Consider the following 144,179-nt stretch of genomic DNA (forward strand, 5'->3'; position numbering starts at 1 on the left):
GATATGCTCGAGGAACTTTCACAACCCAAGAAAGAAAAATAAAAAGCACATGATCTTCCATCCCTACCCACCCCGTGGGGTACACAAGGAAAAACAATTCTGGAGCTTTGAGCCCTCCTCACACACCTCTTGTAACTCTCTTTTCTAATGAAAATGACAATGACAATTTCACTATATGTGCCCATTCATTTCTAAACTTTCGATCTCGTCTTCTTCTTTTGTTCTTACGCATTGCAAGTAGATTTCAATGGGCAGGCCTCGTGATTTTATCACTTGTTTTTAAAAAATCGTTACCGCATATTAATTAGATCTTTCGAGAAGGTTAGGGACATAGCTTATCTGATCGTCTGCTAGCATATAAGTAGCACAGTCAGTTCACTCTGATAAACTTGGAGACACATTGTGAAGGGGCGTTCTACGCCGTAATCTGTGTGAGTTTATCGCGCGTTCGTCAGGCCCCGAACGCCATCGCCAGGTTTGTGCACCTCTTATCCACGGTAGTTGTCATTCTGCAGGCACTTACAGTGCATGGTACCTACAAGAACAGAAACTGTGTTTATCTTTTTGAAGCGGGGCGCCATTGTTAAGGTGCCGGTGCTCTCAGCCATTAAAAAAGTTGCAGAGAATTGAGGTCCTTATACAAGCTCCCCCCACACAGAGTGTGGCTTTCATTCAGTGTGTTGTAGTTCCTGATTGCTCTCTTGGTCACTTTGCTTATATGGGAGCTCCATCTTCAAGATTTTGTCAAAGTCACGGCAACTTTGGGGCGGGAACTTAACAGTTGGGCAGTGTCGTATGGATGCTGTCTAGTGAACTTCCACTGAAGAACTGAGAATCTCTTCACGTGTTTGCAAGAACACAAGGTCCCTGTGAATAAGTAACATTCATAGACAGTGTTCTTCACAGTAACATGCTGAACTTGCTGATAGTAAAGAACCTGTGGTACTTGCTGCTTTTCCTTGGAGGCGTTCATCCGAAGTGCTACTATCAATAACTTATGCGTGTGTGAAGGACCTTGTGTCCATGTTATTATGTATCGACATAACATACTCTAGCCATCTTGTAGGCTGGTGGAAATTGTTTTGTAATGATCTGTGTGTTAACTGTTCAGAGAAATGTGAGAAGTAAAATGCTCAATGGTTGTTCATATTTGGCTACACCTGCTGGTCACCTTTACTAGTGCAGATTAGCACTAATTTGGTTGCCAGGGCCATTCTCACTCACCACGTCTTGCCTATAGTGGAACTTGTGTAGTACTTTTCATTTTACATACTAAAACAAGAAAAGTATTTCCAACATGTACAAACTTAACAAGTACGGTTATGATTGATTTTTGACTAGCTGATGTTTTCTACATCACTGAAAGGATTCGACAGGCTTGCCAATAAAATTTGTTAAAGTTTCTTACTTGTTCATAATAAGGATTTTGACTTCTTATAATATTACTTAGTATACTTCAAACCTAATTGGCTTCCGGGGAGAATATCAAGAGCTGGAAACATGCCTAAGAGTCAAGACTTAAGTAAGCAAGTTTGTTTGTAAATTTAGACATTGCCTTTGGCGTATGGGTTGGTTTGACCTATAGCAAATTTCCTTTGAGCTGGATAGGCTTGTATTTTGTTATCAGTTTGGTCATGCAAGTCTAATTTCTGAGATACGTGTGCACTTGCAACTTTGTACATGAAATTATGGGTTTTTTTTGATAAGTGTCATAATCTCACTTTATTTTCGGAACATGCACTGTGTGATAACACGTGCTTGATCTTGTCCATGTGGTTTTACAAGTTCGAATTATCTTTTGCCTTTTAGGTCCAATGGAAAAGAATAGCTGCTCATCCTCCAAAATCTCAATCTGGTGGGACATTGAGAATTGTCACGTACCAAGGAATGTGGATCCGCATTACATAGCCCAGAATTTGAGATCGGCCCTCCTCCATGCAAATATGAATGGCCCCATAACTATAGATGTGTTTGGTGATACAAGAAACTTGGAGCATAAAATTTTGGATGCGCTCTCTAGTACAGGCATATCTATCAATCATGTTCCAAGTGGTATGTATTCTGACCTCAATTCTTGGTCTCATCATTGAAAGTAAAGATGGAAGTTCATGTTATTGCTGTGACAACTACATGTCTGAGTTTATGAATTCTCTTGGCAGCATGTGTTAGAGATGCTTGTTTCAGGATGGTTGAGCCACTGATTTGATTTTTCATGAGCAATAAACGTATTTGTTTTGCATGTGCAGGGTTAAGTAGTTTGGACTTAGGTATCAGTACTAGAAATATGTCAGGGCTGCCTATGTAGGATTTTTCTTGAATGTTTTAAGATGCTACTCTGATTAAGGCCATGAATTAAGGTGGGGCCATTTAGCTACATAGTACTGATTGTCGTCTTGTGTCCAATTTTATGGTTTTAGTTGGTGGGCTAGGAGTTCGTTACCCTTCAGCAAAGTAGGTGGAGCATCTACTTGTGTGTACTTGAGTCCTTGTAAGTGGACCAATGGTGCTATCCAATGCTGACTTGTTGGTAATCGTTTTTAGGGCCACCTTATACAATGAAGAAGCTTTTTACCTGAACTTTTGATGGGTAGTCCGACTATGTGTTTGCTTCACGCATGGAGGTAGTCTCAATTGGCTGCTCAAAACAAATCTAATATGGCACTCTTCAGATCAAAAGTCTAGTGAGTGCCTAGTAACATACATGAGTACTACCAATTCCTTAAGGCTTAGACTTAATTTGCTTGGTATAATGTTTGACCCATTATTCTAACCATGAAGCTCAAGATTTTGCAATTGTATTCAATGTAGATATGTGCTCATTTATTTAAATTTTCTTTTTGTTGAAAACACTTGTGTGACAATAGGTTGCCCACGTATCGTCTTTGGTCATCTTCAGATAGTTAGCCGTGATGACATCCTCTTCATACAACTTCATCAACAATGCCGCAGTGAAGAGTTTTTGGAACTTTACTATTGTCTTTGGTGCTCTCTTGTGCAAAAGTAGGGTTGACCACCATGTCTATGCAATACTTACAGACAGGACATTGCCTTTCCTCCCTTTGAGGCTTTGAAGAAATGTCTCCCAGAAAAAGCGATGACTGAAAAGTGTCAAACTTTATTGCTTCACCCCCATACTTGAACTCTCTAGTCTTCTTTTTCTTTTTCTCATTGTTTGAACCCTCAAAAGAGGATGAGGTCTCCTCCTTTGAATTGCTAGATTGCTTTCTATGCTTTCTAGACTTTCTTAGATCTGCTTTTCTTGGTCTTTCTTCGCTTCTTTCACTTTTTCTCATCCTCAGTGGAACTAGAGGAAGAGGAACTATCAAAATACTCTAAAGACGAAGAAGAACTTGGGTCATCCGCGAAACGAACATGCTTCTTGGATCTACTAGCTACCTCAAAAGTTGATTTTTGGCCCAGATAACCGGTGTAATCCTTTGTTTAGCTTTTCTTCCGACAATGCTTTGTGCTTTTCATTAAGTGATTTATCTTCTGTTCAAGAGCTTCGTCAAATTCTTGTGAGTACAATTTTTGCTTTTTTGCACCCGACTTTACTTTTGTCGTCATGGCCGTCCTAAGAAGTGAGCTGACGGCTTCTTGCCATTTAGAGTGAACCTCGTCAAGTGGATGATTCTTCAGGTAATTCACATATTTCGGGTCATTGGAGTATTTGATCATTCCTTTTGGCTACTTCGTCTTGCCGAGAACCCATGGTCTCCCGAAACCTTGGACGCAGACTTGCTCCCGATGGAATCTCCGTTAATTTCCTCTGTTTCCCTGTTGGGATTTGAGTGCTCTTCATTTTTCGGCAAACGCATGGTCGAAAGGGTGTCGTCTATGATTCTCTTTGTTGTGCACTAGTTTGATGTTTTTGGCAATTCACAGGTGTTCTAGAGCTGAAGAGGATCATACCTTTCACAGCTGTGTGTCCTCCAAATCATGAAGATGATTTCTACATTGCTATGACGGTTGGTACTATAGCTATTGGAGCTGTGGGGCATATTGTGCATGTCGTCTCCAATCGGCAAAAGAACCACTCCAGCTGTCTTGTTCTCTCGCGTTGCAATGGCCCCAGCCGCACCCAAGACCACTCGGGCGTGTCGATCTCTGTTTTGTGTTTTTGAAGAGTGACAGTTAACTAATAAAAGAAGGACTTGTCGAGCCTTTCCTCGTTCCTCTTTTCCACTGATTGAGAGTGGACCTTGCACATGGGAAAAAGCACCCTTGGCGTGAGAGCAAGGCGGCCAAGGGGTGCTCCCGCACGAAGGAGTTGAGCGTTGGTAAGAGAAAAGCCTTCATAAACGCAGATTGCAAGCAATACCAAGTACCAGGAATTCCGAGAACCCAAGTACCCCGAGTACCCAAGTATCCCAAGAACCCAAGAACCCCGAATGTAATAGGCTTGGACACTCCAAGCCGAAGATCTAGTGCAACACACGCGAGAAAAGTGGTAGAATTGATCAAAATTGAGAGAGAGACGACACGGCACGGTGAAGCTTTGCGCCTAGAGAGACTGGCCCCAGAGACTGGCGACGTTTGGCGCCCCTTCTCGGTATTTCTTTATTATTACGCTTCACAAAATACAATGTTCGAGGGTCCTCTTCTCTCAGCAGTGCTCTTAAGCCAATCTACCTGAGAATGGGGCCTTGGCAATTAATTTGTAGGCCCCTGGCCTTCAAAAGCACTTTACATAAAAAAGTGTCAAGTCTAAAAGCATCCTGTCCCAAAAGCTAGCGTCTAACACCCCTAGCGCAAATTGCGAAATTCCGTACGGTTGCCACGTCAGCAATCAACGCAATACGTGGGCGTCCATGCAAATGCCACATCATCAGTCCTCCATGCAATTTTTGGGTGTGTATGGTCTTGGTTTATTTTAATGCTTGTGTCACTAATGCCCCATGGGATAGGGTCCCATAAGTTGATGGAAATTGGCCTTTAAAAATAGGCCCCTCGATAAGACTTGTAAGTTGGTAAAACTTCTTGTGCCTCTCACTGGGGCTTTGACCCCTCTTTGTTTGGAGTCTGTCCTTTAGGTCCTGCCACGTCATCACTTTGTGACATATCCCCTTCTTGAAAGAATTGTAATTGCCCTCGATTACGCCTACAAAATAGACATAGGATAGAAACTAATTTAGCAGACACTGACTCTTAAGTACCGACGCACTAGACCATATTTACCCGCAGTTGCATGAAGATGATAGTCACTAAACATTGACATCATATTTGCATCACTATCCCCGTCGAGATCTTAGATGAGAATCATGATCATTGTAACTTATTTATCAATCACATCTAGATCGTGTTGATCTTTATGGATGTCTTGATTGACTAAATCTTGTTACTATCATATCCACATCACCCCTTAGGTGAACAAGAAATGGTGCATTCATTTCGTCTTTCAAAACACGAGAGAGCACATGTAACATATTTATTTTAGGAATTCCCATTTCAAAGTACTTCTTTACATAAAGTCATTCAATAGAATATTGTCAGCCCGTCAATATCCCTGAAATCTCAAAAGAAATGAGTGACTTTATTCCATGGAGGTAACCGGTGACAAAGGAACGGAGTAACTCCCCTCTCGTGCAGTCCGCACTGCACTAGATTCAACCTGCTGATTCACCGGTAACTCTTGGAATGGTTCTAGACTAAAAGCTTCAAGGAAAAGCTCTAAAGTCTGAGGAGTATCTGCTAGGTCCTCCTCCTCCATCCATTTTACATCCAAAGCCAGGTAGTTCTTGAACTTGACTAAATATCGATGTGTTAGCTTACCTTTCACTTTCCTTTCCTTGTGAGCAAGGATTTGTTCTGGAATGAGAATCTCCTCTGTCGTTCTGCTTCGGGCTGCTCCCCTGGCTCCTTGTCCACTGGCACTTAACCTTTGAAAGGTCTCAATAGACTCACATGAAATACATTGTGAATCTCCCAAGTTTTTGACAACTTTAGTCTGAAGAATACATCATTGATCTTTTCTTGAATCTAGAAAGGGCCGTGTACATACTCACTTTGGAAAAAGCCGCTTCTTACCCTTCCGTTTCTGTAGGCGTGCCTTCTCAAACCGTAAAAGCACTCGATCATTCTCCTTCAGTTGCCAATCACGTCGATGCTTGTCTGTTGCCTTCTTATGCCGTGCCTGAGACTTCTCGAGAGCCTCACGCACCTTAGCAAAAGCAGTGTCGAGGTCTTATCTTTGGTGCTTAAAATAGGTAGAACCTTCTTAACACCCTCGATAATCTCAAATTGTCACAAACTGCTGATGTGTCAAGCCATTGAAAAACGAAGCCAACCTGCACATCCCGGTCGAGGGGCCTAAACCCTAAGAAGCAGCAGCAAAAGAAGAAGAAGAAGAAGAAGAAGCAAAAGAAGTTCCCACCAACTTGACTCCGTCCGATAGGGCCCAAGTGACCTAAAGAGGTTAAATAAAGTAGGACTAGCGCACACACACACGCTTTTTTCGTATCAGCTGATGACATTTAGCATTACGATTTTCGCAATTTGCACTGATTTGTTGAAGTGGCAGATTTTCGCGAATTGCGTTGACAGTTGCCATGTGGCAGCTTGTACGGATTTTCGCGCTTTGCGGGTTGGTAGCTTTTGGACAGCAGATGCTTTTAGAACTTTAAGCTTTTCATGTTATTGCTTTTGAATGGCCAAGGGCCTTCAAATATGAATTGTGGGCTCACTCTAGCATTTAACTGCGGGCAGATGCAGAGCAAGAGCTAGGTTCAAGCAATATAAAGAAATACTGAAAGGGGAACCACGGTTTGGGGCTAGTACTCTCCGGGTGGAATTCCGCCACCCCGTGTCGTGTGTGCTCTCTCTCTCTCTCTCTCTCTCTCTCTCGCTCTTTCTCTCTTTTTCAATTTAGTTGTTATTGAAGTGCTAAACGTTTGTTCAATCTGTTGTTTTCCGTTGCTCGTCTCGTGACAGTTGTCACAAAGTAATGATGTGGTATGACCACTCGGGCAGTACTGTTGACGTGGCAGGCAGTATAGATGCTGATGTGGCACATTGTGCGGATTTTCGGATTTTGCGTTGACAGACTGTACGGAATTTTCGTAATTTGTGCTGACTGCTTTTGGTAGGTTTTGGGATCAATTGCTTTTGGGATTCATTGCTGTAGGAACCAATGGCTTTTGAGTTTAACTGCTTTTGGGGCTCTGCTTTTGGCATCCCTTGTAAGAATAAACAGACCCTCAGAGGCCTTACTTCTTAGAGCATTTGGACGGAGAGTCTGAGAGCAAAGGACCTCTACGGGAGTTGTATTGGCACCAAGACAGGTTCAAAACAAATAAAAGCAATCTCAACATCAGCCAAGCTCGAAAAGTCGACTTACTTTCCATCCTGAAACCTGCACCAAAAATTAGGGTTCCTTCCATAAGGTCGTAGCCGACCACAACATTGTCCATCAGCTCTTGGACAGGCAGTGCTCCTCTGATGTCACAAAACTACGGAAGCGTAAATTGACTTTTAATTGTACTTCAAATACTCAAGAGAATTAGAGAGAGAGAGAGAGAGAGAGAGAGAGAGAGAGAGAGAGAGAGAGAGAGAGAGAGAGAGAGAGAGAGAGAGAGCACTTCATTGGGGACCAAGAGATGGGCTGGTCCCCCCCCCATAAAGAGATTGTCTTTATTACTAAGGGAGAATCTTTACAAGCACAAGAACGGGGCAATAGCCCGTCCTCTATTCTTTCTCTTCTGCTTTTGACTGAGAGAGTGCGAAAGCTACTCTCTGAATACTGAGAGGATTTTCCCTCTGCTATGAGATTTTGGGAAGGTCTCGAAAACGAGTCTATCTTCCACAAAACTCAACGGAAGCTCTTGAAAATGAGAGTCTACCTTCCGCTAACTGAGTCCCTTTATGCATAATCATTCCTGCAACAAAAACAAGGGAGAAACACGCAAAATGCACGCACACATGCTTGCTGTAATTTTTTGCACATAACCTGAAAATGTTACCGGAGCACCTTCCAAAGCCGAAATAGGGACCTTTTCCGCGATGGAATTGCACGAAACTTTGTGTATGCGTAGTGTAGGTAGAGAAGAACTAGATTCTATATGTATTTTGCTGAAATTCACCCTAAAGGAGGTGATTAAGGGCTGAAAACAGAGAATTTACAGCCACCAGACTCTACGAAGAGAGTGCCTGCTGCAACTTCTCGCGATGAAACTTCACCAAAAGCTGGCTATGGCTATGAGAACCCTTGTTCTAAACAATGGGAGCAGGAGGTCACCACATATGTCGCAAGGGGTTGCTCTCAAGCTTCTATGGAGGGCTCCAATGCGTAGAGCATACTCACAATAGGGGGGGTAGGAGCACTGCCAACACTGAAAATGGGGGAGGGGGGGCTCCTAAATAGCCATCAGGGAGAGGGGGCGCTAGGAAGAGAGAGAGGGTGAGAGTGAGAGTGAGAGAGTTACTTTGCATTGGTAAGTGTGCCAAGTGGCACACTTACTTAATAACTTTAAAACCCTTCAACTTTCACTTTTAAAAGTTCACAAACTATTAATGAAATGTGCAAATTGAACCACAACTACACACATAGATGCCAATGAAACTGTTACCTGCTCCACAGCGCAATGCCGTACCAGCACTGCTCTGGCATTACCTGTTCGCACTCGTCCGATCATTTGGTTCGGCATAAACAATTTAAAAATACTTTAATTAACTTATCCTAAGGCCGTAAAATAATTCAGGCCTTAGGGTTATTATTCTGAGGACCCCATCTCATTCCTGTGCTTGCACTAGCGCGCGTAATTTTCTGAGCTTGAAATCTGAGGCTACTATCTACCCCTTTATTGAAGACCCGATTTCCCAATCATTAGGGCTTCAAGGTATTTTCTGCTAGGGTCTCCCTGAGGTGCACTGGCCCAAACTTGGGCGCACCTGAGGCCCCAGAACTGCTAAATCTATTCTCATGTGTACACAACTAATTAGATAATTCTTTTCTCGTAAATATATTAATTATTTACAAAGTCTGACATAGTTACATCCCTCTTGGTTCTAAACAGTTGACCTCAACTGCAGAGCGTCAACATAACTGTGCAAGATGTTTGGATAGTCCTTAAGATCAGACTCAGTCATCCCCTTTGCATCTAAAGGGGTGTAATTTTTGAACTTGACTAAATACTTTCGATGTAGGCTTCCCGACTTTAGTTGTCTCTCTGAGTGGTGTATTATCTGTTTAGGTTGAAGGATTTCCTTAGTCTCTTCGACTTCTGGAGGAGCTTCTTGTACTGGCGCCACTGGAGGAGGTCCAACATATGGTTGGAGGAGACTGACATGAAAAGCATTATGGATGCGCCTGTGGGAGGGCAAATCCAATCTGAAAGTCACATCATTGATTTTATCGGTAATTTTGAAAGGGCCGTAAAATCGACGGGAAAGTTTGACAACTTTCCCTTTTCCGACCTGCTTTTTCAATCTAGCTTTCTCAAACCGAAGCAAGACATATTGTCCTTTTTCAAGATTGAGATTCCTTCTGTGCTTGTCTGCTTTTCTCTTTTGTTGCTCTTGAGTACGAAGAATCGCTTGCTTTACTTGTTGATGGACAGTATCAATATTGCGCACAAATTCATCTGCGGCGAAGATGTTCTCTTTGGTAACCATAATAAGAAGTAAGAGTGGCTTCCCATAAATAATTTCGAAAGGAGCTTTACCAGTTGAGGAATGTATGGTATTATTATACGCAAACTCAACTATTGGTAAATATTGTTCCCATTCGGATTGTCGTTCCGAAACATAGCACTTGAGGAGATCTAAAACAGTGGCATTAGCGATTTTGCTTTGACCATCTGTTTGAGGATGATAAGCTGATGAAAAATCAAGCTTAGTTTCCAAGTTTTCGAACAATGCCTGCCAAAATAGACTAGTCATGCGGAGATCTCTATCGCTGACAATAGTCTTTGGCAATCCATGGTGTTTAAAAATCTGAGCTAGAAATATTCTAGCCATGTGATCAGCTTTGATCGTCTTCTTTATTGGAAGGAAATGTGCTTGCTTATTGAATCTGTCTACTATAGTCCAGATTGCATCATTTCCATTCTTGGATCTAGGAAGATCCGTAATAAAATCCATGGCAATACTTTCCCATGGCGTGTTAGGCACAGGGAGTGGCTGAAGCTTGCCATAAACTTTATGTCTGTCATATTTTACTTTCTGGCAGATTAAACACTCACGTACATGTTTTTCAATGTCCGCACGGAGTGTTGGCCAAAAGAAATACCTTTCGAGGGCACTAGTAGTATCAGCAATTCCCTGATGCTTGGCATAAGGAGAATTATGTGCTTCGTCCATCACCTTTTGGTGTAAGGCTGAGCTATGCATATTGCTTGTTGACGATAGAGCGTATTATCCCTAATGGAATAAGGTGGCCTTGAGTGACCAGCTTGAAGATTTGCCCAAATTGTAGCGAAGTCTGGATCTTGAGGATACATCTCGCTGAGAGATTCTAGTTCCTCATGATAAATTGTTGTTAGTGCATTGATCTTTGGACGTTTGGAGAGAGCATCTGTAATTGCATTCTTTGTTCGGGAAGTGTGTAAAATCTGAAAATGGAACATTGAAAGAAAGTTGGCCCGTCTCATCTGCTTTTCTGATAACTTTCTCTGTGTGAGAAAATAGCGAAGACTTTGATGATCTGTCTTGATAATAAAATCAGCTCCTAACAGATAGTGTTTCCAAATGAAAAGAGCATGAATTACCGCCATTAGCTCTTTCTCGTATATGGAGACATGCAACTCTGCATCTTTAAGGCGCCGACTTTCGTAGGCTATGGCGTGACCCTCTTGGTTCAAAACTGCTCCTACACCATCTCCAGATGCATCGTAGTATACCCCAAAAGGTTTGCGAAGATCAGGGACGGTGAGAACAGGTCCGTGACTGAGTGGATACTTAAGCTTTTCAAAAGCTTGTTTTTGTCCAGACCCCCAGTGGAATGGAATCCGCTTCTTTGTCAGGTCATGAAGGGGACGTGCGATAGAGGCAAAGGCTCGAATGAAACGTCGATAATAAGAACAGAGGCTAAGGAAACTTCGTACATCATGTACTGTGGTTGGCGTAGGCCATTCTACAACTGCTTGAATCTTATCAGGGTCCATTCTCACCTGGTTTTGAGATACTATATGGCCCAAATAGTGGATTTCTTTTAAAAAGAACTCACTCTTCTTAGCATTCACAAATGATTTGTGTTTGCGTAATTCTTCAAACACTAATGCGAGATGCTTGTAGTGTTCGTCTTCCGTCTCTGAGAAGATTAAGACGTCATCAAAGAAAATGCTTGTAAAGCTTCTGTATGAGTGGAAGATTCTATCCATCATTCTGTTGAATGTAACTGGTGCATTAGTGAGTCCAAAGGCATCACTGGAAATTCATACAACCCGAAGGTTGTTCTAAATGAAGTCTTATGCACATCCTGAGGAGCTATGCGGATTTGATGATAACCGCTCTTCAAGTCCATACGACTAAAGATACTTGCCCCTTGTAACTTGTCAAGAATGTCGTCAATCAGAGGGATTGGAAGTCGATTCTTGATTGTGATCTTGTTTAAAGATCTATAGTCTATGCACATGCGGAATGTGCCATCCTTTTTCTGTGCTAAGACAGGTGAACAATATGGAGAAGTACTAGGCCTTATTAAGCCCTTCTCCAAAAGTTCGTTAACCTGCTTGAGAATTTCCTCTTGCTGCATTAGACTAACTCGATAAGGGGGCTGATTTGGAGGAGAACTTCTTGGGATCAAATCAATTGTATGATCCTCAGGTCGCGAAGGTGGGAGTTCATTTGGAAGTTCATTTGCAAAACAATCTTTATAACTTTCTAATAACTTAAGTCTTTTTTGCTCTGAAGAGGAAGAAAGTTATGAAACAGACACATCTCTCTCTCTTGCAAAAATCAAGTACGCTGAAACACACTTTTTCATTACTTTCTTGATTGCAATGTGATTGGCGATAGGGATACGCCAATCACCTGCATCTGCAAGTACAAGATACTCCTTTCCTTTATGATCAAAGGATAAGGTTTTCTGAACATAGTCAAGAATGGGATGCATCTTGTAGTGCCCAGGCATTCCCAAGATAACGTCGCATCCTTCAAGTGAAGCTAGTAAGAAAGACTCTTGATCTTTGTAGTTGTCGACCTTTAGATTCAGCTTCCCTATGATTGGAGTAGAGTTAGAGTTCTACCCTTTGAAAGCAGATTGTGCTTGAATAGAAACTCCAAAACGATTGGGCTGTAAGTTCAGGTCATCAGCTAGCTTTGTAGAGATGAAGTTGTCTGTACTGCCAGGGTCAAACAGAATAAGAGCCCGTTGGTTGTTGATGCTACCCCATGCTTTGAGAAGAGCTCTTTCTTTTCCATCCTTGGTTGTATTTCCCTGTACATCTGGGACTGCATTGGAAGAGGGTGGTTGCGGAGGTTTGGTAGGACAGTCACCCTATCATGTGACCAACTTGTCCACACTTGAAGCATCTTCCTTCACTAATGTAGGTTCGCAACTCAGCAGGAGAGAGACATCTCCCTTTCTTGGGCTGATTTGGCTTTGCTTCTGCTTCGAAGGCGGTTCTTTTCTTCTTTTGAGAAGAAGAAGTAGATGTAGGCTGCTCATGGAGAGCCTTCTGCTTGGCATGGTAAGTGCTTTGCTCCATCTTCTTGGGAGTACCCTTGTCATGTATTCCATCAACTATGCGAGCTGATTCCATAAGTATCTCCAAGTTACCCCGAGTATCTCCAAGTTACCCCGAGGGTAAAGCTTCATAGCCTTTTGCAAGGCTTCGTGCAATCCTGCTTCAAACTTGCGCATCTTTTCCGAATCGTCAATCTTCTTGAACGGAGTGACTTTCAAGAGAACGTCCCAAAACCTATCCACATAGCGTGGAACAGTTTCGTTCTCCGACTGTGAAAGTCGATCCCATTCTTTCTTTACCTCTTCCTGATAGTCTGGAGGAAGGAACTGTGCGTAGAACTCCTTCTTGAAAGCAGTCTAATCTTGGTGTTTGCGATCTTCCAGGATAAGGGTTAACCACCAACTGTTGGCGGTGCCTTTCAGGTACATACTGACATGGCGAAGCTTGGATCTTTCTTTAAAATTCCCTTCAGCAAATGCAACTTCGAATTGGTGGATGAAAGCCAAAGCTTTGTCATTATCACGCCATCCATTGTAGGTGTCGAATTTCACATCTTTGTCTCCCGACTTGAATGTTTTCTGCCTGTGGTGCTTCTTCTTATGGTGCTCCTTCTTCCTATCTTAGACTCCTCGTGGACAGGAATCCTTTCCCTTGAATGCACTTCTTGCCGCGACGGATCGTCAAGAAACATGTCTTCCGGAGCAACTATGTCATCCAGATCCTTCATGAAAGAGAATTGAGGGGAATCAGGGGGATCCTGCTCTTGAACCTTTGGATTAAACCGCACATGACGTTCTGGAGGTTTCCTCTTCCTCTCGTGCATGCGGGAGGTTCCAATCAAAGGATCTTTCCTTGGTTCTGGCGCCTTTGGGTTCTGCGGGATTTCTCCCGACCCCATCGACATTTTCTCCTTCCCTTTCTCAAGAGTATGGAGAATCTTTTGGACTTCTGGATGGAAGAGAGCTTTTTGCAACTCTTCCACCTGCTGTTGAAGGAGAGAGAACTCTATCTCGCGTCCTCCCATTTCTGCAGTCTGCCAAGAGTCGTCAATCCCTTAAGGAAGAGAGAGATGACCTTGCTCTAATACCACTGTCACAAAAATACGGAAGCGTAAACTGACTTTTAATTGTACTTCAAATACGAGAGAGAGAGAGAGAGAGAGAGAGAGAGAGAGAGAGAGAGAGAGAGAGAGAGAGAGCACTTCATTGGGGACTAGAAGATGGGCTGGTCCCCCCCTCGTAAAGAGATTATCTTTATTACTAAGGGAGAATCTTTACAAGCACAAGAACGGGGCAATAGCCCGTCCTCTATTCTTTCTCTTTTGCTTCTAACTGAGAGAGTGCGAAAGCTACTCTCTGAATACTGAGAGGATTTTCCCTCTGCTATGAGATTTTGGGAAGGTCTCGAAAACGAGAGTGAGTCTTCCACAAAACTCAACGGAAGCTCTCGAAAATGAGAGTCTACCTTCCGCTAACTGAGTCCCTTTATGCATAATCATTCCTGCAACAAAAACAAGGGAGAAACACGCAAAATGCACGCACATATGCTTGCTGTAATTTTTTGCACATAACCTGAAAATGTTATCGGAGCACCTTCCAAAGCCGAAATAGAGACCTTTTCCGCGATGGAATTGCACGAAACTTTGTGTATACGTAGTGTAGGTAGAGAAGAACTAGATTCTATATGTATTTTGCTGAAATTCACCCTAAAGGAGGTGATTAAGGGCTGAAAACAAAGAATTTACAGCCACCAGACTCTACGAAGAGAGTGCCTGCTGTAACTTCTCGCGATGAAACTTCACCAAATGCTGGCTATGGCTATGAGAACCCTTGGTCTAAACAGTGGGAGCACGAGGTCACCACATATGTCGCAAGGGGTTGCTCTCAAGCTTCTATGGAGGGCTCCAATGCGTAGAGCATACTCACAATAGGGGGGGTAGGAGCACTGCCAACACTGAAAATGGGGGAGGGGGGGCTCCTAAATAGCTATCAGGGAGAGGGGGCGCTAGGAAGAGAGAGAGGGTGAGAGAGAGTGAGAGTGAGAGAGAGTTACTTTGCATTGGTAAGTGTGCCAAGTGACACTTACTTAATAACTTAAAAACCCTTCAACTTTCACTTTTAAAAGTTTACAAACTATTAATGAAATGTGCAAATTGAACCACAACTGCACACATAGATGCAATCCAATGAAACTGTTACCTGCTCCCCAGCGCAATGCCGTACCAGCACTGCTCTGGCATTACCTGTTCGCACTCGTCCGGTCATTTGGTCCGGCATAAACAATTTAAAAATACTTTAATTAACTTATTCTAAGGCCGTAAAATAATTCAGGCCTTAGGGTTATTATTCTAAGGACCCCATCTCATTTCTGTGCTTGCACTAGCGCGTGTAATTCTCTGAGCCTGAAATCTGAGGCTACTATCTACCCCTTTATTGAAGACCCGATTTCCCAATCACTAGGGCTTCAGGGTATTTTCTGCTAGGGTCTCCCTGAGGTGCACTGGCCCAAACATGGGCGCACTTGAGGCCCCAGAATTGCTAAATCTATTCTAATGTGTACACAACTAATTAGATAATTCTTTTCTCGTAAATACATTAATTATTTACAAAGTCTGACATAGTTACATCTGGTGGCGATGGTAGTCCCAAGACATAGCAATCACATTGTCTCCAAGGTTATCAACAAGAGACACCTGTGGAGAGACGTTTAAAGTCTGCAAGTTGTAATCTGCTAGGGTTTCCATGGCAAGCAATTCAGGACAACCCACTTTGCTAGAAGTTGCTAGAAACCATATCGCTTCGGGCAAAAATTTTCTTGAAAGCTTGCCATGTCCTTGGAGTGTACTGCTTGGTAGCTATAAACATCCACCACTGCATGGCACTTCCTCTAAGAAAAACAACGGTTTTAAAAAAAAAAATCCTTGATTCTTCTCTTGTAAGTGATCTTTATGGCTTATGCCCTGTAAGACATGAGCGATGAAGATGAGAGCGCGCCCGATGCTCTGATACCATTGTCACAAGACAGGCACCTGGCAACACAAAAGAATTGACCGAACGGACTTTTAGCACTTCAATAACAACTTAACTCAAAGTGAGATCACACACGAACAGTGTTGGAATTCCACCCTAGAGAGTACTGGCTCCAAACCTTGGCGTCCCTTTTGGTATTTCTTTATATTACTTGAACTCAGTTCAATGCTGGTACTCGCGCTCTGCACCTTCTCACCGAAGCATGTCAGAGAATGAGCCCTTTGCACATTTATAGGCCCTTGGCCTTCAAAAGCAGTTACATGAAAAGTAGTCAAACTTAAAAACATCTGGCCCAAAAGCTGGCGTTGAAAATCAGCCAGCATAAATCATGGAAATCCGTACAAGGTGCCACGTCAACAAGTCAGCGCAAAAATCGGAAATCCGTACAAGTTGCCACATTAGTAGTCAATGCGTTTTGCGGGATGTCCGTACAACTGCCACGTCATCATCTTCTACGCATGTGAGTTTTGCTTTATTTTCTCTCTTCATGTCACTTGGGCTCGATCGGACGAGGTCCCATAAGTTGGCGGGAATTCTTCTTTAAAAAAATAGGCCATTTGGCAAGACTTTGTAAGTCGGTAAAACTTCTCCTGTTGCTTCTTTTGCTTCTCTTAGGGTTTAGGCCCCTTGGCCGGGATCTGCAAGTTGGCTCCGTTCTTCAGTCGCTTGACGTCAGCAATTTGTGACAGCACCATCAGCCCTCAGCGTTTCAAGCATTGGCCCAGCGTTTCCACCATCAGGCTTCAGGTTTTCAGTACCAAGTATCAACGTTTTCAGCACCAAGCATCAACGGCCTCAGCCATTCCCGTTTATCAGCACCGTAGCAGATCAGCCTCTTCATCGCTAGAATTTCGAGCACCCTAGCGTTGGCAGATTTCAGTCCAGCAGATCAGGGTTTTCAGCAAAGTAGAATTCAGCCAGCATGCTTTAGTGTTTTCAACATCCAATCCTTAGCCTCACTGTACCCAGCATCTACATCAAGTACCATCAGTACCAAGCATCTCTAGCAAGTACCCATTAGCGTCTCAGCGTTTTAGTCATTGTAGTAGCATTGTGCAAATAAATAAAGCAAGTACTTGCTTTGGCAACATAGCAAGGGGGGACCCTTGAGTGAGGGTGGTTGGGATCCGACATGCGGTGTCGTCTTCTCTTCTCTCTCTCTCTCTCTCTCTCTCTCTCCCCTTCATTGTGTTCAGTTCAGTTTCTCTTTTCAAGTGAAGTAAAGTAACCTTGTGCTTGTGCGGAGTACTAGATTCGAGCTAAATGCTTACACTTCCGCTGTACCTCTGAGAGAGAGAGAGAGAGAGAGAGAGAGAGAGAGAGAGAGAGAGAGAGAGAGAGAGAGAGAGAGAGAGAGAGAGAGAGAGAGTGTTCCGCGTCTTGATGCATTGGTCCCAAAGTTTGTAAGGTGCAGCGGAAGTGAATGTTGCTATTGCTCAAAATGAGTGCTCCGAACTGTGCTCAAGGGTTCCTTTTACTTACGGAAGGGAGTGCCTTCCGTTCCTTTAGTGAGAGAGTGCAATGATCACAAACAAAGTGAATGCTACTGTGAATGAAGGTGCTGTGAGAGAGAGAGAGAGAGAGAGAGAGAGAGAGAGAGAGAGAGAGAGAGAGAGAGAGAGAGGGAGAAGAATACGATACCAGACGGTTCTCAAACCCTCCTCCAAGGGCCCCCCTCTGTATGGCGAGAGAGGTCTATGCTATAGATTGCACAAATCTGGTACAATGGTCTAGATGCAATGGACTTGCCAATGATGACGATGACGAGGATGGGCTGAAAATTGAAAACTCTAGGGCTGAAATTTTGACAGCGGGCTGAACTGTAAACGCTGGCTGACTTGATAGTATGGCGAGGATCTGTTGCGGGTAGGTGAGATCTGCGAGGCTAGGGGCTGAATCTGCTGTGGCTAAGTGCTGAAAACTAAAAACGCTGATGTACTTGGATGATCTGGCGGTACGAAACTGCAAACGCAGGCTTGATCTGCTGCAGGAAAAACACCAGAAAACATTAGAGATGATCTGCTACTACAGAAAACGCCAGGGAATCTTGTTGGTTGAAAAGGCTAAGGCCTTCTGCTGGTCTTGCTGAGGAGAGGACACTGCAGGTTGCCGGAACTTCTTCTGCCTCTTCTGCTAAAATTGAGCGCCCCATGTTTGCCTATAAAGCTTAGGAAAGCTGGGTCGAGCAGTTCCCCTACAACCCACGACCCCAGGAAACTGGTAAATTAATTAATAAAAATGCTAAAATGCCTGGAAAATGTATTGTCCCAAAACTGGCCGGGAATTGGACCTTCTGCTTGAACACTACATATGCTGGGTGGTACTGGGTGTGCAATCAGAGGATATGCAACTACTCTAAGTGCCTGGACATGAACGACCTGCTCACAGGCTCACAAAGGTGCCATAACACTTCCTAAGCTGACCCGAACCCTAGACTTGAGATAGCTTGTCCACATGCACATAGGGTTAGATGACAAAGTTTGCCGTCCCTTTTTGGTATTTCTTTATTATTATGCTTTCAAAGATATAATGTCCGAGGAGGGTCCTCCTCCTCTCGATGCTCCCATGATGATCTGAGAAGAAGTGAGGCCCTCGGCACCCTGTTCTACGGAGTTTTAGCGGGGAGATAGAGGAAGAAGACTAGAGTGAAAAGTAGTCTGAAATGTAAGATAGAGAAAGTGGTTAACTTGAGGTGATCACAATCGTATCATGCTTCGAGTACAAAAGATCGTTCTCGGTGCGGCTTGCCACGTCAGTAGCGCAAATCATGGAACAGCCGTACAGCCTGCCATGTCTTGTAGAAGGAGGTGCCGAGACACTATTGTGGCTCAAGCCATTTAAGTGGCTCAAACACAAACCTAGTGGGTGGGGGGTATGTCACAATGTGATGGCGTGGCACATAACCCGATCGAGATTGTGAAAGAGGAGTGATCATGGAAGGTGATGTGGACAGCCGTATGAGTACGTTGATGTGGCAATTGTAAATGGTGGCGCAACTCACGCCGATGATGTGATAGTTTTCAATGCAAAATTGGGGAGCTTGTGGGGGAATTTTTTTAAGCAGCTCCAGCTTTTTGTATCAATTGCTTTTTAGTGAAGGGCCTTAAATATGAGTGCATTGTTGCACATCTGTAGAGCAACTCCCCGATAGTTGTGAGTTAATATTAAAAGTACGGAAAGGGGTGCTTGAGAGAGAGAGAGAGAGAGAGAGAGAGAGAGAGAGAGAGAGAGAGAGAGAGAGAGAGAGAGAGAGAGAGAGAGATAGAACAAACGCTACATGTGGAAGAGGGGGCGATCAACCCCCCATGACTACCAGAGCATAAGACCCGTACAATGTCAGATCTGTAAATAATGGGTACCCCCCTGGCCCCATGTATATGTGTGCCCAAGGGAGTCCATGCTGGACAGGCGATCACCCCAAATCTGTGAGTGCGCGCGTGCGGAAGCGTGAGAGAGGAGAGGAGAGAGACAGAGAGAGACAAGAGACCACAAACGCTAGATGTAGGAAGAGGGGGCGATCATTCCCCCCCCCCCCCCATGACTACCACGTGTAGAAGACCCAATATACAATGACCAAATGATGGAAGTGGGTATCCCTATGGGCCCATAAAAAGGTGCCAAGGGGAGGTAGGGCAAGGCAAGATAAAATCCCCCACGACCCAACAAGAGTTTGGGGCCGACCGTCCAATCCTTCGGTGTCAACCAAAATAGAATTTGTGCCAACAACGCCACCAAACCGCAACTCGGTGTGGCTTTCAATGTGAATGAGCTGGGAGTGGCCTACTGCCCACGCCTACTGCCCACGTCGGGGTATAAGTTTGCTATGAGGTTACCGAGGGTGAGTGTAAGCAACTCTGAAGGTAGCAATCCAAATGATCAGGAGTGTAGAAGAGCGGCTGCACTACCATCCAAGCCAAGCTCCGGGTGACTCCGGATGTAGTCGCGAGATGCCGTATCTCGCGGGTAAACTCTCGAAGAGAGTCCAAAGCACTGAAGTCCCACTCCAGTCTGAAGATCCAAGCAATGAACCTGTCCAAGAAGAGATCCAAGATCCTCTCCCTAAGTCCATGTAGATGCTCCTGTGTAAGCAAGTGATATGACGTGTCGAGGTCAAGTGGTAAGTGTGTCACAAACTGGTGACGTGGCAGAGCCACCCAGACATACACACATGGTGACGTGGCAGGCAGTACGGACGCCCAGACAATGTGCCGACAGACTGACGTGGCGGTACGGATTTTCGCGATACGCGTTGACTGTGCTGACGTGGCAGCAGTGTACGGATTCTCGCTTTTTGCGCTGACAAAGTGTATGGATCTCCGCAAATTATGCTGGCAGCTTTTGGGGCAATTTTGCTTTTGAGTTAGAAGCTTCTTTGACTTGTGTTCTTACTACCGACGGTTCATTCGAAAGTTTGCAAAGGTAGCTTCCCCTTTGCACATATTGACTCAGGGAAGAGTCCCTTTCTCGTGGGGACCGTCAGAGGTGACTGCCTTTCAGACACTTAAAGAAAAACTGACTATTGGACCAGTGTTGACTTTGCCGGACTTGCAAAAGTCATTTGAAGTATATTGTGATGCTTGTGGTCGTAGTCTCGGAGCGGTCTTAATGCAAGAAGGCCGTGTGATTGCCTATGAAAGCCGATTGTTTTCAAGGCCAGAATTGACATGTCACAAATGGGTGACGTGGCCTGCACAGTATACACACACCCTCCCTCTCTTGGCAAGGACTCCCAGATTGTAGCAAAAATGATGACGTGACCTACTGCACGTACACAAACACCTTGGCTGGACTGAGGCAGCGTACAACAGAATTGGGCATCAGCGTGTGGAAATTGTTAGCCACGTGGCTTGCTGTACGGACGATAGATTTGTGTGGATTTTTGCTGCTTTTTGGCTACGCAATAAGGCTTGGAAACTCTACGCAAGTTATTGCTTTAGTTTACTCAAGTTAGAGAGAGAGAAAGAAACTCTTTGCTTTATTTTTAAGGGCAGTTTTTTAATGGACAGCTTTTGAAACTTTTGTTCTCTGCTTTTAGCATCCCTTTGTACTCTTCAAATATGCGGGTTGAAGTGCTAGAGGGGCTAGCGATGGATGTAGAAGACCACACGAGCAGAGAGAGAGAGTGCGAGCGTTGTTGCAGAGAGGGAGAAAGCGTACGATATCTTATTGTGTTTCTTGGGCACACAACTAAAAGCCCTATGTTTTATTATTATGTAAGGGTACAAACTTATGACCATTTAAATGGCCTTTGGGTGTGAAAACACCCAAGTATAATAGAATGAATAAATGAGTAAGAGAGGCTATAAGAGGGCCTTTAGACCCAACAACCTCCCACTTAAAGCCCCGATGTGGTACCTTTAAGTAACTCTCACTAAGTGTAAGCAATGATGATGTTGTGTCTTAGCAAGACACTTAGTGAGAACATCTGTAGGGTTATCCTGTGTCTTGACCTTTGTCAGTGTGACAAGGCCATCATCTAATACCTGTCGTATAAAATGGTACCGCACATCAATGTGTTTGGTACGAGCATGGAACATGGCATTCTTAGCCAGGCATACAACACTCTGACTATCACAACCAAGCACTGGAGCATATGCAAGAAGACCAAAGTCTCTGACCAACCTGCCAAGCCAAATAGCTTCCTTAGAAGCCTCTGTGGCTGAAATATATTCAAAAACCTTGAACACCATGAAATAGCACCTCCAGCAAGTGTGAATACATACCCACAGGTAGACAACTGATAGCAGACTCTTCTTAATGCCAGACACATACCTAATATCATGCAAAACAAGTTCTTGGCCATTTTTCAAAGCCAAGTGAATGGTGCCAGCGCCCTCAATGTCACATGCATAGTTATTACCCAAGTAAACTTTACCCAGGTTACCTGCAGTGTATGTGGCAAAAGACTCCAAAGGAGTTATATGAAATGAGGCACCACTGTCTACTATCCAAGACTGGGATAGCCCATCATGAGTTGAAAGCAAAGCGTCAATAAGATCTGGCTACGTGATATACATATCACTTGCCATAGCCACAACATCATCAAAGACACTCGAAGCTACGACAAGTGCTTCGTCCACTTCAACAATTTCCTCTATGACCACACTAGAGGCCACATTTGCCTTGTCAACATCCTTGGAAGAAGAGGAGGTGTCATCATCACCTTTAGCATCTTTTGCATCCTTCTTCTTCTTACCCTCCTGTGTTGCTTCTTCCTCTCAAGCTCTTGCTTGTAAAATCTGCAATCAGGCTTTTTATGCCCTTTGCGTACACATTGATAGCAAGTTATATCTTGAGATTGTCCCTTGCTCTTACTTCTACACTTGCCCCCTGTTAGCTACATTGTTCCTTTTCTCTGACCTGCCCCTTACATGATAAGCTGTGCCACTGCCTTCACCACTGGCTTTCCTCCTAATCTTCTCATTGAGAATGGAGCCTCTTACACCATCATAGGTTAAAGTAGCATTGTTTGACAATGTCACAACAAGCGCTTCCCAACTATCGGACAAAGTCATCAAAAGAAAGATAGCTTTCAACTTGTCATCAAATGGTTGTAGCCCTGAATCTTGAAGTTGACTCAAAACACCTGTAAACGCATTGAAATGCTCAGATGTAGGCTTTGCCTCATCCAATTCCATGTTTACAAGTTTCCGCATGAGATGAACTTGATTCACAGGAGTTTTATTCTCATACGTACTAGTCAACTTCTGCCAAATAGCATGTGCAGTGTCAAGACGCTTAATATCAGTAAGCACATCATCTGACACAGCCATTTTGATATAAGCAATAGCCTTTTTGTTCAGCTTTGCCCAATCTGCGTCTGACAAGTTTTCAGGTTTTGCTGCGAGCAATGCATCTTCGCAATCTTTAAGGAATAGAATGCCTTGCATTCTTTCCTTCCACAAATCAAAGCCAGTGCCATCAAATCTTTTGATTTCCATCAAAGACTTTGACTCACTGCTACTTGTAGATGCATTGGAAGCCGTTTCGATGCAAAATAGACACAAAATTCACTGCTGTAATTTTATAACAGCAAGCTGCAAGTTGCAATTTTAGCCTCTTACAGGTTGAGAGAACACTATAGAAGTGCAAGGAAACGTAACACTGGGTTACAAACACTTTATCCAAAGTGTACAGCAGTAAAAGAGAGAAATTTCAGTAGTAAATACTGAAATTTCAGCACACACATGAAGCATACATCCTGTGCATGAATGCTCCCACTTCAGCAGTAAAACCAAAGTGCATTTGCAACAACCTCAAACCTGCAACTGAGGTAAAACCTGCTGCAAAATGTATTTTCAGCAATACATAGACTCAATGGGAAGCATCCACAAGTAAATACATTTGTTTATTGTCACATAAACCTCCTGTATATGTGAGAGAGGTCTCAAACTCTGCTCAATTGTACCACAAATTGCAATACATGACACAAAATGTCCAGAATTGCATCACATTTGCAAAAGCCCCAAAAGTTACTGCACAATTTGCTGAAATTTCTAAAAAATCAGCAAAAGCCCTGAATTTCTCAACTCGAATCCCCGAGAATTTCTCCTGTACTTTCACCTGTAGGCGTAGACTTGAATAGTCTTGCACTAATGTGCAAAACCCCCAAGTTTAAAGTGACAATTTGCTGAAATTTACTGCAATTTCAGCAAATAGGGCAAAATCCCCAATTCTCCGGGTGGATTGGTGTTGCCCAAAGTGTCCCAAATGTACCTGTAACACTTGTGCTTGCTGTAATTAACAGAAAAAAACCTGTTTTTGAAGAAAAACAGCCTGAAATGACCTGTTTTCAACCTGTTTTCAGCATGTAAGCACTTGTGGGCTGAGGTATTGTCTTCCCTGAGTCCGGGGAGGAGAGAGAAAACACCTGCGCTTGCTGTTTTTAGAGATAGAAAACTGCGTAGGAGAGAGAAAATGAAGATTTCTCGCGAGGGAATGCGCGCGGGAGTAGGGAACTTGGCTCTGATACCAGTTGGAAGTGCTAGAGGGGCTAGCGATGGATGTAGAAGACCACACGAGCAGAGAGAGAGAGAGAGTGCGAGCGTGCAGAGAGAGGGAGACCACACGAGCACAGAGAGAGAGAGAGAGAGAGAGAGAGAGAGAGAGAGAGAGAGAGAGAGAGAGAGAGAGAGAGAGAGAGAGAGAGAGAGAGAGAGAGAGAGAGTGCAAGCGCTGTTGCAGAGAGAGGGAGAAAGCGTACGATATCTTATTGTGTTTCTTGGGCACACAACTAAAAGCGCTATGTTTTATTATTATGTAAGGGTACAAACTTATGACCAGTTAAATGGCCTTTGGGTGTGAACACACCCAAGTATAAAAGAATGAATAAATGAGTAAGAGAGGCTATAAGAGGGCCTTTAGACCCAACAACGTCCCACTTAAATGCCCGATGTGGTACCTTTAAGTAACTCTCACTAAGTGTAAGCAATGGTGGTGATGTGTCTTAGCAAGACACTTACTGAGAACATCTGCAGGGTTATCCTGTGTCTTGACCTTTGTCAGTGTGACAAGGCCATCATCTAATACCTGTCGTATAAAATGGTACCGCACATCAATGTGTTTGGTACGAGCATGGAACATGGCATTCTTAGCCAGGCATACAGCACTCTGACTATCACAACCAAGCATTGGAGCATATGCAAGAAGACCAAAGTCTCTGGCCAACCTGCCAAGCCAAATAGCTTCCTTAGAAGCCGCCGTGGCTGAAATATATTCAGCCTTTGTAGTGCTCAGTGCCATAATCTTCTGTAACCTTGAACACCATGAAATAGCACCTCCAGCAAGTGTGAATACATACCCACAGGTAGACAACTGATAGCAGACTCTTCTTAATGCCAGACACAAACCTAATATCATGCAAAACAAGTTCTTGGCCATTTTCCAAAGCCAAGTGAATGGTGCCAGCGCCCTCAATGTCACATGCATAGTTATTACCCAAGTAAACTTTACCCAGGTTACCTGCAGTGTATGTGGCAAAAGACTCCAAAGGAGTTACATGAAATGAGGCACCACTGTCTACTATCCAAGACTGGGATAGCCCATCATGAGTTGAAAGCAAAGCGTCAATAAGATCTGGCTTCGTGATATACATATCACTTGCCATAGCCACAACATCATCAAAGACACTCGAAGCTACGACAAATGCTTCGTCCACATCAACAATTTCCTCTATGACCACACTAGAGGCCACATTTGCCTTGTCAACATCCTTGGAAGAAGAGGAGGTGTCATCATCACCTTTAGCATCTTTTGCATCCTTCTTCTTCTTACCCCGCTGTGCTGCTTCTTCCTCTCAAGCTCTTGCTTGTAAAATTTGCAATCAGGCTTTTTATGCCCTTTGCGTCCACATTGATAGCAACTTATATCTTGAGATTGTCCCTTGCTCTTACTTCTACTCTTGCCCCTTGTTAGCTACATTGTTCCTTTTCTTTGACCTGCCCCTTACATGATAAGCTGTGCCACTGCCTTCACCACTGGCTTTCCTCCTAATCTTCTCATTGAGAATGGAGCCTCTTACACCATCATAGGTTAAAGTAGCATTGTTTGACAATGACACAACAAGCGCTTCCCAACTATCGGACAAAGTCATCAAAAGAAAGATAGCTTTCAACTTGTCATCAAATGGTTGCAGCCTTGAATCTTGAAGTTGACTCAAAACACCTGTAAACGCATTGAAATGCTCAGATGCAGGCTTTGCCTCATCCAATTCCATGTTTACAAGTTTCCGCATGAGATGAACTTGATTCACAGGAGTTTTATTCTCATACGTACTAGTCAACTTCTGCCAAATAGCATGTGCAGTGTCAAGACGCTTAATATCAGTAAGCACATCATCTGACACAACCATTTTGATATAAGCAATAGCCTTTTTGTTTAGCTTTGCCCAATCTGCGTCTGACAAGTTTTCAGGTTTTGCTGCGAGCAATGCATCTTCGCAATCTTTAAGGAATAGAATGCCTTGCATTCTTTCCTTCCACAAATCAAAGCCAGTGCCATCAAATCTTTTGATTTCCATCAAAGACTTTGACTCACTTCTACTTGTAGATGCATTGGAAGCCATTTCGATGCAAAATAGACACAAAATTCACTGCTGTAATTTTATAACAGCAAGCTGCAAGTTGCAATTTTAGCCTCTTACAGGTTGAGAGAACACTATAGAAGTGCAAGGAAACGTAACACTGGGTTACAAACACTTTATCCAAAGTGTACAGCAGTAAAAGGGATAAATTTCAGTAGTAAATACTGAAATTTCAGCACACACATGAAGCATACATCCTGTGCATGAATGCTCCCACTTCAGCAGTAAAACCAAAGTGCATTTGCAACAACCTCAAACCTGCAACTGAGGTAAAAGCTGCTGCAAAATGTATTTTTAGCAATACATAGACTCAATGGGAAGCATCCACAAGTAAATACATGTGTTTATTGTCACATAAACCTCCTTTATATGTGAGGGAGGTCTCAAACTCTGCTCAATTGTACCACAAATTGCAATACATGACACAAAATGTCCAGAATTGCATCACATTTGCAAAAGCCCCAAAAGTTACTGCACAATTTGCTGAAATTTCTAAAAAATCAGCAAAAGCCCTGAATTTCTCAACTCGAATCCCCGAGAATTTCTCCTGTACTTTCACCTGTAGGCGTAGACTTGAATAGTCTTGCTCTAATGTGCAAAACCCCCAAGTTTAAAGTGACAATTTGCTGAAATTTACTGCAATTTCAGCAAATAGGGCAAAATCCCCAATTCTCCGGGTGGATTGGTGTTGCCCAAAGTGTCCCAAATGTACCTGTAACACTTGTGCTTGCTGTAATTAACAGAAAAAAACCTATTTTTGAAGAAAAACAACCCGAAATGACCTGTTTTGAACCTGTTTTCAGCATATAAGCACTTGTGGGCTGAGGTATTGTCTTCCCTGAGTCCGGGGAGGAGAGAGAAAACACCTGCGCTTGCTGTTTTTAGAGAGAGAAAACTGCGTAGGAGAGAGAAAATGAAGATTTCTCGTGAGGGAATGCGCGCAGGAGTAGGGAACTTGGCTCTGATACCAGTTTGAAGTGCTAGAGGGGCTAGGGATGGATGTAGAAGACCACACGAGCAGAGAGAGAGAGAGTGCGAGCGCTGTTGCAGAGATAGGGAGAAAGCGTACGATATCTTATTGTGTTTCTTGGGCACACAACTAAAAGCCCTATGTTTTATTATTATGTAAGGGTACAAACTTATGACCATTTAAATGGCCTTTGGGTGTGAACACACCCAAGTATAAAAGAATGAATAAATGAGTAAGAGAGGTTATAAGAGGGCCTTCAGACCCAACACGGGTTGGCCTCTCACAACTCAGAGCATTTGGACGCATAGTCTGAGTGTGAGTGCTTGCCCGCACTCTTGTACTTTGAACTCAGATTAATACAAAAAGAAATACCAAAAGGGACGCTAGTTTTTGGGGCCAATATCTCTAGGCACGGAACTCTGTCGGGCGAGTGTCGAATCAATTGTGAACTATGAACTGTTTTGGAGTGGTTATTTGTGTTGTCGCGGTAGATTCTGTTACAGCGGTATCAGAGCACGACCAATTTCTCTTCTATGGGAAATTCGATCCCTAATTTTTTTTTCCGCGGCACCTATGGCTTCAGGCAAAGATGAGTCGACTCCCTCTGCATTCGGAGATGCGAGAAGGGATCACAACGAAGATTCACGCGAGGAGTATGGGCCGCCTCAGCCTACTCAGGCGGAGCGTCAGGACATGAAGCGTCGTCAATTGATCGGCTATGCAACAAAGATGATATTTAATTTTGCCAAGGACCCGAAATTGGCAAAATATATGAACCAGACTTTTTTCGAGGAAGTGCTTGCACAGTGGCAGAAGACCACAAAACCACCCCGAAAACTCGCTCTCAAGAAACCTCCTACTCCCAAGAGGTATACAGAGAAAGAACTAGAAGAGGTGGTTGAGGTACGAATTGCTCAGCTTTTTGACGTGCAAAACAAAGCTAAAAAGCACGACAAAAAGCAGAAGAAAGGCATTGACTTCCCGGGTTATTTGGGTCGTTAGTCTACATTTGAAAAGGCAAGAAAGCAAAAGAAGCGTGCTCGATTTGAAGGAGTACCCAGTTCTTCTTCTTCTTCTTCTTTTGATAGTTCTTCTAGCTCATCTGACTTGAGCGAAGGAGACAGAAAAGGCAAAAAGCGAAGCAAAAAGCGAAGCAAAAAGCAACGCTTCGGAAAGGGCAAGAAAAAGGCAAAGAAGTCTAAATCTCGCCCCGTGGTTGACATTTCTACAGAGGACTCGTCTAGTTCGGACTCGGATGAGAGAAACTTTTATGCAAAGGAGAAGAATTTTTCCAAAACCAACGAGTATGACTTTCTGGAGGACCAAAGCAAGAAAGTCCGAGAGTTGAACGTGGAAGAAAAGGCGAGATGAAAACAGAACTGGTTCCAGATTGCGTGGGTACCGATCCCAGCACGTTGGACGAGAGTACAGAACTTTGCTGAGCTTGGGACCAAGTGAAAGACCAAGAAGCCCTGATCTTCTTTGATGGAGGAGCCAAGGCCAACTTCATTTCACCGGAATTGGCTGCGCGGCTCGAGATCCTGAGCGGATGGGACCACTTGCGGAGGCAGTTCTAGCGGCACCTGGCAGGGACGTAGCCATTACATCTGTCATTGGCAAACTTGGGTTGCATTGTTAGGGGTATTTGTGGCACGAGGATTTTTACATGATGTCTTTGGAAGGTAGTGATGTTCTCTTGGGAATTCCCTGGTACCACAAGAACAACGCCGTGGTTGACTATTGGGCGAGGAAAGCGACATTGACCATAGAGAAGGGCAAAACCGTTGTAATAGAGAAGGGCAAAACCGTTGTACTTGATATTAAACTTAAGGCGAGTCTGTCCCTATGTTATCGGCTTCGGCCATTTCAAAGTTAATGAAATCCAGTCTATTTGTTTACTCGATCTTTATGAAAGAGTTGAGTGATGAGGATAGGACAAATATGTTTGAACTTGATAAAGAACACCAAGATTTTCTCCACTCATGCGGATTGCTTCTCGGAGGGCCTGCCAGGTGAGTTATCACCCGCTCGTCCTGAAGATCATACCATTGATGTCATACCTGGAAGCACACCACCGAACCGGCCATCTTATCGTGTGAGCCAAGCACAGAATGAAGAGATTATGAACCAAGTGAAAGACCTCTTGGAAAAGGGTCTTGTCCAGCCTAGTACTTCACCGTATTGGTCTCCAGTGTTGTTGGTCTTGAAGAAAGGCTGATCTTGGAGAATGTGCATCGATTATAGAGCCCTCAACAAAATCACCATCAAGAACAGATTTCCGATTCCTAGGATCGATGATATACTTGACAGATTACAGGGATCCTCGTGTTTTAGCAGGATTGATTTGAAGAGTGGATATAATCAGATCCGAATCGCGTCGGGAGGCGTCTACAAGATGGCCTTTCGGACGATTTTTGCGTTATTTGAGTTTTTGGTGATGCCTTTTGGCCCAACCAATGCTCTTGCGACATTTAACCGAATGATGGACATGATTTTTCGAGAGTATAGACTATTTGTTGGCACTTTCCTTGACAATATCATTGTTTTCTCCAAGAATGAGGCATAACATAGAGATCATCTGCTTCAAGTTTTTCAGGCATTACGAGATCACAAGTTGGTGATTAATGCAAAGAAAAGCGAATTTTTCCTACCAGAGATACACTTTTTGGGACACATTGTGTCAATAGCAGGAGTGCTGATGGATCCGGCCAAGATAGAGACTATCCGTGATTGGCCCGATTTGAAGAATGTCCATGAAGTTAGAAGCTTCTTGGGATTGTGTTCATACTATAGGCAGTTCATTCGAAAGTTTGCAGAGGTTGCTTCCCCTTTGCATACCTTGACATAGAAAGGAGTCCCTTTCTCGTGGGGACCCACAGAGGTGACTGCCTTTCAGATTTTGAAAGAGAAACTGGCTACGAGACCAGTTTTGACTTTGTCTGACTTGCATAAGTCATTTGAAGTATATTGCGATACTTGTGGTCGTAGTTTGGGTGCGGTCTTAATGCAAGAAACCCATGTCATTGCTTACGAGAGCTGATTGTTCTCAAGGCTGGAATTGACAGCACAAATTTATGAGAAAGAGCTTTTGGCGGTTATCCATGCTCTTACTCAGTGGCGGCACTACCTACTCGGAGCGGATTTTATTGTCTTTACAGACCATCAGAGTTTGCGCTACTTCTTGTCACAGAAGCAGCTATCGGAAAAGCAGATGCGGTGGGCGAACATCTTGTCACAGTTTCACTTCCAGATGTTCAGGGATAAAAGAATGTGGTGGTAGATGCTTTGTCTCGGAAGCCATTGGTTTTGGCTATTTCCGCGATACATCATAGGAGCTTCGAGGATATGTTCGTTCAGTATGTAACGGATACAGATTTTGTAGACGTTTTCACACGGATACGGGACGGGGAGACAGTAACGGGATATTCCATTTGGATGGCTACTTGATGAGGAGAACCATGTTGTGCGTTACACAGCCTTTGAGGGAAAAGGTTATGACTGAATGCCACTATTCGCCTTTTACGGGTCACCGCGGCATTGCTACCACCATGAAAGGGGTAGAGAGATACTTCTTTTGGCCGAGACTCAAGAAGGATGTGGACAAGTTTGTGCACAGTTGCTTGGTATGCCAGAAGGTCAAGTTTGACAGGCATAAAGCACAGGGATTGTTACAACCTTTACCCATACCCACCCACCCCGGGGAAGGTATTGCAATGGATTTCATTTTTGATCTCCCGAGAACACAGAGTGGTCATGATGGTATCTGGACTGTTATTGACAGATTTAGCAAGCAGGCTCATTTCATTCCAGTGAAGAAAACAGTCAAGCCGGATCACTTAGCAAGACTGTTTATGGCCCAGATTTTAGATTACATGGCATGCCCGAGACGATTGTCTCCGACGGGGACCCCAGATTTACGAGTTTGTTTTGGAAGGAAATCTGGGAGAACATTGGCACGCAGTTGCAGTTCTCGTCATCTTTCCACCCGCAGACTGACGGGCAATCTGAGATTGCCAATTCAGTGGTTTTAGATTTATTGAAGTCTTATATCTCGGATTAAAAGACTCAATGGGAAAAGTATCTACCTTTGGTGGAATTTGCCTACAATAACACGAAACACTCTTCGACGGGGAAGGCGCCATTTGAGATTATTGAAGGTGCTGCGAAGGTTCCACCCTTCTTAAGCTCAAAAGATAAGATTCTTGAAGCCGATGAGTATACGCGCGACTTGGACACGGCTTTTGCCAAGGTTTGCGAGGCTTTACAGAAATCTCAAGAAAGACAGAAAAAGGCAGCGGATCGCCATTGTTGCGATTTGAAAGTGGAGGAGGATGATTGAGTGCTTCTACATTTTGAGAAGGCACGCCTGAGAAAGAAGAAGAGAAAGGAGAGGCTTTTTCCAAAGCTTAGTATGAGATACTACAGACCTTTCCAAATCTCCGAAAAGATCAATGATGTCTCCTTCCGATTGAAACTGCCTAACACTTCGAGAATTTACAATGCATTTCATGTGAGTCTCTTGAAACCTTTAAAAGGTGATGTGTTCGAAGATGGGGAGCCCGATGAGCAACCTGAAGTGGAAGAAAACGAGGAGATTCTTGTTCGTGAACAGATTTTGGCACATAAGGACAGAATCAATAAGGGTAAAGTACGAAGGCGGTTCTTGGTTAAATTCAAGAACTATCTTGCATTGGATGCGAAGTGGATGGAGGAGGAGGACCTAGGAGATACTCCTCAGATTGTGAACCTTTCCCTTGAAGCTTTTGGTTTAGCGTAGTCTACTCCAAATGGAACCCTAAATTCAGCTTGGCCGGAGATCAGGTGCAGTGGGTTGCACAAGAGGGGAGTTTCTCCGCTCCTTTGTCAACAGATGCCTTGATTTTTAGAATACTAGAGTCAGTGATGTCTCTTTGAGCTTCAGGGATACTAAGAGCTGACAGTATTCTGCTGTATGACTTTATGAAATGGAATTCTTGAACATGAAATTGATTTGTTCTTGACTTGTTTTTAAGTGCAGGAATTGATAGACGAAATGACTGCAGCATTTTGGTCTGAATAATTTCGAATAGACATGGTTGCAATAGGGGTTAGTCAATTGGGCATCTATGAGGTTCCTGAGTGGATCTAGATGCGATTGCTAACTGCATTGCCGATAAATCATGGTCTAAGATCCGAATGAATGTTGAATGTCATGTGATGTCTAGTGATGTTCTTTGATCCCGTGTGATGTGACTATCGATTGGTACATGTGCTAGACGTGTGTTCCTAGTGCATCGGTACTAACAATCAGTGTCTGCTAAGGTAGTTTATGGTTTCTGTCTGTTTTGCAAGCGTAATCGGGAGCGATTACAATGCTTTCAAGAGGGCGGTATGTCACAAATGGGTGACATGGCCTGCATAGTATACACACACACCCTCCCTCTCTTGGCAAGGACTCCCGGACTGTAGCAGAAATGTTGACGTGACCTACTGCACGGACACAGACACCTTGGTTGGACTGGGGCAGCAACGTGCGAAAATTGTCAGCCACGGCCCACGTGGCTTGTTGTACGGACGGAAGATTTGCGTGGATTTTTACTACTTTTTGGCTACGCAATAAGGCCTGAAAACTCTACGCAAGAAATTGCTTTAGTTTATGCAAGTTAGAGAGAGAGAGAGAGAGAGAAAGTCTAAGGGCAGTTTTTTATGGACAGCTTTTGAAGCTTTTGGGCTCTGCTTTTAGTATCCCCTTGTACTTTTTAAATACGCGGGTTGGCCTCTCACAACTGAGAGCATCTGGACGTAGAGTCTGAGTGTGAGCGCCTTCCCGCACTCTTGTACTTTGAACTTGGATTAATACAAAAAGAAATACCGAAAGGGGCGCCAGTATATGGGGCCAATATCTCTAGGCCTGGAACTCCGCTGGGCCAATGTCGAATCAATTGTGAAGTGTGAACTGTTCAATTGTTTTGAAGTGGTTATTTGTGCTGTCGCAGTAGATTCTCGACTTGGAGTATCCAAGTCTGTTACATGATAGCTAAGATTTATGAGAGAGAGCTTTTGGAAGTGATCCATGCTCTTACTCAGTGACGACATTACCTACTCGAAGTGAACTTCACGGTCTTCTTTGATCATCAGAGTTTACGCTACTTCTTGTCATAGAAGCAGCTTTCGGAAAAGCAAATGCGGTGGGCTAACATCTTGTCACAGTTTCACTTCCAGATTGTCCATGTTCAGAGACTGAAAAACTTGGTGGTAGATGCATTGTCTCGGAAGCCCCTAGTCTTGACTATTTCCTTGATTCATCATAGAAGCTTTGAGGACATGGTTGATTAGTACGCCACAAATCAGTATTTTTCTAATGTATTCACTCGGAATGGGAAGGTAGTAGCCGGATATTCCATATGGGATGGCTACTTCATGAAGAAAACAATGTTGTGCGTCACACAACCATTGAGGGAAAAGGTTTTGACTGAGTGCCATTGTCCACCTTTTATGGGTCACCGTGGCATCGACACCACCTTGAAAGGTGTGGAGCGTTACTTCTTTTGATCGAGACTCAAGAAAGATGAGGACGACTTTGTTCGCAGTTGTTTAATATGCCAGAAGGTCAAGTTTGACAGGCATAAGTCACAGGGATTACTACAACCTTTAGCCATTCCGGTCAAGTTTGACAGGCATAAGTCACAGGGATTACTACAACCTTTAGCCATTCCCACGCGCCTTTGGGAAAGTATTGCAATGGATTTCATTTTTGATCTCCCGAAGACAAAGTGGGCATGATGGCATTTGGACTATCATTGACAGATTTAGCAAGCAAGCTCACTTCATTCTAGTGAAGAAAACAGTCAAGCCGGATCATTTAGCGAGATTGTTCATTTCACAGATTTTTCGACTACATGGCATGCCTGAGACAATAGTCTCCGACAGAGATCCCCAATTCATGAGTTTGTTTTGGAGGGCTATTTGGGAGAACATTGGCACACGGTTGTAGTTCTCTTCATCATTCCACCCGCAGACAAATGGGCAATCTGAGATTGCAAATTCAATTGTTCTGGATTATTGAAGTCTTACATCTTTGATCAGAAGACTCAACGGGAATGTTTTTTACCCTTGGTGGAATTTGCCTAAATAACACGATCTAGTCTTCGACGGGGAAGGCGCCATTTGAGATCATTGAAGATGCTCCGAAGGTTCCACCCTTCCTTAGCACTAAAGATAATTTTTTTGAAGCCGACCAGTACACGAGGGACTTCAACACTGCTTTTGCCAAGGTCCGGGAGGCTTTAGTGAAATCTCAAGAACGACATAAGAAGGCAACACATCGACATCGACGAGATTTGAAATTAAAGGAAGACGATTGGGTGCTCTTACGTTTTGAGAAGGTACGCCTAAGAAAACGAAAAGGAAGGAGCGGCTTTTTCCAAAGCTTAGCATGAGGTATTACGACCCTTTCCAGATAAAAGAAAAGATAAATGATGTCTCCTTTAGATTCAAGCTACCTGATACTTGGAAGATTCACAATGCATTCCATGTGAGTCTATTGAAGCCTTTTAAAGGCGATGTGCCAGTTGATGGGGAGCTTGATGAGCAACCCGAAGTGGAGGAAAGCGAGGAGATACTCGTTCCAGAACAGATTTTGGCACACAAGGACAGAAAGATAAAAGGTAAAGTGATTAGGCGGTTCTTGGTTAAGTTTAAGAACTATCCTGCATTGGATGCGAAGTGGATAGAGGAGGAGGACCTAGTAGATACTTCTCAGATTTTGGAACTTTATCTTGAAGCATTCGTTTTAACATAGTCTACTCCGATAGAACCCCGAATCCAGCGAGGGTGAATCTAGTGCAGCGGGTTTGTACAAGAGGGGAGTTACTCCGCTCCTATGTCAATAGATTACCCCGATTTTTGAATAAGGTCATTGATGTCTCCTTTGGGTTTCAGGGACACTAATGGGTTGACTAGTATTCTGCTGCATGACTTCATGACACGGAATTCCCGAAAATGAATATAATTGATTTGTACTCTCTCATTTGACTTGTTTGAGTGCAGGAATTGAAAGACGAAATGATTGCAGCATTTTGGTCTCATAAATCTCTATATACATGATTGCAACAAGGATTAGTTAATTGGGCATGAGTGATGTTCGGAATGGATCTAGATGCGATTACTAAATATGTTGTCGATGGTCATGGTCTGAGATTTGGAATGAATTTTTTTGTGATTTGTCATATGATGTGACTGTCGTTTTGTACAAGTGCTAGATGTGTCGTGTCTAGTGCGTTGGTACTAATAGTCAATGTCTACTAAGACAGTTTATGGCTTCTATTTGTTTTGCAGGCGTAATCGAGGACGATTACAATTCTTTCAGGAGCCCCCGGGGTATGTCACAAATTGGTGACGTGGCAGAGCCACTCGGACACACATACACGCATGGTAACATGGCAGCTAGTACGAACGCTCGAAAAATGCGTCGACAGGTTGGCGTGGCGGTACGGATTTCCTCGATATGCGCTGACTGTCCTGCAGCAACGATTCCCGCTTTTTGCGCTGACAAAGTGTACGAATCTCCACAAATTACACCGACAGCTTTTGGGGCAGTTTTACTTTTGATTTAAATGCTTTTGGGGCTCTGCTTTTAGCATTCGATTTAAACTCTTTATAAGTGGCCTTAGGGGCTCACTTTGTAGAGCATTTGGACGCAAAGTCTGAGAGCGAGCACCCGCGGGCTCAGTTGTACTTTACTTAAAGATTAATATAAAAATGAATACAGAAAGGGGCGCCAGTCTTTGGGGCCAATATCTCTTGGCATGGAACTACGCCGGGCCATGTCGACTTTCTTGTGATCTGTGAATAAGTTTGAAGTGAATCTGTGCTATGTCGTGGTAGAATCTTGACTTGGGGTGTCCAAGTTTGTTACAAAGTATCTGTCCACCCAAGATGGTGGTGTCTTCTCTGGGAATGTTGGAATCCCATATGCCATGAGCATGGTCATATCTCATAGAACTCCTCTAATGAGTGCATAGGTGTGTCAATAGCAAACCACAAGTCGCCACCCCCTCTGGAGTGCGCAACCGCCGAATGATGGCCAGTTTTTTTGAATGGGTCTCCCAAGGATCCTACGCCCATAGATGATCAAGCCGATGTTGAAGATACCGTGTACTGCAGCAGTCACTGAGAGACCACACGGACCACCACTGGATGTTGTCCTAGCAGGAGGTAATTCATCTTTTATGAAAAACATAAGCCAAGTGGCTGCTGTCCACCCAAAAACGCAACTGCGAGGTGATAAAAACGCTGCTGTCCAGCGATTTTCAGTGTGCTCGTACGCTCCCAGGGTGGGGAATCAATGGCACAACCCCAGGCGGGCTGAAAACAGAGAAAACAGCAGGTGTATATGGCTGAAATCTGAGGTAAATGAAGAGGATTATCGCCGGCAAAGCACCTGATGCTGAGCTGGGTAGGAGGGCAAGATCCAAGTGGGCGGGAACTGGCGCTCCCCCTCTCAACCTGAAAACGCAAGGTCAGCCTCAAAAACGCAAGTGGAAGTGGGGGTTTTCTGGCGAGGAAAGTGCCCAAAAGGGCCAGCGTTGGTAGCCAGGAGGTGATCGCCACCAAGGGAGAGCAAAAACGCAAGCAACCTCCAAAAAACGCTAGGGTTTTCTGTTGCCTAAAACGCAGATGGGCTGAAAACGCAGGTTCTTCGTGATGGAATGCTGTTGTAGGTTCAACGATGGCCTCTCTCTCCTTGCAAAAACAGTGGCTGATCTTCTTCTTGGGAGGAGTACTTGATGCGGAATGTGCACCCGACCATGGAGGGCCTGAGCTCTGATTCCATGTGAGTGCGCGTGTGCGGAAGCGTGAGAGAGGAGAGGGGAGAGAGAGAGTCAAGAGACCACAAACGCTAGATGTAGGAAGAGGGGGCGATCAACCCCCCATGACTAACTACCATGAGCAGAAGACCCAATACACAATGACCCAGATGATGGAAGTGGGTACCCCCCCTGGCCCTATAAATAGGTGCTGAAGGCGAGGTAGGGCGATGCCAGATATAATCCCCCACGACCCAACAAGAAAAATAATAGAGGTATATGAGGGCGCCCGGAAAAAGTGTGTCACAAGATGGGCACCGTGTGCCAATAGAAAAGAACAGACTGAACAGACTTTTAGCACTTCAATAACAACTGAATTGAAAGAGAGAGAGAGAGAGCACACGCGACATGGAGTGGCGGAATTCCACCCCAGAGAGTATTGGCCCCAAACCTTGGCACCCCTTTCGTGACGGCACCCCATGGAGCCTTCCGTCCCTTTAGTGAGAGAGTGCAATGGACACAAACAAAGTGAACACTGTGAATGAAGGTGCATGAGACTGAGAGATAGAGAGAGAGAAATACTACACCAGAATGTTGTCAAACCCTCCTCCGAAGCCCCACTTTCTATAGCGAGAGCGGTCTACTATTGATTGCACAAATCTCTACAATGCTTGGACTTGTCGACGATGTCGACGACGAGACGGGCTGAATTCTGAAAATGCTAATGGCTGAAATCTGCAAATCTTTATCTGCTGAATTATGTGTTGGTGACGATGGCGATGACGACGATACAACGACGACGCGCTGAAAACGCAGATGCTGAAATCTGCGTTTTCTGGGCTGAATCTGCAAACTACGCTGGATTTGACCGTGCGGCGAGGACCTGCTGCAGGAAGGCGAGGTCTGCGAGGTTCGGGACTTGCTCTGTTGTGTCGTAGTGCTGAAAATTGAAAACGCTGGTGCTTGTGTTGGTTCCGTCGCGGTAAATCTACAAAACGCTGAAATGCCAGGTTGATGCAAAAACGGGGCTGAATTCTGTCTGCTGATGCAAATCTGCTAACGCTAGGGCTGATCCTTGATCCTGCTGCAAAAACTAGGTCATGCTGTGTCTGCCAATGCCAGGGCTGAACTGCAATGCAAAAACGCAAGGCTTGGGGGATGGCTGAAAACGCAAGGCTTGGGGGATGGCTGAAAACGCTAGGCTTTGCAGATGCAAAAACGCTAGCTCTGTTGATGTGGGAGTCTTGTTGGGAAGGCGCCTATTGAACGCGAAGTTCCTGTTGCCTCTTCTGCCAGAAAGTGCTAGCGCTAGAGTTTTTGATGCACTTCCTTGCAAAATTGCCCTACCTAGTTCCCGACAAAAGTCACTTAAAAATAATAAGTGAAAAATGTCAAAAATAGGAAAGATAGGTCTATACACTGTTAAAATGCTCCTGATGGGTTCTGATGGAAATCTGATGATCATGCTGTGCGCAACCAGAGGACATGCATCTAATCAAGTGTCTTGACATACACGGTCTGCGAACAGACTCACAAAAGTGCCAGAACACTTCCTAATCTAGGCTGACTGAACTGAACTGAACCCTTGGTATGAAGTAGCTTGTCCACGTACACATAGTGTTAGATGTGCACGTGACATCCCCTTCTTTTCAAAGTGAGGTACTGGTACTGGACTGTATGGCGTCGAGGGAGATCGCCAACAGTGTCTGGAAGAATCCTGGGAAGGACTCTTCGCCGGCCCACTCTGATGTGTGGGTCGTGCGATACTTCAACTTCATAAAGGTCTGCAATGCTTGCTTCTTTGGGCCGTGTCAAAAGCAACACAAAGTCATCTGTGGCTCCTTCAATGCTTCAACTTCATCTATAGTCATGCGTCTACCTTCTTTAAGAATCTCCGAGTCTGAAAATTCCTGAAACCACTTCCAACACAAAAACATGAACATACCCATTCCATGTAAAGTGACTGGAGAATTCTGTTCTTTCGAAAAAACTGTGCATGCAATGCAGATGAACAGATTGACGGAGTGCCAAACCGTTCATCAAACATACGCAAACAATGGGGTCGAATCTTGACTTTTTGACCTAAATCAATCAACTGTGGCAAATCATAATGGAAATGCCGATGCTTTATGCTCAATTCTTCTTGTGCTCTTTCGGATACTGTGTCATGCCAAGGAAGAGACATGGAATGTGAATTCCTTGAACGCAAACATTTCATCTTTTCATGAGAGTTCCACATACATCCGTGCTCATTCATGAGTGAATCGTGCTCAACGTACAATATGTCATGCCTATGAAAAGGGATCCTAAACCCTTGGGATTAGAAGTAGATATCTATGATAAGCGCCTTGAACCAGAATATGCCAATCTAAATATCATCCGTATGCCTCACATTTCTTCGAACATTTCTCTTTTAGCTAAGTACGGTGTCATTTGCTCTTGACTATTTAGATTTTCTCGTCTTTGTTTTAGCAAATCTGCTTTTGTTGTTCAATCTTGCCATCTTCTTTCTTTACTAGTTGAAAAAGGATACTCGTTCAAAAGAATTATGAAAAACGTTCGTTCATTTTTGCATCGTAGTAAGCTTATTTTTAATGTTTCTTCCTTTGGAATATTCAAGATAATCAGTAGTAAATTCAATAGAAGTGGGGAGCTAAAAAGCCGACTTTTTGTTTGACTTAATAACACCTTATATTGTTGTTTTGATCTTTGGCGCTTCTAGTATTTTTACTATAATTGCTAGCCTTTATCATGGCTGAGTATGCCCATCACCTCCTGAGGGTGATAGAAACTCAACTCGTTGGTTTTGAAGAGTACGCTCAAAGCATGAATGACCTCTATATAAACCTGCACCTACTCTTGCGCACTGACGACGTGAGTAGGGATGTCATAGCTGTTGTCCAAGCTATGCATGATAAAGGTGATAATCTTATTCTTCCTGTTTGGACAAGCAGCGAAGTTGAGATTATATATTGTCAAGTTTGGTTCTTTGCTCTTTGTAGGTTTGTAGTGGTATTCATTTTTCAATTTCGTATTTAGCGTACCTGAGGACTTAAGAATGTGTTCCATTAGAAGTTGTTGTGTGAAGTTTGATTTCTAGGATTAAGTTTTTAAGATGTCTTATCCTTTTTTGCTTAAAGTTGAGTACTTGTTTTAAGCCAAGTAAGTTGCGTCAACTTATTTTACACATGCCTTTTAAACATTTTTAAGTTAATATTGTTTTGTTTTATCTAGGTTTGTTTCGTAGCAAACAAAGTGATTTAGTTATTTTGTTTGTTTGTTTTTGTTTTTCTTTTCTTTTCTTGTGTCCCTTGCTTTTATAGTTTTATGAGTGCTTTATTCCCTCTTATAATTCTTGAGTTTAGACTATTCTGAACTTATGAAGGTATATCACATAAGGATGGTGACTAAAATACAGGAAAGCATCACGAATGCAACACTCGAACAATGCGTGCTGACTAATCACTCGAACACATAATACTTCTTGTGGGGGTTCTTTGGACCTCGACTTGAGAGCCAAGATCAGTTCTTCGTGATCTATCGAATCTTCAATGAGGTTAGTTTCGCTAGAAAAAGCATCAACTAAACCTACATCCTTGTGAACAATCACATCTTTTCCTGCAAATACCATGCTTGTGAGTAACCACATCTTGATCATGCAAATCATCATGCTTATCATCATGCTTGTCATTATCATCCAAATCATGTGTGTCATGCTTTGGAGAAGACGAGACTAAGAGAGTCTTCTTCTCTTGAATCCTTTCAATCTCGTTTGCACATTAGAAATGAGAGATGAAGAAGAAACAACTTGCTCTGTCACAAGACGGGCACCACGTGCCAATAGAAAAGAACAGATTGAATAGACTTTTAGCACTTCAATAACAACTGAACTGAAAGAGACGACACGCGACACGGAGTGACGGAATTCCACCCCAGAGAGTATTGGCCCCAAACTTTGGTGCCCCTTTCGGTATTTCTTTATATTCATCAACACAGTACAAGCCGGTACTCCAGACTCTGCACCTTCTCCAGGAAGTATGCTAGAGAATGAGCCCTAGCCTCATATTTAAAGGCCCTTGGCTTGAAAAACAGTTACAGTAAAAAGCCTTTAAAACTCAAAAGCTTCTGGTCCAAAAGCAAAGCCAAAAAGCTGCCAGCGTAAATCACGGAAATCCGTACAACTTGCCACGTCATCAGCCAGCATAATTTTGGAAATATGTCCTTAGGGTTAGGGTTAGGTTTTTGCATTTTTAAGGTTTTTGGCAACAAAATTAGGGTTTGTAGGTTTAGGGTTAGGGTTTGCAAGTTTTAGGGTTAGGCTTTCCAGAATTAGGGTTTCAGTAATTAGGGTTTTTGACAAAAATTAGGGTTAGGATTTCTGCTCTCGGGCAACCACGTCATCACTTTGTGACACTTCTTCTATTACTTGTTCTTCTTAGGGTTTAGGCCCCTCGGTCGGTAGCTCAGTTCTTCAATAGGTCGACACGTCAACAGCTTGTTACATCTCCCCTTATTGAAAGAGAGTAATCGTCCTCGATTCCAGCATATCTGCAAAACAACTCAAGTTAGCTCAAAAAAATTTCCGAGGGACATTCCGATGGACAATCAGTTTGCTCTTTTTATTAAGGAGTTAGCTTCTCCTTTCTGCTCTTTTGATCAAGGAGTTAGCTTCTCCTTTCGGCTGTTTTGATCAAGGAGTTAGCTTCTCCTTTTTGCTCTTTTGATCAAGGAGTTTGAAACCGGCCTGTTCAATCCAAAAAGGGCGGTAGACTTTACTTCAAACCTTGATTTAGCTTTCACCCATTTAATTTGTCGTCCACTTTACCTGTACTTTCAAGACACAACAAAGGGGAGAGGGATACAGGCTGCTAGATTGCACCTGTATGAGTAGACCGACACCAGATTGGCCCCTAACTTAGGCGCCCCTTTCGGTATTTCTTTATTGTTCAAAAGAGGGAATAAACGCTGTGGATCCCTACAAGCTGCCTTGCACACACTCGGCTGAATTTCAACTGTTCCGGCCCGATTTCGGCAGCATAACTGTACTAGGACCCTTCACAGTCAGTATTCCCACGCATTGACTGAGTTTCCCGACGCATACGGGCACTTTGCAAAACCTGGCGAGAATCTGCAGCACGCTGAATTCTCTGTTTTCAGCCCTGAAAATGCGCCAGATTGCCTGTACAGCGGTCCCCTTGCGTCCCCGAACCTCCTAGGGGTATTAGGGTCCGTTTAGGGCCAAAACCCTAAACCTGCAAAAATACACAGCAGGCTGTAATTTACTGTTTCGGGCTCCATTTCGCGTGCCGGTCGCATTCGTAGCAAGTCCTCGAGCTCCCGCGCCTGTAGGGCTACTTGCCCTTTGAATCGGACGAGATTTCGGGCGTGAAACCTCTCCGAATCTCCTGTACCTGCGGGGGATTAGCCGCTAGCTAATCCAGTACCTGTGCAAGAGGCTCTTGCCTCGGCAATCGCGCATGAACCCACACAACTGTACATTGGTCAAATGAAGAGCCCACTAGTGGGGCATAACATACTGCCATAGGGGAGAGAGAGAGCAGTGCGTAGCGTGCAGGTCATCACTCCTGGCACTGCACTGTGCATAAGAGGGAAAGCAAGCACTCCATAGCTCTTAACCTGTGACAAAATCTGAAAATGAGCCTCTCCCAGCTTAAAATTCAGCGCCCCCTTCTCTTGCATGAGGAAAGTGCACCAGAAGGTGCCACTTGGCACATTTATAAGCATTTTCCCGTTTCGGGGTTCCGCCTAAAAATCTCCCAACTGGTTGCCCAGTTGACTTCACGGCAGAGTAAGAAAATGTTCCCCTTGTCATTCCGGAGGTAATGACGCAAACACATTTTCAGGTCTCAAAATAGCAGTTCCCTAAATTTTAGGAGATGCTGCCATTGTATCTTTCTAGGTCATCCGACCCTCTTTGTACACTGTGGCCACATCCAGAACTGAAATGTAGCCTCTGTAGGAAAGGATTCCAGTATGGCTAGTCAATGATCCCACTTTGGCTAACCATAGTCTTTGTCCAACCTTAGTGCTCTCTTGCCCTTAGGCCTGGACTCCCTCTGGACAGTTCCACACTAGCTATGAAATGCAGGGCAGTTAGATTTCCCGAGGGGTGTTTCCAAAAAGTGAAAGCAAATAGATAATAAGAAAGAAATCAACAAAAAGGATAGATAGTAGTCACACACTGGTGACAGAGTTAGCTTCTCCTTTTGTCCCGATCGGAACTCTTGATATTCCGGCGTAGTAAAATTAGCCATCACACCCAGACCGTACTGATCTTCCACAGGTGTCTTGATGCACTAAAATTACATACCCAGGCAATCTCATCCAATTAGGAATATTCAGTAATTGACACATCACAATGGAACACAAATGCTTACATATGCATGTTACAAGACACAACAAACAGCGCCGTTGAGCACTCTCCCGAGACAAATGGTCTGCGGTATGAAGCTACTCAACGACTACCTCATCACCCCCCCCACAAATAACCTAAAAAGATCCGGGCCATGAGCTCAGAGGACTGTACAACCAAACGCTCCCCAGACCGCAGTCTGCGTTGCTTGGAGGTTCAAGCATACAACCAAACGATCCCCAGGCATCGGTCTGCGTCGTTCGGAGGTTTTCTAGCATACAACAGAAGGCTCCCTAGGCATCGACCTGCGTCGTTCCGAGGTTTTCAAACATACAACGAAACGCTCCCCAGGCATCGGCCTGCGTCGTTCCGAGGTTCAAACAATACTAAAACAGTATTTCTTACTTCTCCACCCGGGAGTAAAATCACCAATCATTGAAACCAATATGAAACCAGAGTCAAACAATTCAAATCGGCACCAAAACAGGTTCAAAACAGATACCATCCATTTCAAACAAATTCCAAATAGGATCACCAAACAAGATCAAACAGAACTCAAACTTAAAAAGCAATCTCGACATCAGTCGAGCTCGAAAAGTCGACTGACTTTCCATCTTTAAACCTGCACCAAAATTAGGGTTAGGTTCATTCCATAAGGTCGTAGCCGAGCACAAGATGGTCCATTTGCTCTTGGACAAACAGTGTTTCTTTGCCGGCGATGGTAGTCCCAAGAGATAGCAATCACACAGAACCTCCAAGGTTATCAACTCGAGAAGAGACATCTACTAAGAGATGTCGAGAAATTTCAAGATATAATATGCTAGGGTTTCCATGGCAAGCATTTCAGGATACCCCACTCTACCAGAAGTTGCACTCCGAAGGAAGATGTCAGAAACCATATAACTTCGGGCAAAATTTTCAGAAAGCTTGCCAAGTCCTTGGAAGTGCGCGGCTTGGTAGCTATAGACATCAACATCTGCATGGCACTGCTTCTGAGAAAAATAGTGACTTGAAACAAATTTGGGATTCTTCTTTTGCAAGTGATCTTAATGGCTTATGCCCTGTAAGACATGAGCGGTGAAGATGGGAGCGCGCTCGATGCGCGATGAAGTAAGGTGGGAGTCGCTAATAAGTCTGGATTGGAGAGCGAAGATCTCTGAAATAAACTTCCATCTATAGCTCTGTCTGCTCTTTTGTAGGACCGGTATGTTTTCAAAAAAGCACACGTCTGATGCCCTGATACCACTATCACAAGACGGGCACCACGTGCCTATAGAAAAGAACAGATTGAATAGACTTTCAGCACTTCAATAACAACTAAATTGAAAGAGACGACACGTGACACGGAGTGGCGGAATTCCTCCCCAGAGAGTATTGGCCCCAAACTTTGGCGCCCGTTTCGGTATTTCTTTATATTGCATCAACACAGTACAAGCCGGTACTCCAGACTCTGCACCTTCTCCAGGAAGCATGCCAGAGAATGAGCCCTAGCCTCATATTTAAAGTCCCTTGGCCTGAAAAGCAGTTACAGTAAAAAGCCTTTAAAACTCAAAAGCTTCTGGTTCAAAAGCAAAGGCAAAAAGCTGTCAGCGTAAATCACGGAAATCCGTACAGCCTGCCACGTCATCAGTCGGTGCAATCTTCAAAAATTGTCCTTAGGGTTAGGGTTTTTGGCAATAGAATTAGGGTTTGCAAGTTTTAGGGTTAGGGTTTCAAGAATTAGGGTTTTTGGTAGAAATTAGAATTAGGGTTTCTGCTCTCGGGCAACCACGTCATCACTTTGTGACACTTCTTCTGTTACTTGTTCTTCTTAGGGTTTAGGCCCCTCGGCCGGTAGCTCCGTTCTTCAGTAGCTCGACACGTCAACAGTTTGTTACATGCTCCCTACGAATGACAATGGGAGAGTCACTTTTAGCATTGAAAGTGAACGTACTAGCTGCCCAATCAATGAGAGGGTTATGCTCACGAAACCATCGAATACCTAAAAGCATATCACATCCTGAGAGAGGAGAGACTACAAATTTTCTGCGGAAGGACGCTTGTTGAATAGTGAACAAAATATCAAGGCACTCTTGCGTGATGGGAGAGTCCATACCGGGAGCGAAGCCCGACACCTCAAAAGGAGATGTCTTGCTAACCTCCAAGCGGGCTCTTTCGACAAGAGAGTCACTAATCACATCATGCATACTACCTGGGTCAAACAATATGACAAAACGCTGACCATTCACATGACCATAACATTTAATGAGAGACTCATCAATGGGAGGATTATGAGAGACTTTGTAAGGTGCAGCGGAAGTGAATGTTGAACTTTGCTCAAGTTGAGTGCTCCGAACTATGCTCAAGGTTCCTTTTACTTACGCAGGGAGAGCCTTCCAGAGAGAGTGCAAATGATCACAAACAAAGTGGTAAACATTGTGAATTAAGGTGCTGAGATTGAGAGATAGAGAGAGAAGAATACGACACCAGAATGTTGTCAAACCCTCCTCGGAAGGCCCCATCTCTATGGCGAGAGTGGTCTACTATTGATTGCACAAATCTCTACAATGCTTTGGACTTACCGACGATGTTGATGACGATGAGGACGACGACGAGACGGGCTGAAATCTAAAAACGCTAATGGCTGAAATCTGTAAATCTTTATTTGCCGAATTCTGACTCTATGTCTGTGACGATGTCGATGGCGAGATGCGACGACGACGCGCTGAAAACGCAGATGCTGAAATCTGCGTTTTTCGGGCTGAAAACTGCAAACTTCGATGGATCTGACCGTGCGGCGAGGATCTGCTGCGGGAAAGTGAGATCTGCGAGGTTCGGGACTTGCTCTGCGGCGTCTATGTGCTGAAAACTGAAAACTCTGGTCTAGATCTGAGTTCTGTCACGATGAATCTGCAAAACGCTAAGCTTGCTTGCTAATCCAAAAACGCTAGGGTTGGTTCTGTGTTCTGTTGTTGTTGCTAAATTGGCTTTATCTTACACAAAAATAATTCTAAATGAATTATTGGATTTGTAAGTGAGAGGGTTTTCTCGCTTGGAACACCAGGAAAAAATAATTCTAAATGAACTATTGGAATTTTAAGTGAGAGGGTTTTTCTCACTGGAGACATCCGAGTACAGAGTATTCCTAGTGCGTCATTCAAAGTAATGACGGGAGCACCGAGAACGGGAATATCTGTAAGGCCATCAGGAACGGGTACTTCTGATGTGTCACATCGGATGGGTGACAGGGAGCATCGGAAAGAAGTATCCGACCATCTGGGAACGGACATCTTTGATGCGTCATAGGATGGGTGACATAGAGCATCGTGAAGGGGATTGTACCGTAAGTTCAATAGAAAAGGACTAGGTGATGGGTATTCTTGATGCGTCACAAGGTGGGTGACGGGTGCATCGGAAAGGGGATATACATAGTCGAGAGGAAATCCGAACTGGAAAAGAGGAATACGCGTAAAGATGCAAGCACAAGAATAAAGATGGGTTCTGAGAAGCTTTTCTTAAAAATCGGAAAATTTGAACGAGTTTTCTGGGAAGAGCAAATGCTTTCCCGCGAGGAATCTATGTCTGCATTGCATTTGTGCATGTGGTTGCATCTAGGGATGCCTGGGAAGTGCTGTGAAAGCATTGTTTTTAACTTATAAGGTTTTATTGAGTTTTTGGGCAGATTCAGGCTATTTTTAAAATACGCCGGTCGCCCATTTAATAAGTGGACAGCCATCCGATAAATAGGGCAACAGATCAGCCAGCGTTTTCTCTTTCTCTTTTTCTGACAGAACAGCGAAAATGAAAAAAAAATGAAAAAAAAAAAAACCGGCCGCGATCTCTACGTGAGCAGCTATTCATGCCGTGGCGAAGAAGCTATAAAAGCACCACATGCCCTCATTGAAAGGGGTTGCTAGCGCCAACAAGAGAAGACTCTGCCGCCAAAAGATACGAGAGATCGCGAGACTACGAAGCAAGGAAGTCGCTTTTCTCGCGCAAGAGCGATAGGATCTATTGTGGATTCGCCATACGAATTGTTGTCGTGTGTTTGCTTGTGTGTTTGCAGGTACTTCATCGCGAAGGAGAAGCGAGAAGGCTTCGGCCTACGATTGGGAATTCGGAAACGGAATTCGGAAATTGTGTGCGGAGTCTTAACTCCGAGTGCAGACGGAAAAAGGATTGAGAGCTTGTCTCTTGGATTTCCCTTACGGGAAGGAACGATCATCGAGTCAGAGATTTAGAGCGGAGGGGTTTTCTCCGGTTCTTGTGCTTGTAAAAAGATTCTCCCTAATAAAGGATTCTCTCTAAGGGGGGGGGACCAGCCCATCTTCTGGTCCCAAGTATTGTGTCGATCTTCTCACTCTCTCTCTCTCTCTATTTATTTCTCTCTATATCCTTTGGCTTCAGTATTAAGTGATAAATTCTATTTATCAGAGTATATTTTATATTGCTATGCGCTCCCGTTTGTGAGAGTGGTATCAGAGCATGGTCTCCTCTCTTTCTCTGTAAAGGAGGACGGCTCTGGGAAGATACGGGAAGAAGCCATGACAAGCCAAGAGAGAAGTAAGCAGGCGGAAACCTAAGTTCTGCAGGAAAAAAGCTCGTAGAGTTTGAATTTTTTTCTCTCTGCAAGAAGTCGACACAAGACTTGGGATTCTTTGAGAAGGCGACAATAGCATGATGCTCAAGAACCTAGAGAATCCAAGGAGCGGAATGCTCGAGATCCTTCAGAATCCAGAAAATATCCATAGACGTCAATCGAGAACTATAGCCATGAAATCCCGTCATTTCGGGAAGGATATGAAGGTCTTTAGACCTCAGAACACTCTGGTCAAGTTTGATACTTTTGACGGAACGGAAGATGGCTCGAAAGCTACCGCTTTCATTCGACAAGTTTGAAGTTGCCTTTGCAAACGGCAATGTTTGAGAAGCGTCGAAGGTGAGGCATGTGACCAAACACCTCAAGGGGATTGGAAGTACTTGGTGGTGTACCAAAGCTCTGCAAGGAACTTACATCAAGGCTGAATTTTTCGACAAAATTTTTTCCTCTACGCTTTGAGGAAGGCATCCAAGAAGATTGGGATCGTTTTGCCCAATAGGAACACGAGTGAGTCAAAGCAAGTAGTGGTTCACTCTTGCCAAGGTAGCTCCACTCTCGATCCTCTCTGAGGAAGGAAAGATGAAGAAATTCAAAAAAGGACTTTTTGCCCGAATTTTATAGACGTATCTGCAAAATACTTTGCAGCAGATGGTAGAGTCAGCAATAAAAGCTTAAAGTGTACACCTTAGTGTACATAGAATCCAATCCTTGTAGTGGGACGGGAACCATTGAACACAAAAAGTTTGGAGTAAGGGAATTCAATCTAACTCCTGAGTTCTTGAATAGAAGACCCTCGAACTTTAAGTGAGAGGGCAGGTTTTCAATCAAAGTTACATCTTTGAGGAAATCATAAAGTGCATTATGCTTGTTTGCTCTTTTGTACGAAGTATGGTTGTGTCTAACCAAGACAATCACTCTCGAGTGTTTATGAGAGTAAGGTTTAGTCAGAACATTGTTTATACGATGAACTGCTTTGCTTAACCATCCGGAAGGTCCATGATTGATCTGGTATCCGGTAGTTCTCCAACAAATTGCCTGCTATTGTGGGTAGGAAATTATGAAGGAACCATTCTGAGTTTTCAAGCAAAGAAAAGCTTGAGTACTCTTTAAGCCCACACCCCCTACTCGGTAAGGGAAGATTTGGTAGTGCTTTTTGCACAAGTGAATGAACACTCTCTTTACGAGGGAAGGAACAAGCGACGACTACGGCTTGTGCTTGAATACTCTTTAAGCCCACACCTCCTACTCGGTAAGGGAAGATATGGTAGTACTTGAGTACTCTTTAAGCCCACACCCCCTACTCGGTAAGGGAAGATATGGTAGTGCTTTTTGCACAAGTGAATGAACACTCTCTTTACGAGGGAAGGAACAAGCGACGACTACGGCTTGTGCTTGAGGAATCCAAGGATTAAAATCCTAGATTATTTGATGAGCGGATTTTGCTCTAAGATCGAGCCAAGTGATCATCAAGTTGAGCGTCTTCGCTCTAAGGATCTTACGAAGGGAAGGTAATTTCCTAGGTTCACCGAAACTTTAACATAGCTTAAGAATTATGTACACTTTTGAGTACATGGATAACACACGAAGATGCAGACCTATGCCAAGGAACTGGACGAGAGTTTGTTATACTCTCTTGAGCGCCTTTCTGCGTGCAAGAATATTCGGACACGAGAATCTCTATTTGAGATGTGTTTGGTAGAAGGAATTTGAGTTTCTCTATGGAGAAGAGGTTTTCTCATGGTCGTTGATCATCGAGTACGCTATGTGCTTTTATCATTACAGTAGCAACTTTTGGTTGCGGTATATGTTTCTCCATGAGCAGACCAAGTAGCATTTACACGCTGCTAGAATAAATTCGAACTATTCTGTTCGTAAGAATATAATTCGCCAACCGTTTCAAAATGGCAAGAATTACATATGGGAGAAGATCCCTGAGAATCAAAAAGGGTTCGCTCTATTGTGAACCGGGTTTGAACGCACGTTCAGAAAATGCTATGGCTAGAATCCTATCTGCCTGAGATTTTGCAAGGCGTCATTGATGCTTGCAAGGAGGAAAAGATTGGAAGGAAGTGCGTCGTGCACAAGGAATCTTCGGATTGGAACCGTCCGCCTAAGTTTAGCGACGGCCCGAAACAAGAACCTTCTTTAAGGTGATCATAGACTTTGTTTGTGAAGGAAGACATTGAGATTAATACTCTTATGATTTGGGCATTCTCTATGTGGGAGGATACAAGAGGTTTAATACCCTCTAGAATAACAGTGCAGGATTATGCGCAAGGACAAATACCTAGATTGATTTCTAGGAAGATTATTCTTCTCGAATTTGAGAAGACGGAATCAAGTTAATAGAGTCTTGGATAAGGAAACTTTGGATCAAAACAATTGGCCTACCCAAAGCAAAGCCCCGGAATAAGAACTTACTTTGGTAAGATGACACACTTTGTTTGCCACACAGGAAGATTCACAGGAGCTTAATGCTCTCGACATGCCCTGTGCGGGAGGACAGAAGAGGTTTAATATCCTCAGGACTAATAGCACAAGGTTATGCTCAAGGACATAGACCTAGATTGATTTCTAGGAGGAATTATTCTTCTCGGGATTGAGAAGGTGGAATTGAGCTAACAAATTCTCGGATAAGGAAAACTTTCGATATGTTGGAAAGACGTGAATAATGAGTTCTTACATAGCTCGTTAGTTTGATGATTGGTAAAGGATATCCTCGAGGTACTAAAGGAAGGACATGAACCGTTAAGGTAAGTATTGAATTCTTGAATTTTTGTTTAATTTAATTTATAAGTTCTCTTTTGAGAAAGGACTAGCTCAACTCACCTTTGAGCAAGATTTGGAATGTTCCGTTTCTCCCCGGCAGTTCAGTTGGACCTCTACAGTTGAGGACAACTGTTTATAAGTGAGAGGGATGTTGCTAAATTGGCTTTATCTTACAGAAAAATAATTCTAAATGAATTATTGGATTTTTAACTAAGGGTTTTCTCGCTTGGAACTCCAGGAAAAAATAATTCTAAATGAATTATTGGATTTTTAAGTGAGAGGGTTTTCTCGCTTGGAACACCAGGAAAAAATAATTCTAAATGAATTATTGGAATTTTAAGTGAGGGTTTTTTCTCACTGGAGACATTTGAGTATGGAGTATTGCTAGTGCGTCATTCAAAGTAATGACGGGAGCACCGAGAACGGGAATATCTGTAAGGCCATCAGGAACGGGTACTTCTGATGTGTCACATCGGATGGGTGACAGGGAGCATCGGAAAGAAGTATCCGACCATCCGGGAACGGACATCTCTGATGCGTCATAGGATGGGTGACATAGAGCATCGTGAAGGGGATTGTATCGTAAGTTCAGTAGAAAAGGACTAGGTGATGGGTATTCTTGATGCGTCACAAGGTGGGTGACGGGTGCATCAGAAAGGGGATATACATAGTCGAGAGGAAATCCGAATTGGAAAAGAGGAATACGCGTAAAGACGCAAGCACAAGAATAAAGATGGGTTCTGAGAAGCTTTTCTTAAAAAGCGAAAAATTTGAACGAGTTTTCTGGGAAGAGCAAACGCTTTCCTGTGAGGAATCTATGTCTGCATTGCATTTGTGCATGTGGTTGCATCCAGGGATGCCTGGGAAGTGCTGTGAAAGCATTGTTTTTAACTCATAAGGTTTTATTGAGTTTTTGGGCAGATTCAGGCTATTTTTAAAATACGCCGGCCGCCCATTTAATAAGTGGACAGCCATCCGATAAATAGGGCAACAGATCAGCTAGCGTTTTCTCTTTCTCTTTTTCTGACAGAACAGCGAAAAAAACAAAATGAAAAAAAAAAAAACCCGGCCGCGATCTCTACGCGAGCAGCTATTCATGGCGTGGCGAAGAAGCTATAAAGGCACCACATGCCCTCACTGAAAGGGGTTGCCAGCGCCAGTAAGAGAAGACTCTGCCGCCAAAAGACGCGAGAGATCGCGAGACTACGAAGCACGGAAGTCGCTTTTCCCGCGCAAGAGCGACAGGTATCTATTGTGGATTCGCCATACGAATTGTTGTCGTGTGTTTGCGTGTGTGTTTGCAGGTACTTCATCGCAAAGGAGAAGCGAGAAGGCTTCGGCCTACGCTTGAGAGTTCCGGAAACGGAATTCGGAAATTGTATGCGGAGTCTCAACTCCGAGTACAGACGGAAAAAGGATTGAGAGCTTGTCTCTCGGATTTCCCTTACGGGAAGGAACGACCATCGAGTCAGAGATTTAGAACGGAGGGGTTTTCTGTGGTTCTTGTGCCTGTAAAAAGATTCTCCCTAATAAAGGATTCTCTTTAATTAGGGGGGACCAACCCATCTTCTGGTCCCCAGTACCGTGTCGATCTTCTCACTCTCTCTCTCTCTCTCTATTTATTTCTCTCTATATGCTTTGGCTTTAGTATTAAGTGATAAATTCTATTTATCAGAGTATATTTTATATTGCTATGCGCTCCTGTTTGTGACAGTTGTTGCAAAAACGCTAGTGTTTCTGCTGTCTTGCTTCTGCCGGGGCTGATCTGCAATGCAAACGCCAGGCTTGAAGATGGCTAAAAAACGCTAGGTTTGCAACTTGCATAACGCTAGGGTTTGCTGGGGGGATCTTGCCGAGAAGGTGCTTGTTAAACAAGGATATTCTTGCTGCCTCTTCTGCCAGAAAGTGCTAGCGCTAGGTTTCTTTATGTACTTTGCTATCAAAATTGGCCTACCTAGTTCCCAACAAAAGTCACTTAAACATAATAAGTGAAAATTTGCTAAAATAGGGAAAATAAGTCTATGCACTGTAAAAATGCTTTTGATGGGTTCTGATTGGAAATCTGATGATCATGCTGTGTGCAACCAGAGGATATGCATCTACTCTTAAGTGTCTGGGCATGCACGGTCTGCGAACAGACTCACAAAAGTGCCAGAACACTTCTTAAGCTAAGTGCTCTGAACCGAACCCATGTCATGAAGTAGATTGTCTTCGTACACATAGGGTTAGATGTGCACGTGACATCCCTTCCTTTTCAAAGTGAGGTACTGGTACCGAATTGTATGGCGTCGAGAGAGATCGTCAACAACGTCTGGAATCATGGAAAGGACTCTTCGCCGGCCCCCTTTGATGCGTGGATCATGCGATACTTGAACTTCATAAAGGTCTGCAACCAGTGTGACATGAAACGTTTCGTGGTTTCGGTCGTTTCGAGGTTTTGAAACGTTTCGTTTCATAGCGTCAAAAACATGAAACGGGTTTCATAAACGACATTAAATTATATATTAAAAAAATATGATAAATACGTATACAATGTAGCACACATGACTCTTTAATGTACGAGAGAGAGAGAGAGAGAGAGAGAGAGAGAGAGAGAGAGAGAGAGAGAGAGAGAGAGAGAGAGAGAGAGAGAGAGAGAGAGAGAGAGACGTGCTCACTGCTCAGTGATCACTGCTTAGAAGCGACTTCAAGCGAGCACGATCAAAGAGATGTTCAGTATTGATGAAAGTTAAAACACAGCCACTAGTTTCATGAATCATAACTGATGCATCATTGATTCATTTAGCAAAGTACTTCTATTGAACAAAGTTCAACTTAATTCAATGTCACAAACCATAAGTTTTAGGGACCACAATCATCTGTTAACTGGAGCTAAACCTCAAAAAAAAAAAGAAAAAAAGCCCCAATTTCAATTGTTTCATAAAAAATGCGTGTCCGTTTCATGCGTTTCGGCAAAACGTTTCATAGGTTTCGGGGTTTCGAGGTTTCATCTGCATGAAACGCGTTTTTATGTCACACTGTCTGCAACGCTTGCTTCTTTGGGCCGCGCCGAAAGCGACACAAAGTCATCTGTGGTTTCTTCCATGCTTCAACTTCGTCTATAGTCATGCGTCTACCTTCTTCAAGAATCTCCGAGGCAAAAAATTCCTGAAACCACTTCCAACACAAAAACATGAACATACCCATTCCATGTAAAGTGACTGGAAAAACTCTAGTCTTTCGAAAAAACTGTGGATGCAATGCAGATGAACCAAGTGACGGAGTGCCAAAACGTTCATCAAACACACGCAAACAATGGGGTCGAATTTTGACTTTCTGATCTACATCTATCAACTGTGGCAAATCACAATGGAAATGCCGATGCTGAATGTGAATTCCTTGGGTGCAAACATTTCATCTTTTCATGAGAAATCCGCATACATCCGTGCTCATTCATGAGTGAATCGTGTTCATCGTACAATATGTCATGCCTATGAAAAGGGATCACTTAAAAACGGTGACTAAAATACAGGAAAGCATCACGAATGAAACACTTCAATAATGCGTGATGACTAACAATTCGAACACATATTACTTCCTGTGGGGGTTCTTTGGACCTCGATTCGAGAGCCAAGATTGGTTCTTCGTGATCTATTGAATCTGCAATGAGGTTAGCTTCACTAGAAAAAGTATCAACTAAACCATCATCCTTGTGAACAATCATATCTTTATTCTGCAAATCATCATGCACGTGAGTAATCACAGCTTGATCATGCAAATCATCATGCTTATCATTATCATGCAAATCATGTGTGTCGTGCTTTGGAGAAGAAAAGACTGAGAGAGTCTTCTTTTCGTAATTCTTTTCAATCTGCGCCTGCACATTAGAAAAAAGTAGGATCAACTCTTCGTGTTCACGTGCTATAGCTACCATTCTTTCGTGGTACTTACGATCAATTGTTGCCTTTCTTTCTGATGTTCTTTCTTCGCGTTCTAACTTCCTGTCCATCATCATCTTGTCGAAAGCCTCCATAGAAGTTAGTGCAATCCTTTGTGTAGATGGGGAAGGGAGAGGGTCGGAAAAATCTCTTGGTGGGAAAAATTCTTCTTCACCTTCTTCATGCTCATCACCTTACGAAGTAATCCATGCCGCTTCGGGTGATGACCATCCACTGAAGTCTTGGGTTCTTAAGTTCACGAGGAACTTGGATTCTTGTGGGTCTTGGGTTCTTGGGGTTCTTGAGGTTCTTCTTTAGCTTGCACTTTGTGTTAGAGAAGGATCTTCTCTTACCCGAGCTCTTCTCTTTCCTGCGGGCTCACCCCTTGCGCTCACACCAAGGTTGCTTTTTCCTACCTAACGTCGATTGGCCGGCCGCTAAGTGCACGGTCCGCTCTCAATGAGTGAAAAGAGAAACAAGGGGAGGCTAGACAAGCCCTTCTTTCTTGGGTTTCTTGTTACTCTTCAAAAACACGATTTGGAATCGACACGCCCAAGAGGACTTGGGTTACGTGCGACCGCAACAAGCAAAAAAAATTATGTAATTCTTTCCTTGAGTGATACAGAACACTGCCAAAGCTCTGATACCAATGTAAGTGCAGCGGAAGTGAATGTTGAACTTTGCTCAAGGTGAGTGCTCCAAATTGTGCTCAAGGTTCCTTTTACTTACGGAGGGAGAGCCTTCTGTTCCTTTAGTGAGAGAGTGCAAATGATCACAAACAAAGTGGTAAACATTGTGAATGAAGGTGCTGAAACTGAGAGATAGAGAGAGAAGAATACGACACCAGAATGTTGTCAAACCCTCCTCCGAAGGCCCCACTCTCTATGGTGAGAGCGGTCCACTATTGATTGCACAAATCTCTACAATGCTTTAAACTGGCCGACGATGTCGACGACAATGAGGACGACGACGAGACGGGCTGAAATCTGAAAACGCTAATGGCTGAAATCTGTAAATCTTTATCTGCTGAATTTTGACTCTATGTTGGTGACGATGTCGATGGCGACGATGACGCGCTGAAAACGCAGATGTTTCCGGGCTGAAACTGCAAACTTTGATGAATCTGTCGTGCGGCGAGGATCTGTTGTGGGAAGGTGAGATCTGGAGGTTCGGGACTTGCTCTGCGGTGTCTATGTGCTTAAAACTGAAAACACTGGTCTAGATCAGCGAGGTTTGGGACTTGCTTTGCGGTGTCTATGGACTGAAACCTGAAAATGCTAATGGATGAAATCTGCAAATCTTTATCTGCTGAATTCTGACTCTATGTCGGTGACGACGGCGATGACGACGATGCAACGACGACGCGCTGAAAACGCAGATGCTGAAATCTGCGTTTTTTGGGCTGAATCTGCAAACTACGCTGGATCTGACCGTGCAGCGAGGATCTGCTGCGGGAAGGTGAGATCTGCGAGGTTCGAGACTTGCTCTGCTGTGTCTTAAGTGCTGAAAACTGAAAACAGTGGTGCTTGTGCTGGTTCCGTCGCGGTGAATCTGCAAAATGCTGAAATGCCAGGTTGATGCAAAAACGCTAGGGCTGAATTCTGTTTGCTGATGCAAATCTGCTAACGCTAGGGCTGATCCTTGATCCTGCTGCAAAAAACGCTAGGTCTTGCTGTGTCTGCCAATGCCGGAAAACCGCCAGGCTTGGGGGATGGCTGAAAACGCTAGGCTTTGCAGATGCAAAAACGTTAGCTCTGTTGATGTGGGGAGTCTTGTTGAGAAGGTGCCTGTTGAACGCGAAGTTCCTACTGCCTCTTTTGCCATAAAATGCTAGCGTTAGGGCTGATCCTTGATCCTGTTGCAAAAACGCTATGTCCTGCTGTGTCCGCCAATGCCGGGGCTGAACTGCAATGCAAAACTGCCAGGCTTGGGGGATGGCTGAAAACGCTAGGCTTTGCAGATGCAAAAAAGTTAGCTCTGCTGATGTGGGGAGTCTTGTTGAGAAGGTGCCTGTTGAACGCGAAGTTCCTGCTGCCTCTTCTGCCATAAAGTGCTAGCGCTAGGGTTTCTTATATACTTCCTTGCAAAATTGCCCTACCTGGTTCCCAACAAAAGTCACTTAAAAATAATAAGTGAAAAATGTCAAAAATGGGGAAAATAGGTCTATGCATTGTAAAAATGCTCCTGATGGGTTCTGATGGAACTCTAATGATCATGCTGTGTGCAACCAGAGGATATGCATCTAATCTAAGTGTCTGGACATGCACGGTCTGCGAATAGACTCACAAAAGTGCCAGAACACTTTCTAATCTAGACTGACTGAACCTAACTGAACCCTTGCCATGAAGTAGCTTGTCCATATACACATAGGGTTAAATGTGCACATGACAGTTGGAATGAATGGATCTCCCAAGGATTGTACGCCTGTAGATGATCAAGCCGATGTCGAAGATACTGTCTACTGCAGCAGTCACTGAGAGACCGCATGGACCACCACTGGATGGTGTCTTGGTAGGAGGTAGCAACGTCCTCTGTGAAAACACAAGCCAAGTGGCTGTTGTCCACCCAAAAACGCAACTGCTAGGTGATGAAAACGCTGGTTTCCATCGATTTGTAGCTTGCTTGTATGCTCTCGGCATGGTCCAGAGCGGTGTAGAGGGTGTGGGGAGGGTGGGGAATTGTCACGAGGACGTGGCAGTTATTAACCATGTCACAGAGATGTGGCAACTGCTAACCTTGGTTGTTGGTTTCTTTCCAATGGGGTTTATTTTATTTGTTTAAGACCCTCTTTTTGAAGTAGTAAACAGTCGGACATTGTATGGCCAATGTGAACGGTAGATTCACCCGCAGACGGGAAGTGGTCGGCACTGGAATTCGTATGGTAAGAGGATGTCTAGGCTCAGAGCAAGATCTTATAGGTCCCCCCGTCGCACTTAGCAAGTTGGTGGATACTAGGAAGTGAACTCAATTAAGGCGTAAAGTCAAGGTGGGACTACCAACAAAAAGTATCCGACAGTTGGGCCACATTGCATTTTTAGATGCGGTCCCAATGACGATAGATGGTCAGAAGACCAGTGGGAGCCCAACGGAAGCATCTCCTAAAATTTAGGGAACCGCTATTTTGGGCCGTGAAATGTGTTCGCGTCATTACCTCCGGTATGACTAGGGGAACATTTTACAACTCTGCCGCGAAGTCAACTGGGCAACCGGTCAGGATATTTTTAAGCGGCGAGCCCGAAACGGGCAAATGCTTGTAAATGCGCCAAGCAAGTGTCACATTTTCGTGAACTTTCCTCTTGCAGAAGAATTGGCGCTGAATTTAGAGAAGGGAGAGGCTTCATTTGCAACCTGTCACAGGTTAAGAGCTATGGAGTGCTTCCTTTCCCTCTCATGTACAGTGTGGTGCTAGGAGTGATGCCCTGCACACTACACATTGCTCTCTCTCTCCCCTACGTGCAGTTATGTGATGCCCCACAAGAGGGCTACTCATTTGACTGATGTACAGTTGTGTGGGTTCATGCTTTTGTGCTGAGGCAAGAGCCTCCTTGAGTAGGAACAGGGGTAGCTAACTGCTGCTCCAAAGCAGGCACTGGTGAGGGTCATAACCTCACCGTACAGGTGCAAAATCAGCGTTGTGTATGCGTAGGGGACTGTTTGGGGCTGAAAACAGGGCAAAAACCAGTAAATACAGCGTGCTGAATTTACTGTTTTTGGACAGGAATCAGAGCGTATACGACAGTGCAAGCGAGTTCCAGCAGGGGAATTGGTTTCGCGCAAGTTTTGGGGTTGTTATGCTGCCGAAATTTGGCCAAATCAAATGGTATCTAGGTGGATACACGTGAAGGATTCCGAGGACCTTACCTTGTAATTTACCCTCCTAAAGAATAAAGAAATACCGAAAGGGGCGCCAATTTTGGGGCCTACAGGTTGTCGGCGTCTGCTCGGAGCATTCTAGCTTCCGAGCCGTGTGCGTGTTTAAGTGTTAACTCCCGTCGCAGGTTCTCTTTGCAAAGTGCTCTGTGTGTGTGCTTAAAGTAAAGAATTTCGGGTGAAAGCCAACGCCTACCGCCCTACGGGCCGGTTTCAGGAATCAATGTCACAACCCCATGTGGGCTGAAAACAGAGAAAACAACAGGTGTCTATGGCTGAAATCTGATGGAAACGTAGAGGAACAAGGCCCGCAAGGCACCAGATGCCAAGATGGGTTTCGAAAGGCAAGATCCATGGTGGGCCAAAGGTAGCGCTGCCCCCCTCTTGCAAAAACGCTGCTGTATCTGCCCAAAAACGCAGGTGGAGGCAGAAAACGTAGGTGGTAAAGAGGGTTCTCCGGCGACGAAAATGTGTGAAAAGGCTGGTGCTGGCTGCTGGATCTGGTGATTGCCATGGGAGAGCAAAAGAACATAGCAACCTCCAAAAACGCCAGGGTTTTCTGCTGCCCAAAATGCAGATGGGCTGAAAACGCAAGTTCGTTCGCGATGGAACGCTGGTAGGTTGAGCGTTGGCCTCTCCTTGCAAAAACGCTGGCTGATCTTCTTCTTGGGAGGGAGAACCTGATGCAAAAGGTGCACAGACCATGGAGAGCCCGAGCCCGAGCTCTGATACCATGTGAGTGTGTGGAGAGAGAGAGAGAGAGAGAGAGAGAGAGAGAGAGAGAGACAATAGACACAACAAACGCTAGTTGTGGAAGAGGGGGCGACCAGCCCCCGCTGTCTACCAGAGCATAATACTTGCACAATGTCAGATCTGTATATGATGGGTACCCCCCTGGCCCCATATATATGAGTGCCCAAGGGAGTCCATACTGGGTGGGCAACCGCCCCAAATCTGTGCGGCCGGACAAAGGTGCAACCTATACATGGGTGGCCAGCCCGAAGACATACTAGCCATACAAGGAAGTGCCCTAGACTTGTGTGAAGCAGCAGAGTGGTGTAAATCTAACAATGCCAAACTTTGGGCCAAAATATTTGGAAGTGGAACTCCGCCACTTCCTCTCTTGACTACAATTGTGATGTTCTTTTTTTCAAGCTCAAAGTGTTCGCTTGCTGTTTGGGATCAGTTTGGTGATTGTTGCAGTGATTTACCGCGCCAAGCCGGTGACAACAACGTCAATCTCCGATACCAGATGGAAGGTGCAATTCCTCATTTTATTGAGGCTTGAACATTTGGAAGATGCCCACCTGGTACCAAGGCTGTGTGGGTATAAGCCATAACTTCTTAGGATTAAGATTTTGACTAATGCTGGTCAGAATTTCTAGTCTGACGAGTTCATCAGGAAAGTAAGCTCGCAGGGAAAGTCACTTGACTTGTCAATTCTTGAATTTTCACTGTTATTGACAGAATTGTGGGTTCTCACCAGTGGTTCAAAGAAAAAGTTTGAGAAGTACTAATACCGGTTTGATGTGAACTTGTGATCAGCCTGAACTTAATGCCTGCTTTCTGCCTGTCCATAGGTAACAAGGATGCAGCTGATAAAGCTATACTGGTGGGAATGCTGTTCTGGGCCCTAGACAATCCACCCCCTGCGCATTTTTTACTAATTTCAGGGGACGGAGACTTTGCAAATGCTTTACATCGACTTCGTCTTAAAGGTTATGACATTCTTTTAGCACGACCTGACCAACCAGTGAAGCCTGCTCTTCTCGGTGCTGCAACTAGTGTTTGGTATTGGACAAATGTGGCCAAGGGACATATAACCCTCCTAGAAGAATCGAAAAGCAATTGTGAAGACTTGTCTGGTATAAAAGCAAGAGCTTTGCGTGTTTCTACTGATGAAGATGCGCAAAATATTCGTCACAGGGTCACGCCTCTGCAACAAACTGATCCTGAAGAAATGACCAGTTACAAGGTATCTAGGACACATGATGTCAAAAGTGAAACAAACAATTTCTCATTTCGTGAAAGACAGTTTTCATTCTCTGAGAGAGAGATGTCGCCAACACTCCAGACACATTCTCGGGTACCTGAAAATCACGTAAGCAGAGATGTTATTGAGGAGAATGTGAAGTTTAATGGAGACACAACTCGGCCAGCGTCAACTCTACACGCTGAGAGACTGGTCTCTCGTAGTCCAAGTTTGAATGCTGTGAACAGCAGTAAACAGCTGTACAATCAAGGACAGCATGCCCAATCAGCTGCTGGGGGAATCCTCGTCTCAAAGCAGTTTAATGATGGACATGTTTCGTCCAACAAGATTACTGATATCAACACAAAAGGGCCTTTTGCAATGCCTGAACCATCAATAACTGGGCATCTCCAAGGTGTTTCTCAAGATGCCCAGACACCTTACACTGCAAACATTTCAAAGGTTATGAAAACCTTTGAGAGATTAAAGACTGATGGCCTAGTACCAACCCTGGATAATTTGCAGAACTGTTTATACTACTGGGACAAACAAAATAAAAATGTCAATCTTCAACAGGTTCTTGATCAAGCACTGAACCTGGGTCTTGTTGAAAAAGTCTCGGGAGATATGGGAGGTGGTACTATTTATTTGCCAATCAAAACAGAACTATGGAGCTGTTTTAATGTTCATGACATGCACCATGCGTTTTCAGATACGCTATTAAAAGACTTTCACCAGTTTTTGTGTTGCAGCAAGAATTGGCAATTCTTTCTGCATTCTCAATCCATGTGAGGTTTTTATTCATGCTATTTGATGTCTAAAATGGATCAGCGAAACGATCCTTTTATTGATTTAATTCTTTGGCCAGGTACGAGGCTGCACAACGGGTGCAAAAAGATGGGCCAACTGAAATCAGGCATCGTGCCATAGGTGAAATTATTCACTTCCTGAATCAAGCTATCTGGAAATGGAAGTGGTTGGGTCTTGAGAACACTTCTACTACATTCTTGCTCTCAATCAAGTGGCAGGTAGTTGTTGCACAGCGCCCTATCGAAAAGCTTGGAAATGCTCCTTCAAAGGCCACTCAACCTGAGAAAGGTGTTCCTCCTATTGTTGTAAGCAGGCACACCGACGATCCTCTCTCGGATACGTCAAGGATCCTAGAAAGACTCAGGAATTGGCTCAAAGAAACTGCAAACTCGAGGCATGACTACGACGTTTCACTGGTGCCCAAGGATTTTCAGTATGCAACTGGCATCAAACTCGATGTTCAAAAGTTGGGGTTTTCAAGGCTTCAGGATCTCCTTGACCAGTTCAGCGATGTGGTTAAAGTCCAGGTTGTGAGGAAAGGTCTAAAAGTATTATGTCCTGCTGTTGCTGTTGCTTACGACAAACAACAGAAAGGAATCCTTTCTATATCTGAGGACAAGCAGCTAAAAGGACCTCTTTTATTGCCTCAGGACAATGAGTTGAAACCGCCTGCAGGCTCAGCTGGATCTGCAGTGTACGTCCAAGAAAGGCATGGTTTTGCTCAGGCTAAAGAAGCGTTGTCTTCTCATTGGTCATTACCTTCTCCTAATTTGACGTCTCAACACGTCAGAGCATCTCATGTAGTAACAACACCAGTTTCATCTGAAAGACCTCTCACAAAAAAACATCCCTTAATGAAGAAGTTGAGAAACTGGCTTCTTCAGTTGCCCAGCTTAAAGCAAGGATATGACCTCTCCTTGATAAAGAGGGACTTTTTTCAGGTGACAGGCTTGGCTCTTGACTCTGCATCACTGGGCGGATTTAAAGTGAAGGATGTCGTGTGTTTGTTTCCAGAGGATTTCCATGTGGAGACCCCTCGACCGGGATTGTCTTTACTCTTTAGAAACACTGAATTGGTGGCAGCAGCGAAGTCGAATGCAGGTGGTAAACGTCATGATACAGGAAGAGGGGAAAACCTTGAACATCTGGTCAATGACGAAACTCAATCCAAGCTACCACAGGTCAAAACTAAGACAGCAAGCATGCAATGGAAAGAGCTGCATTCATCCGTCAGGACTGTCGACGGAGAGGCTTCAAGGGTGGTGGACACAACCAAGGAGGCAATAGTTACAATTGCTTCACCTTACTGATAGTCTTCCCCTAAATGGTGATCAGTTCTCAAATAATGTTGATGCGCTAACAAAAAAGGCAGGTCAAGCTAGTGACCTGACCATCAGCATCAGTTGATGATGAAAAGAGGAATGATTTGGACACACAAGTAACTGTTTTATTTCTCTATGGCCTAGCAGCTGAGTATGTGGCGGTGTTGGAATGCTGAGATAGGCGGTTGGTGATGGTGACGCTACAGGTTTTGATAATTTTCTTGCCAATATTGGTAAAGTGAACAATTTCAGCGGTGAAGTTGTTTGTTCCTGGCGATTATTTACTCACAAGACTCACCATTCAATCACCATATCAGGCCCCAACATATTATGCACCATACCTCTGCAGGAAGTGGGAAACAAAGCTTCTATCTTTGTTCTCTGGGCTCCCTTTTTTGGGTGCTTTTTTGTTTTTTTGTTTTTTCGGTTAGGGGACACATTATGCTTTGTTCTGGATTAGATTCAAGGATAGACGTCTAAGTATGTCCCAAACTTTGCAGGAATTGTCTTTCCATTCCGTGCATGCTCTTTTTCTCTCAAGAGTGTTTTTTTTGTTTGTTTTTATTTGAGTGTCATATGTAGCTTCATTGTTGTAGATTCATAAGGATTTGGAAGTCGGTGACGAAAAGCTGAATGCTGGATCCCTTATCTAGCTGAATATTTTCTAATGATGTACAATTTTTGTGAGTTTTATAATTTATCTGAATATTTTTTAATGATGGGACCCTTATTATGAGACTTGCATTTGTGATCCATATTGGAGGAGTTGAAATGCGAGACCATCCTCTGAGGAATTACCATCAACACTCATGCCCTGAGTGCCTGTGTAACTGGATCGCCACGACCACTCATGAGAATGTGCAGCTCTGTTGCAATGGTACGTGCCAATAAGAAGCATCCTCGGAAGAGGAAAATGGCTCCACACAAGCCTGCCAGCCACAAGAACCCAAAACTGTCCGTTTGAATTCAGAGAGCTGTGAGGAAGTCTTCACATGCTAAAATCCCAACGAATAAGGACATTGTTGGAAAAACCATGGATACCCATTGTGGTAGGATAAGATGGTCATCACTATGAAAGCAACCCCAGTAACCATGCATAGGCACCAATCATCTAGAACGGTGGTCTCAATCCCAGCATTGCAGATAGCAATCCCTGGCTGCCTGTCAATCTCCTTCATTCATTTTGGGTGCTCAAGAATCGGATCCAACAGATTCACACCAGGAATTGCATCAAATAAGATACAAGAATTGAGCATCAATGAATATGAATGTGATTGCTCACCTCCTATCTCTGAGGTCTCTCGGGATTGTCTCTATGACGTTCAAAATTTCTTTTCTTTCTCTCTCTCACATGCAGTGAACCCCATTCTTGTGTATTACGTGCCACATTCTATTTTTGAAGATTGGAAATACAATTTAATGGTTATACTATTGTTGTGTGGTGAGTGTTAACCCTCACGGCACACGGACACTTTATGATCTATAAACGTTGTATTATTTAGAGTCAGGTATCGGGCTTGTCGGACCAATAGGAACAGGGTAAGGGTGATCGCCGATGAGAGGCGCACTCTAACTGGGACATTCGAGGGATTAGTTGGTTAAGCATGGGCGTCCAAGTGTGAATGGAGTGAGCTCATATAAAAGCCAACTAAACCTAATTTTTACTCATTCTCTCATTTGTGCAATAGAAGAGTGCTTTTGCTCCATCTCCACCTTCTCCTTCACCATCTCTTTGTGTGTGTGTGTGTGTGTGTGAGAGAGAGGGAGAGAGGGAGAGTGTGTGTGCGATCGAGCATTACGAAGGCACGACGGTGAGGAGGCAGTTGAGCGCGGCACGACTGCAACTTCTTCTTCATCGTGGCGAGGAATCCATCACGAAGGCGAGTGTAGAGCGGTGAGTGACACACCCTTTGCTTTCTTGAGCTTGCTAGTTTAGGTTTGTTGTGTGCTTTGAGCCATTTGTGACTCGCACACAGTGTATTGGCAAGTCCCTTGCTTCGACAGTGCGGCAAGGAACGCACATTTTTGGCGTCGCTGCCGGGGATATGTCCTACACTAAGCTCGGTTAGCACTTTACGTTTTCTTGTGGTGCAATTTCTATCATACGAAAGGCAGGGAAAGAGTGTGTGTAGTTGTGTGGAGATTTCTGTTTTTTGCGTTTTTTACGTTTTCTGGTTTGCACTGCACAGTTAGCATTTCTTGCGATTTTGTATTTTCTGCATTTTCTGGTTCTGTCAAGTTTCAATTTCTGCATTTTCTATGTTTTTTTAATTTTCTGCATTTCTTGCGTTTTGTCAATCTCTGTATTTTTTGCATTTTCAATTTCTGCGTTTTCAATTTTTGCATTTTTTTTCTAAAAAAATTTATATTTTTTTTTGAAAAAAATAAAAATAAAATAAAAATCAGAAAATAAAAACGCGAGTGAGCGGGCGGTTAAATTTTTCGAAAATAAAAAACGTGAGTTTTAAAACGGACGGGTTGGTTTGTATAAAAGATAGATTGGGATCATTTCCTCAAGCCCAAGCCCAAGCCCAAGCCCAAGCCCAAGCCCAAACCCAAGCCTAGGCCTCAGTCCTCAGTCTTATGATATATACTAGATTCACTCTTATATATATACCCTACTCTCTCAAGAGAGAATGAGAGCATGTGGGACAAGTCCTCCACTCTCCTCCCTTCTCTTTCCACTTGCACCCTAAGACTTTTTAGTTTGGGCTTAGTTTCCTACTGGAAATTGACAGTTTTAGAGATTCCGAGAGCATAGAGTGACCAAACGGAGGGCTGTAAAGCACGGCACGACCCTCTGATCGATACGCTCGTTTCGAGCTATCACACGGCCCATTCCACGACACGCTCTAAAAAATCTAGCAAAAAAACAAACAAAAAACACGCTAAAAACTAGTCACAAGGCCTCCTAGAGCAGCTTTTTGACACTTTAGGGTATCAAAAGCACATGCACTTACGCTCTGGGCGGGTGTTAGAACACGAGCATATTGAGGGTGTCTCTGTTCATACGGACACCCATTACCCATCCACGATAGGATCTAAACCCTCAGCGGGAACACAAGGTAGCACCATCCAAAACCCTAAAATAGCCGCTAGTGATTCCTCCTCCGACTTAGAAATCATGGAAGCATACCCTACCCAAAACACCGAGAGAGAAGGCCATGCACCTCCCGAAGCTCCACAGCCTAGTACTAGTATGTTTAGCTGTTTCATGGAAACATTAGGTAGAGCTACTCGCTCGGAACGTGATGCAAATGAAGCACACGAAGGGGGTGGGGAAGTGGACTCTCCTTTCACATGGCACGTGGACCCCACATCCTCAAAGAGTGTTCATATGGATATCCTACCTGGGATGACTGAGTCGGACAATGTGGATTGGGTCCACCTAGCATCAACCATAGACACTTGGGGAAATAGGGGGACGACTTGGGTAACACCTGAGGGGGATGAAATGCCTGTACCCTTAAATATGCTACAAGCAATGCATATCGCTTCCGACAAGACTCATCCTAAGGTAACGAAGAAAACATACAAGTGGGTCCCTAAGGCTTCCTTAGTGACCATAGCTAGTGCTAAAAAACAGAAGCCTTGTAAGAAACGTACCATTCGCTCTAAGAAAAGTAAGAAAATGTTGCGATGGATCCCTAAACGACTATTGGAAGCCCAAGGCTACTATCAAGGAAATGATCAAATCTGGGTGCCAAAACGTAGATTGTGCTCTTACCTATCACCTGACCCAAGTGAGCCCAATCTCGTATCTCCAAAACGAATCAATGATCGTGGAAAGAAAAAAATCACAGAATGCTATACACCCGCTCCCGAGCTAGTTTGGGTACCAAAGAAAGAACGATTTGTTCCACCTAGCTCAGGAAGGGGGGAGTCCCATGAAGATTCTAGCTCCTCATGTAATACATCCATAGAGGTAAAAGCTTCTACACAGCCTCCATCTATAGTAGTGGACCTCCATGAAGCTACCAAAGAATCCACACCTCCCAGTGTTCTAGAATCACCTGATGAACCACTTCAAGTTCGATCCTGGGAGAGTACCTTACCACCCTTGCAACTTGACGAGGCACCTAGGGTAATAGAAAACTACTGGCAAAAATCCTCACCTATTACCAACTGGAACAATTGGTTTCAAAGGGTGACAAGCTCATTTCAAACGGTATGATCTACCCAAGGAAGGGGGGAGTGTTTGTGGACATCCATCATTCACTTGTTTCCCTCTCAACTTTTTTCCCTGACCTCTCAATCACCAATCTTAGGGAATTTACATATAAAGCTTTATACTCACAAAAAAAAAAAAAAAAGAGCAAGAGCAATTAGCAAACGAGTATGCACATTAAAGTCAAAACATTGACTCAGACCTACACATGTCACATCTGATACAGTGAAACAGAAACCTATGCCATGAAACACCTTTGATCCTCATCACTTGAGTGATGGAGGGTAAGTAAGATTAGTACGATAGGAGTGTTTCTGTTTTAGAGTTGAGTGATTAGCGAAGTTCTCTTTTCCCACTAATGTGCCTCTTGGAGGTATTCCTTTTGTTTCCTAGTGTGTACAGGAGCGTGTTGCTATTGATAGGATTTGGACGTTCATGGAACCTTTCTCTCGTTCACACTTCAAATCAAGCGCGACCATCAACACAAACAGGTGTTTCATGTCTATTAGCATTGCCCTTATCTTTTTGCATCCATGTTTGTCTGCCTTGATTGTGATTGGTAGCATTATATTCATCGCATTTGCTTAGTATCAAACATTTAATTCAATGTAATGTTTTGTCATAATCACTTGTTTAGGTTTAAAAATCAAGCAGTCCGACTAAGCTAGTTTGACCAAGCTAGGTATTAGAGATCTTCTCTTAATACCATGGGGAATGCCTTCCTAATAAGCAATGGTTACTTAGGTTCTTAATCCGATTTAGGCAGCATTGTATGAAATGTACTAGGGCTTTCTAGTGGGCTTAACCCTAGTGACCTTTAGTTTAAGTATTATAAAGGGAGTTTACTAATGTGATGAGCCTGGGGAGGGTAACAGCGTTATATGACCCCCCAAAGTTAGAAAATTAAAATGGTGAAAATGAACAAACAAAAAATCAAAGTGCCACAATGTAAAATTTTAAGCTGGAAGAGAAATCTCAGCTTGATTTGGTACTTCACTCACATGTATCGCCTATGGTACTAGAGCCCTAGAGGTTCCCAGTGTGGACGCTTTTCTTTGAAAAGCAAAAAACCCAAGGCATACAAAATAAGCACACACATCAAAATTGAATCAATGTGAAAAGACTTTGGGGGGTAAAAGAAAAAGTAATCAGTCAGGCAATGATTTCATGAGAAATTCCTTTTATGGTAGCTTAACTACAAGGTTTTCTAGATATAGCCTCTAGTCAGCCCTCGAACATGAATACTTGGCTCTCGCGATTAAACAACTTAATTGACCACAAATAATTAAGAAGCTTACCCATGGTATTAATATTCGATCTCTAGTGCCTTTCGACCGTCAAATTAGCGACCCCAGAGTTGTTTAAGTTTTTACCTTTACATCTGTTTATGCATTTGATTACATTGCAATTTAATGTTCCTTGGTGACAAATTGTTTGAATTTTTTTTTTTACCAATCAATGTGTCTACCTAAAACTGCATATGCTTTTTAATCACTTATGAGAATGCAATTACTGTGCTAGTGTTGTTTGATTTTGCAGTGACTGAAGAAGGCTAAGGACATTCATCTCAAATGCTCTTCCACCTCGACGAACCAGCTTCAACTCAATAGCTTCCGAGGACGGAATCTACATCAGGAAGGGGGGCATGTTAACCCTCACGGCACACGGACACCCTATGATCTATAAACGTTGTATTATTTAGAGTCAGGTACCGGGCTTGTCGGACCAATAGGAACAGGGTAAGGGTGATCGCCGATGAGAGGCGCACTCTAACTGGGACATTCGAAGGATTAGTTGGCTAAGCATGGGCGCCCAAGTGTGAATGGGGTGAGCTCATATAAAAGCCAACTAAACCTAATTTTTACTCATTCTCTCATTTGTGCAATAGAAGAGTGCTCTTGCTCCATCTCCACCTTCTCCTTCACCATCTCTTTGTGTGTGTGTGTGTGTGAGAGAGAGAGAGAGAGGGAGAGTGTGTGTGCGATCGAGCATTACGAAGGCACGACGGTGAGGAGGCGGTTGAGCGCGGCACGACTGCAACTTCTTCTTCATCGCGGCGAGGAATCCATCACGAAGGCGAGTGTAGAGCGGTGAGTGACACACCCTTTGCTTTCTTGAGCTTGCTAGTTTAGGCTTGTTGTGTGCTTTGAGCCATTTGTGGCTCGCACACAGTGTATTGGCAAGTCCCTTGTTTCGACAGTGCGGCAAGGAGCGCACAGTGAGAAAAGGAGCCTCTTTTGACTGTTGGTGCCTACATCTTGTAGGCGTGATGTAAGGATAATGTGGTAGGTGGGTGCTGGCCGGACAAGCCTCATCGTGAATCAATATAGGTGCTTGAGAAAACTTTTGTCCAAAAACTTTGCAAACCTACATATGAGAAATCGTAGAGGTAACATGACTAAATTTGCAAATTTTTACACTAAATTTTGTCGATTTTCTTACCTTGAAATCTAGAACTTAGAGTTAAATCTCAAATTTTATAGGGGAGATTACACTAAACCTAGGTGTTTTTCCAATGTGGTGACCCTCATACAGGGAGAGGGACACAATCTTTGGTGGGCGTTCCTCGTCTGTAAGTGACACGGGGAAAGTCTCAAGGGAAGAGATCTGCAAGATGTGAGGATCTCAGATGTCGGATTGCCGCAGTAGGGGGTAGGGTAAAGGGGCCGATCTAGGGCCAGCTAAGCGAGGCGATGGATAGCGAGCTTTGTGCTGTGCTATTTTCAGTTTAGGAGGGTGCAATCGTCAACTGAGAGGAAGACGTATTTGCAGCAGAAGCCATAGCACGAGCGATGCAGCACGCAGTTCGAACGATGTTGCACAAAATTGTGTGTAGCAAAAGAGGCCACCAATAGGGAGCCACGAGGGGGATGACTAGAGCACTCTTGACAACATTCGAACCCCAAATCTGACGGTTACGTAGCTTCTGGTACTTCAGCTAACCACTCCAGCACTCGGTGGATGCGGTCTCAACTTGGAGCAAAACGATTCTATAATTGGGGGTCTGCGCGTTAGGACAGATAGCTTGAGTACATAAAGTCGTTCAAGGAATCTGACCTAGTGGGTGTTCAACCTGCAAGTTTGAGCACATAATCACAACTGCTCACAAGTTTGCCTTCGGTCACCCAAGAAAACGAGCACATAGGCACAACAGGTGTTTTTGCGTTGAACAAGAGGAAAACCCTTGCTGGCTGACTGGCTGTGACTTCCGGGCTAGAGCAACAACCCTCACCGAAAAGGTGTGGCCACATCAACCGATGCCCCTACAAACGGTGTGTGGGTGATTGCAGAGTGGCGGAGAGTGGCTGACTGTGCTTATATGCTCAACACAAGCCCCTTTACCGTAGGCCTTTTATATTTCTGTAGGTGCAATCCTTCAAGAATGTGTGATTGGGAAGATGGTTGCCTTAGAGAGAGGAGGGGGAGGGTCAGACCTCCCATCTGACTTTGGAGACGACGTCTTGGACTGTGGTGCCACGTGGGCCCCTCCCAAGCCGTTGATCCCTTCTCTTCACCGTGTCTTCACGTTCATTTTTTCTTGGTTTCACGTGGCTATGGCAATGCACCTCTTCAAACTTCGTCAAGTTCTGTGCTATTCTTTTCACCGCCTTCCAAAGGAACAACTAGAGTGCTTCATTAGCTGCGTTCGTATCTAATTAAGATTAAGTAAAATATTCGAAGTGATTATCCATCTTGTGGTTTTTCTGTGAGGGTACCAAGAAAGAAGAAAGGACGCTGATCTCCTGTTTTCACTGAAAGGCTGTAATTCTAACGATTTCTCAGTTTGCGATGAGAAGGATGTCAGAGGGCCGAAATTGTAGTTTAGAGCAGGAATAGCTCAATAGCTGCACGTCTTGACAAGGCGACTGATGAAGGTCATAAAAAAAGCGAGCAAGCACTTGCCGTTGGATGGTCGATGCCACGTGGATGAAGGATTCTTGCCTTGCATCCCCTGGAAACAACCTAGGGCTTTTTGGCCCTACTCTTGTTGCGCACATCTCGAATCAACGCATTCCAAGAGATGACATTCCAGATAGGAAGCTCCTTAGCCACATTTTGTGCTTTCTCAAGCGTACCACATTTGACATACATATCGACCAAGACAATGCTGCCAAGCACGACATCTTTCTTCAATAGCCTCCGACTCACAATATACTTCTGAGTTTTTGTGTCCATATGAGCATCTTGTGTAGAGCCACATGCCTTCAAGGTACGTGCAAAGGTAATGACATATGGAGAGAGACCCTCGCTTTGCATACTTATTGACCAAGACAGTGCCAAGCACGACATCTTTTTTCAACAGCCTTTGACTAACAATACAATTGTGAATTTTTGTGCCCATATCAGCATCTTGCTTAGAGCTACATGCCTTCAAGATGCATGCATAGGTGATTACATCTGTAGAGAGGCCCTCAGTTTGCATCTACTGAAAACAAATTAGAGCTTTCTACCCCTACCCACGTGGGACAAATCTTGCAATTAGTGCATTCCAAGAGTGCACACTCCAGACAAGAATATCCTCGAGCACTTGCGTAGAGCCACATGTCTTTAAGATGTAAGCGTAGCATTCAAGACAAAAGTATAGGTGACTGAATTTGAGAGATACACTTGCTTTTGCATCCACTGAAAATAGCCTAGAGATTTTTGGCACTGCTCTTGTTGCGCACATCCCGCAATTAGTGCATTCCAAGAGGTGACATTCCGGACAGGAAGCTCCTCAAGCACTTTTTGTGCACCACATTAAGCATACATAACGACCAAGACAGTGCCAAGCACGACAGCTTCCTGTGCCCTTGTCGGACATATCCTACAATCAGTGTGTTCCGAAAGACGACATCCCACACCACATGTGGCATACATATTGACCAAGGCATTGCCAAGCATGGCAATTGTTGGCAACAACCCCTGACTAACAATATCATAGTGAATTTTAGGCCAATATCAGCATCTTGATGCACTCTTATGTGATTGCATTTGGAGAGACTCCCTCACTTTGCATCCCTGCCGAAAGCAGCCAAGAGATTTCTAGCCCTGCTCCTATTGCGTGTATCCTGCACTGAATGCATTCCAAGAGACAACATTCCGGATTGAAAGCTTCCTAGACACTTTTTTGTGCTTCCTCAAGCACACCACATTTAGCATACACTGTTGATCAAGGCAACGCCAACCATGACATCTTTTTTCAACAGCCTCACTAGCATCCATGACCTTTGATGTTGAAGCCGCGATGGCCATGTTCTCATTTGCTATCCTAGAGCCTTGAGCATATTTTACTAGGAAGCTTTGCAAGGATGCATACATATCGACAAAGACAATGCCAAACATGACATATCAGCATCTCAAGCGCATCACATTTTTAGCATACATATCACCCAAGGCAATGCCAAGCACGACATCTTTTTTCAACAGCCTCACTAACATCCATGACCTTTGGTGTTGAAGCCTCCAGGCGACATTCTGAGTAGGAAGCTCCTCAAGCACTTTTTTTGCTTTCTGAAGCGCACCACATTTGGCATACATATCGACCGAGACAGTGCAAAGCTCGACATCTTTCTCCAACGCACCACATTTGGTATACATATCAACAAAGACAGTTCCTAGCACGACATCTTTTTTCAACAAACTCTGGCAAACAATATAATTGTGATTTTTTGTGCCGATATCAGCATCTTGCACCACATGCCTTCAAGATGCATGCATAGATGATTGCATCTACTGAAAACAAACTAGATCTTTCTCCTGTGGGGCAAATCCTGCAATCAATGCATTCCAAGAGTCCACACTCCGGATAGGAAGCTGAAAATAGACTAGAGCTTTCGGCCCTGCTTCTGTAGTGCGTATCCCATGACCAGTACATTCCAAGCATTTGTATCCGCTGAAAACAGCCTAGAGATTTATGGCTCTACTCTTGTTATGCACATTCCACATTCAATGCATTCCAAGAGGCGACATTTCAGATAGGAAGCTCCTCAAGCAGTTTTTGTGCTTTCTTAAGCGCACCACATTGGGCATACATATCGACCAAGGTAGTGCCAAGCACAAAATCTTTCTAGCCATTCTCTTGTTGTGCGTAGAGCCACATGCCTTCAAGATGCATGCGCAGGTGATTACATCTGATGAGAACAATCTAGAGTATCCTGAAATCACTACATTCCAAGAGTCCACACTCCCAGACTCTGGCGCTATTATTGTTTTGCACATCCCCAATCAGTGCATTCTGAGAGGCGACATTCCAGACAAGAAGCTCCTCAGGCACTTTTTGTGCTTTTTGAAGTGCACCACATTTGGCATACATGTCGACCAAGAGAATGCCAATCACGCCATCTTTCTCAAGTGCACAAAATTTGACATACATATCAACCAAGATAGTGCCAAGCATGATAACTTTTTCCAACAGACTCTGCCAAACAACATAATTGATTTTTGTGTCCATATCAGCATAACATCCTTTTGTGTGAAATCAACATCTTGTGCCACATGCCTTGCATGCATAGGTGATTTCATAGGCTTTGCCATGAATACACCCCATTTGGCACATGTCCTGCAACAATAAGTCCATACCAAGAGACCGCATCCCATCCCGATCCTGGAGGAAGCTCGCCAAGAATGTGTCGTGCTTTCACAACTGCACCAAATGCAACAGGCATGTTGACCAAAGCAGTTCCAAGCACAGTCTTTTTCCAAATTGTCCTCGGCTATCTCATAAAATTGCCTTTGTCTGGAGAGAGAGAGAGAGAGAGAGAGAGAGAGAGAGAGAGAGAGAGAGAGAGAGAGAGAGAGAGAGAGAGAGAGAGAGAGAGAGAGAGAGAGAGATGACATCTTCAACGGGAAGCGCGGCACTCTGCAAAGCTGGGCTCCAATCTGTACCGGCAAAGGCATGAGAACCAACCAGATGGGCAAACAAAACAAATGCGGGCATGGCTTCTTTCTGTCCAACGTGCATGGTGTAGGTCAACCCCCGGGCAACACTGCGTGCAAAAAAGGTGGAGGGTTGAGGTGTGCAGGAGCGGGGGCGGGAGGTTGATCAGAGGCTGCACGAGAGCAGCGTTATTCGTCCACTGTTGGGAGAGATTTTTTTTTTGCCTGCGTTAGAAGAATGCCACCCATGTGGACGTACGTGCTTCCATTGCCTGTGTTAAATAATAATATGGATGCAGATGTTACAAAATGCCAGCCACGTGGACAAACGTGCTTCCAGATCTGCGATTTTGCCTTCTATGCTAATGAAGTAATGACTAGGTTCCAAAAAAGCCTCAACGGGCTTTGTCAAACACTCGAGATAATTCAAAAGGTTTCTTCTTTGGTAGCACAATTTTCTTAGAATGGAAGCCTTGAGGCCTCAGTTTCTAAGGTTCCAAAAAAGCCTCATCGGGTTTTGTCAAACACTCAAGATAGTTCAAAAGGTTTCTTCTTTTGCAACACAATTTTCTTAGAATGAATAAAGAGCGATCCAGTGCATGGCACCATGTTGAGATGTTTTCCATGCCATGTAGTAATGTGCACAAGTGAACATAGCGATCTCACCTTGTGCCATCCATGTTTGCGACACGATGGTGTCCCTTCCTTTAAATTGTCAAGTCCCTCTTGTGTAACTCGAGTCGTAAGCCGTTGTAGTGAAGCGTTGGAGTTGATCTAATCGTGTTGAGTCCCTTCTAAGTCCAACAATGTAAAAAGATGTCCATCTTTTTTCTTCCTCAAGGGGGTGGTGTGGTGTATGGGTGCTTGGCTGGGTAAACCTCAATGTGAACATCCCTTGTAACCAAATGTACAAGGACCTGCGAGGGACTAATTCTTGCACACTCTAAGAATGAGTCCCTCTCCTTGTGTGAGGGGTAGCTCCTTAGATTGACTCAAATTTGGTTACAAGGGATGTCCCTCACACTAAGGCTTGCTCGGACAAGCAACCACACACCACAATATATTTGGATTTGTCGCTTCAAGGCACCTTCTTGAAGACCAATATTGGTGTTTTTTGGCTTGCCCAAAGGTCAATGCCCAAAGGTCAAGACCATCGTGCTGCTCAACCTTTTTGTCTTAGCTAAAAGTGTAAGATTTCTATGCTATTTTTAGAAATTTTATTATTGGTAGGAAAAAAACTACCATTGATAAGACTATACAATCCTTCCAAGAGTTTTTGCTTTTGTCCTCTCTCTGACCTTGGTAGGTTTGATGATTTTATTCTTTCAATAAATACTTTCATTGAATACAAAGTTTTTTCATAGTTTAAGATATCTTTTTCATATTCTAAATATTGAACTTTAAGATGGAATTGATGGGACTTTGGATAGCTTTAACACTAGTTCTATAATTGGACACCGACTCAACTAAAATGTCCTGTTTTCTAGCTACTTGTGATAATTTTTTGGTGACACAAAAAGCAAGATTTATAGGTCATGTTCATGCATATATGGTGAAGAGCATAGCTAAATTTTATTTTTTCAAAATTAGTATCATATTAAGATTATGATGATAAGTTTTACGATGGAAAAATTATAAAAATTTAGTGCAATTTTCACAAAATTTTCATAAACTGAACATAACTTCTCATTAAAATTAGATTTTGCATAGATTTCATGGTTTGTAAATAGGGAAATTATAATTTCTTGTAGTTTATATATTTCTTGTTATAATAAGCTTTTTTGGCCTATAGATACCTAGAAAACAACCTATAATTTCTTGTGATTTATATATTTCTTGTTGGTCTATATATACATGAAATAGGAAAAAACTTATTATAACAAGAAATATATATATATATATATATATATATATATATATATATATATAGAAAAAAATTATAATTTTTTTATAAATTAGTTGATGGTTGTTGGCCTATAGATACATTATACATTACAAAATTATTGAATCATGTGTGAACCTACATATAGTTGACTAAATGTAAGAAAGATGCTAAGTATGGCTTCCAAGACCGGCATAGCCCGGTGGTGGAGAGTCTTTTCCAATGAAAACTTTTGACTTGGACCCACAAAATCCCTTGTTCAGAATTAAGTGTTCATAAACTATTATAGTGCAAGGTGTAGTGCCTAGTACTTAAACCAAGATACACGAGCTACACCATACAAGACTATGACACACTTCCCATTTCCCCTTTGCAGTGTTTAAAAACACTTTTCAATCTATCATCTCAAATGTTGAACACTTTGGTAACTCCCTTAGGGGCACCTCCAAAGTATTCACTGGCTCAGACATCTCTACATCAACTTCTTGAATTTTTCCTGCTACTTCAAATTCCTTCATTTCTTGAAGCTCCTCCTACTTATTAGTTACACCCACGGATTCCTTTGATCCTACAGTTTCCTTAAGTACTTCCTGAATAACTTCTACAATCATGCTCTTGGTTTCAACTTCCTTGTCAAGCAAACCTATAGCATTATCTTCAATTTCCTCCTGAGGCGTCCACTAGGAAATATGTGACATAGCACGTGCAAACAAAATAAGGGATTTATAATTAGGTAAATTTATAGAAAAATGTACTTACATTAAGGGCCTTTTAATTAAAAAAGTAAAATTTTTCATACATAAGGGCTAGTTTTTTTACAAAAATGCATACATAAGGGGCACATATAATACTTGAAAATATACAAGTAAGGGATTATTTAAATACCTCTTGTTCACACGTGCTATATATAATTTTTACATAGTGGACTCCCCGGGAATTTCCTGCACTTTTTGATCTTTCTCTATGACTTACTGCCTCTCTGCAACTTGGACCAATGTAAGCAGGTCCTCTTGTGCTTCGGTTCCCTGACCAACTGCTGTGACTATCTGCACCTCCTGAATCCACACCTGAACTTTTCTTGCAGCAACAACTTTCTTCTTTAACTCAGCCATCTCCATCTCTATTTCTTCAAATCTTCTTTGCAACAGCATGTATTCAACACTTTGCTCCTCATCAAAATCTTGGTAAGGAATATTTACCAAGGAAAACAATTTTTTCCTCAATTCCAGCCATGCTCTCTCTGCTTTCTAACCTCAGACTTCAACACATCCACATCTTGGCTTGATATATACCAGCCATCTAAGTCAAGATCATACTCTACCACGTCTCTTAGTTTGCTTTCTAATTCTTTGCATGCTTGAACCCCGTTCAAGAGAATGCTACTTTCTCATAAGATTTTGGAGTAATCATATTGCAGTAACTCCATCTGTTCAGCCGTGCTTGCAACCCACTTCTCCTTCTAGTCTTTAAGCTCTTCTGCAATACTTTGTCTTCTCTCCAACTGAGATTTGTAAAACATTGCATTCTCCTTTACCCTCTCCAAATCCAACTTTAAATCTTCAGTGCAATCCTCTTGGTCTATAATAAGTTTTGCATCTTCCTTTGACCTCTTTGATATTTTTTGCAAATAAAAAATTAACTCTGCAACTGAAATTTCCCTTTGGAGAATACAATAATTAAGCTGGCACAAAATACTTGACCAGCTCCAAGGCCTTATAAGCATCAACAATGCTTATTTGGCTCTCAAATTTGATCAATAGTGGTTCTCCTCTATCATCAATTTCTTGAATGTCCATGTTCTTCCTTTTTAGCTCTAGCGAGGGCTTAGTGGAGAACATACTTGGTGGGTCTTGCTTTGGAGTTGCCTTAGGGGTTGCTAACAATGTCTCCATGTCTGCATCAAATTCTACCCCTAAAGATTTCCAAATGTCCTCTTGATCATGTAGACTGATTGAAGATGTGGTTTGTCCTTAGTTTACATCCTGAAGGTTCTTCTTTCTTAGTTGCTTCTGTTCTCTTTCTAGCTGTGCATCCTTGCTTCTCTTAGCTCCACTCTTGGACATGAAGAACCCTTACCTGCCAATGATTGCAGTTCCATCTCCCCAAGGGTGTTCCGCCAAAGAAATCATACTCATGGCATATATTTTTAGGGCTATTAAAAACGCTCCAATTTGGTAGTCCTGTCCTTTCTCTTCCTCTTTTGATGGATGTCAGTATTCAACCTATGGAACAACAAATTGGCCCATCCTATTTCTTCCTGATTCAGTAGCATGTAGAATTGCATAGTTCTCCTTGGAGGTATACTCAAGCTTCACTAGCACACAGACCCGCCCTAAGCACCACAGGATTTGTTGAAATATGAAAGGGTTATGCATCTTGGAAATGGGATAATAACTTTTGTTACCTTGTGTATGACCAAACTTTGATTCCATCAGTTCGTCAGAGGCCTTACCAGCTTGGGTATCTTTCGCTACGTGCATGTTAAAAACAACTCCCACCAATTGACGATTGAGCCAATACCTCCCAAAGATATTGACATTGGTATCCTGTACGTGGGTAAAAATGTTCACCAGGGTAGGATTTTTCCTCCAATGCTTCCATGGAAGCATGTCATAACTCAAAAGGCCTATTCTCTGCAGCCATTCCTTGTGTGCACGAACGTTGAAGTCAATGTTTGGCCTCATTTCCATTAGCCTCATCTCCATTTCCAGGGGAGATTCCTCCAACGATGTGGACAGATGTTCCTCTATCACTAGTTTTGGTGACAATGGCAATGCTTGAGCAGCAGGTTTATGACGACGTGAATATCTTCTCACCTTCATGACTTCACGATGTTCTACCTTAGGGATGCAAGAGAGCAGCGTCTGCAACATCAATAGCTAATGGCTGTTTGGACATGGCGGTAGAAAGAGAGCACTCATAGAGTTTTGGAGAGTACAAACGCATGCGTGGAAGCAATAAAAGTTGAGGGAGGAAGGGTACATTCAAACCCGATTGCTTATCAAAATTTGAAATGGTGGGATGTGATATCTCCCCACTAATCACATAAGTTTCTCCCAAAAATTTCCCATGATTTAAGGATCTTGTCTTATCATCCTTAAAATGATCACCTCCAGTCATAAGGTTTCAAATGAAATCTTTATTGCTTTGGGAAAATTACTCCCTTGCAAGTCATCTAACAAATATGTGGAGGACCCAATTTACTCAGCTACCTGAAAAGGCCCTAAATATCTAAGTTTCAATTTCCATGTCTTCTTCCCCAACCTGCTGTTGTACATCAAAACCGAGTCACCTTTTGCAAAAGTTTTATACTTTAAATTCCTATCCAACCAAGCTTGCCTCCTCCTTTGAATTGCCTCAGTAATGTAAGCTGCCTGAATTCTGTTTTTCTCCAGCTTCAGAAGTTGTTCCTGCTTGAGAACTGTTGCATCATCTCTTGACAATTTGTATTTCACTGTAACGCTCAGGCTAGGCACCGCAAATTCCATTAGAACAATAGCTTCTTATCCATACACCATCTTGAATGGTGTCATGCCTGTACTCACCCCAAATGTTGTCCTGAAGCCCACAATGCAGAATCTAGCTTGATATTTCAATCTTTCCTATTTTCTGAAACCATGCTCCTCATGATCTTGACCAAAGTTTTATTTGTGGATTCTGCTTGACCATTTTCCTGGGGATAATATATTGTGGACTTCTTGTGGATGATCAGGTGATATTCAATTAACCTTCTGATCACTTTATTGATGAAATGGACTCCCTAACCAGAGACCAATTCTAGTGGACACCCAAGCTTGGTCATTATGTTCTTGTACAAAAAATTTGCCACACTCTCTGCTTTATTGTCTTTCATTGCTTGTGCCTCCACCCACTCGGTGCAATAATCAGTTGCCACTAAAATATATTGGTTATCTATAAACTTTGTAGTTGGTTTAATAGGGCCACAAAGTCAAGACCCCACTTTTGAAAAGGTTCTAAAGGAAGAAATGGTTGTAAAGGCATCTTGTCTGCATTCATTGGTCTATCATCCCTTTGACAAGTTAAACAAGTTTTGACAAACTCATTGAACTTGGGTATTCAAGCCCGGGTTCAGCTCATGTGTCATGCCCATGGGAATATGGCTTTGTGACACGCAACTAACATTAGTGCAAAGTGGAGTTTGCATGGTAAGTCTCTACATTTATATGTAAGGTCATTTTTTACAAGCAATTAATAAAAAAAGCGTGTTCAAGTTTGTTGAGCTCTCTCTCTCTCTCTCTCTCTCTCTCTCTCTCTCTCTCTCTCTCTCTCTCTCTCTCTCTCTCTCTCTTTCTCGCTTCTGCTGCACCTTCTCCTTGCCATGGCTCCACAGTGGCAACCTCCACAACCCTCTACACCTAGCACCTGGTATTTGAGCGAGGTCTTCCCGGTCATACCTTGCAGAGAAGCCGAAGAAACTACCATAGAATCGGCCTCCTGTTAAGCAAAGTGCCTGCGTTTTGACCTACAACAAACCGAGAAAAATCACCATCAACCAGTTCGCCCTGGCTTAATAGTGAACTCTTCATTCTTGAACGCCTACAAAATCGGCCCCTATAGCCTGCAACAGCCCGTAACCTTCATTATTTGTATTCGCTGCCACATATCAGAGCTTGTTTTTTTTCCCCTTCGTGTTCACACTTTAATAGGTGGCCACCCATTTAAGTTTCCAAGCAGGGATTCCCACCCTTGGGTACCCTCGGCCCCGAATTCGGTGCTCGTCGATGCTCATAGTCGATTAGCAGATCAAGAAATTGTGAATTTCCAGATTGTGGTAGGCAAGCTACTTGCATATAAAAAATGCAGCTATTGGAGATTCTGTTGGTGACAACCAAGAAGTTAAACAAAGATTTTCAAAACGGCCTTGTCGACCACGGTGGTTGTAAGCCTTCAAGGATTTGTATGAGCAATTTTTTGAACATGATAATAAAGGTTCTTATAAACATATGGACGGGCGTCGCAAATAAAGACCTATTTGGTATTGAAGATCAAGAAGGTGATAGCTTGCAATTGCAATACATGCGGTGCATAGGCATGTTCCAAGTGCCAAACAAGCTTTACAACATGTTCAAACACATCGACAATTGCTAGAACGAAGAAGAATCTCCTTCGAGATTACAGTATAAGTTTTTCACCAACTTTTTTTTGCCAGTTTTGTGTCATAGTTTTGTCAGCTTTTGTCTATAGTCTTGTATAAGTGGACTCCTGTGACTCTGACTTGTCAATGATTGGTGGAAACCTTGTGATCAACTTCAGGGATATCATCCTCTGAATTACCCCTGATCTCTAAATTTTAGCATCTAGCCAATCATCCCATCTTCTCTTTTGAAATCTGGTGCTATAAGTGGTGATTGGTGACTAGTCCACTGAACCATTCATGCTTCTTCTTCTACTTCTTCTCTAAGCCATTAAATATTCAATGACCTATCTTTTACAATAGAAAGACATGTATTCAGGAGCATTGCAGGTCCCATGGATACTGAACAACTTGCCCAATACTAATGAGTTCTCAAGGAAATGTTTAATCTTAGGTCATCTGGGACTCCCTTTCTTCCTCTTCAGTTACCCAATTGGAAAAATGCTTCAAAAATTCACCAGGTTTAGTCTCCATCAACCCAATCAATCCCATTGCCCAATTGGCCAACTGAATACTCTCCACAATTAGTAGGATCTCCAAGTGTTATTGGGACTGTGGGAGATTGCCAAAAGAGAGATACACTTCTACTCTAAGTGCCCCATCTAGAGAATTTACAAACACATGCCTTTTAGGTATTGAACATGAATCAAGAACTAAGCAATTTCCTGCGTAGTGACTAAAAACTAATTACTTAAGAACACCATGAACACATAGTACATAGGGTGCAAAACTCTCTCTTCTCCTTCATTGAACAACAACAAAATGATACAACTCCTCGGTATAACACCCGCCCATGATTTGAAGAGGTTTTTACCCTTTTACATTACTGAATAATGTCTAAAATACTAACACTTGAGTGAAAGTAAGAAAGATGCTAAGTATAGCTTCAACACATAGTTTTTGGGACACAACATAAATCACCAATTGTTGCTTCCATAACCATCAAATAGTATCACATTAAGTAATGGAGTTGTAGATATAAAACATATGCATTATAAGACACCGCAAATTTAAACGACTACATGTTTTATGTGGTCATTAATTGAATTCACAAATGCTACATATTTGACCCATATGATTTTCTATATTTAATTCTAGTCACAAATATTTTTTTTTTCACATGAGATTTATGAAAGTTTCAAGCACATATATAAGTAGTTACCTTGAAATATTGCATGCACCCCTTTTTTTTTGAATAGAGTATGAGCTTTAGTGAAATATCGAATGTTGTTTTGTGCAGGTGCTTTTCATGAGTATATCACTATTGAGGTTGTTACAAAAGTGAGAGAATATAGTTTTTTTGAGTACTTTGGCAAACATTTCATAAGTTTGCTAAATAATTTTTTGAGATGTTTTCTAGATTACATGTACCATTTCATTTGAATTCATGAAATAAGTGTCTATTTTGGTACACTAGGTTGGTAACTCAACATGACATAAAAGTGTCTTTTCAAGATTTTGAAAAAAACTTGCAATCTCATAAGAGACATTGGTGCATCCAAACTTTTTTGGAGCTAGGAAGTGTGCTATGCAAGGCTATGGGTGTATACAGGTGCAGGGCAAAGAGCTAAAGCAGGTACAGAGGACCTGGGTAGGCAAGTCATAGCGGAAGTGTATGATTGATGGGGTTTTTTAAGGCCAAGAAAGCTCCAAAAGGGGCCCATTGGGATGGAGGATCCAAGTTTTTGAAGTGCAAGAATTGTGCCTCAAAATGTAGTGTCTAAGATGCTCTAGAATCCAATCTAGACGGCTCCTCACACAGAGCTACAAGGTGAAAGATATGCCAATTCAAACTTGGAGGGTTTTGCAGATCCATGACCCTGACAGAAAGGGTAGGCTATGATAGATGGCCATAGCTAGAGTCAGTGGATAGATGCAAAGTGCTTGATTTGTGGAGCATGCCGATCCTTTCAAACCATCAATCAGAGCTCAAACGGGAAAGTTATGGTCAGTTGAAAGTTTGCCAGGGGCTAGTTGTGGGGCAACTTGATTGCATTGCTTGACGTTCCATCTAGTGTTTTTTGGACTCTCCAAAGCTTGAGAAGGTAGTGGGTGATATATGATGTTAGCAAGAGTCAATGGATTGTCAATCAAAGCCACGAATAGAAAGATACACAAACTGAAGTTGGGATCCAAAGCCGAGAAGGCGGGTGTAGATGTTTTTATTTCCTGTTTACAGATGCACGATTCGAAGCCATGCTGAAGGAAAAATTCAATGGGATGCTTATAGCTTGAAGTCAATGAGGTGGAATTTTGGCCGGGCCTTGCGGCTTGGGAATCTGATCCTTGAGCACATGGTGGAAAAGCTGTCAAATTGGGGGGAAAAAGAGAGTTTTTTGATGTTTTTTATAGAGGTTGTGAGGCCTTTGAAGAGGTGAAGTGCTACAGAGCAGTGCCACATGTGATGGTCATAGGGGAGGGTGCATGGTATATAGATGGGAGTGGCACCCCTCTATTGTGTGAAGGTTGGAGATAGAGCTCTCTAGAGGGTGTGGCTATGGCATAGCCCTCTCGGCTCTGCACACTGGTGCCCCGTCGATTGTACTGGTGGATTTTGGTTGTTGTCGTGGGAGACAGCTTGTGCCATCGATGGTCACATGTTTACAAGACGGTGGAATTCTTGATTGTGATGATGTGGTAGGTTCCCCTATAGGGTTTGCTCCCATGATCAAAGCCAAAGTTTTTTGAAGCAAGGGCAAGCACACCCCCAGTAGCGACCTCGCTAGTGCTCGGGGAGGGAGAGTTCATGTGCAAGAGAGAGGGAAATCTGAGAGACAGTTCAAAGGTAAGCTCAAGGTGTTCAAGGGGTCAATGTTAAGGGTGGATAAAGGGGCAATTTCAAAGACAATCCAGAGGTGGATCATAGCCGACAAAGGCAAGCTCAAAGTGGTCAAGTGGACTAGTTAAAGGCAAACCTTCCAAAGGGGTAACAAAGAAAGAGAGAGACAAAAAATTAAATAAAAAATTGAAAATCCTAGGGGCACTAGCGACCTCGCTAGCTCAACCCCCCTCAAGTCACTTGAAAGAGAGCATATGAGAGATCAAGCAAATAGGCGGTCCCCCCCCCCCCTTCAAGTTTCCAAAATAAGATGCCAGATGGGCCAATCAGAGGCCCTTTTCCAAAGTGGATAAGAACCCCTTATAAAAGTCAACTTTTGTACCATTTTCAATGCTTTTTTTCAAGGGTTTTTTTTTTGGCTAGGGTCTTGAGCTGCTAGTGCCTGCAGAGAGCCAAGGTGGGTGAGTGTGTTTTTGGAGGGGCTTTCTTTGTGCAGAGGTGTGTGTGCCTACATAGCCCAACTGTGAGTTTCTTGCCCGACAACCATGTGAGTGCGCCGTTTGATGTAGTCAAGCTATGTATGGTGTTTTTGAGCATGGTCAACTTCCATAACCGTTTCTCGAGTGTCGTTTCCCCTGCCCCCTTCTCTACTTCTTTTGCTTTTGTGTTGGTGATGGTGTGTGTGAGCATGTGTGCTCCTGGGCCCTTTTTGTGTGCAGAATGGAAGTGAGAGAGGTTTTGTGTGCGACAGTGGTGTGTGGTTTGAAACAAGCTGTGAAATGTGTGTGGGTAGCCGATCATGGCAAGCGTGTTTATGCATAGGTGCCTGTGCAGGTGGTGGTTTTCTAGTGGAATTGTGTTTTTTAAAGGTGTTTTTTGAGAAGGTATGGGTGCTATGAATGCCCAGAGATATAGAGAGGCATTGTGTTGCCGATTCCTCCTCTCCAACGTACTCATTTTGAGAAATCGTTTCTTGAGCTTGATATTGAGAGGACACTAATTGTGGGAAAAATGAGTAATTTTAAAAATTCCTCCCCTTTGATAATGGTAAACCTCTAAAGTTGAAGCAACACTGCATTTTGCTCAATGCGTTTTGATGGATTGCATACTAAGAACACTAAGGATTTTAAGATAATTTTTTTCATAAACTTCAATGGGGTGATGATCGAACCGTATGGTCTTTGGCCTCAGAATTTTGTTTATGGGACATCATATAGGTACTTAAGCATTGTATTTTTTCCCCCATTCAGCTGACATACCATTGAAGTTTATTTATCCATGCTCATTATTGTCACTAATTACTTATTTTATCAGGTTCTTTGGAACCTTTATAATCATAGTAAGCATTTGGAAGATCCCATCCGGAACTATGTTGGGGAAATTAGTAGGCAAATTTAACATTTACTATCGGGTACTGATATAAGATATATAGTTTACATGCTTGGCTTATGCTATTGCTAGCTTTATGAAGACTATACTTGCTAGTATAAATTGCTTCAAATTCTTAAGAAGCTCAAAAAAAGAACCGCATTCAAATAGCTAGCTATATGGGGTGTTAAGTTTCCCAAAAATCATGGAAGAATACTTTTATGTTATGGAATATATATGCATACTCAAAGCTCCCTTTGGATTTTGTTAAATCTAGAAAAAACTTCATGGAGACCAGTCCTATTTAAAACATAGAGACATGATGAAAACCAGTAGGGCTAATACTCATCCAATCTAAAACTCATAAATATGATTTTGAGAGGTGCATATTTAAAAAATTAGAAATTGGCCCAAAACATCACATGCTTTTTTAACCGAGTTTAGGTTGAGAAATGTTTGTCAAGTTTAAGGTTATAGGAAAATTAGTATCTTAAAAATATATCAAGTTTTTTCTAGCTCATAGAATAACTTTATAGATATAGAACACTAAAAATTTCATTATGGAACTCCTCAAATACTTTGAGAAAATTGATCACTAAACATTACATAAAAGTGTCTTGGGACATAAAACTGTCCCATTACCAACCTACGGCTAAATTCTTTAAGTAGGCAAGCATCATGATCTTATCACTTACTTAATATACATAAGAGCTTAGTACAATATTCAACTCTTGGGAGCAATTGTAAATCATTGGATAAGTCTTGCCGATTAGGTCTCCCCAATCTCGAAAAAATATAAATTCTTTCGAAACATCTGAAGTGCGTAAGTGAAGGGTGAGTGTAGGAAATGAAAAAACACATGAAGGTGGAAAGCCAAAAGATATACGTCGAAGGTGAAAAGTCAAAAAGCCTTTTGTATCCCTATAAAGAGGTGGTCCTTGAGGTGATCCGTTTGTGTTTCTCTTCTTCTTCATTTTCCCTTTTGCATTTTCTTCTCTTTAAATTGCCCCCCCCCTCCCCCCTTCTCTCTCTCTCTCTCTCTCTCTCTCTCTCTCTCTCTCTCTCTAGCAATGTTGTATCCGTCCCTCTCACGTCCAACCAACACTGTTGAAAATCTACATGCTTCATCATTGCACCCGTTGCTGCATCCTATAGACTAGCGCATTGTTTTTGTTGTTGTTGTGAGAATCTTTGAATTATGAATACCTTTTTATTTGTTGCAGCCATTAGGAATACCATTAGTATCACATGTCAAGTTTAGAATACCGTTAGGGTTACATGTCAAGTTAATGGTGTCAAAAATTTCTTTCTACCTATTTCTTACAAGAGGGACTTTAACTAAGGTTGTTTCGTATAGGCCACCATGAGAGATGGTTAACATTGTAGAAGGCGCGGACAGTCCCAGCAGGCGGGAACTGCGACAAAGGCAAGGCCGGACTAGACAAGGGCAAGGACGGGCTAGGCAGTGTGGAAAGGGAGTCCAACTAGGGCAAAGGGCTAGGAGCCATGCTATATAGTGGGAGGTTGGGAGGTGGACTCTAAGGCACTAGCTCCCCTTGTCTCACATTGGTATCAGAGCCAACTAATTTGGAGAAGGCGTGGAGCACTTTTTGCATGTGCATGAGGGCAAGGCCGTGGAGCTCCCTCCTTGACTATGCTAGACGAGCCCTTGTTTGGTGGGCAACCCCGCTTGCGAGGAGAAGGGCCGAAACCGGACCTGCGCCAAATTCTCCCCTCTCGGGCTTGATAGAATTGCCGGACCTGCTAGGCATTTCCGGTGCCTGTGGTGGCTAGTTTCAACCAACGCCCAAGGCGGGCTGAGCATTGCTTGCACCTCGTGCTGCCTGCGAAGCCGCCATCGACTGTGCAACGTCTTTTTTCATACACAGTGGGCACCCAACCCTTTGGGTTAGTGGCCACCCTAATTTTTTTTCTGCAAGCAAGGGTCGGTACCCACAGCAGGGTACCCCCCTTCCCTCTTGTGAAGCTTCGAGCGAAGCTCGGCATACCAACAGGGCAAAGGGAGTCCGTGGCTCACAGAGAAGGCCGGGAAATAATAAGCAAAACCTAAAAATTCTGCTGCGTATACTACATATGGTCTTTTCGTCAATTAATTCAAGTTGTCTTCAATTTCTACAAGATATAAAGACCAATGCAGTATTGGTGCTCGAGGCAACCACACCTACACTAACAGATTGTTTTCTTGGAACCCGGAGAAAGATTACATCCTCAACGGCAATTGGAGCACAAACAAAATTAGCAAGGCTAATTATTAGTATCAACGAGATTCTTTATCGATATTTACCAATCGCGGTACACCCTACATCTACGGAACATCTTATCGACCTCAAATATTTTTCTTGCTATTCCTTTCACTGCACTGTGTCGCCATGGATTCAAATATCAATATGACTTGATTTCGAGCAAAATATGCATGATCCTGCGCATGATGGCTCGCGATCGGATGCTCTCAAGGAGAGTGCCCGTGACGCTACGGTAGATGACGACACTTATGAACTGCTTGATATTCAAGAATTTCGTGCACTTCAGACATGCATATTAGTTATGGAAGGAAATTTTGCATCTTTAAATAAAAACGTCACTAAATTATCCACATTAGTGATACAATTATTGCAACAGCAGTCCAAGGGTCCTGCTGACATGCACATGCATGAGCACGTTTCTATACAGAGGCAAGGCCCTTCTAATCAGGGACAAGGTCCATCTACCGATGCTTTGCACACTCTCACTGCAAAAGAGGTGGATGATTTTTTGAAAAACACCAAACCATCGAATTTTAAGGGAGAAGACCGAGACCGCAATAAGGATGCAATGAATATCTTTCTCAGCAAGTGGGATGGAATTCACGCCTTACAGCGTACTCCGGACGCAGTCAGAGCACTGCAAACAAGTTTAACTCTGGAAGGCAAGGCCTACAAATGGTGGATGTCTCTCAAGGAGAAGAATATCATACCACAGAGTTGGGCAGCTTTTGAAACTATGTTTTGCAAAGAATTCTTGCATACAAATGAGGCAGATCGGAATTGGATGGCTTGGGACACGTGTTCCATGCGCCAATACCTATCATTACTTGAATATATATCTCACTATCGAGATGTTAACCTCAAGTTGGAAGGCCTAGACACCTTTTAGCAAGTACATGGGTTTATCCTTGGGCTGACGCTAGAGCTTAAGAAGCACGTCAAGACTCAAGACCCTAAAACACTTGAGGAAGCTATAGTGAAAGCACATATTCATGATGATCCAGATGAAAAGAAATCACATCATAATCACGTGCCGGCTAACACATGGTAATACACGCACATAGTAAGAGCACAATAAAAGAAAATTTATAGTAGCCAATTCAGAAGCATCTAAAAAACCCAAGGGGTCCAGAAGTTCTCTCTCTCCTGAGGACTTTGATAAAGCTAAGAAAGAGAAATTATTTTTTCAATGTTTAGGAAGTGGGCATGGCAAAAAGGATTGTCCCAAGGGGAAATCTACTGCTCATGGCAAGGAGAAAGGAGTGCACACGGTACAACTACTGCCTCTTGATTCTTCCTCACGATTCTCTACAGTGGAAGTAACACACACCGAGGTGGTGCATGAATACTGTCTCACAGATTCTATGTGGCAACAGACCTTCAGACCACATGAGTTAGTACGTATGCACGGATCTCTGCAAGGGCACAAGGTGCGCATCTTGGTAGATGACGGTGCTACTCACAATTTTATCAATTACGGATTGGTGAAAAAACTCAAATTGCCTCGAACTCCAAGTACCCACCCCAACACTACAAGGTAGCAATGATGAATGGACATGATACCGAAATCTAGGATACTCAAGTCCGAGCTGTTCCGTTGGAAATACAAGGCTACTCCACATCCTTGGATTTTCAGGTTATGAACATGGAGAGGGAAGACGCGGTCCTTGGTAGGAAATGGTTGCATAGCCTAGGACCATCACTGAAGCGTAGCTATGAGCACAACAACTTGATGTTCGAATCTCATGGCGCACATGTGTTGTTGTTAGGAGAGAAGGATGTACCTTCTTCACCATTGATATGTACAACTGAGCTTATGCAGCTCGTTTTTGATAATGAAATAGATCAAGTTTTATTGTGTTACTCATTGTCTCATTTTCTCTCTAACATTGAATCTGTTGAACATTCCTCAACGCCGCATGCTTCTCTCTCGTCTCTTCCGCCAGTGGCTACTTCCAAACAAGCAAAAGTTGCTAGTGAGTTAAAAAATTTATTAAAGGAATTTCACGATCTTTTTCCTAATGATTTTCCACCAGGATTACTGCCGACACGATCGGTGCAACATAGCATCGATGTGGTTGCAAGCAGTAAACCTGTCAGTAAACCGCCCTACCACATGAGTTACTCTGAAGCTGCTGAGGTGGAATGTCAGCTTGCTGACTACCTTAGGAGAGGGTTCACACAACCTAGTTCTTCACCATGGGCTTCTCCTATCCTATCAGTAAAGAAAAAAGACGACATTATGCGCATGTGCGTAGACTACCGTGGCTTAAATATGGTTAGTGTTAAGAACAAGTACCCATTGACATGTGTGGATGAGTTGTTCGACAAACTCACTCATGCTTGTATTTGTACAAAAATAGACTTGCGGTCAGGTTATCACCAAGTCTGTATTCGACTTGCTGATATACCCAAAACTGCATTCCAAACAAGGTTTGGACACTACGAGTTTTTGGTTATGCCTTTTGGTTTAACCAATGTGCCCACAACATTCATGACACTTATGGATAGTGTCTTGAAGCCGTACTTGGGCAAATTTGTCATCGTCTTTCTCGATGACATTCTAGTCTATAGTGCTTCTGAAGAAAAACACTTACAACATCTGAGGCAGGTGTTCGAATTGTTACAAACAAATAAATTATACGCCAAGGAATCTAAGTGTGATTTTCTGAAAGAAGAAATTCACTATCTTGAACATGTTATTTCAGCTAATGGGCTACATATGGATCAATCCAAAGTGGATACAATCTAGCAGTGGCCTTCTCCTAAAAATCTGGAAGAGTTACACATTTTTAAAGGATTTGCAGGGTTTTACCGAAGGTTCTTAAAAAACTATGCTAATATTGCTGTTCCCATGATGGACCAACTGAAAGGCAAATGTAAAGCTTTTCAGTGGGGACCTGCTGAACAACACGGTTTCGATATGCTCAAGGATGCATTAGCTACAACTCCCATACTAGCTATTGTAGATCCTATAAAACCATTCATTTTGGAAACAGATGCCAGTGACCGTGCTATTGGAGCAATCCTGTTACAAGAAGGACAGCCAATTGCATTTGAAAGTAAGAAACTTGATGCAACACAATGGAACTACTCTGCTTATGAGTGCAAACTCTATACAATAGTGTCTGCCTTAAAAACATGGCAGCATTATTTGTATGGTGCTCATTTTGACCATGAAAGCATCAAATGGTTTACCCAACAAATGGAAAAAATAGATTCCTCATCTTTGGTTGTTGCTGACCACCGTGTCGCACTGTAGGGAAAGGTTTAGGGTTGTCAAATCCATCGTCCTTGGTTGCTGCTGACGATCGTGTCATACTCCAAGGAAATTGGATTCAATAGATTCCTCGTCTCTAGTTGCTACTGACCATCGTATCGCACTGCAGAGAGAGGTTTAGGATTTTTATATCCATTGTTCTTGGTTGTTGCTGACCATCGTGTCGCACTACAAGGAGATTGGATTCAATAACTTCCTTGTCTCTGGTTGTTGCTGACCACCGTGTCGCACTGCAGGCAGAGGTTTCGAGTTTTTAAATCCATCGTCCTTGGTTGCTGCTGACCATCGTGTCGCACTCCAAGGAGATTGGATTCAATAGATTCCTTGTCTCTGGTTGCTGCTGACCATCGTGTCGCACTGCAGGGAGAGGTTTAGGATTTTTAAATCCATTGTTCTTGGTTGTTGCTGACCATCATGTCACACTACAAGGAGATTGGATTCAATAACTTCCTCGTCTCTGGTTGTTGCTGACCATCGTGTTGCACTGCAGGGAGGGGTTTCGAGTTTTTAAATCCATCGTTCTTGGTTGTTGCTGACCATCGCGTCACACTGCAAGGAGATTGGATTTAATGAATTCTTTGTCTTTGGTTGCTGCTAACCATGTGTCGCACTGCAAGGAGAAGATATATATTATACATTCCTCAATCCTGAATGCTTTAACCATCGCGTCTTTCATTACTGTTGTTATTATGATGCATGAAATGTTTAGATCTTTCATTACTGGAGGTTATTATTGGCCATGAAATGTTTTTGTTTAGATTTATTAACAATCATATATGTCAAATTTTTATCTATTCTGGATTTACCTTACTTATATTTTCTTCATGTATTTTCAGGCTTCAGTCATGGTAGAGACAAAGTTAACGCGTCAGCATCGCAAAATTATTAGTGATGCTCTTATTTTGTCTCTCTATGGAGCTTCAGACGATCATTTGCGACGAGCATTTGATCCACTACAGGAAAAGTTCGATGATTTTGTGATTGAACTTGTGGAACATTGTTGGCTAAAGTTGTGCAGTGCATTCCAAGTTTCGTTTGACCCAACTCTGCGCACTAATGGAGTGATGCATAACATAGTAAAGCAATTATTAGGCCAGATCACTAGAAGTTTTGAAAGTATGGTTCATCCATAAATCAAAACCAAACCCTGAATCAAAGAGCGAATGCAGCTTGTAGCACAGCTACATTCAGAATCGAAGAACAAAGATAAGATCGAATTCTCTTCAAAACATCCTAGGACAGAAGAGGATGTACCTCCTTCATCAGGTGCTTAGTCGTCCGCTGTAAACCTGGGTGATACGATGTTTCCTCTTGTCCTACACTTACTTGGAGAGCATTCCATCTTTCACTTGCAAGCACCCCGATTAGGTGAAGGGCGTTTTGCAAATGTGAAACAAGTATCAGTGGCTCATCCTCTCTTCAAAGATCCCGTCTATGCGGCGAAGATATACAAAGACCAAATAGGAAGCAAGCCGACATTGCAGATCGTGCTAGAGGAGGCAACTGCTACAACTGTTTAGCATCGTGGCATGATATTGCCCCGTGCTCTTGTTCGGTATAGCAAAAGACCTATGTTGATCTTCAAGCTTTGGAATTGAGGTCATCTTGAGCAGTGGATTTAGGCATGTCATCATGATGGAAGCAAGCCTGCAATCAGAGAGTTCCAACACAAATCTGGAACTGTACAGCAGTTCACAGACAACATTTTGCCAATATGCAATGCTCTTCTAAATTTGTGCATAGTCATGAATTTATTCACAATGATCTACACACTAGAAATATTCTACTCCATTTTGGCGAGCGAGGAGTGTATGCTGGCATTGCGGACTGGGGACAAAGTACACCATCAAACACTTTGGCAACATTTCCAAAGCTGCCAAATCTCACCCCTCAATGTAGAGCTCAATTTGAGCGAGATTATCCATGGACTGCCCCTGAAACTATCAGCACCAATCCTCCTCCATTCACCAAGGCATCTGATATATATAGTCTCTCCTATATTCTTAGGCGCTTGCTTACATGTATTTCAGAGCCCGTCGAAGTTCTCAAGCGTGAATTTTTGCGCAATGTAAACAAACATCTTGCTAGTGGAAAATCTCCCAAACCATTAGATAGACCTAAGATATGGGATTTAAGCCTTTGTTTGAATGGAAGCCATAATGTTGGCTATCATATTGTAACCGAATCGGGCTTGATACCTATTGATGATTGAACCAGTAATCAACTTTTTTGGCATTAACGGTGTCACATGTGCAATGTGTGGTGTCACATGCGCAATGTTTTTAAAGTTCTTCAAGTTGAAGTTTTAAAGTATTTTAAGTTAGATCGCTCAATTCTTTAAACCATCTATATTTTTCAAGTGCTAAAACTTGTCTCGCTAAAGTTTATTATTTTGCATTTCAGTTATGGAAGATATTGCTCCCGACCAGAACGCACAGCAGCATAATGATCCTTTGCTTAATCATGCATTGGCTCAACAAATCTACAAAGAGGAAGAGATTCGGGTGGCTCAAGGAGATCTCAGTGCTTTGGCTGCAACCCAACAAGACAAATCAGAACTTCAAGGGGAGCCACTGAATTACAGGCAATGCAGACAATTATGCCCGAATCACTTCGTACGCAACACATTATTTCGAGTCAGTGGAAATACTAAGGCTTCTGCTCTTTTGAAGGTTTCAGATCTACAACACACTGTCCTCGCATGAAATATCCTTGCAAGATTTATCCAAGTGTACAGATCGCCACCAAATAATAATCAAGTGGCAATTTACTTTGTGCAACAATGTTATTGCTACTATGTATTGCGGCTCAAAGTTGATTGGAACGATCATCCCACTACAGGAGGTGTTGGGAAAGGGCGCCCAGCCGAGAAGATTCATGCATGGAAAGCTAATCAAGAAGACCCTCCTCGCAAGAGATGCTACACATATTTGCCCAAAGAAACTGCAGTTATCGAGCAGCTTGCAACCCAATGCGTGGATTTTGCAAGTCAAGGAGAGACCCCAGCCATGTTGCATGCTCGTATAGCTGAGCTAGAAAGAAAGTTGGCATGGTACGAGGCAAGGTATGGGCATGTGCCCGAAGAAGAGATGAGCAATGCCGGCCCAAGCGATTCAGTTGGCACTTCAGAATTTCGTGTATCTGATCTCTTTGGAGAACAAGCCCATGATTTAAATTAAAATCTCCCAAACAATACATAGATCTTTTTGTATCTTAAATCTCAAGATTAGTAATTAAAACCTCTTTTTGATATGTAAATCTCTGTTTGTTGGAACAAATAGACGTGACATTGTGTAAGTTATGTTCTCTTTACTACCCTCTTTTTAACAATGAGAGAGAGAGAGAGAGAGAGAGAGAGAGAGAGAGAGAGAGAGGGAGAGAGAAGGTATGGATTGTAAAGCTAAACTCCTCATAATTTTCGCATTGCAAAATTAATTGAGAATATAGTATAAACTTTACAGCTCATCCGTCCCCTCAATTCACAGGCACCATGTCATCAATTTCTTCGACATCTGAACATTCCAGATCAATATCTTCCGGGTTCCATTCCATTTCATCATCAGAGTTGAGCTCATTTGCAACTGCTTCATGTGTTTGGAAGCGCCCAAAGATTTCTTAAGGGCACGTGTGGCTAACTTCGCAGGCTTATGCATAAGTCGCATGTTACAAAAGACATACACCAAGTCCGCAGCTCGTTTAGGACTTAATCGATTTCGTTTTTTAGTATGCACGAAAGCGAATGAAGACCAGTTTCTTGCACAGCTACCACTTGAGGCGGCAACAGACAATACTCTCACAGCCACATGTCAAAGTTCCACTTTTTCTCCACCGTACTCTTTCCACCAAACTGGTGCACTCATTGTCTTGATAGCATCTATATGCCAAGGATCCCCAAACGTTTCCTCTCTACTAGTGTATGTCGTCTCTTGTGTGTACGCCACCCGTCCATCCACATTGCCTAATAGTTGAGCACACACTTTCTTGAAATCACTGATCACTTCATTGTTTCAAGATTGCTCATGCATCTGGAACTTGGGATCCAAGACAAAACCTGATCCATGTAAAGGAGTATGCAACTGCTCCCATCGTCTTTTGCCAAATGTCATCATCATGGCTTTCTCTTTTCCTACATAAGATGTACTATCTTTTAAATTGCGAGTGGCTTCATGCATGTACCAGTAAACCTGTCCAAAGATAGAGGCTTCTTTGTCCACTAATCGTATCAGATGAGTGAAAGGCAGGGATTTTAATTATGCGATGACGCATTTTGTTAAATGTTAATTATTGTTGTTATTATCACTATTTTTTTCATGTTAATAACATATCTAATGTCATGACCTACGAAAACCGGTAGAAAACGTAGAACTGGCGGGACAACCAACAATCCCGGCAGGCCCGGCGGGTTTAATATGAAACCTGGCGGGCCCGGCGGGACCAGCAAGAATCCCATCGGGCCCGTCGTGTACCCCCTCCATATTTGGCGGCTCTATATAACCCTTTTATAGACATCACATCACATCACATCACCTCTTCCTCTAAATTTGGTCATCGTTTAAAATTTAGAAGAAAAACTAAAGGTAAAAAAATGAATAGTCTTAAAAAAAAATTAAAACTTAATGTAACTCTGATCATGGATCATTAGTTCTTTTTTGGACTGAACTGATTCTTGAAAGGAGGTAGAAAGGTGAATCTTTGCGTCGGTATCTCTACATTTGGGATGGACTGATCTCATGTTTGGTTCACCGTTATATTTTCTAAATTGATTGCTATATTGATTAGAACTTCTATCATGGGTCATTAGTTCTTTGGACTGAACTGATTCTTGAAAAGAGATAGAAAGGTGAATCTTTGGGTCGATATCTCTACTTTTGGGATGGACTGATCACATGTTTGATTCACTGCTGTATTTGCTTGCTATTCCGATTAGAGCTCCAATCATGGGTCATTGGTTCTTTTTTGGACTGGACTGATTCATGAAAGGAGGTAGAAAGGTGAATCTTTGGGTCGATATCTCTACTTTTGGGATGGACTGATCACATGTTTGATTCACCGCTGTATTTGCTTGCTATTCCGATTAGAGCTCCAATCATGGGCCATTAGTTCTTTTTTGGACTGGACTGATTCATGAAAGGGGGTAGGAAGGTGAATCTTTGGGTCGATATCTCTACTTTTGGGATGGACTGATCACATATTTGATTCACCGCTATATTTGCTTGCTATTTTGATTAGAGCTCCAATCATGGGTCATTAGTTCTTTTTTGGACTGGATTGATTCATGAAAGGAGGTAGGAAGGTGAATCTTTGGGTCGATATCTCTACTTTTGGGATGGACTGATCACATATTTGATCCACCGTTGTATTTGCTTGCTCATGTTTGAGTAGATTGAGGTTTATTCCCTTCAGGCTTCACTACTACGCTTGTGTGTGATATTGATTATAACACTAATGTTTGGTTTGAATAATACTTGAAAGAAGAGATAGCATACTGAGCTATGTTTATTGGTATTGTAGGCATCCAATAAGTATGTCTTCCACCGGGAATGTGAGCGGTGATGTTGGTGTCTCAAGCCTGGGTTCCTTGAGGAGACCTCCTACCTCGATGCTAGGTCCTGCTTCGCAGGGCACGACTTCGCAGGGCAAGCGAAAGGCAGGTGGAAAAAGTCTAGGACCCGAGTGGAATTTTGCCACAAATTTAAATAAGTATCAAGATTGGAAATGTAACTTTTGTGGCGAAGAGAAATCTGGAGGAGCACCAAGAATAAGGGATCATTTGCTAGGTGGCAATACCAGAATCCAAGGAGGAAAGTGCAAGGGCTTAGGTGCAAAAGAAGCAGCTATGCGCTTAAACGCTTTAATTGGTAAGCTAATTTCCACGAGCGAAAGATCAAAACTCTCTACTTTCGACCATCACACCCCGGTATCGATAAGATCAAACCAGGACAAGGGATCATTGGGTGTAACGCCCACCAATGGAAGCACTCAAAGCAGGGAACCAACTTCTCATATCAATGGAACTACACCTCCAAACCATGGATCTCCTGACTTTCAGGTAGGATCATCAAAAAGTAGACAGGTTAGCTTACAGACGAGCTTCAAAACGCTTGCCTTATAAGAAGCACAACTTGCACTAGCTAAAGCCGTCTATTTCACTGGGGGATCATTGGCCATTGTCACCCGTGATGCATGGAAGTCATCTTGGAAACACATTGGGGAGTATGGTGCTGGATTTACCCCTCCAACATATCACCATATGAGAAACCAACTGCTGGATAAATGTTACATAAGCACACAACAGGATATTCAAAGGGTAATATTAAATGCAACAGAACAATCTGGATACACCATAGTTAGTGATGGTTGGTCCAACGTTCAAAGGCGGCCATTGATCAACATCATGCTTGTATGTCCTCGTGGTGAATGTTTTATCAAAGTTGTGGATAGCTCTGGTCAAATAAAGTCTGGCAGTTTTATAGCTGACATCATTGCCGACACAGTTGAGGAACTTGGAAAAGAAAATGTTGTCCAAGTAATCATGGACAATGCCAAAAATTGCAGGGCTGCAGGTAGGATACTTGAAAGTTGCTTCTCTCACCTATATAGTGCTGGTTGCAATACACAAAACTTGAACTTGGTATTGCAAGATTGGTACAAGAGTAATGACACAGAGTGGTTAAAATGGATAGTAGACAATGCTCGCTTAATAGTCAAGTTTGTTTTGAAGCGTCAGAGGGTTCTTGACATGTACCGTCAGAGAATGTCTACTATGTTAAAACTGCCGTGCGAAACTGGATTTTGCACCAACTACTATACGGTAGAATCACTAATAAAAAACAAGAATGCTGTGATGGAGACATTTGTTTGTGCCACTTTTACAGAATGGGAGGCCGGTCAAAGGGAGAAGATAAAAAGCAAAATAGGGGTGATCAGAGATCTACTAGCTGATCGCCACTTCTGGGATGATGTGGTGGATGTGCACAATGTCATGATGCCAATTATGCTCGCATTACGCCAACTGGATTCTGCCTTGCCTAACATAGGTAAGGTGTGGATGGCTTGGTGGAGTGTTCAAGAAAGGCTTGCAAATCCAGAGGAGCCCCAGGAGCCAATTGTGAAGCCTTGGAAGACACCATTCACTCAAAAGAGGAGAGAAATTCTGAGAAAGTATGTGCATGGTCGATGGGTTGGAGCACATAGTCCACTACACAATGTAGCTTTCTTATTGGATCCAGAGTATTGGGCAATGGAAATAGACAAACTTGATGAGGAGGTGCTGGAAGACTTTTATGATGTGATAGGCAGGTTTTATGCTGATCCTGATGAGCATGCATCAACTGTTATTGATCTTACGAAGTTTAAACTCAAAGAGGGTAAGTTTGGTACAGAATTTGTGCAGAAACTTGCCACGGAGCAACCAGCGTGGAAGTGGTGGATGATGAATGGTGGTAGTGCACCCACCCTTAAACGCCTAGTTGTTAGAATCCTAGCCCAATGTGCATCCAATTCAAGTTATGAGAGAACCTGGAGTACATATAAATATGTACATTCCACCATCAGAAACCGCCTTCTAAATTCAAGAGCTGAAAAATTGGTGTATATGTACTGCAACCATCGGCTATTGGCAAGAGTGCAAGCTGAGAACTACAAAGAGGAGATGCCGCGCTGGACTTATGATGTAACGAATGATGAGGTGGACGAAGACAGTGAGATGCAAGGGGAATCTCATGAAGTAGAAACTACATGTACTTTAGAAGAGATTGAAGAGAATTTGGAAATTGAACCAACTTTGACCCGTCTCGTAGCAAGCGACGGTGGTTTAATTAATAGATTATCGAATCCATTGAGTGACTTCTGTTTAAGTTCAGAAACTGTTTATCTTATAAGCTTTTCTTAATATTTAGTTTAAGGTTTAGACATTTGCTTAATAATAAACGAAGCCCTTAAAAACCTTTACAAGGCCACAAATCACTATTAAAGCTTCAATATACAAAGCCCTAACAAATCTTTGCATTATCACATATAATAATTGAAGCTGAAGTGAAGACAATTCACAATTCACTAATAAATTCTCACAAGACAACGAGTAAATGTTTTCAAATGTTACAAAAACTATCCAAGTGATAGTGAAATATTTGTGAGAATATCTTCATTCTCCTGTTCACGCTGACCTTTAAGCTTATTATAGTCTTCAGACATTTTGAACATTGCATATAGCTTTTTGGATATCTCATACTCACATATAGCACAATGAAAGCTATTCATCATGCTTTGCATCAAGCATGATATATGGTACATATGTCCGCATGGCAAGCTGAAGTGACCACACCACTCATGAAAGAATGATCTACATATGGGGCAAGGACCACCGTGCTCACCAGAAGCTGGAGGGGCTCAATAGATGTTGGGTTCTCAATCATTGTGGCAGCATTTTGTTTTTTTATAGTCGCCTCTAACTCTTTTACGTGGCGAGATAGCACCTTCACCTCCCTTTGCAAGTCTCTATTTAGGGTTGCTTCTGCATGAGAGCCTTGTGTAGCTTGTGATGCTTGCCTGAGTTGAGTTTGAAGCTCCTCCTTAACTTGGTGCACTTCCATTGATGCACCTTCTAGTGCCAATGACATCTCTTGCCGTGTGACGGTGATTGCATTGCTGCGAATGTCCTCAACCGTCATATGAGGTGTCCTTGAGCTAAAGTCCACTGCTTCACCCAAGACATAATGCAGTATAACATCTTGGCAAACCACAATGGACAATCCATATGATGCATAGGATGACCCATAACATCAAGCTATATGTTCTCTCCATTGTCTCATATGTCTGCATTAATGCATTGTGATAGCTTGAGTCGGCCTTTCTTGATGTTTTCATCTGCAACGCCTGGCCATATGGATTTGACCATTTCTCAGTCAATCCTAGAGTTCACCTCTTTCCATTGTGTACCCACTGGGTTGGCCCACTGGGAGCAACGAGCTGCAATTCGAGCGGTGTCATTCACTCCACCGCCTTGACACGCTCAAAAGCGTGCTTAGCCCTTTGATTATCATTATCCATATCTTGATTAAACACTATACTTAAGTTACGGCATACAAACTTAATGATAATCAATTGCTATAAGAGTAACCACCATTTTACGACCATCAATTGATATAAGAGTAACCACCATTTTACGACAATCAATTGATATAAGAATAACCACCATCTTACGACAATCAATTGATATAAGAGTAACCACCATTTTGTAAATCAATGAATGACAATTAGTGATTCCACGTGGCTTATTGCTTGAAACTTAAGAGAAAAAACAAAACTCATAGAAAATTTGTTGTCTATTGAGATATAACAAAGTGTTTTTATTACTCATACATCATCCATGGCCCATAAAACCCAAATTTTTAAAGTGCTTTTATAAGTCAAAAGTACATCATATATCCATCAAAAAAGTGCTTCATAAAGTACATCATATATCCATCAAAAAAAGGCTACACTCATTTCAGAGGGAGGGCGTAAGCATCGTTCTGGCTGGGCTTCAAATCTTTCTAATTCTTCGTCCAAAAGTGCCAAGGTCTTTCTCTCTGTGGATTTCTTCCTCACCCAACCTTCCACAACAATCCTAGATATGGCTTGTACCTCCACTGAAACCTTATGTTTGAACCAATCTGTGCTGTAGTAGTCAGAGAACTCTCCACAAAACTTACAAAATTGCCATATCACCCATCCTATGGCGTACACATTTGTGGCCTTGGTGCATGGGCACGGGTGATTTCCATCTAGTAACTCAGGAGCTCGCCAAGGATGAAGATTTTTCCAGTTTTCATTGGTATTGTTGGTCTTTTGTGTCTCTAAGCCAACACGTAGAGCCAATCCCCAATCAATTATTCCAATACGGGGAGTGAGATCCTTGGTAAAGTCCAACATGATGTTCCATGGATGGAGATCATTGTGGATCACTCCCTCGTCATGTGCGAATCGCAATGCCTTCACCAAGGCATGGATCAACGAGGGAGCATGATTGCACAGGCTCTTGATATGTGTTTTCTGGTCTTCAGAGGGCTGCTCCCATTTAAAGTCTTCAAGGATCTTTCCTTTCCCCTCTTGATGCGCTACAAGCGTCGTGAAAGAGCCATGTGGATGGGGCACTATCTCCATAAGATCACCTAAAGTTCCCCCATTGAAGTAGGGGAATATCAAAAACCATGGCAACGTTACAGAGTGGGCAATAATCCTCACAATCCCTCTATGGTTGAGATCTACCCCACTTTCTGATGCAAAGCTTTTCCATTGATGCTTGGCCTGTCCTTTGAACTCCTTGGCACAATAAGTATTCGTTGCAGGAAGGAAACTGATCCCTTTGATTTGAACTTGCCACCCTGTGCCATAAGCCACTGACTCAAGTTTCTTGATCTTCTTAATGGACTTATTTGGAATGCCCAGAGTCATACTACATTCAGAATTGTATATACTGCTCTCCAGGTGACTGGCAGAAGTAGTAGAATCCGATGTTCCCTCAATGGCAGCCTCCTCAATAAACGGTTCTCCAACTTGGTTGCTCCCCACAACTCTGGTGATAGCCATTCCCATTTTCTTGCTTAGGCCAAACTGTGTGTCTATGTGGGATGATCACCTTGACCTCTCCTTTTCAGCTCTCCATCTAGTGTTCCAATGCTCTAGCTTACCCTTGTCTACTTCTTGAGGGCATTCCTCTTTCAAATCAGAGGCCACCTTGGGCAAATTGCCCACCCAACTGCTTAGTAATGAGTTTATTGATTCGGTTGTTTTGTCTGGATATAACAACAACATTTTGCGGGCAATCTCACTGTATAATGATTGCAATCTAGACTCATCTGTAACAATCTGCGCTATATCGTCGGGATCTAGTGCACTGACGATCGTAATCAACAATTGTCTAATTTTCTTTTTGAACTCTATCATTGAAGTAGCAGAAGGATCCATTTTGCATGCCATGGTATTATTGCAAACAGCACATTGTGAAATATAACTATGTGCCACTGCATTTGGATCTTTTCTACGTGAAAGAAAAAGTTCAATATAGACCATAGATCTCGTACGCTTTTGCAGTGAGACACCTAATCCCAATTGCAACCATGTGCCAATGCCTCACCATACGACAACTTACAAACAGATGCTCCTGTCATTCTAGCAGCAATACACCTAGTCGCAATTGCAACCATGTGCCGAAGCATGAATGACTAGGAGCAACATAAAACATAGTCACCCTACGGTTTTGCAATGACACACCTAGCCGCAATTGCAACCATGTGCCAGTGCATCCACGCACGGTGACTTCTTTCAAACAGATGCTCCTGTCAATCTAGTAGCAACACACCTAGTCGCAATTGCAACCATGTGCCGAAGCATGAATGATGGGAAGCAACATAAAACATAGTCATCTTGCGTTTTTGCAATGACACACCTAGCCGCAATTGCAACCATGTGCCAGTGCATCCATGCACGGTGACTTCTTTCAAACAGATGCTCCTGTCATTCTAGCAGCAACACACCTAGTCGCAATTGCAACCATGTGCCGAAGCATGAATGACTGGGAGCAACATAAAACATAGTCATCCTACGCTTTTGCCATGACACACCTAGTCGCAATTGCAACCATGTGCCAGTGCATCCACACACGATGTCTTCTTTCAAGATTCAAGCATATGAAGAATTATGAAATTATTTGAGCACACATTCATGCATTAGATGCTACCGTCAATCTAGCAGCAACACACCTAGTCGCAATTACAACCATGTGCAGAAGCATGAATGACAGGAACCAACATAAAACATAGTCATCTTGCATTTTTGCAATGACACACCTAGCTGCAATTGCAACCATGTGCCAGTGCATCCACACACGTTGACTTCCTTCAAACAGACGCTCCTGTCATTCTACCAGCAACACACCTAGTCGCAATTGCAACCATGTGCCGAAGCATGAATGACTGGGAGAAACATCAAACATAATCACCCTATGCTTTTGCAATGACACACCTAGCTGCAATTGCAACCATGTGCCAGTGCATTCACGCACGGTTACTTCTTTCAAACAAATGCTCCTGTCATTCTAGTAGCAACACACCTAGTCGCAATTGCAACCATGTGCCGAAGCATGAATGACTGGGAGCAATATAAAACATAATCATCGTACGCTTTTGCAATGACACACCTAGCCGCAATTGCAACCATGTGCCAATGCATCCACGTACGATGATTTGATAAAAGAAATTTTAAACCTTTAAGTTTTAACGTAAAAAATTCAAAAAAACATCAATAAAATAAGGAAGGGTTTAAAAAATTGCTGCCACACTGCTTTGAGAATGTGGAAAGCTGCCAGAAAGTTTGGTGAAGACTTTTCAATGTACCTCCTTTGTAAAAAACAAGCACCGGCGTCACCTTTATATAGCCACGGCAGGCCCGGCGGGCAAATAAATTTACCCGGCGTGACCGCCGAGAAAATTCACTAGCCCGGCGGGCCCGGCGGGCCAACTAATTAGCCCGGCGGGCTACGAGCCGGTCTCCAAGTCTCCCTGGAGGTAAAAAAAGATGAATGTCAATTAACAAAATATTTGTTATTTTGAATTTATATTGTTATTAACCTGAAATTATAGTGTGATCACGTCATTTTGAAATCCCTGGCACTGAAAGGTTCTGTGACAGTAACTATTTTGTCTACATTTCTCCAAAAAACAGGAGAGTTAACAAGCTGATAGCATTTGGAAGCAGCTGGTTCATACTTGGGATATTTATCAAGCCAAATGTCCCATCTTCTATCTGCCACTGTTTCAACAAGGGCTGCTTTTACCTGCTGCAGTGTGGACAGAACGTAATATGCTGTCGCAAAGCGGGTCACACAAAAAATCTGTAAAGTTTTTGTTGGCGAGTTTGTTCTAAACAAAGCGTAAGAAAATGAATGCTCTCTTATAAACTTCACCAAGTGGTTTGCATCTAGAAGAGTTTACTTAATAGAAGGAACTTTTCCAAAGTCCTTTAAGAGGAAATTCAAAGTGTGAGCAGCACATGGAACCCATGTAATCTCTAGATACTTTGCTTCAATTGCTTTTCCAGCTGCTTTGTAGTTAGATGCATTATCTGTGACAATGGTTGTCACATATTTAGGTCCCCTTGCTCCTCTAATCGAACGCTCATAAACACCAGCAAGATATCCACTAGTTTTTTCTTTCAGAGATGTATCGATCGCTTCAAGAAAGATGGCACCTCTTGGACAAATCAACATCACATTAATCAATGGTTTCTTCTCGCAATTTGTCCAACCATCTAGAGCAATTGTGCATCCATACGCCGGCACAAAATCAAGAGTTGTGCGCTGTAAAATATTCTTTGATGTTGTTTTTACTTTATCTAAATATTCTGTACGCATCTTATTATAATCAGGAACCACAAAATCCTTCTTCACCGTGCTCATTAAGGCATCTTTGAAGATAGGATTTCGAATGACATTAAAAGGAATTCCACAAGCAACAAATGCTTGAGTCCACTTAAGATGGAGTTCAAGCAGCCATTGTTTCCCAAATGCCTGTTGCAAAGTAGGATCACTTGGTGCAAATTCTCCTCCAGTCCATGCTTCACTTCGGCTTATGTTAGCAGTTGAGATTCCAGTAGGATTAGAGCTACAATTCCCAGGAGAGGATGAATGGCACCCTCCTTGACTTGTTCCTTGACCTGTAGTAGGGGTCGAGTGAGAGTTTTGATCATTCTCGAGCGTCATCTCGATGTCCCTAGCCATAGATGGAGCCATCATTTTGGGACCTCCCTTTTTTTTGCCCTCAAGAATTCTCTTTGCCTTGAGCGCCCACTTGGGAAATTTTTCAGCAATACCTCTTGGGGGGTATTTGCAAGCTAACACGTTTCCAGGGATTTTGAAAACATGTTATTTTATCCTGTGAGCATTTCCACTAAAATTATGGCCACACGTCTTACACCTCAGCTTTGATGTATTCTTCCCACTGACCAATTCATCTACGTAGTTCCACTCGTATCCTTTCACCATCTTCTTCAGATCTGCAAACTCAAACAGAACTAGTTACTAAACGCACATCTAAAATCAAACTCTAATACCATTTACATTACTCTATTCATCAACGTTTTCAACTTCTTTAAATTATAAATACCAAAAATAATTTTTTAAGTGTGAGCTTTCACTTTACACATGAATCACGATAAATAAATCGCTTAATCTATCTCAATAACTTCCACGTGTGAGTAAACTCTACCCAAAGCAAGATATCTTTAAAAGACCTATCTAAATTGCCTCCAAGTGTGAGTGTAACTCTACACGTGGCAAGCAATCAAAATTCACTACTCTGTAAATCTCTTCTAGGTGTGAGAATACCTCTACACAAAGAGAGAGATTATTATTTAATCTACCTAAATTGTCTGTAGTGTGAGTATTACTTTACACATGACAGTCAATCATTAGATAAATCTAACGTAAGTTACTTCTAGGTGTGAACATAGTTCAACACACAACAAGTAACTCTTAATTTTAACTATTTAACTAAAGTTACTTCTAAGTGTGAACATAGTTAACCACAAAGCAAATAACCGCTAACTTTAAATACCTTGAATCACCTCCAAGTGTGAGTTTCCTCTACACAAGGCAAGTAATCATTAACTATCTTACTTAACTTACCTCTCAGTGTAAGATATACTTCACACAGAGCAGGTAACTCAAAACTCCAAAGCCTATAAAAATAAATATATACAAGCTCTAAATTTTCACTAGAAAAAATATGCATATTTAAACTAACAGTTTTATATTTTTCTTCGTGTTGTAAGGCTCACCTATAGGTGAGATGAGGGAAGAGAGATCAATGGAATGAGCAAAACAATCCGTTTCAACGTATATAAACAAATTTATTTCGATCTAATTAATATTTCGATCAAAGTATGATTTCTTCGAACTAATATTTCGATCATAATAATATTTTGATCGAATTGCTGAGAAATTATACGATATGGTGTTTTTGCTGATGTGGCACCGTATAATACGACCAAATAAAAATGGGTGTCGTATAATACGCCCGTTTAAGGCGTATTATACGTACACCGTATAACGTACAATGCAACTTAGAACACACCAGTGAAGCCTGCAATTCACGGCATCTCATCCACAATGCACTTCCTCAATAAACATCCGTACGGTAATTCATTTTCCGTTTTCCAAGCCAAACTTTGTAAAAACCATTTGTATATTCCGCCTCTCTCTAGGTGATGGTCACAAAGGCCCACCTAGGAGAATATCATTTTCTTATTTCTCCCAAAACAAAGCACCAATCAACCATCCGCAACCCGGTTGCCTACTTTGTCTCTCCAGTTTAGGGCCCTAAACGTAATTAGTTTGTACTAAGCTAAGCAGCCTGCACCTATTAAGAAGCATTGAGAGGTCACTATCAAGGGGTCAGCGCTTGAAAGAGAATTCATGGACACACGCCAACTCAAAGGGTCACTACGCACAAGAGTAGGATCTTCGTACATTTCCTTAGAGAATGCACTATATGCTCTCTCTCTTTCTCGCCTTCGCTCTCTCTCACCGCGGTCTACATCTCGCCAAAACAAAGGGTTTTGTAAATACCATCTTGAATCAAGTTTGCCCTCACATTCCGAAGGGTTTTCATCTCCTCCGTCTCTCTCTCTCTCTCTCTCTCTCTCTCTCTCTCTCTCTCTCTCTCTCTCTCTCTCTCTCCCCCCCCCCCACCCCCCCCCACAGTGTGATGTGTTAGTGTTATTTGAGTCATTGTTGTCCGCGTCGCCGCCGTTCAAAGCTAGGTGGTGCCCCCTGTTCACTCCCCGGGACAAGTCCTGTGAGGACAAGCCTGGCGTAGAGGCTGCTAGGGTCATTTTGTGCTTGCGCTTGTCAGTATATAGAAACAATAGTTAAGCTATATCATCTCATTGAATAGTATTATATTAGGAACAGTATCATATTTTCATCAACAGAAGTCAAACTGAATAATCTCATTGAACGCCTTTGCATAAGCATACAATCATATAGGAAACAATCACAACAAAGGAAATTGTTTCTAACTAGGTGCAAAAGGCACCTACCTGAGTCTAATCCTAATCACAAATTAGTTGCTTGAATGTAAGTATGTGAGACCCATTTGAGATGCTAATCTTCTCGCACTTTGCAGACAATCAATACAAAACATCGTTCATCCAAAGTCGTGATTATGACTGGCTTATTGATGTCCTCCTTAGTGGAGGTCTACATTGTCTCAATGATGATGATGATGATGTGTGTGTGTGTGTGTGCGACAATTGCTTAAGAGCAAAAAAATGAGTAGATACCTTCTAGGATCTCATGTAAAGAGGAGAACACCCCTAGCAAAGAAGCGAAGAACGAGAACTACACTATAAGAAGCCAGAGTTTGACAAGGGCCACAAGAAAACCGAGAAACCTGTTAAGTATGGAGCCTGATTTACCCCTTGTAATTTTCTGTGGTAAAAGCGCACATTTGTAAAGCCCCCATTATGAGGAGAAGCCATCGTGCATGAAGGAAAATCACTCGTCGGAAACCAAAATTTTCAAGGCCAAAATTCAGAGGCAACTTTAGGGACCTCGGGGTGGCCGGTGGTCGGAAGTCAAGGCCGGTGGCCGAATTCAAAAGCGGACTTGTCTTCTCAAGGGCAGCCACACATGGGTGGATTGGAGGGTCCGATATGGACTTATCTACACAAGGGCGGCTACACATGGATGCCTCTCATGAGAGAGGGCAGCCCTTTTGGCCTATAAAAGGAGGCCATTTCTACACACATTTCATAGTGTAAAGTTGATGCAACAAGGTGAGTGTGAGGTGGTGAGAGTGAAGCAAGACGGGAGCTCCATAAAGGGTATAATCCCTTTGTAAACTACTTCTTGTTTTGAAGTACTAAAGCCATTGAGTCACTGCTTTCCTGTGGACGTAGCCCACATTGGGTGAACCACGTATATTGTGTGTATTTTCTCTCTCTCTCTACTCTATAATCTCTTGTGTGTGAAATCTATCCCTCTCTATTAAGTAATCTACTCAAAGATCTATTTAGCTACGTCATATTTCCTAACAAAACCCTGATGTAGTAGCAAGAGATCATGTGTGTGTGTGTGTGTGTAGCTGTTAAATCTTAGATAATAAGACATAATTGAATTTCTACATTCAAAAGACAGCTAGCAATGGAATAAGGACCAAATACGTACAAAAACAACTAAGTATTAGAATTATTTAAGTACAATGTTTGTAGGAAAGAGATCCCCTTTCAATAAACAAAAGTAAATGAACTTCCCAAGTCATCAGTGAGTGTTCCATCCAAAGTAAGATAGCTTGCCAAAGTAAAAAAACCTTCCAAGATAAGATAGAGTCTTTACCTGCATCCATCCAAACAAGACAACAATTCAGTTAGCCTTGGATGTGTTTTACAGCTATCAATGGACCATACCAGTTGTTATCCATGTCCATCTTATAAACTTTTTTTATTTTAAAAAGCTTAGTGATGTATGAAAAATTGTTCGTCTTTTTCCTTCTTCATAAACCCAAGTTATAGCGAAAAAAAATAATCATTCTGATTAGAAGGCCACCACTCCCTCTAATCTAAGTGTCATAGTCCCCTATCAATAAATCCTTCAAGATTAATGCAACTTAACCAAAGCTCAAAAAGACTTCTATTATAGTTCAAAAATAATAATAAGCTAGTTTATGTTTGTTTTAGATCAAATAAGTTAAATGTTCATCATGGTATATGGAATTTAAAACATCCTATAGTGTGTATGACTATTATAAGATAAATCTCTCAACTCATTAAGTGGCAAGGATCCCTTGAAGTAACCAAGTAGTTCAATATCCATATGCAGCCGACAGGCCAAGCCTTCGAAAACCATAAAGCTGGTATCAATTATTATGCAAGAAGATACCCGGTATCATATCATCCTCATGCCAAACCAAGGGGTACATGATATGCAGTCAAATGTAGTAAAAAAAAACAATCCCATAGTGTATACTTACCTTAACTAGGTAAAGGTTCTTAAGTAAGAAAAAATGGGGTATGTTACAAAGCATCGGGTGCAACAGGTCAAAGAATACTTATATACAAAATAGTATAACTGCCCAGCGAATGCGACAGAGGTAATAGAAAACCTAGTTAAGGTCTCAAAGATTCCAGATCTTGATTGATCTAACTGCCTTTTCTCAAAAGATGGGGCTTGTATCTTATGAAACACGAGCATCAAAACTGTCTGGCTGTTTTGATAGCTTCTTAGCTAGATCCTGTGTGATCTTAGCTGCCAGTTCTCGCTACTCTTACCATTCATCAACTACCTTCTCCTTGCCCTTAGCCTTCCGGACTTCTCTCTATTGAGTCCATTTATTGGTTTTAGGAATGACTGTTTTCACAGGCTCGTCTAGAATTTCTTTAATAATCACCCCTTTGCTACGAGTGATTGCTTGTACTGGAACTCTTTCTGGCGTTTTTACCTCAGTAGCCTCAGTATTGGGTGCATCTGGACATTGAGCTGCAAAGTGCCCATATTTCCCACAATTATAAAAGTTAAGACTTTGCTTCTAGAAATTTCCACGATCTTGGCCTTGGCCAGTATCCCCTTGGTATCTGCCGCGCCTAGTACTAATCCCACTAGTACCTAAATTTCCCTCTTTAGGTCCACTAGTCATCTCTACCTTAGCTGATTCGGCATTCGTAAATGCAATTAGAGACAAATCATTACCTTTCTTGAAATGACGGATTTGAATGCCACAATTATTCCACAGATGGCCATACACTTTGCAATACGTGCACTGAGGGTATTCATTGGAAACACGATCTTTGAATTTGGATATGGAGCACCAAGTTTCCATCTTCCTGACTGTTGGTTTGGTATGGCTGATTTCAACAATCTACTGGGCCATTTTGTCAATTTTTCAGGACCAAGACAATTTCTTAGCCTTGTCCTTGCTCTTTTTGTCTAAACTACTATCAAAACTGCTGGAAGTCTCGCTAGAGTTGGAATTCTCCGTAGAAGAGTTTCTACTGCTAGACCTTCGCTTCTTATGGCTTCGCTCCTTCTTGTCTTGTTGCTCTAGTTTTAGAGCTCTCTGCACCAAGTCATTAAACTTGTTTGTGTGTGCAGGTACCTCTTGATCTCTTAGATTCTTGCTGCAAAATCCATTCAAAAACCATGCACGTAGTCTGGTCACCTCTTTGATCTTTTCCACGTAGCTTCTTACAGACAGTTTTCCTTTTTTGATGTTGTCCAGCTCACAGAGAATGTCTTCATTGCCTCTGTTGTTTGAATACTCAAGCCTTAAAAGCCTTGATCAGTTTATTGTAAGACTTAAGTTGGCAAGGTGGATAGTGGTAATACCATTTTCTTGTTGCATCCTTCAGTGTTTGAGGAAAATACTCTCCCCAATAATCTTCATCAATGTGCTTTAATTCAGCATATTGCTCAAAGGCTTGAATATGGACATTAGGATCGTCTTTTTTTCCACCTTTGAAAACTAGAAAAGAGATCTTTAAGGAAGCAGTGTAATCATGCATGTCTGTATCATCTCTGGTTCTTCTGGTCTTGGCAGCCTGACTGCGTCTAGATGACTTCCTGTAATGATCAGTATCGGCATCCCAATGACCTTCCTTTTTAGTTTCAGTCTCAGTCTCTACCTTGGCCTTTCTGCTTGTACTATGATGACTACCTTTGCTACCCTTGGCCTCAGCTATCTTGTGTGTAGACCAAGAACCGTGAGTCCTGGTTTTGTGTTCCTCACGCTCAACCCTCCTCCTCCTTGAGTGATTGGAATGATGAGAGTCTCTGGCCTCTTCAACATCTCTACTCCTCCTGAGCCTTAGTCTCAATCTTGGGGTTGCTCTCAGTATGAGACTCTCTTGCTGACACTTTTGGAATAGGGTCGACTTGTGTGGAATCGGTGCGGAACCAGGTAGAAGATTTTCGACCATGATTGACTCTGGGTGGCATGTTTGAAGTGAAGAATTCTAGCTGGAAGATAGAGCTCGCTGGTCTAAGAGCAATTAGCTCTAGCCACCGTGATCACCAAAATGGAATGAGAGCTAGCCTCTTCGGACAGCTATTCTAGTGTTAAAGTTCTCAGAGCTACTGATTATCTAGGTGGTTCAGTTAGTGAGGACTGGAAATAAGTACTAGACTGGAACAGATAATTGAACTGGAATAATGTACTGAAATGGAAGACACAAACTGGAAGATTGGGAATGGTATTATAGATTTAGATCATTAGTACAAAGATAATAAATACAATGTACAACAGGTTTAAGGTCAGATGAAGTTTGAGGATTGATTACATGAGTAAGTGATTACAGAGTTGAAATCCAAAAGCTTATGAATCTAAAAGTCTAGAAGCAAAAGCTCATAAGCCAAAAGTAAAAAAAGCCCAAAAGAAGCCCCGGATACAGTGTACCGGCTCCTATTCATAGGCTTGCAGAGTTACTACAGTAATTGTTGTAAACAGTGCCATGTAATTATTGCCAGTGTAGTTGTTCTCATGTGAGACAACGGGAACTAGTGCCTTGGAGTCCACCTCCCAACCTCCCACTATATAGCATGGCTCCTAGCCCTTTGCCCTAGTTGGACTCCCTTTCCACACTGCCTAGCCCGGCCTTGCAATTGTCTAGTCCGGCCTTGCCTTTGTCCTGGCATTACTCTACCCTTAAATAAGAGTTTTTCTCCTCAAAAACAAAAGTGGGAAACTTCTTCTTAAGAACATTAATGTTTTCCCAAGTGGCACCTTCCTCAAGTCGATCTTTCCACTTGATTAAGGCTTGTTGACGTACATGATGATGTGCACGTAAATCATGATAGTCGAGAATGCGTTCAGGTTCATGCGGTAAGGTAGGAGGTTCAACGAAATCAACCAAAATCTACTGGTCAATGACATTGTCGTCCCCATGTAACCGTTTATGTAAACGGATTACATGAAACACCGGATAAATACAAGAATGTGTAGGTGTAGGCACAATCACCTACTCACTTGAGTATTTTGAAAGGCCCACAATATCGTGGAGATAGTTTAGGTGTTGGCCCAGTTTAGGTAGCAATAATTTGTAGGCACACGTAAAAATACTTCCTCCCCTTCCTCAAAGGTAACTTGCCGACGTTTCTCATTAGTGTACTTCTTATACCGATCCCTACAATTGTTGGACATTCTGACGAGCGAGTTTCAGCATATCCATGTGGTCTTGGAGAAAATCCTTAACCTGTTGGAGCTTTTTGGTTGCCAACCCCACCGTAACAGGTGACCTAGGTTGAAAACCATACATGAACATGAAAGGACTAAATCTAGTTGTGACATGCTTAGCACTACTGTAGGCAAATACGAGAATAGGTAAATATTCTTACCAGTCGGACTCTTTCTTGCTAACGTATGCTCTTAGCATATCCTCTAGCACGTGGTTAACTCGTTCAGTCTGACCGTCTGTTTATGGATGATCGGTTGTACTGAGGTTTAGTAATGTACCCAATCGTTTGAACACAACCATCCAAAAATTACTGTTAAACTTGTAATCACAACCAACAAAGCATCTCCTTTAATTTTCAAGCGTCTAATTCCCAATTGTAAGCAAATATGCAAACCACCATCAACAGCCATGTATTCTGCTTCATTGTTACTTTTTGCATCAAGTCTTAGTCCTTGATTTCTCATAAGCTTCCCTTGTGCATGATAAATGACAATGCCCCCTGAAGCAGCATCGTGACTTCTTCGATAAGAACCATCAAAGTATAACAATGAAACATTAGAGATGGCAAGAGTCTCGACTTTTTTTTTTTGCACCACCTCAATGAGCTTGTTTACTGAACCTGTCTACTATCATCCATATTCCCATATTCCCATGGATAGACTTAGGCAATCCAAAGATAAAATCCATGGATATGCTCTCCAATGGTGAATTAGGGATTGGCAATGGTTGAAACAATCCAGGTTGCTTCCCTCTATCGAATTTCGTCTTTTGGCATACCACACATTTAGAAACATACTCTTGTATGCTTGCTTTCATGGTAGGCCAATAGAAATATGTTTCAATCCCTCTCTAGGGTAGAATGAATCCCTCTATGCCCCGCATAAGGAGGAGAATAAGATTCATACGTTACTTTCTCACGTAGTGAGTTAGTAACGCATAGTCTATTGCCATAGAGAAGATAACCATCTTGTAAAGTAAATGGTTCCTCTTTCTTCCCTAATGCAAGGGCTCAAAATACATCTCTCCAATCTTCCAATAGTGTGACGCAATGGTCAACAATAACTAGGAAGAAAAGATGCATAATAGCTAACTCCTCTCTGTAGTGCGACTCGGTGTGGTCAGCAACAACCAGGGACGGAAAGTCTAATTGTACAACCTAAGCTACACCCTGAAGTGCGACACCAGTCAAGGACGAAGCGTCTAAAGTCTAACCCCCCTTGCAGTGTGTCACGAGGATCAACACAGCCAAGGACGAGTGTCTAAACCTGCAAACTAACATTGAGGTGTGAGCAAAGCTCCACAGCAACAGCGTTAGCAAAAAACAAAATACAAACTAACACTTAGGTGAGAGTAAAGCTCCACAACAACATTGTCAACAAATTAATTGCAAAAAAAAAAGAAAAAACAAAGAAAGAAAATTTACCTGCTCTATGGCTTGCTATGGATGTACTGTGCTCGCTGTCTACTGCTCTCTCTAAAGCTCCAGCAACTCTGTCTCTATCTCTCTAGCAACCACAATCGTAGCAGTTCGTTCGAACTGCCGCGGTGCCTCTTTTTTTATAAGTATAAATATATTTCGATCGAAATATACTTCGATCGAACTCCTTTTTATTCGGATGTGCACGTATAATACATATATATAGCGTATAAATCCGTAATATACGTACAATTTATAATATATGGGCGTATAAATGCAACTTAGGGTGTGTTGGTGTAGCACGCTCATCAATTTTGGTGCTGGCTAGGACATGCCTTCGACGTCTTTCTTTGAATTGTTGTCACCATCGCGTGTTTTGGTGTCGTTTGTTGATATCCATTTTCTTTGTTTTTTTTGCTTCCTGCGCATGCCGTGTGTGTGGGTTGTTGGTGCGTATGTGATTGTGTGCGTGTAGTGTATGTATGTGTGTGTACAATATGTGTTTGTGAGTGTGTTTGTGTGTGTGTATGGAGAGAGAGAGAGAGAGAGAGAGAGAGAGAGAGAGAGAGAGAGAGAGAGAGAGAGAGAGAGAGGTGAGGGTGAGAGTGTGTGTAAGTGTTTGTGAGTGTATGTGTGTGTATGTATGGTAAGGGAGAGAGAGGGCTGAATTTACTCAGAACAAGCGAGAGAGAGAGAGAGAGAGAGAGAGAGAGAGAGAGAGAGAGAGAGAGAGAGAGAGAGAGAGAGAGAGAGAGAGAGAGAGAGAGAGAGAGAGAGAGAGAGAGAGAGAGAGAGAGAGAGATTTTATTATCATCCTCGGAGGTCAAATATGATATATGGGACCAATGTTACATGTGATGTAGTATGTGTATGGTTGATGAGTGACTCTCGATGCTCCAAAATTGTGATGATGAGAGTCGCAATGGAGAGCCCACACTGTGGCTGGGAGAGGAAAGTGTGCAGTTCTAAGTTATGGCTGAAAATGTGAGAGAAGCAAGTTCGGATGTACTCTAGTAGAGTGTGGTACTCAGACTCTCGAACTTGCAGTGAGCATAATGTGCACAATTGATTTGACTCTTCTTCATTGCCCCAACACCCTATCTTGCATCGAAGGAAATGGGAGCTAAGCCGAATGGCTGCGATAGTGCATATCACCGACAAGGGGATAGGCTCAAGCATGTAAGTGTGAGTACGGTTTCCTCTTTCAGCAAAGAACATGGTTTTGTAGTTGGGGGCAATATGGGTGGTGTAATGTATGAAGCGTGGGCCCACCGGATTTCTCCCAAACCGTAATACATTGGCGTTGTAGAAAAGCTTCATTCACTTGGGAGTCAATTAAAGCATCATGTAGCAAATGTAATGCATCCCATCTCCCAAACCATTTCTTTATGTCTTGCATCCATCCTGTGCTCAAGATCTTGCTTTTATGTGTCTTTTGAACTTTTTTGCTTGCTTTCCCATGCAATTGTAGGAAGTTGATGTGAGGGGTTTTGACGCATCTTTATCATGTACTCCACAACCCTTTTCATGCCCATGACCTCAATTGGAAGAGATCCCAACTCAAGAAGTACGAGCATATATGGTGTTTGTGTCTTAACTTGGAGAAAGTTTGTAAGAAAACGATTTTGGACATTCTCAAACTCTTTCCAAGTAGACTTTGAGATGCTCTCGCCCCACACTTCAACTCCATAAAGAAGAACTGGTGTCACCAATGCATCAAAAAGATACTTCTTGAGAACCCAACACTTGATGTTTTCTGCATTACACATGTTCTCAAATGCATAATATGATCTTTTTCCCGCTTCCAAATGACGCATAGCACATTCATGCCACTTGTGATTGGACGGAACCTCAAGGCCAAGGTACTTAAAGCTCTCAACAACTTCAAGTGTCTCATTGTTGTACACAATGCATGCCTTCTCCTTATGGTTGGTTTTCACAAGCATAACCTTTGTTTTGGATTCATTCACAATCAGCCCACTATGGAAGCAAAAGTTCTTAAGGACAACCATAAGCTTTTGTGCATCTTCTAAAGTGTGTGCTAGAAGCACTACATCATCCGCATACAACAAAATCATGATTACCGCATTGCAAAATAGTGACCTCTTCAATGCCTTCTTCTTGCATAAAGTCAAGTATCATTTGTTCCAATTGATCGATGCATAGACCAAAGAGAGTTTGTGACAACGGACATCCTTGTCTAACCCCAATAGTGCTTACAAAAATTTCTGAAATTCCTCTTCCCATGCGCAATTGACAAATCACCTTCTCATAGATTCAAGAAACCGCAAGCATAAAGTCACTTGGCACTTGGAGTTCGTCCATCCTTCTCCACAAATTGTTTCGTGTAATCATATCAAAGGCTTTCTTAAAGTCCACAAAACAACAATACAATCACTTGCCTTTGAACCGACTTTTGTTCATGAGAACACGAAGAGTGACAATATGATCAATGGTGCTGTCCCTTTGTACGCTTGTCATTCTCTTTAGTCCAATCACTCAGTTTCATCTCGATTATGCACCCAAACAACTTCGCCATAAGAGACCTAGTCATTATAGTCCGGTAGTTGTTTACATTCTTTACATCCCCTCCTTTATGCAAAGACTTAACCCAATTAGTAATCCAATCATAAGGCATACCATGTTGAAGTGCAAGGTTGAACATATCACACATCCACTCATGGGTAAAATCTCCCATCCATTTGATCATCTCCGGCTTGATATCTTGAAGATTTCCCGCTTTGCAAGTGGCCAACTTTTCAAGCCCACCACATACATCCTCAATAGTAAAAAAAGAGAGCATACATGGGATTGAATCATAAGATGGCATTTTTTCAACATTTGCTTGCTCATATAAGTGCCTACAATATGTGTACATATCCACAAGACTCATGTTACCAAAACTCTCAACCCGCTTGCCCCTCACTGGTTTCTCCAAAATCTTCAACATGCATGTTCCTTTTCTTGGACTTGAAAAAGTTGCTGCTTTACTTCCCATCTTCTTCTCTTCTTTTGAATCAATGCCTTGTATGTATGAAAATGACTTTGATAGTTGTCTTTGTCCATAGTTGCATCAATCTTTATCAAGGACTTTCGAGTATCTTGAAATTCTTTATCAAACCACCTTTTGCGTGATCTATCTTTGTTAATACCATGGAGATGATTTATGGCAAAACATTCTTCGGCACAAGAACAAATAACTTTTTTGAAAGCTTACCATTTAGTTTCCAATGGTGCATCATATTGAAGCTTTGTCATCCATAATTTTTGCTCAACCATTTCAATGTACATTGGTTCCCATTTGAAATCCATACATAGTGATAATTTCTCTTTTCTTTGGCTAAGATTATCATGCTTAGTTGCTCCTCCACATGAAAGGTCAATACATAAGGTGCGATGGTCGGATTGCGGGGTCCGTTGGCCAAACATAAAACTCTTTATGCAATACACAATGGTTTCGGAGAGTAGCATATACTCAATCACACTATCCCCAATATGTCTCCTACATGTAAATCCATTGGTTCCACTCCACAAAGATACACCATTGGCAATGAGCATACTTGTGGTATTACACATGTGTAAAAGTAACTTTCCATAGTGATGCGGCTCTTTCTCACTTATTGGAGTACGATGATACAAGTGAACTTCCTCCAACTCCCTTGAAATGTATGGCATATCAAATTGTTGAGTATCATGTTGCAATATTTTTGTGCGAGCATTCATATCTCCAAATACAATACCATCACCTTCACCTTTGAAATAAGCAATGTCCTCTTCTAAATCAAAAAATGGCTGATCTCTATCTATGCAAGCATAAAAGCAGAAATCATGATGAGGAATGTAGCAACCGGCTACAAAAATGTGTTCTCTTTTTGGTGTCATATTTTTCAGCCATACATAATGTTTGTACTTGTCATCTTTCACAATTGATACAAAATCTTCCAGTCCTTTCTTAACCATACATGCTACCCCTCCTTGTCCTCTTTTTTGCTTGAGATTCTTTGACCACATCAATGAATGTACATTGTAATCCTCCAAGCCGTTAATCCTTTGTGTATCATGCTCCCAAGTTTCAACAAGAAGTACAACATTGGCTTTGCTTGCTAGTTCATCAATGCCATCCCCTGCATTCCATGGGTATCCATTACAATTCCAAAAGCATATTTTTTATTGTAACTCGGTCTCATAGGTCACGCACCCCTATTTGCTCAAGGGACTTGCCTCCTCCTTGGGCACATTTTCTTCATGAGAGACCTCCTTGTTTTTCTTATTCTTTTCCTCATATGCCTTGCGATGCATATTTTCTTGCTTCATAGTGCAATCTTCACATACAAAACATTTTGTATCCTTCAAATAGATCCAAATATTATCAAGGATAATCTTCTGCTTGGTCTCATCCGGCATGGTGCATACAATTGGCCGTTCTCTCGAGCAAGGAGCTCCCTCCTTCCCCACTCTATGTGCTCCATAGCCAATAACTCTAGAAATGCCAAAGTGGGTTTTGAAGAAATCTTCGATAGTGTGTGTGTGTGTGTGTGTGTGTGTGTGTGTGTGTGTGAGAGAGAGAGAGAGAGAGAGAGAGAGAGAGAGAGAGAGAGAGAGAGAGAGAGAGAGAGAGAGAGAGAGAGAGAGAGAGAGAGAGAGGGTTGAACGAGAGAGAGATATGGAGAGAGAGGTGTGCGGGTGAGAGTGTGCGTGTAAGTGTTTGTGAGTGTGTGTATGGAAAGACATATATATATTGCTATTTGCTACCTACACAGAATGAGAGAGAGAGAGAGAGAGAGAGAGAGAGAGAGAGAGAGAGGTGAGGGTGAGAGTGTAAGTGTTTGTGAGTGTGTGTGTAAGGGAGAGACATGGCTGAATTTACACACACACACACACACACACACACACACACACAGAGGGTTGAACGAGAGCAAGAGATGGAGAGAGAGGTGTGAAGGAGAGTGTGTGTGTGTGTGTGTGTAAGTGTTTGTGTGTGTGTGTGTGTAAGTGTTTGTGTGTGTGTGTGTGGAGAGAGAGAGAGAGAGAGAGAGAGAGAGAGAGACTTATTTGCGGCGCATAAAGAACGCCCTCCTGACACCACTCTGCGGACTTTGTGCGATGCTCAGGGGACACTACATATGCATCCTGATGTTATTCTTGATATGTCTGCAGATTATTTTGAGACAGTGTTCATGTATGCACTCCTGAGGTTTTACTTGCCCGTGAGTAGATATGGCAGCACACTCGACATCGTTGTACAGACACTATGGCAGAGATCTTGTTGGCACCCTTCACACTTACAGAGCTCCATGCTGCTATAGAGAGTCTTGATCCATCCTCCTGTCTAGGAGAGGATGGCCTCACTAGAGCCTTCTTTTTGACATATTGGGATGTATTGCATATACCACTACTTCGCTGTTGTCAGGACATCTTTGCATCAGGATATATGCATCCGGATCCTTGTTCAGGTCTCCTATCTCTTATTCCGAAGGGGGGTGACACCACTCAGCTCCCACAGTGGAGACCTATTACCCTACTCCCTTCGGTCTATAAGATATTAGCATTACTGATCGGCCATCGCTTGCGGCTGTTCTTACCAGATATTATTCATACTTCTCAGACAGGCTTTGTCATCGATCGATGCATCCTGGATAATATCTTCACTTTTTATGAGGTAGTAGAGTGGGCCAGATCATCTTTTGAACCTCTCGCTTTTTTCATCATTGACTTCGAGAAAGCATACGATCGTGTTGAGTGGGACTTTCTCGAAGAATCTTTAGCCAGGATGGGTTTCCCTTCGAGATGGATTTCAGGCATTTTCACTCTCTTCAGAACTGCCAGCAGTGCTATTACTATTGGTGGCCGTGTTAGTCGCAATTTTGAGCTTTCTCGATCTGTCCGTCAGGGATGTCCTTTAGTAGCATATCTGTATCTGTTTGTGGGAGAGACTATGTCTGACTTTCTTCGTGCTGAGAGTCATGCATTTCGTGGCTTGACCATGCCAGTACCTACAGCTCCAGACCTTATCGATCAAGAGTTTGCTGATGATACTATGCTCATGTTGCGCTATTTGCTACCCGCTCTTGACGCCATGCGGGAGGCCCTACAGGTTTTTTGCATTGCCAGTGGTGCACGCATTAACTGGCATAAATCCTATGGGTTACTGGTTGGTAGTGATGACATACCTACTTGGGGGGTAGCTGATGGTTTCACATGGTTGGAGCCGGGTCAGACATGCAGATATCTGGGCTTTCAGGTTGGATTTGATGTTTCCTCACAGTAGCAGTTTGCACCCGTAATACAGTCTATTCGCAGGAAGCTATGCCATTGGTCTTCACGTCGTCTGTCATTGGCCGGCTGTGCATTGGTCGCCAACCAGGTCATTCTGGCTACAGTATGGTATACGGCCTCCTATTGGATGTTACATTCCGGTGTGATAGGTCAGCTCTGCCGACTAGTGAGGAACTTTTTGTGGAGTGGCACAGATGGGACTATTGATACTCGTGCTCGAGTTCGCTGGTCCACGATCATTCGTCCTAGGTTAGAGGGAGGCCTTGGCATTATTGATTTAGATTTACAGAGCCGCGCACTTCTTACCAAGCTTATTGTTCGGGGACTTTTTCCCGGCCAAGAACCTTGGAAGATGCTCCTTCAGGCCGCTCTTTGCACAGTGACTCCACGACTCGGCACTAGAGACGGTCATACTTGGCATTCAGGGTATCGTTTTCTCTTTACAGATGCCCCCTTGTCCACCTCCACCCTCTCACCCTTCCTCCGATCGATCCTTCATATTTGGGTTTCCATGCGACGGGCTATCGTACGCTCACCTCCCTCATGTCGTGAGGAGATTGAGCTCCAGCCTCTCATTTGGAATGCTTCAGTTCTTGATTCTTTGGTTAATCCACCTCGTCAGCTTGGAGAGAGGACTCACATTGATTGGGCTGCTTGGGACACTGGCCCTGCTGCCTCTATGTAGATGTTTCATGAGACACGTATGCTGGATGCAGATTTTGTGGCAGAACATTATGACATTGGTCGCGGGGTGACAGACAGACTGCTTGAGATTGATTCTGCCGTTCCTTTACAGTGGGATGCAGTCATGCAAGGCACGGTTCAGATGCCCCCACATTGTGGTTGGGAAGGCCTCTTTGATCAGAGCACTCTCTTATTAGTTCGTCTGGACACCATGCTGTTCACAGTTGATACTGACTACTCTTATGGGATTCATGCTAGATTGAGATATGCTGCCACTTCTCCACAACTTATCTCCCCCGGCGCTTGATGGGAGGCCATACGAGTAGTTGTCTCACGCGGGAAGCGTCGTTGTGTTGACCCCCGTTTTGCTTCCACTAATGCTGCACTTTGGAGGCTTTGGGTGTGGGAGGGTCGTGCCCTATCTCAACTTTATTAAGACCCAGGAGAGTGGCATTGGCCTCACTCAGACCCCACAGGTGCACCTGTATCATTCTTTGAGTACACTGTCAGGATTGGAAGGTTAGCATTGATGAGATAGCACAACCATAGCAGCCCACTCGAATGCGTTTCTGGTTACATTCAGGCCTCTCCCATGCCTATCTACAGCAGTTTTGGTCCGCCATCTGGGATTTACATGCGGCTCGTCGTATTTCCTTTTTCATGTGGATGATTGCTCATGCGGGTCTACCAGTTGGGACTTGGCTAGCTACTATGGGTCATGATCCGTTATGTACTCGCTGTCCTTTGCGACAACTTGAGTCACCTGCCCACTATCTTTGGTCATGCTCAGCTTCCCATGTAGTGTGGCTTGCAGTTTGCTTTCTACTCAGCAAAACAGGTGTTCAACATGGATTTCTCACTTGGGGATCTGTCTCATGGTTGATGCCGATGCCCGGCCCGCATCTTTTCTATGAGGGCTCAGCCACAAATCTAGCCTTCATGCTTACCTCGACTGGTTATCGGCGAGGGACTTTGGCTATGCTACCACAGATTGCTTGGAAGGGGGATACTCAGACACGTGACAAAGTTTTTTCAGTCATCACTAGTATTACACTATGGAATGTTTGGAGAGCTCGTTGTCTTCACATTCTCAGTGCGGCTCCACAGCTCCTTCAGGATATCCTCACTGCCATTTGGCTGGACATCATTCACACCCTGATTTGGAAGTGGGATTCTTCCTCAGGTACATCTCGAGCAGCCGAGGCTCGTCGATTTTCCTTCCTTCGGCATTGGGCAAGATCCCCACTCTTCTTCACACTGACAGGTGGTCAGATTACTTGGCATTATGCCCCTCCTCAGTGGTTTCTCCTCCACTCCTCACACCGACCACCATGAGATTGTTCTAGTCGAGTAGTCACTATAGTGGATCTCCTCCTTACATTCAGCTTGTACACCCCACGTGATAGGCTATTTTGGCATCCGTTGGGATTATTTTGTACTCAGTAATATACAGCCCTGACTTTTTCCAAAAGAGAGAGAGAGAGAGAGAGAGAGAGAGAGAGAGAGAGAGAGAGAGAGAGAGAGAGAGAGAGAGAGAGAGAGAGAGAGAGAGAGGGTGGTGCAAAGGGTGGTGGCCCCTGGGCCCTCTGTGAGTGCAAGGACAAGGAGGGGGGGGGGGGGGGGGGTGGCAGTAAGCTGCAGCAAAAAACGTTTTTTTATTTGTATTATAAAGCTCCCCCAAACTGGGGTTAGTTCCCATGGCCGAGGCTTTCGAAAGCCGGCCATCATTAGCCCTCCCCTTCTGGCTAGAGGCATTCATGCCTCTAGTTTTTCTTCTGATTCTCTAGCAGCAGAGTTGGGGGGTTCTCTCTCCTCTAGAATATCTACCATAAAATCCGGATCCAACCTTAAGAAGTACCTTTTTAGCCTCCATCCATTGACTTTGGTCTTGTGAAATTTGACCATCTGCCACCATCAATTTGTAGCTACCATTGGCATATCGCGTTTTGACGATGAATGGCCCTTCCCATCTGGGCTGAAACTTCTTATCTTTCCTAGTGTCTAATCTGTTGTCGTATCTCAATACTAACATGCCTTTCTTCAGACCCTTTGTCTTAAGCCCTTGATTGAATGTGAGTCGGTGTCGTTCTGCTTGCGTTGTATAGTAGTTGATCACATCTTCCCTATCTAGCTGAACCCTTTCTAGATCCTGTGGTTGCGAGAGATGGGCAATTGGGCGCTGTACTGGTTGGCCATGACTCGCAAGCTGGCTATCTGTACCTTGATGGGTAGGATGGCCTCTTTTTAATATACCAAATGGAAAGTGGTGAAACCTAGTGATGTTCAAAATGTCGTGCGGTAGGCTCAAAGAGCAGCCATGAGATGCTTATCCAAATCACTTGTGTGGTGATTGACCTACTTTGTGATGATTTTATAGATCATGAAATTTACCTTTTCCACTAGACCATTGCAATGTGGATAGTATGGAATGGAGTGTCGGCATGTGATGCCTAGCTTTTTCATCAGTTCTCCCACCAAGTCACCTCTAAAACTTGGCCCTCTATCAGATATTATCTCTAGAGGTGTACCAAAGTGGCAACAAATGTGCTCAAATATGATCACCACTTCTTGGGCTGTAATGTGTGTGGTGGCTGCTGCTTCTGTCCATTGGGTCATGTAGTCTACACCAACTAGAATGTACAGTTTACCCAACTGGGCCCTTGGTAAAGGACCATTTGCATCTATTGCCCACTTCTCAAATGGGCCATATGAGATGATAGGAGTCTCTGTCTCATAGGTTAGCGTTCGATCACTGGATACTTGACAAGCTCTCCATGTTTTACACCAATGATGCACATCCCTGTTTAGACTAGGCCAAAAGAATCCTGCCTGCAGAATCCTCCTGCTAGTAATATCTAGAGCAAAGTGGCCACCGCAAACACTATCATGGCAACTTGAGATTACCTCCGTGATTTTACTGGAGATTGGCACTCACCTAAGGATCTGGTCTTTGTCCTTGCAGTACAAGGTGTTGTTTATAAGGTGGTATTTTGTTGCCTTTTGGACAAACCATTGTTTCTGGCCCTTGTTATACCCTTCAGGACATTCTCATGTATCTAAGAAGCCGATGATATCAGGCATAGCATCACTACCCTGAAAGAGGGGAAACTTTAGTTTGATTGCTCCTATGGGAACATCTTGTATTCTTTCCTTGGCTAGAGCATCTTCTTCTTGATTTTTTGCCCTAGGGACATGAAGTAATTGCACTACTTCAAACTTTCTTAAAAGATCCTTAACTTGGCGTAATTGGCCAAGCAAAACCTGATTTTTACAACCCCAAGTGCCATTTATATGCTTTACCAAGAGCATGGCATTGCCAAACACATTTAGGTGCTGAACCCCTTGCAAAACACATTGTTCTAATCCAATAATAAGGGCCACGTACTCTGCTTCGTTGTTGAAGTGGGAGTGTAGTAGCTTCCCAATAGAGAAGGCCTTTTCCTTTTGCTCATTGAAAATGACGATGCCAGCTGCAGCCTGGTCCACTATCCTTTAATGAGCTCCATCAAAGAAAAGAGAGTGAGCTCCTTCTAGATTAGGAAATTCTACCATTGGTGTCATTCCTTTGCCTTCTGTGTTTACTTTTAGCTTCTTCTCATAATGATGATGAGTAAGAATACCTGCTAGACTAGCTCTAGTGGAGTTCTCCACTTGCATAGTGTAATCAAACTCTTGTAATCTAATGAGCCACTTAGAGATTCTAGATGAGACATCCATGTGTTTCATCACGTACGGAAAGACTTCTTCCATTGTTAGAATTACAAAGGGTCTAGGCAATAGATAAGAGCGGAACTTTGTAGTGGCAAACATTAATGCAAGCACCATGTGCTCTACTGTTGTGAGTCCTTTTTCTGATGGGGTCATTACACCATTAGAGAAGTAGATAAGAGGCATGAAAGAGGTTTGGGGGTCCTTCTGCTTTACTATGGCCTGAAGTGTATCACTTCCTACATTGAGGTTAACATAAAATGGCTCATCCCATCTAGGGGGTGCAATGGTGGGAAGTGAATCCAGGATCTGTTTCACTTCGCTAAACTATTTCTCATTTTATTTACTCCATAGAAAAACATCTCTATGGGTGACTTGTTGTGAAGGGAGAACCACTTGAGAGCAAGTGATCGAACCTGCTCAAATACCTTACCTTCTAAAGGAAAGAGACCAATTTCTTAACTGTTGTGGGTGATGACAAAGATACTAAAGCTTGAACCTTGCTTGGGTCAATCTCAATTCCTTTGGCTGAAATTACATGGCCGAGAAGAGTGACCTTGCTTTTACCAATGTGACACTTATCTATGTTAAGAAAAGGCATCGCTCTGTAAGCAAAACACCCCCATGGTGTTATGAAGGTTATCTTTTTTTGGTCTTCTTCTATAATGCTAATTTGGAAGTAGCTTGAGTAGCCATCACAAACTGTGTAGCACTCATGACCTGCTACCTTGTTGAGAATCTGGTCTTGGAATGGGAGGGGAAAATGATCCCTCTTCGTTGCTGCATTGAGAGGTTTGTAGTCTATACAAACTCTCCACTTACCATTCTTCTTTGGGGTGACCACTATGAGAGAGACCCACTCTGATTCTTTGACGGGGTAAATGAAACCTCCCTGTAGAAAGTTCCTTACCTCTTTGAGCAATGCCTCTCCTGAACTACCTCAAGTCTTCAGAGCTTTTGCACTACAAGCTTATTTCCTTCCTTGAGTCTTATGTGGTGCTGCACCATTGTGATGCCTGTGATCTTGTCATAACCATCAATGAAAAGTGTGGTGAAGCTACCCAACAGAGAGATGTATTCTTCTCTCTCTTCACTAGCTAACTCACTGGAGATCATCTGATGTAACTTACTTGTATCCACCAAGGGTTGTGTACCGGACCACCCTCTTGGTCCTCCGGAGGTAGTAGTTGAAGTAGCCCGCCTTGGAGATAAGAAATTGCATCTACAAGCCATAACTACCGAGGAAGAGGAATCGCGTAGGGCCCACCGACCACACCTAGATGCACCTATAGTAGCAGTCTAGAGGAATCTGCCACCCTGACTGAAGATCAACAAGACCTACTCAATCGAATCGCCAATGAATTAGAGAATCTTTCAGTACATCTGGTGCAGCAAGTGCATGCACTTGCCTGAAATCCAAAGCAAGGAAGAGGGCAGCGAAGACAGAATCAGAACTACCATTGTTACAACTGTGGAGAGGATGGCCATGGTATGTACTACTGCACTCATCCAAGAAGGACGAACTTCAATAAAGGAGTAAGGTAGAATCAGATTTTTCCACCAAGGGCGAGGCCACCACCGCCCAGGCAACCAGAGCCAATTCCGCCAATCCAAATCCTTCGACCACCCATAAACCACTACCACCACCGCAACCTCTAATTCCATCTACCCCCCCACCTGCTAGAAACCAAGCAGTGAGTGTCATCAGTCTTGAAGCTAAGGGAAAGGTGAAGGTAGAAGAGCAGGTCAAAGAGAAGGACAAAGAAAAAGGAAAAGTAGAAGAAGTAGATGCCATGGGAGTGAAGCATGCTAGGCACGAAGAGGCCTCTCAAAGGGAGGAAAATATGAAAGGAAAAGAAGAGTCTAGCAAGCATGTGTCTAAAGCCTTGGTGGAAGATTGACATCATGGATTTTTCATTGGGCGAGTATGCTAAACCATATGACCTAGTTCAAGATGTTTTGATGCAGGGTCCGAAAATAACTTGGCCCGAAGTACTCCATCTTGCACCAAGAAAACGTCTTTTTTTCTTGCCATTACACAGAATTAACTCAGACCCACCTGGTACACACAGTCTCAAGCACATGGTAGGACTTAGCAGTTATGGATATGCTTTTTAATGATGGATAAGAGGGAAGGTGTGCCACATTACTTACTTAAAGTACCTATAAAAATTTCATTCCAGCAAACTTCCTGCTTACGAGCAATTTCCTATTTGACTGAGTGTCTACTTCCCTCGCTCTCTATGAGCCCCCAGCTTGTACCCTTGGCTAAAACTCTGTGCGCTAGTGGGTAGCCTGATCCCTCATCAAATCAGGTATGCACACGTGTGTGCGCGTGCGAGCGTACACACACACACACACACACACACACACACACACACACACACACACACACACACACACACACACACAATTACAATTTCTTGTTGCTACATCAGGGTTTCTCAGTTTCTTGTGGCCCTTGTCATACTCTGGCTTCTTATAGCGTGGTTTTGGTTCTTTCCCTTTGCTAGGGGTATTCTCCTCTTTACATGACAGGGTATCTACTTGTTTTCTCTCTCTCAAGCAATTGTCACACACACACACACACACACACACACACACACACACACATCATCATCATCATTGAGACAATGTAGATCTCCAGTGAGGAGGACATCAATAAGCCATTCATAATCATGACTTTGGATGAACGATGTTTCGGATTGATCGTCTGCAACGTACGAGAAGATTAGCATCTCAGATGGGTCTCACACACTTGCATTCAAGCAACTTTTGTGATTAGCATTGGACTCAAGTAGGTGCCTTTTGCACATACTTAGAAACGATGTCCTTTGTTTTGAATGTTTCCTAATGCTTGTATGCTTATGCATAGCTGTTCAATTCCAGATGATTCAGTTTGACTACCCTGTTGATGAAAATATGATATTGTTTACAATATGATACTATTCAATGAGTTGATATATCTTAACTACTATTTCTATACACTAAGACGATTATAAAGCTTGGATTTATAAATGCAATAACTAGGACTTGACTTACTAATTGTTTTAGTTAGAGCCATTTACAATTTGAGGTCATTGTTGCAATCATATACACTCTTACTTCTATTAGTAATGGAAATTCAAAAGCATATATGGAAGATGGGAAAATTCTTTAAGCTGGCTAAAATTCATGGATACGTGCTAATGTCTAATAAGTCATAAACCTCCCGTAAAGGGTCACATTGAGAGATGGCTAAAACTTGATTTTTTGAAAATTTATTCCTATTGCAAATAGGATGCTACCCGATTTTAGTTAGGTGGTCCGTTTTGGTTTTTAACCTTACCCACGTACCTACTGAGAGATTTCTCCCCTGATTCTTGCTGGTACTTAAATGATAAATCCTATCATTAGCACTGTATAATAGTCTTAAAACCTGTTTTTGGGTTACAAACGAGATGATACTAGATATTTATGACAATGTGTATATGAGCTAGTAGCATGTGATATATTACTAGTTTTTTGTGCATAAGGTACATGTTGTTTTTGTTACTGAAACCTAAACCTCCCATGGAGGGTCTTGTTGGAGAGATGGGAAAAGCTGATTTTTTTCTGAAATACTAATCAAATCACAAGGGAGATACTACCTGATTTTTATTAGAAAATGTACAATGATCTTTAACCCAAAAATACATAGGTGTTTGCATCATATATGGTAGTAGACACTAGTTTGTTTTGAAAGTACTTAGTGAATATTGGATACACATGAATCTACACTCAGAGATTATATTACTTAAAAGCTGCACTTAATAGTCAATCCTATGGGTAAGTTGTAAACTAGGTCTACAGGTGTGACATGGATTACAACTGGATCCAGTTTTGACACATGCAACACGCACAAACATAGAGAGTTCTAATTGAATGTTTTTGTATGGATGTAGATAATAGCTGGATCCTTCTCCTTATAGATATAGTGGAGGCTAATACCAAGGGATAGACACAAATAGTGCAAGATGTCATTTTGCAATGTTCAAAGACCAAAGGTTTAATCTAAATGACTACATTGACCATCAAATGTAGATGGTTTACTGGTTTATACATAAAATGTTTATTTATTTTTATTCATTTTTGAATGATATTATTATTTAATAGATTACTTAATGCAATTGTCTAAGTATGGTTCAGTATTGGCACAATTTTCATATACAAACACACACATGTCACTTGCATCATTGGCTTACTGTTATGAGAATGGATAGTTGCTGATATTTAACACTACGTGTATTGTAGGTATAAGTTAAAAAGGTTTTAAGTTGAACATGGATAACAATTGATAGGTTTCTTGGCCCCTGTAATACGTATTCAAGGCTAACAAATCTGTTGTCTTGTTTATATATGGATGCACGTGAGGACTCTATCTTTACTTAGGATCTTTTGGGCTTAGCTGCTGATCACTATCAAGCCTAGCCTCTTCCACTTTAGAATAAGTTGTTCTTGACTATCTTATATACAAAACACTAGAATGATACCTCATTCTCACTATGATGTACAAAAGTGAATCAAAGCCTGAGTTGTTTTTGTGCTAATCACTTCCCTTGTCTAAAGCTAGCTATCTTGTGAATCACTATGTTCTTTTGTGTATAAATATAAGTCTAAAAACAATAACACATGCACACACAGACACACACGCACGCACGCACGTACGCACACGCGCGCGCACACACACACACACACACACACACACACACACACACACACACACACACACACACACACACACACACACACACACACACAAATGTTGGGGTTTCAAGCCTTGTTAGCATGTCTGAGTCCTCTGGAAACAAGCCCTATGCCATGAAGTTAATACACACAGTTTTTATGGGCAAATTTTCATTCTCTATATATGTAATGGTTTCTAATTAGTCAAAAGTACATCGTGCTATTTTTGGTGTGTCAAATCTCTCTCTCTCTCTCTCGTTCTTTATGCACATTGCTCCAAGCTCGCCATGGCCACTTCTTGCCACCACCCACCCTAGCCGACACTAACAAGTGGTATCAGAGCCTTGCTAGGAACCTTGGAAAGCATAGGGGGTTGCATCTTGAAATGCTGCCTCAAAAGCGTTAATCTTTGCATATAGCATTTTTGAAATGCTGTAAGAGCGAGGCAGGTGACCTTAGTAGTGGTGCGTGCTGCATCTCAAAATGCCATTACATTTGCATTCTAAAACGCTGCCGCCTGTAGGCTGTTTTGCTTGATTCTCTCACTGCATCTCAATACGGTGTGTAGCTACTCTACGAGCTTCTCAAAATGCCGTTCAACATCAAGGAAAATGAGAAGACCTTTGCACACAATGAGAAGATCTTTGCACACGTAGGATATCAAAAGGCTGATAGATACACATGATGGTTGTAACAGACAAAGCAGTATAGCAAAGGAAGTTTTTGCAAACATCTTGAAAAGCTGCTAGTTAAGTAAGATTTATCAAGGTGAAGGTGCCATCTTGCATAGTTTTTTTTTCAAAAAGCAATCGACAACAAGTATTGGCATCACATAGTCGGTAAGCTCAAGAGTATCTTGAGACGCTTCATAGTAGAAAAATTATATCGAGCATGGCATTGAAAGCGGACAAGCTCAATGGATCTGGCTTTCATACCTGGAAAATTAAAGTGAAAGGCTACCTTATGCTAAAGAATCTATGGAGTGTCATGAAACCCCTTTTGATCAGCAAAGTAGGCACATCATTTGCAGTCACAAGAGCGTTATTTGTTGAGCAACAACACAAGGACAAGAAAGCATCAGGTATTATTCTCACATCTCTCAAAGATAACTTTATTCATTATTTGGATGACGTGAAATCTTCAAATGCTTCTTGGATGTAATTAGAGAAAGTTTTTGGTTCCAAAGCCAAGTAATCCATAATGAGCCTTAGAATGGAGTTATATTCTCTTACCATGCATGATGGTAAAAACATTGCAGCTTTAGCTAATAGATTGAAGGGCATCCACACTCAGTTAACTTATGTTGGGGCCTCTATGCTAGATGAATTTCTTATAGTTGTTTTCTGTAATAGCCTACGTACAAGTTGCAAAATTTTATCAAATTGTAAATATTTTAAAGGAGAAGGATTCACTACCTTCTTTGGATGGTATTGTTAATTAATTGCAGGAAGAATAGAAACAAGTATCATGTGTTAGTTCTACCATAAGTCTCACTGCATTTGTAGCCAGTGGTTACAATTTTGACTAAAACTTCAACCAAACCTACTACCAACACTAGACCTTGTGCAATATGTGGCGGAATCAATCATCCAACCAAGGAATGTTTCAACAAAAACCCTTGTATTCACTGTGGAATGACTAAACATCTTTTGGATAAGTGTTTTAAGAAGAACAAAGACAGCTCAACATTGTTGACGGTGATGATGAAGCACCAATGCCATTTCTAGATAGTGATGTCTTGTAGTTTTCCTTTTGTCTTTATGTTAGTCTTTGTCAATAAATTGTACGGATTATAGACACTACCACACATCAGTGGTAAGACCTCCCCTTTATGTTTGGTTCTGAGTTCTTGTTGTCTCTTTGATAGTTGTTTGAGGGAAGTGCACACACCTATGTTGTTTTTTTTTGGGGGGGGGGGGGGGGGGGGGTCTACTTGTAGTTTTAGGTCATAGTTTGTATCAAGTCTGTTGTCAGTGTCTCGGGCTTGAGGCGGGGTGGTTGGGTTTCAAGTCCTTGTCGGCATGTTTGAGTCCTATGGGAACAACTTCCTATGCCATGGAGTTAACACACACAACTAGGCACCTGCTATAAGCAAGAAGCTATTGTGTGATGCTCACAGGATAAGGTTTGCTCCAACCTTGTAGGGCTACATATGCTGGTTAGGCACCATGAAGATGGGAAAAAGAATGATGTGTGAGATGAGCTAGAAAAAATCTCACTCAATCAATGTGAGTAGCAATATAACATTAAATATCAAAGGCTTCTCAACATGGTCAGTACTGTTTTGCAGCCACTCCTAATAGGTTTTTCCAACAAAGACCTTTCAAAATCTTTGCATTGCTAATCTCAAGATGAAGTTGGGATCAATTTAAAAGGAGATTTCAGCCCCTCCTAATAGGATTTGCCAACAATACCCTTTCAAAAGGTGCTATCGGATTGTCATCCATGTTAAGTTTTTTGTAGGTTGTGTCATTCCCTTGTCATTCATGTTTTGCTTTGTGTAGGTTGTTGTGGACTTGCCATCATTTTTTGCAGGTGTACTTTGAGATATCATTGCATCTTGAGTATTTAGCATTTTTTGAGTGCAATGAAATGGGGACAAGCATTATCTCTTTTTTGCAAGACGGTTTTTCATATATTTTGAATGGACCTAGACTTTTTTGATGTGGCTTGCTTCTTTTCTTGGTGTGTCTTGTATTGTTTTTGATGTGGCTAAGACATGTAAGCTCGGCAATTTTCCTTGTACTTTGAATGAACCTTGTGATTCCATGTGCCTAGACTTCTTGGCAAAAACTTTTTATGATGCATTTTTGTGCTACCATCTGAGCATTTCCTTGGAAAAATCTTCTTTGAAAGTTGCATGTAGGACTTGCAACATTTTTTTCTCTTTATTGTTTTTTCTACAGTCTATCCCACTAGCTAAAAGGAAGAGCACAAGTAGAACCTCAAAATAAAGGAGGAACAAAAAGGAAAAACAAAGATCTTGATGTTTCCTTTGAGCAAGAAGTGGAGATCATAAGGCCAAATAAAGAGGTTGAAAACAAAGACTAAGAGGAGGCAAAGGATGGAGTTGATGAGAGTGATGAGAAAGAAGAAGGTAAAAAAGACGTGCTTTGGTTTGCATATTTTTATGGCAATATGGGTGGAGTCAATATGCATGTCTTAACGACACTCCTTAATATTAGTAAGTGATATTTTTGTCTAACCTTGAGATTGCATGCATTTTTCATGTGAATTTGTTGTTTTACTTTATCAATTGTAGTAAGCTTCCTTGTTATGCACAGACTATGGCAAGGCATTTTTTGTTTTATCCATCATACTTTTTTTGGGTTTTGTTCTATCCATGTAGACATAACTTTTAGGATTTTGCAAATAATGTTTTGGTGTGGCTTTGTACTTATGATTTGGTAAACATACTCATATTACTTATGCTTGAGGTTAATTGCACAATAAAATGAGTTTCTTCTTGGTTTGAAATGTTGGCCATGATGATGAGTTGTACCATGTTTAGTTGCAAGCTAGATGAGGAGGGTATATATATATTTTTGTTCTGGTCATGTAGACTTATTTTATGGTCTATCCACGTAATTCTTTTTGGGTTTTCTTTATCCAGGTGCACTTTTTTGGATTTCACAATAAGTGCTTTGGGAAGGGCTTGTACTTATAGTTATCACTTATGCTTGAGGTGAATTGCATGATAAAATGATATTTTTTTGGTTTAAAATTATGTTACACTATTAGTTGTTTAATGATCCCATTTTCTTGCTTTACATCATTGGTATGATTTAACTCAGTGTGTATTCATTGTGTTTAAATACGATATTATAAAATATGATGTGGATGCACCTCCTACATGCCAGCTCATATATTTCTCTACAAAATATTCTTAGAGAAATATCTCTATTTTCTCTCTTTTGCCATCTCTTGCCTGCAATGCTTGTGCATTTTTTCTCACTAGATTGACACATTAAAATGCTACTTGGATCAAAGAGTATTTGTTCAAAGTGAGAGGAAATATTGGGCCTTGTACTTTACCTCCATGAGACATATATGAAAGATTTCCGGATTATGCATGAAAGGTAAAGGCTATCCTTGAGAGTAAAAATCAAGATTCAATCAAAAGCAATCGTACTCTAGGGAGAGCAGATCCAATGGATGAAGACAAACCTGTTGCAAATGAGGAGAGGGATCTAATGTGCACTTAGAATAGAGAGCAAATTTTTTCTAGTCTTTGTTCCGAGAGTGAAGTGCATGGTACACCATCCTTCAAAGAAGGTTCATCTAGTCATGCATCTAATATAAAGAGAAATTATACCGATGGTATTGGAAGAGGGATATCTATGGTCAATTACTCCATTTATATTTTGAAACAGTGGTTATACATGTTATATTTGAAGTGGATGCTATAATTTCTCGCATGTGGTATTCCATTCAATGTATTGTATAATCCTATCTTCAAAGATGAATTGATGAGCACTACCACAAAATGATTTTTGATGCTGGATTATAAAAAAATGTGCACAAAGCATCTTGAAAAAGTCAAAGATGAGGTAGAAAGTGCACTCAAAACATGCAGTGTTGGAATATGTTCCTACCTTTGGGTGTACTATAGCTTTGGATGGATGGACCAATTGTCAAAAGAATCCTTTAATCAATGTGATGTTGATTTCTCCCTGAGGGTTAGTACTTTAAGAGGCCATTCACACATATTTGAAAGGAAAAAAAATTCCCTTTCTTTCAAAGACCTATGAGCGTGCCATATCAAAAGCTGGAGGGCTAAGAAATGTAACAACCATCATCATTGACAATGCTGCAAATTATAAAGGTGCAAGTTTTGCAATTCAAGTAAAGTACCCAAAATTAACATGAATACCATGTGGTGCACATACTATCAATTTTCTTTTAAAAGACATCGGCAAAGTTGACAAAGTAAAGATTACTTTGCTAGAAGCAAACACAATAGTAAAGTTAGTTAGAGAGTATCAATTTTCATATGCCTTATTCAAAACAGAGTCGCCTAACAAGGCATTACAAATCTTTTGTGGGACTAAGTTTACTACTGCATATTATGTGTTGTCAACATTGAAAGAATTTTGACATGCGTTGGTGGAGACAGTTGCCGAGAAGAGATGAGATGCATGGCTTAGCTAATATCCCAACTTCCAAGCTACAACATTAAAGGTTCATCAAATCGTCAATTCTCTAGTGTTTTGGAGAAATGTGGAAAAGGTTATCAATGTTGCTAAACCCTTTGTGGACTTGCTATGTTTGGTGGATAAAGATTCTTTTGTCTTTGGGAAGGTGTATTGGTATATGTTAAAAGCCACTGGAAATTTCAAGGAATTTCAAGGCTACATTGATAAAGACAAAACATGTTTGGTTTCATGTGCAAAATCACGATGAGCACAAATGCACACATCGTTACATAGTGCAACATTTGCTTTTGATTCAAAATTTTAGCTCCATGAAAATCCTCCAATTATGAAGTGATGCGTGGTTTCAAAGCTATTTGCATGCAACTCTTAGGGCGTGAAGGGGGAAAAGATGCATTTCACCAACTCATTGACTATGCAAACATGGTTGGTATGTTTGGTGATCCGAGGCACATTGACGCCATTAAAAAGGTCAGCATACCTATGTGGTGGAAAGAATATGGTGGAGAGAAGATAGAATTGCAACATGTAGCTATCATAGTATTATATTTTGTTGCTTCAAGTGGTAGTTGCAGAGAAAGTGGTATGTGTTTGACTTCCTACACACTAAAAAGAAAAAACAAACCGAGGCTTTGGTTTATTTTTTGCTGAGGTGCAAAGTGATGGTGAGTTAGAGTGGGAGGTGGCTTCAAAATGTTCAGACATGGAAGAAGTTGATGACATGGTTCCGCTCTTTGATTGTGACGACTTTGTTTAAAATCACTTTTGGTACAATATACCTGTAATCCGCTTTGATTTATTGCCCAAAGTTATGATGTAGTTTGTGTCATGTTGATCTCACTCTTTTTTACTATGCCACTCTTTGTCGTGTTGTCTATCACTTTTTTGTTACACATCTTATTAATTACAATTCATGTATATGGTTGAAAAAGACACAAGGTAATAAATATTTGATTGATTACATAAAAAGACTACAAAATGATCGCTTGAATGATTACAATGATAGAAGTAAATTCTTTTACAAATCAACATGTTGAGTGTGATCTGCCAAAATCTCATTCAAACAAAATTCTTCAGAACCAAGGGACATAGAGTTGGAAGATGTGGAAGGAAGAGTGCAAAAGCAACCGTACTCCACCTAAAATTTGACATTGAAGAGCAATATAGATTAGCAAAATTGTAAAGCATAACAAAATCACTAAATCAAAAGCTTAAACATGACAAGTTTCCAGAAGAATAATCATAACTTTGACTCCAAAACCAAACCATAATTAAAACATGATTTGAAAACCGCAGGTATAATCATAACTTCGACTCCCAAACCATAGCCACAAGGACATGAAGATTTTCTAACCACAATTAAAACATGATTTGAAAACCGCAGGTATAATCATAACGTGATTTCCAAACCGTATTTGCAAAACCATAAACATAATCTGCATGTCATACCATAACCATAACCGTAACCTGCTTGTCATACCATAACCATAGCCTTGCTTGTCATATCATAACCATAACAGACATACAATCATTGCAAAACCATAACCATAACATGATTTCCAAACCATAACCATAACATGATTGCCAAAAATATTTGGAAAACCATAAGCATAATTTGCTTGCCATACCATAACCATAACCATAACCATAACCATAACCATAACCATAACCATAACCATAACCATAACCATAACCAAAACCATAACCTACTTGTCATACCATAACCATAGCCTGCTTGTCATACCATAACCATAACAGCCATACCATCATTGCAAAACCATAACCATAACCTGATTGCCAAACCATAACCATAACATGATTTCCATACCAATATTGCAAAACCAAAATCGTAACTTGATTGCCAAACCATAACCTCTGTGCCATACCATAACATGATTTCCATACCATCATTGCAAAACCATAACCATAACCTCTATGCCATACCATAACATGATTTCCATACCATCATTGCAAAACCATAACCATAACCATAACCATAACCTCTACGCTATACCATAACCATACCATGATTTCCATACCATAATTGCAAAACCATAACCATAATCTAATTTTCATACCATCATCATAATCCTAAATGAAATGCAAAACCATAAACATGAGCGTAAAATTGTACATGTATACAATGAATGAGCACAATTGTATCAAGAAGACAACAGTAAAAAAAAAAAAAACTGGAGGATGTCACTCTCATAGTAATGCCTCCCAGTCGATGGCCTCTCCCTCCTCTTGCAGCTGGGTCAAAAGAGCCACAAGTCCATGCTTGTACCCATACTTCTCCTCTCGGCGTGTCAGAGGGAGCTTCATGGAAACTTTCTGCAAAATTAACAATTAATCATAAGATAAATCTTCAAATAACATACACATGTTTGAAAATTTAAAGCATACATATAATACTTACAAACTCATGCCAAATTGTATGATAGCCCCCACTCCCAAGATGTGATGCTCTAGCAGACTCCAAACGTGCTCCAGCTGCATCTCTCTACTGCTGAAATCTTTGAGGATTGTCTTTGGTCTCTCGTGCAATCCCCGCCCGCTCATCAGCATCCAATCATGCCGGCTTTGGACTATCGTAGGTGTATCTATCTCTTGCCTTTGACCAATGGTATGACATTGTGGAAATTTCCACGCTCAAAATCCTTTCATTCGAGACTAGATCATACCCCTCTCCCAGTCTGTACTCTCTTTTGAATTGATCCAATGTACCAACCCACTGTTTTTTTAGATTTTTCTTCTAATCTCATATGCCAGACAATCTTTATGACAATTGGTAAGATAAACTATCAAATTTGTGCCAATCGTTGGACTCAAGACCACTAAGATTTTCATCTCTAATAAAAGCCATTTTCAAACATCGCATGTACCCAGTGGGAATCTTGAATGAAGATATAGTTTTCTTTACTTGTTGCACCACTCAAAACCCATGGACCTTTTGGTATAGAAAAATTTCCATTGGGTTTAGTCAAGGCCACATCTCTGGGCATTCGATCCATAGCCTGTAGGTCATCTCTTTGGGCCTTGCTCTCCTTTTTTCTTGAAGATGTGCATTGGGTCAAGTCATTAGGAAAAATATGAACCCCAAAATGGCCCTTTAGCTTAAGGGGTGATTAAGCATGGAGCAATAGGAAGAGGGTGGTGGCCACAGCTATAGCCTCAAAAAAGTTGGGTAGGAGGGGGCATGGGGGCCTATTTGGTCCTCTCATTATAGATTTGTCCCCTAGAAAGAGAGAGGACCCCCCTTTCATGGGAGTCCATAAAGTAACCCTAAAGTTTTAAAAATGTTGAAAACCCTCTAAATCTCACTTTTCACTACCCAAAAGCTCCCCTAACCAAATAAATGGTCAAAAATCTATTTCTTTTACCAAAATCTTCATTTCTCAGCCATTACCCTCCATTCTACCTCATCCTCCTCTCTCTCTCTCTCTCTCTCTCTCTCCCTCTCTCTCCCTCTCTCTCTATCTCTCTCTCTCTCTCTTTCTCTCTCTCTCCAAGCTTTCCATAGCTACAACACATATGCTTTCCATGGCTGCAACACATAGGGAAGATTTCCATAGCTACTCACTATCTAAACACACACTCTTTCTCTACGTGTTTTCCCATTTTCATCTACACCTCCACTGTCCTCTCTCCCCAAGGTCTCCATGGATACAACACTTGTGGAGACTTTACCAAGCACCTCTTATACCCTTTCTTCTACCGCTTCATAGCCCATCATCATCTACAAGCTATCAATGGCTATGGTTGCAGCACATATGGAAGCTTTTCATAACTGCAACACATATGGAAGATTTCATAGCTGCTCACGACCTAAACACACACACTCTCTCTTTATGTGCTTTCCAATTTTCATCTACACCTCCACTATCCTCTCTCCCATTTTTGAGTCCAAACTTTTCCTAATGCATTGATCTTACCATAACAATGCTCAGAGGTGGGCACTATTGTGTGTGTGTGTGTGTGTGTGTAGAAGAAGATTTTGCTTTGCAGTAGCATGCATCATCGCACCAATGTCAACATGAAAATATTGAAAGGTTCCAGAGAGACTTCTTAATTGTTGTTGCTCACCAAGTTTGATGCAAATATATCTACATAGACATCAAATGCACCACAAGCTACTTACTAGCATACTTGAACACATAGGTCAACTCAATGCATATGTCTGTTGCAACAACAAAGAGAAGCAACTTACATTTAGGTGGAAAAAGTCTTAAATTAGTGTGTCTTAAATGCATATCAGGCATTGAATACACATGTTGCACAACAACCACCATCCTTTTGATCCTATGGTCTTTGAACCAAGTAGCCTCCCTTTCCAATATTGATCCAAGTTGCCCCCACAATCTCGAACACGATAAGGCCTGGTGGCTGCAGGTTGCATGAAGACCCAAGCGCCTTTATGGAACACTTGAGGCACCCACTCCCCATTAGAATCTCTGGTGCTATACAAGGCAACCCTTTCTACCTCATCTTTTTTTGTTATATGTGAGTAGTAGAGTTTGACATTGCTATAGAGAGGAAGGGGCTACAATAAGAGGGTTTGATGGTGGTTTTGAATGAGCTAAATATGGAGGAAGAAGTAATTTTTTGTGGAAAGAGGGAGGTATAGAGGATTAAACCTTCAATGGAGAACATTGGAGTGCAATATTGCAGCCATGGTAAGGAGCCAAGAGGTGGTTGATAGAGTTTTTGTAGGTGATCCAGCCATGGGAATCTTGGAGATGATGAGCTAAGAAGGTGTACCTGAAAGGGTAAAAGAGGTTTGGAGAATTTTACCTCAATGCTTCAACCATAGCCATGGATAGCTTGTAGATGATGGGCTATGAAGTGGTAGAAGATAGGGTAGAAGAGGTGCCTTGTAAAGTCTCCACAAGTGCTGCAGCCATGGAATGGTTGATGTGGCATAGCTTTCAAAAAGTGGGTATCGGTAAATTTTTTGCAAATAAGATCCAAACTTGTCGGAGGTTGGATATTTAGAATCTACTCTTCAAATGCTATCTATTGATATATAGCATGCATGTATCAGACATTGCCTTCATGTAGATCTAGAAAAAGGTGATTTTAGATTACCGTAACAGTAACAAAACTTGCCTGATTGAAAAAAATGGCATAACTTTCATAGAAGTTATCCAAACTTTTCGGACCTTGGCTCTTTAGAATCCATTTTTCAAGAACTTATCAATGATAGGTCATATCATGGGGTTCTAAGCAATATTTAGAGGGGTCTACCGGGTTGCTTTCTTTTGTACAACTTTGATGATGTGGCACTCTTAAAAGGCCCAAAAATGAGTTCAAAATTTTCCTAATGGGAATTGACATGCAATCACTTCTTAGCATGGAGTGTGGCTATAGCGTGATGTTTTTCATCCATCTTATCCATAAAGGAGAAGATGGTTTTTGACATTCTTTCCTCATTGAATTTTGAGAAGGCTTTTAGGTTTGTAGGTCTAAGTCAATGTTGTCTCGTGCATGTTTTTGTGCATTTATTTAAGTCCCTACCATTCAATGCCACACCCACTATGTCTATATGCTAAAATATGTCTTTTGAAGCATTACAACCCTTATTAGGAGAGAGTTGGGGATTCATAGAGGGTATGCATCAGGGAGATAGATATTGATCCAAGCTAGGCACTTCATGTATTGGGATACAATACTTAAAAGTTTGCACATCTTTGTATATACGCTTCCACCTAGAACTGTGGATGTGTAAGACTGGGAAATGGATACCTCTACAAATCCTTGAAGAGAATATTGTGACATTTGACATTAATATTACAATCAAATGATGTCTCTAAAACTGTGCAAGTTAGTGATCACACAAGATAGGGGCCTTGGATACAACACTTAAAAGTTTTCACAACTTTGTATGTATGCTTCCACTATGAGTGGTGGATGTGTAAGACTAGAAAATGAATACCTCTAAAAAGCTTTGAAGGTAATCTTGTGACATTTGACATTCATATTACAATGCCAAATGATGTCTCTAAAACTATGCAAGTTAGTGATCGCAGTCATTGACACAGTCGCCTTGGTCACTTCAAATATTGCAGTTGCAGAGAAGGTAAACGTCATGGAGGAGGAGTTCTTCACAACCCAAGCCAAGCTTGTGGAAAATAAAAAACTTCTTCTTGTTGAGTCACTTGACTCTGATGCCTCAAACATTGTTGATGAGAGGATATTGTCCCTCAACCTTTACTCCACACTAACTATGGACGATGACGCATGCGGTAATTGTCTTCCTTGTAATTGGCCATCCCAATGTATTTTCCTAACAAGAACTTTTGCAGGATCTTTTGGACATGGAGGTGTGGCCAGCTCGCAAGGTGGGAGAGAGCAACGTCTTTGGCCCAGAAGTAGCACTTGCAAACTACATCGGAAAACTACCCATGGGCGACATCGTCATTATCCACAAGGACCTTGATGGACATTTTTCATGGTCTTGAAGGCTGTCAACAAGCTCTTGTGCTTGTCTACTATACCTCAGACTATGCAAGTAGTTTTTCTTGTAAACAAATCCCTTGCAATGGCCACTTTAGACATAGGCTTTTGTGGTAGCCCGTGTAGCTATCAATCAAGCCTTAGGAGTGGAAGAACCACAAGCCATAGTGGCGTCAATCCTAACTTCCATCCTACCTAATGCTGAAGCAAGACACAAGGAAGTTGCATAGTGCCTCCTAACATAAAACCTGTAATGAGCCCCTTTGTAATTTCATATATCAATATAAAATCAGTTCCACATGTACTTTCCTATCTTGACTTACAATTTGGTGTAAATACATGGTTTTAAGCGAAATTTAATTTTCTAGTTCTAAATGGGCAAGTTTATTGTGAGTTTTATTAGCTGTCTTGAATCTTTATTTGATGTAGATACATGGTGTTCATTAGATCAATTTAAAAGCTATGATTGTGCAAGTGCTTTGTGGGTCAATCGCTATCTACTGTGACGATGTCGGGGGTCCCAACTTGCCAGACGATGGGGTTAGTGTACACGCAAGTAATTGTGATAGGATGTGTAATTAGAACACAAATGGTGTTCTTAATGCTAATACTGTGCTAGATTTTTCCCAAAAAACTACAAAAAACCCTTATCCACAAGGCACCAATTTTGGGCAAAACAAGCCCACTTCTTTTGCCCAAAATTGATGTCTTGTGGACAGGGGTTTTTAACAATGTCTGGGCCAAAACAAGCATATCTGGTGCCTAGCAGATGTCAATCAAAGGCATTTTGGTTGTCTCCCAGTCTTACACAGGTACAAAAGGTTAGGAAGGCACTGGTAGAAAAAGAAACTGTCAATGATTACTTTGTTGGGTCTTATTTTCCAGTTGAAATGCACACATCATATTGCTTTTGGCCCTGGTGGTGCAGAAGGCCCTTGTCTACAAGGGAGCCCTGTCTAGCCCAAACTTGCTCCCTTGTAGACAAGGGCCTTCTGCACCACCAGGGCCAAAAGCAATATGATGTGTGCATTTCAGCTGGAAAATAAGACCCAACAAAGTAATCATTGACAATTTTTTTTCCTGCCAGTGCCTTCTGAAGGAGTACGAGCGGAAGTGCGACGCGAGAGAGAGTGCGAGAAGAAGAGCACGACGATATGGTGAACTCGCTCTACTGTAATGTGTAGAGCATAGTGAGTTCTTATTAGGTTTTTACAAAAGAATATGTGTACATACCTGGCGGCCCACCCACTTACCTGGGCGACCACATTGGGCTTTATACCCCAACAACCTCCCACTTAAAGTCCAATGTGGTACTTTAAGTGTGAGAGAAGCTACTATACAAGCTAATATACAAGAGATGTAGAGAAGTGATGTACTACCCTACACCTAACTGCTTGCGAAAATGCGCAAAGCTCTCTGAGGGAAGTCCTTTTGTAAGTAGATCAGCAGGATTTTCTGTGGTGTGAACTTTGACAAGCTGAAGTTGCTTATCCTCGAGCATTTCCCTGATGAAATGATACTTCACATCCACATGCTTTGTCTTTGAGTGATAAACTGGATTGCGAGCCAATTGTATAGCACTTTGACTATCACAATATAACACAGGCATCTCTTCTTTGATTCCCAAATCTGTTACTAGTCGATTAAGCCAAATTGATTCTTTGCATGCCTCTGATGCTGCAACATATTCAGCCTCTGTAGTAGACTGAGTAACACAATCTTGTAATCTAGAACGCCATGATACTGCTCCACCAGCCAATGTAAAGACATACCCTGACGTAGACCTTCGGTTGTCTAAGTCACCTGCATAATCTGAGTCTGTAAAACCCTTTACACTTAGCTCCTGACTCCCATAGCATATACGCATACTCTTTGTAGCTTTCAGGTATCTCAATATTCCTTTCACTGCCTCCCAATGTTTCTTGCCTGGGTTTGACATGTATCGACTTACTACTCCCACTGCAAATGCAATGTCTGGGCGAGTATCAATCATTGCATACATCAAAATACCCACTGCAGATGCATATGGAATCTTATCCATTTCAGCCTGTTCTTCCTCAGACACAGGACAATCTTGTTTGCTAAGTTTCACATATGGTGGCAATGGAACACTCAGTGCCTTTCCCTTCTCCATATTGAAACGTTGCAAAACCTTGTCAATATACTCTGTTTGAGATAACCAAACCAACTTCTTTGATCTGTCTCTCTCAATGCGCATACCAAGTATATGACTTGCCTCACCCATGTCTTTCATGTCAAACGATTTTGCCATCTTTGACTTCAAAGCTGAAATTTCTTCCAAGTGCTTGCCAGCAATCAACATGTCATCCACATACAAAATAAGGATCAGCCAACTACCATCCTTAGCCTTCTTTGTATATAGACAGTGATCGAACTCACTACATTTGTAGCCTTGAGAAAGCATAAACTTGTGGAATTTATGGTACCATGCCCTCGGTGATTGTTTTAAGCCATAAAGACTCTTTAACAACTGGCATACCCAATCTTCCTTGCCTTTCTCAACAAACCCTTCTGGCTGTTGCATGTAAATTTCCATATCTAAATCACCATGCAAGAACGCTGTCTTGACATCCATTTGGTGCAACACCAAATCTAATATGGCAACCAATGCAAGAAAGCATCTCAATGTAGTCATCTTGACCACCGGAGAGAAGACTTCATCAAAGTCAATGCCTTGTTCTTGCTTAAAGCCCTTGGCAACAAGCCTTGCTTTGTACTTTGGCTGACTATCATGAGTGGTGATCTTATACCTGTAAACCCATTTACAAGGTAGAGCATTTTTTCCCTGTGGTAATTTAACTAGCTTCCATGTCTGGTTTTTATGCAGAGCTGTCATCTCTGACTGCATGGCCAATTGCCAATTCCCGGAGTCCTTCATTTGCACTACTTCCTTGTAACATGAAGGCTCATTGCAATCAGTCAACATGACATAGTTCATAGATGGAACAAGCCTATCAGGAGGTCGCGTGACACGTCCAGATCTACACACAATAGGTGGCTCAGGCTCAGCCACAACCTGTGGTTCCACTCTATCCTATCCTTGCTCCTCTTGAGCCCTGACATTTTGTCTTGCACGTGCAGGTCCATCTTCTTGGAAGACAACTCTTCTAATCTCCTCAACCGTCTCTGGTTTAGAATGATATTTGGATTCATTAAAGTGAACATCATTGCTGCGGACAACCTTTCTGGATTCGGGATCCCAAAGTCTGTACCCCATCTCACCAGAATTACCATAGCCTAGAAAGATGCACTTTCTACTCTTTGGCTCAAGTTTGTTCCTAAATTTCTTTGGAACGTGAGTATATGCCTCACAACCAAAGACTCTGAGATGCTTGTATGAGGGCATTTTGCCTGACCATACCATCTCTGGCACTGAATCCTTCTGCAAAACCTTGCTAGGAGATCTATTTACAAGATGAACAGCTGTTGATACAACTTCAGCCCAAAACCCATTTGGCAGCTGTGCATTAGACAACATACTTCTGACCTTCTCTTGTATGGTCCTATTCATCCTCTCAGCAACACCATTTTGAGGAGGATTGTAAGGAGCAGTAAGTTCACGCTTTATACCTTTTGACTCACAAAAGTTCTGAAAGGCCTTTGAAACATACTCTCCACCATTGTCAGTGCGTAAGCATTTAAGCTTCTTGCCACTCTGATTCTCCACAAGTGTCACAAACGTTTTGAAAACACTAAACGCTTCATCCTTGTGCTTGAGAAAGTAAACCCATACTTTCCTCGAGTAATCATCTATAAATGTCATAAAGTAAGAAGCTCCCCCTAGAGATAGGTTAGGCATAGGTCCACACAAATCACTATGAACAAGTGCCAATTGTGTATCTCTTCTACTGCTTCTATGCTTATGTGGCTGCTGTGTTTGCTTACCATACAGACAATGTTCATAGAATTCAAAATCATTAAATGAAAAGCCAGGCAAATAACCAGAATGAGACAAGATTTCCATTCCCTTCTTGGACATATGTCCTAACCGGCTATGCCACAAAGAAACGTTCGGCTGCTCGGTTACATTGATTACATTTTTAGAGACATTTGATACATAAATCATGTAAAGTCCTCCAGACTTTACTCCATGTGCTACTGTCATAGAACCCTTGGATATCTTCCACATGTTCTGTCCAAAAGTGGTGACGTAGCCAGCATCATCAAGTAAACCTGTGCTGATCAAGCTCTTTGTAATTGCGGGAACATGTCTCACATTCTTCTTCGTGAAAGAAGAGCCATTCTGAAACTTCAATTGAACATCTCCAACACCTAAGATCTCACATGTCTGCCCATTGCCTAGCCGAACATGATCTTTAGTGGTCACATAAGAGGTAAACCACTCCTTGTTTGGAGACACATGAAGTGATGCCCCCGAGTCTATAATCCAGTCACTCAGTGCATTTCCATCAGATGCTGTAAGAAGAGCTGAGTCCATTGTATTCTTCAAGAAGTAGATGTCTCCTGACACTAGACTGTCATCCTCTGCAACAGTGTTTGTCACATTTATTTCTTGAATCTTCACTGAGGACTTGTTCTTCTCACCATGGTCTTCAGCTTTCTCTTTGCCTTTTTCTGCTTTCCATTCTCTGCAGTCTCTTTTCATGTGACCCTTCTTGCCACAATGGTAGCATTCTATGTCACTCTTGCCTTTAGCACTGCTGGACTTGCTACGAGACTGATTCCTCTTTCCACCTTT

The 144,179-nt window shown here is 42.4% G+C and overlaps 1 protein-coding gene across 1 annotated transcript; it reads left to right on the top strand.

Annotated features, from left to right (window-relative positions):
* Positions 1-321: 321 nt before the first annotated feature.
* On the top strand, positions 322-62,606 carry LOC147442422 (uncharacterized). Its single transcript, XM_086528593.1, has 4 exons — positions 322-475; positions 1,810-2,052; positions 59,580-60,759; positions 60,840-62,606. The coding sequence occupies exons 2-4, from the start codon at positions 1,815-1,817 to the stop codon at positions 62,089-62,091; spliced, it is 2,670 nt and encodes an 889-aa protein (XP_086384719.1). The 5' UTR covers positions 322-475; positions 1,810-1,814; the 3' UTR covers positions 62,092-62,606.
* Positions 62,607-144,179: the final 81,573 nt, after the last annotated feature.

This window comes from Adiantum capillus-veneris, chromosome 14, assembly GCF_014529385.1.
Source record: "Adiantum capillus-veneris isolate H3 chromosome 14, ASM1452938v2, whole genome shotgun sequence".
NCBI classification, from domain to species: domain Eukaryota; kingdom Viridiplantae; phylum Streptophyta; class Polypodiopsida; order Polypodiales; family Pteridaceae; genus Adiantum; species Adiantum capillus-veneris.

Coding starts and splice junctions, on each gene's coding strand:
- LOC147442422 (XM_086528593.1), top strand. CDS start 1,815: ATGGAAAAGAATAGCTGCTCATCCTCCAAAATCTCAATCTGGTGGGAC. Junction 2,053..59,579: donor TATCAATCATGTTCCAAGTG/GTATGTATTCTG, acceptor GCCTGTCCATAG/GTAACAAGGATGCAGCTGAT. Junction 60,760..60,839: donor TTTCTGCATTCTCAATCCAT/GTGAGGTTTTTA, acceptor TTCTTTGGCCAG/GTACGAGGCTGCACAACGGG.